Source organism: Loxodonta africana, chromosome X, assembly GCF_030014295.1.
Source record: "Loxodonta africana isolate mLoxAfr1 chromosome X, mLoxAfr1.hap2, whole genome shotgun sequence".
Taxonomy (NCBI): domain Eukaryota; kingdom Metazoa; phylum Chordata; class Mammalia; order Proboscidea; family Elephantidae; genus Loxodonta; species Loxodonta africana.
In genome coordinates this window covers 71,460,564-71,604,742 of record NC_087369.1, presented here as the reverse complement: position 1 = coordinate 71,604,742, position 144,179 = coordinate 71,460,564, and the positions used below count along the sequence as shown (strand labels likewise).

At 40.2% G+C, this 144,179-nt stretch overlaps 1 protein-coding gene and 1 pseudogene across 2 annotated transcripts; one reads left to right on the top strand and one right to left on the bottom strand.

Moving 5' to 3' along the window:
* Positions 1 to 38,514: 38,514 nt before the first annotated feature.
* Positions 38,515 to 100,247, bottom strand: ZC4H2 (zinc finger C4H2-type containing). Of its 2 annotated transcripts, XM_010592739.3 has the most exons (5): positions 100,012 to 100,246; positions 48,816 to 48,987; positions 42,461 to 42,633; positions 41,461 to 41,623; positions 38,515 to 39,974 (listed from the first exon to the last, which is right to left on the bottom strand). In XM_010592739.3, exons 1-5 carry the CDS (start codon positions 100,062 to 100,064, stop codon positions 39,861 to 39,863), a joined length of 675 nt encoding a protein of 224 aa, XP_010591041.1. In that variant the 5' UTR covers positions 100,065 to 100,246; the 3' UTR covers positions 38,515 to 39,860. The 2 variants fall into 2 exon arrangements, with proteins under 2 accessions (XP_010591041.1, XP_023407230.1); XM_023551462.2 differs by lacking the exon at positions 41,461 to 41,623 and having other exon boundaries at positions 100,012 to 100,247.
* Positions 77,047 to 77,936, top strand: LOC100674243 (transmembrane protein 254-like; annotated as a pseudogene).
* Positions 100,248 to 144,179: the final 43,932 nt, after the last annotated feature.

Sequence of the window (144,179 nt, the reverse complement as noted above, 5' to 3'; positions counted from 1 at the left end):
CTTTTGTTATTTTTTTTAATAACGTCCTCCTTTCAATTTTCTCTGTTGTCTTTTCCTAGAACTTCCATTAGTTGGAGATTAGCTCTCTTGGATTGATTCTCTAATTTTCTTGTCTTTCCTCTCACTTCTCTTTGTCGTTTATTTTACTTTCTAAATTTATCTACTTTTTCTTCCAATACTTATATTGAAATTGTTTACTCCAGCAATTATTTTTAAGTTTGACTATTTTTCTTGTTTTATTTATTATTATTATTATTAATTTATTATTATTATTTTCTAATAATTACCAACATTTTGTTTTGTATTCTGAAAGGCTTCCTTTATGACCTAATATATGGTCTATTCTAGAGAATGTTCCATGTGTACTAGAAAAGAATGTATACTTGGTTGCTCTTGGGTGGAGTGTCCTGTATATGTCTATGAGGTCAAGTTGGTTGATTGTGGCATTTAGATCTTCTGTGTCTTTCTTGAGCTTCTTTCTGGATGTCCTGTCCTTCACTAAAAGTGATGTGTTGAAGTCTCCTACTAAATTATGTAGCTGTCTATCTCGCTTTTCAATGCTGTTAGAGTTTGTTTTATGTATCTTACAGCCCTGTCATTGGGTGCATAAATATTTAATGTGGTTATATCTTCTTGGTATATTGTCCCTTTAATCATTATATAGTGTCCTTTCTTATCCTTTCTGATGGATTTAACATTAAAGTCTATTTTGTCAGAAATTAATATTGCCACTCCTGATCTTTTTTGATTGTTGTTTACTTGATATATATATTTTCCATCCTTTTGAGTTTTAGTTCGTTTTTGTCTCTAAGTCTAAGGTATGTCTCTTGTAGGCAGCATATAGACGGATCTTTTTTTCTTTTTAATCCATCTGCCAGTCTCTCTCTTTATTGGTACATTTAGTCCATTTACATTCAGTGTACTTATGGATAGGTATGAATTTAGTGCTGTCATTTTTATGTCTTTTTTTGTGTGTTGTTGACTGTTTCTTTTTCCCACTTAGTTTTTTGTGCTGAGTAGTTTATCTTTATATATTGTCTTTTCCTCTTATTCGTTGTCATTGATTTTCTCTCTGATGTTTCTCTATTTTTTCTTGTATTTTATTTTGATGAGTAGGATAGTTAGTCTCCTTTGTGGTTACCTTAATAATTACCCCTATTTTTCTAAGTTTAAACATAACTTTTATTTCTTTATATCGCCTTGTCTTCCTCTCCATAGGAAAGATCTATGACTCATTGCTTAGTCACTCTTTGTTGTTTTAATGTTGTCTTCTTTTATATAATAACATCACAGTTTCCCTGTTTTGAGCGTTTTTTTAATCTTGATTTATTTTTGTGATTTCCCTGCATGGCTTGACATCTATTTGCTCCGTCCAGTGTTGTAGTCTTGGGTTGATACCTGATATTACTGATCTTCTAATGAAAGAACTGCCTTTAGTATTTCTTGTAGTTTTGGTTTGGTTTTTACAGATTCCCTAAACTTGTGTTTATCTGGAAATGTCCTAATTTCGCCTTCATATTTAAGAGGCAGTTTTGCTGGATATATGATTCTTGGCTGGCAATTCTTTTCCTTGAACACTTTATGTAAGTCATTCCATTGCCTTCTTGCCTGCATAGTTTCTGCCAAGTAGTCCAAGCTTATTCTTATTGACTCTCCTTTGTAGGTGACTTTTCGTTTATCCCTAGCTGTTCTTAAAATTCTATCTTTATCTTTGGTTTTGGCAAGTCTGATTATAATATGTCTTGGTGACTTTCTTTTAAAAAATCTACCTTATGCGGAGTTCGATGAGCATCTTGGATAGATATCTTCTCATCTTTCATGATATCAGGGAAGTTTTCTGCCAACAAATCTTCAACAATTCTCTCTGTATTTTCTGTTATCCCTCCCTGTCCTGGTACTCCAATCACTCATAGGTTATTTTTCTTGATAGAGTCCCATATGATTCTTAAGGTTTCTTCATTTTTTCAAATTCTTTTTTCTGATTTTTCCTTGAATATATTGGTACCAAATGCCTTATCTTTAAGCTCACCAATTCTGCCTTCCACCTGCTTGATTCTGCTCCTCTGATTTTCTATTGAGTTGTCTAATTCTGTAATTTTATTGTTAATCTTCTGAATTCCTGATTGCTATCCTTGATGGATTCTTGCAGCTTATTGAATTTTTCATTATGTTCTTGAGTAACTTTTTTAATTTCTTCAACTACTTTTTCTGTCTGTTCCTTGGCTTGTTCTGTGTATTGCCTGATCTCCTTCCTAATCTCATTCCTGATGTCTTGAAGGTTTCTGTATTAATCTTTTGAATTCTGCACCTGGTAATTCAAGGAAGGGATCTTCCTCCCGAAGATCCATAGATTCTTCGTTTTGAGAGCTTGTTGAGGCGATCATGGTCTGTTTCTTTATGTGACTTGATATTGACTGTTGTCTCTGAACCATCTATAAGTTATTGTATTAGTTTATTTTATGTTTGCTTATTTTTTTTACTGTATCCTAGTTTCTTGCTTTGTTTTGTTTTGATATGCCCAAATGGGTTGCTTGAGTGAGCTAGCTTGGTTATTTTTGCCTTTGAAGCTCTGACGTCCTGTCCCAGATGGCTAGAGCTGTTATCAGGTATACCAGTCTAAGAGTCCATTCACTTTTCTTGTTAGAATTCAGCTCAGGTGTCCAGGTAGCTGATCATCAAGTGTGTGGTACAGGCTCTGTCCTGCTGCCTTGGAGGGGCAGGGATGATTGGTGTAGGTACTCGTATCTGGTTGCAGCGGGGGAGGGGGAGCTAAGAGCCATCCCTCAAGTGTCTGTGAGGAAAACGTGTCCCTGTTCCCTAGAGCATACAGGTGGGTGGGTTCTGCAGAAGGACCATGGGCATCCAATGCTTTTGGTTGTACAGACTGGGAGGTACCAGTTATCCTTGGACCCCTGTTGTGGGTAGCTGGGTGACCTGAGTGGAGCCACCAGTCCTTTTGCCCCTGATGTGGGTAGGTGAGGACCCTGTTTAATAGGCAAAGTGGTGTCAAATAAACACCCAACTTTCCACCGCGCAGCTGAAACAGTTGCAGTCTGCCAAGAAGGGCCTATTCTCCTGAAATAGGCTCTCACAGGTCCATGCAGGGGTGAAAGGTATTCAATGTCCATGGACTGTTCATGCTTGGACAGGAGCCACTTCTGTCCTGAGCTCCCCTAGTTAGCAGAGCTGGAAAATTATCTTTTCCCGCAATTGTGAATTTATTCCTGCTCCAAAGCTGGGAGGACGGCCCTGGGTGCTCAAAAGGGCCTGTCTCAGGCCCAGGGAAATCAACAGACACTGAAGCTGGCTTGGAGGCTGAGGGCGCAGTAAAATATATGCAAGTACTTAGCCTTTGCTGAGAGCTGCGTTCTTCTCTGGGTCCAGAGGTGTGAGTAGACTGTGCCGCTGGCTGCTTCTCCCTGAGGAAACTGTGGCTGAACGCTTCTTCCAGCTTGCTGCAGCCGCTTCTAGGAATGCTCCCTGAGGGATCTTGGCTATTCAGGTCCAGTAACTCTTCTCTGCTTCTAAACCATCTGTTTCTCCCCCTGCTGCTCGGTCTGCTGTCTAACTTTGCCTTTGATGTTCAGGGCTCCTAGCTTGTCATAAGTATAATCATTTCACTCGTTTTTTTCTTTTTGGTCTTTGTTGTAAGAGGGATCGCAGGAAATGTCTGATTACTCCGCCGTCTTGGCCCTGCCTCCTCTTTTCATAACAATTTGTCATTAGTTCACGTCTCAAATCTTGAGGATTCTAACTAAAATTTCTGTAGTTCTCTTCTGTTCTTCTCATTATCTCTGTTTCCTCCCAAGTATTTTGTTTTTCTATTTGTTTTTCTTGGTGGCTTTCGTTATTATTGGGACCAAAAGGTCGGCAGTTCGAATTCACCAGCTGCTCCTTGGAAACCCTATGGGGCAGTTCTACTCTGTCCTTTAGGGTTGCTATGAATCAGAATCAACTCGACAGCAGGGCAACTGGTTTGGTTCCTCTTTATTGGAGATTTTTTCCAAATGTCTGATGATCTTTTGTTGTCCATTAGTATTCAAGAGTGAGGCACCATAAGTCTGACTGAGAGGTCTGTGTAAGTGAACAAAGGTGCTCTGGAGGTTGACTTTAATTTTGGGTTATTGCGTGAGAGTCTGGGAGACTTTTTTTTATTGTGCTTCAGGGGAAAGTTACTATGCAAGTTAATTTCTCATAGAAAAATTTATACACATATTGTTATGTGACTAGTTGCAATTCCTGTAATGCGACAGCACACTCCCCCTTTCCACCTCAGGTTTCCCGTGTCCATTCAACCAGCTCCTGTCCTTTTCTGCCTTCTCATTCTGCATCCAGACAGTAGCTGCCCATTTAGCATCCTGTATCTGCTTGAACTAAGAAGCACACTCTTCGTGAGTATTATTTTATGTTTTATAGTCCAGTCTAATTTTTATCTGAAGAGTTGGCTTCAGGAATGATTTTAGTTCTGTGTTAATAGAGCATCTGGGGGCCATGTCTTCGAGAGTTTCTCCAGTCTTAGACCACTAAGCCTGGACTTTTTACATGAATTTGAATTGTGCACCACACTTTTCTCCTGCTTTGTCGGGGACTTGCTACTGTGTTCCCTGTCAGGGTGGTCATTGTTGGTAGCTGGGGACCATTTAGTTCTTCTGGTCTCAGGCTGATGGAGTCTCTGGTTTATGTGGCCCTTTTGTCTCTTGGGCTAATATTTTCCTTTTGTCTTTGGTGTTCTTTTTTTTTTCCTTTTTATTGAACTTAGATGAAGGTTTACAGAACAAACTACCTTCTCATTAAACTGTTAGTACACATATTGTTTTCTGACATCGGTTAACAATCTCATATGTCAACACTCTTCCTTCTCTACCTTGAGTTCCCTCCTGCCATCTAATACTTGCCCCTGGGTTAATGTGCACTTTTAGTCTCCTATTGTTTTATGGGCCTGTCTAATCTTTAGATGAAGGGTGAACCTCAGGAGTGACTTCATTACTGAGCCGAAAGGGTTTCCAGGGGCCATACTCTCGGGGTTTCTCCAGTGTCTGTCAGGCCAGCAAGTCTTGTCTTTTTTTGTGTGTGTGAGTTAGAACCTTATTTTACTTTTTTCTCCACCTCCTTCTGGGATCCTCTATTGTGATCCCTATCAGAGCAGTCAGCAGTGGTAGCTGGGCATCATCTAGTTGTACTGGACTCAGTCTGGTGGAGGCTGTGGTAGTTGTGGTCCATTAGTCATTTGGACTAATCTTTCCCTTGTGTCTTTGGTTTTCATCATTCTTCCTTGCTCCCTAAGGGGTGAGACCAGTGGAGTATCTTAGATGGTTGCTCACAGGCTTTTAAGACCCCAGACACTACTCACCAAAGTAGAGTGTAGAACATTTTCTTTATAAACTATGTTATGCCAATTGAGCTAGATGTTCCCCAAGACCATGGTCCCTACAGCCCCTGGCCCGACAATTTGGTCCCTCAGGGAGTTTGGATGTGTCTAGGCAGCTTCCATGACCTTGCCTCAGACAAGCTGTGCTGGCTTCCCCAGTATTGTGTACTGTCTTACCCTTTGCGAAAGTTATCACTTATCTATTGCCTATTGTGTGTTTTCCATCCCCACCCCCCTTTTCATGAATTTTTACAGTAGTGGTATCAGACAATATATGTCCTCTTGTGATTGACTTATTTCACTCAGCATAATGCCCTCCAGATTCATCCATGTTGTGAGATGCTTCAAAAAATTCATCATTGTTCTTTATCGTTGTGTAGTACTCCATTGTGTGTGTACCGTAGTTTGTTTATCCATTCATTTGTTGATGGGCACTTAGGTTGTTTCCATCTTTTTGCTATTGTGAACAATGGTGCAGTGAACGTGGGTGTGCATATGTCTATTAGTGTGACGACTCTTATAACTCTAGGATATAGTTGTAGGAGTGGGATTGCTGGGTCATATGGTATTTCTATTTCTAGCTTTCTAAGGAAGCACCATATCTTTTTTAAAAAGGTCGCACCATTTTGTATTCCATCAGCAGTGGATAAGAGTTCGAATCTTCCCGCAACCTCTCCAACATTTGTTATTTTCTGTTTTTTTGATTCCTGCCTGTAATGCTGGGGTGAGACGGTATCTCACTGTGGTTTTGATTTGCATTTCTCTAGTGGCTAGTGATCTCGAGCATTTCATCATGTGTCTGTTACCCACTTGAATGTCTTCTTTTGTGAACTGTCTGTTCATTTCCTTTGCCCATTTTTTAATTGGATTATTTGCCTTTTTGTTGTAGAGGTGTTGAATTTTCTTGTAGTTTTTAAAGATTAGACCTTTGTAGGATTTGCCATAGCCAAAATTTTTTTCCCAGTCTGTAGGTTCTCTTTTTATTCTTTTGGTGAAGTTTTTTGATGAGCATAAGTGTTTACTTTTTAGAAGATTCCAGTTAGCTAGCTTATCTTTTATGATCTTTATAGTTTTTAGCTTTATATTTAGGTCTTTGATACATTTCAAATTTGTTTTTGGGTATGGTGTGAGATATGGGTCCTGTTTCTTTCCTTTTTTGTAGGTGGACGTGCAATTTTACTGGCACAATTTGTTAAAAAGACTGTCTTTTCCCCATTTGAAGGACTTTGGGTGCCTATCTAAGATCTGGTGACCGTAGGTGGATGGATCTATATCTGGGTTCTCAATTCTGTTCCACTGGACAATGTATCTGTTGTTGTTCTAGTACTAGACTGTTTATTTGTGTGTGTGCTTTAAGTGAAAGTTTACAGATCAAGTCAGTCTTTCATACAAAAATTTATATACACCTTGCTATATACTTCTAGTTGCTCTCCCCCTAATGAGACAGGACACTCCTTCTCTCCACGCTGTATTCCCGCATCCTTTCAGCCAGCTTCTGTCCCCACTGCCTTCTCATCTCCACTCCAGAGACGAGCTGCCCGCATAGTCTCATGTGTCTACTTGAGCCAAGAAGCTCACTCCTCCCCAGTATCATTTTCTGTCTTACAGTCCAGTCCAATCCCTGTCTGAAGAGTTGGCTTTGGGAATGGTTCCTGTCTTGGGCTAACAGAAGGACTGGGGACTATGGCCTCCAAGGTCCTTCTAGTCTCAGTCAGACCATTAAGTCTGGTCTTTTTAAGAGAATTTGGGGTCTGCATCCCACTGTTCTCCTGCTCCATCAGGGATTCCCTGTTGTCTTCCCTGTCAGGACAGTCATCAGTTGTAGCCAGGCACCATCTAGTTCTTCTGGTCTCAGGCTGATGCAGTCTCTGATTTATGTGACCCTTTCTGTCTCTTAGGCTCATAATTACCTTGTGTCTTTGGTGTTTTTCATTCTCCTTTACTCCAGGTTGGCTGAGACCAATTAATGCATCTTAAATGGCCACTTGTTAACATTTAAGACCCCAGACCTCAGTGACCAAAGTGGGACACAGATCCTTTTTTTTAATACACTTTGTTATGCCAATTGACCTAGATGCCCCCTGAAACAATGGTACCCAGACCCCTGTCCCTGCTACTCTAGCCTTCAAAGCATTTGGTTTATTCAAGAAATTTCTTTGGTTTTGGTTTAGTCCAGTTGTGCTGACCTCTCCAGTATAAGGCTGTTTTGACTACTGTAGCTGTATAGTAGGTTCTGAGGTCAGATAGTGCAAGCTCTCCTACTTTATTCTTCTTCAGTAGTGCTTTACTTATGCAGAACTTCTCCCATTTCCATGTAAAGTTAATGATTAGTTTTTCCACCTCTTTAAAGAATATTGTTGGTATGTGAATCTGGATTGCACTGTATTTGTAAATTGCTCTGGGTAGAAATGTCATTTTCACAATGTTGAGTCTACCTATCCATGAGTGTGGTACGTTTTTCCATTTATGTAGATGTCTTTTGGTTTCTTGTAGTAGCGTTTTGTAGTTTTCTTTGTATATGTCTTTTACATCCCCAGTGAGATTTATTCCTAAGTATTTTATTTTTTAGGGGCTATTATAAATGGTATTGTTTTCCTGATTTCCCTTTCATCATTCTCTTCACTGGTGTATAGGAGTCCAACTGATTTTTATAAGTTTATCTTGTATCCTGCTACTCTGCTGTATCTTTCTATTAGTTTCAGTAGTTTTCTCATGGAGTCTTTTGGGTTTTCTATGTATAGTATCATAAAAAAAAAAACACTGCCATCAAGTCGGTTCTGACTCATAGCTTTATCATCCACAAATACTTCTTCCTTTCCAATTTGGATGCTCTTTATTTCTTTTTATTGCCTTATTGCTCTAGCTAGGGCTTCCAGCACAACGTTAAATAGGAGTGGTGATAAAGGGCATCTTTGTCTTGTTCCTGTTCTCAAGGGGAATGTTTTCAGCCTCTTTCCATTAAGAATGATGTTGGCTGTTGGTTTCGAATAGATGCCCCTTATTACGTTGAGGCATTTCCCTTCTATACCTATTTTATTGAGAGTGTTTATCAGGAATGGGTGTTAGACTTTGCCGAATGCCTTTTCTGAGTCGATTGAGATGATCATTTGATTCTTTTCTTTTCTTTCATTTGTGTGGTGGATTACTTTTATTGATTTTCTTAATGTTGATCCATCCTTGCATACTTGGTATGAATCTTACTTGGTCATGTTGTATTATTTTTTTGATATGATACTGAATTCTATTGGCTAGAATTTTGTTGAGAATTTCTGCATCTATATTCATGAGAAGATATTGGTCTGTGATTTTCTTTTTTGTGGTGTCTTTTTTTTTTTTTTTTTTTTGGCCTGGTTTTGGTATCAGGGTTATGCTGGCTTCATAGAATGAATTTGGAAGTATTGCTTCCTTTTCTATGTTCTGAAATAATTTGAATAGTACTGGTGTAAGCTCTTCTCTGAATGTTAGCTAGAACTCTCCAGTGAAGCCATCTGGGCCAGGGCTTTTTGTTGTTCTGAGTTTTTTTTATTATCTTTTCAATCTCCTCTCTTGTTATGAGTCTGTTCAGATTTTCAACATCATTTTGTGTTAGTTTGGGTAGGTAGTGTGTTTCTAGAAATTTGTCCATTTCCTCCAGGTTTTCAAATTTGTTGGAGTATAGTTCTTCATAATACTCTGTTATGATCCTTTTTAATTCAACTGGGTCTCTTGTAATAACCTCCATTTCATTTCTTATTTGAGTTATTTGAATCCTCTCCTGTTTTTCTTTTGTCAATTTGGCCAGTGGTTTGTCAGTTTTGTTGATCCTTTCGAAGAACTAACTTTTGGTTTTGTTAATTCTTTCTGTTATTTTTCTATTCTCTATTTCATGTATTTCTGCTCTGATCTTTATTATTTCCCTTCTTCTGGTGGCTGTGGGATTCTTTTGCTGCTCCAGTTGTGTAGCTTATCTCTTGATTTTGTTCTTTTCTTCTTTTTTGATGTGTGCATCTATTGCTGTAAATTGACATCTGAGCACTGTCCTGCCTGTGTCCCAGAGGTTTTGGTATGATGTGTTTTCATTCTTGTTCAATTCTAGGAATTTTTTTATTCCATCTCTGATTTCTTCTATTACCCAGTGAATTTTAAGCAGGGTGTTATTGAGTTTCCATGTAATTGATGTTTTTCTTGCCCTTCCTGTTGTTAATTTCCACTGTGATGGCATTTTGGTCAGAGAAAATGCTTTGTATTTTCTCAATGTTTTGGATTTCGTTGAGGTTTGCTTTGTGTCCTAACTTGTAAGCCAAACTCATTGCTGTTGAGTTGATTCCGACTCATAGCGACCCTATAGGACGGAGTGGAATTGCCCCCATAGCGTTTCCAAGGAGTGCCTGATGGATTTGAACTGCCAACCTTGTGTCCTAAGATGTGGTTTATTCAAGAGAACATCCCATGTGCATTTGAAAAGAATGAGTACTTTTCAACTGTTGGAGGGACTGTTCTGTATATGTCTATGAGGTCAAGTTGGATAATTGTGGCCTTTAGATCTTCTGTATCTTTGTTGAGTTTCTTTCTAGATGTCCTGTGCCTTACCAAGAGTGGTGTGTTGAAGTCTTCTACTATTATTGTGGAACTGTCAATTTCTATTTTCAGTGCTGTTAGAGTTTGTTTTATGTATTTTGGAGCCCTGTCATTGTGTGCCTAGATATTTATTATGGTTATGTATTCATCATGGATCACCCCTTTAATCATTTTATAGTTCCCTTTTTGTCTTTTATGGTGGATTTTGTTTTAAGTCTATTTTATCTGAGATTAGTATTGCAACTACTGCTCCTTTTTTGTAACTGTTTGCTCAATGTATTTTTTTCCATCTTTTGATTTTTAATAAATGTACTTCTTTATTTCTAAGGGGTTTCTCTTATAGACAGCATATTAATGGCTCCCGTTTTTTTATCCAGTGACTGTCTCTTTATGGGTGCATTTAGGCCATTTACTTTGGGTGTAATTATGGACAGGTGTGAGTTTATTGCTGTCATTTTATAGAGCTTTTTTTATTGTGGCGCTGACGTTTTCTTTGTTCCTCTTACTCTTTTGTGCTAAATTCCTTTTGTTCGTGGAATTTTTATTTCTTTTGTTTTTGTAGTTTTTTTTTTTTTTTACTGAGACTTTATGTTTTTCTTCTTTATTGGGAGACTCAAATGTCAGAACAATCTTCTCTCTGGTAATTTTCAATTTCCTTTTGTAAAAGCCCTAAGGTCCAATCCTTGGTAGTCTGCACATCAAAGAGTGGGGGTGCAGTCAGTTAACTGTTCGTATACTGATTTTCAGTTCTTGACCCCAGCATATACCTGTTTTTCTAGGGCAAAGTCTCAACTATCTCTCAATTGTCTTTGTCTGTGCCAAGACACGTTGACATATGTCTCAACTTTCTCTTTGGCTTTATCCTAAGCTGTGGCTTCCTCTGTCCCACTTCATTGTGTCTCCAAGCTGCTGTGCAGCTTTCAGAAATTTATTGAAATCTTTTCCATGAATAGATGCTCAAGCATTCTATTTGTTATCTGATATTTATGCTTTTCTCATTCCTTTACAATCATTTTAGGGAGAGGGGTTTCAAGATGGAGAGGAGAGAAATATGTGTGGCCTGCCATATGTAATGAAAAGTTGCCTGGTGATTAAAGTGCAAACTCTAGAGCAAAATGGCCTCAATTTAAGCCCTTTCTCCCAACTTATTGTTTCATCATCTGTAAATTAGGGATTGTAATAATTCTGTTATTCCCAAAGGATTGAAGAGAAGATTAAATAAGTCAATACATGAAAAGCACTTGAACATGCCTTGCACATAGTAAGGGCCCTATAAGTGTTTGCTATTAATATTATTGTTGTTGCTGTTATTACTCATATATGTCTTGTAACATCAAAGATTTTCATTAGTGTTTATTAGTTTTATTCCACAAAAATATGTGCCCATTAGAGGGAAAAAAAAATCAGATAACACAAAGAGATGGGAAAAAAAAAAAAAAAACGGTGACCATCCCAGTACCTGTTAATATTTTGGAATTTTCCTTCAGTTCTTTTTGCTAAATTTAACTTGGTTCTAATCTACTCTGACTAGCTTGGCTACTGAGAGCAGTTCCTCATTCTCTGTTTTAGAACATGCCTCACCCTTTAGACTTGACAATTGGCACCTTTGTCCTGTCTTTTTTTTTTTTTTTTTGGCTTTAACAAAGAGAAGTTTATTTACTCACAGTAAAGTAGGCTAAAAGTCCAAATTCAGGGCATCAGCTCCAGAGGGAGGCTTTCTCTTTCTGTCAGCCTTCTCATCAATGTTCCCCCAGACTAGGAACTTCTCCATGCAGGACTGGGAGCTTTTCCGTGCAGAGACCCAGGTCCAAAGGAAGTGTTTTTCTCCTGGCACTGCTTTCTTGGTGGTATGAGGTTGCCCTGTCTATCTGCTCACTTCTGTCTTTTACATCTCAAGAGCTTGCCTCAAGACACAATCCAATCTTGTAGATAGATTCCTGCCACACTAACACAACTGCTGCCCATCCTCTCTCATCAACATCATAGAGGCAGGATTTACAACATGTAGGAAAATCACACAATACCGGCAATCACGGCCCAGACAAATGGATACACACATGTTTTGGGGGACATAATTCAGTCCATGACAGATGCTAAATAATATTGCAAATGAACTTGTTTAGGTCTTCATGTTTCTGCCAGTGAGATAGCTGTTTTCAGCCAGGATATAGAACAATGAACACAGATGTTTTGGTTATGTATTGCTACATAACAAACCATCCCAAAACTTAGTGTCTTAAAACAACAATATATTATTTCTATAGTACCATGAAATGAGTTGCCTGGGGCTCAACTGGGCAGTTTATCTCACTTGAAGTCTGTCATGTAGCTGGACTGTCTTACAGCATGGCAGCTGAACGCTAATGGAGGAAGTCAAAGCTGCCAGTTCTCTTAAGACCTAGACTCAGAGGTGCCAGAAAGTCACTTTGGGTGCATTCTGTTGATAAAGGAAGTCACAAACCAGCCCATATTCGGCTGGAGGGAAAATAGTTTCCATCTCTCTCTCTTTTTTCTTTTTAACCCTAACACACATGGGGTTGCCATGAGTCAGAGTAGACTTGATAGTAACTTAAAATATATATATTTATTGTACTTTAGATGAAGGTTTACAGAACAAACTAGCTTCTCTTTAAACAATGAGTACAGGTTAGCAACACCATGACATGTCAACACTCTCCCTTCTTGAGCTTGGGTTCCGTATTACCAGCTTCCCTGTCCCCACCCCCCACTCCCACCTTCTCGTCGTTGCCCCTGGGCTGGTGTGCACCTTTAGTCTCGTTTTGTTTTATGGGCCTGTCTAATCTTTGGCTAAAGGGTGAAATTCAGGAGTGACTTCATTACTGAGCTAAAATGGTATTCTGGGGCCATAATCTTCGGGTTTCTTCACTCTCTGACAGGCCAGTTAAGTCTAGTCTTTTCTTGTGAGTTAGGATTTTGTTCTATATTTATCTCCAGCTCTGTCTGGGACCCCCTATTGTGATCCCTGTCAGACCAGTCAGTGGTGGTAGCTAGGCACCATCTAGTTGTGCTGGACTCAGTCTGGTGGAGGCTGTGGTAGTTGTGGTTCATTAGTCCTTTGGACTAATCTTTCCCTTGTGTCTTTGGTTTTCTTCATTCTTCCTTGCTCCCGATAGGGCGAGACCAGTGGAGTATCTTAGATGGCTGCTCACAAGCTTTTAAGATCCCTCACACTACTCACCAAAGTAGAATGCAGAACATTTTCTTATAAACTATGTTATGCCAGTTGAGCTAGATGTTCCCCAAGACCGCTGTCCCTGCAGTCTTCAGCCCAGTGTTTTGGTACCTCGGAGAGTTTGGATGTGTCTGTAGATCTTCAGTGACCTTGCCTTGGACAAGTTGTGCTGGCTTCCCCAGTATAACGTACTGTCTTACCCTTCACCAAAGTTACCTCTTACTCATTGTCTACTTAGTGTTTTTCCCTACCTACCCCTCCCCTCCCTCGTAACCATCAAAGATTGTTTCTTTTTGTGTGTAAACCTTTTCATGAGTTTTTATAGTAGTCGTCTCATACAATACTTGTCCTTTTGTGATTTACTTATTTCACTAAGCATAATGTCCTCCAGATTCATACATGTTGTGAGATGCTTCACAGATTCATCACTGTTCTTTATTGTTGCTTAGTACTCCATTGTGTGTATGTACCATGGTTTGTTTATCCATTCATCAGTTGATGGGCATCTAGGTTGTTTCAATATTTTTCTATTGTGAACAATGCTGCAATGAACATGGGTGTGCATATGCCTATTCATGTGACAGCTCTTATTTCTCTAGGATATATTCCTGGGAGTGAGATTGCTGGATTATATGGTATTTCTGTTTCTAGCTTTCTAAGGAAGCACCATATCATTTTCCAAAATGGTTGTATCATTTTGCATTCCCACCAGCAATGCATAAGAGCTCCAATCTTCCCACACCCTCTCCAACATTTGTTATTTTCTGTTTTTTTAATTTGTGCCAGTAATTCTAGGGCGAGATAGTATTTCATTGTGATTTTGATTTTCATTTCTCTAATGGCTAGTGAACTCGAGCATTTCCTCATGTGTCTCTTAGTTGTTTGAATGTCTTCTTTGGTGATGTGTCTGTTCACTTCCTTTGCCCATTTTTTTAAATTGTACTTTAGGTGAGGAAACCCTGGTGGCGTAGTGGTTAAGTGCTACAGCTGCTAACCAAGAGGTCGGCAGTTCAAATCCTCCAGGCGCTTCTTGGAAACTCTATCGGGCAGTTCTACTCTGTCCTATTGGGTCACTATGAGTCGGAATCGACTCGACAGCAGTGGTTTTTTTTGTTTGCTTTTTTAGATGAAGGTTTACAGAACATACTAGTTTCTCATTAAACAGCTAGTACACATACTGTTTTATGACATTGCTTAACAACCCCACAACATGTCAACACTCTTCCTTCTCAACCTTGGGTTCTCTGTTGCCAGCTTTCCTGTCCCCTCCTGCCTTCTAGTCCTTGTCCCAGGGCTGGTGTGCCCTTTTAGCCTCGTTTTGTTTTATGGGCCTGTTCAATCTCTAGCTGAAGAGTGAATCTCAGGAGTGACTTCATTACTGAGCTGAAAGGGTGTCTGGGGCCCATACTCTCAGGGTTTCTCCAGTCTCTGTCAGGCCAGCAAATCTGGTCTTTCTTTTTGGGTTATTATTTTGTTCTACATTTTTCTCCAGCTCTATCTGGGACCCTCTACTGTGATCTCTGTCAGAGCAGTCAGTGGTGGTAGCCAGGGACCATCTAGCTGTACTGGACTCAGTCTGGTGGAGGCCGTGGTAGATGTGGTCCATGAGTCCTTTGGACTAACCTTTCCCTTGTATCTTTAGTTTTCTTCATTCTTCCTTGCTCCCGAAGGGGTGAGACCAGTGGAGTATCTTAGATGGCCGCACACAGGCTTTTAAGATCCCAGATGCTACTCATCAAAGTAGAATGTAGAACATTTTCTTGTAAACTATGTTAGGCCAGTTGAGCTAGATGTTCCTCAAGATCACGGTCCTCACAGTCTTCAGCCCAGTAATTCAGTCCCTTAGGGAGTTTGGATGTGTCTGTGGATCTTCCATACCTTGCCTTGGACAAGTTGTACTGGCTTACCCAGTATTGTGTACTACCTTACTCTTCACCAAAGTTACCACTTATCTATTGGCTATTTAGTGTTTTTCCATCCCCACTCCTCTCCCCCTCATAACCATCAAAGATTGTTTCTTTTTGTGTGTAAACCTTTTCATGAATTTTTACAGTGGTGGTCTCATACTGTATTTGTCCTTTTGTGATTAACTTTTTTCATTCAGCATAATGCCCTCCAGATTCATCCATGTTATGAGATGCTTCACAGATTCATCATTGTTCTTTATCGTTGTGTAATACTCCATTGTGTGTATGTCCCACAGTTTTTTAAATCCTTTCTTCTGTTGATAGGCGTCTACGTTGTTTCCATCTTTTTGCTACTGTGAACAATGCTGCAATGAACATGGGTGTGCATATGTCTATTCATGTGACAGCTCTTATTTCTCTAGGATATATTCCTAGGAGTGGGATTGCTGGATCATATGGTATTTCTATTTCTAGTTTTCTAAGGAAGCACCATATCATCTTCCAAAATGGTTGTATCATTTTGCATTGCCACAAGCAGTGGGAATCTCCCCGATGCCTCTCCAACATTTATTATTTCCTGTTTTTTTGATCCATGACCTTGGTTCCTTTTAAAAAGCATCTTGATCCTTCGGTCTAGCAGTTTTGCTTCAGGCTGGCTTTGGTAAGCACCAAAGAAAATTTGATCCCTATCAGAGGAAGAAGGAGAGTCAGGGATAGGAGAAAATAGAGCATGTGGCTAATTACCTCCATGAACACCTGCCTCATTTGAACATTTTGATCAAAGATTCTATAGGAGAATCTTTGATCAAAAGGGGGAAAATGCAAAACAGAATTTAAAATTCTCATGGAATCCAGATTTTCTGGAGACAAGGAGGCTCAGTGGACCACCAAAACTATTGCCCTAAGATAATCTTTAAATCTGAAACTAAGAATATCCCTGGAAATCTTCTGAAAACCAAACAATAGCTTAACTAGTAAAGCATATCTGCCTTGAGCATTATGCTCTTTTAAGACCTATCTATATGGGATCAAATTGAGAACAGGAACTTGAAAAATTAGATAGGAAACTTAGGTGGCAGTGAGTTTATGTTAGTGGGGGAGGAATACCTTAGAAAAAGAGAATGTTGCACAACTCAAAGAATGTAATCAATGTTACTGAATTATACATGTAGAAACTTGAATTGGTGTATGTTTTTGCTGTGTATATTCTGAACAACAACAAAAATAAATTATTAAAAAAAAAGTCTTCTCCTAATTTTATACTGTCCCCTTGTGTGTTGCTGCCATGGCATTACTCTAGTCCTGGACATCAAGTGTTAAAGACACTCTTGACCTTCTAGAAGCCCTCAGTGTCCTTTCAAATTTTCTAGGCAATCTAACATGGTGGTGACGATGAGGTTGCTATATGAGGACAAAGATTCATTAGTTAGCTACTGGATGTCAGGGCAGAGTTGCTGGTCTCAGTCATAGACTTCAGCTGACACATCTGTGAGTTCTGCAGCTGTGCCTGCATTCGAGGCTTTTGCAGGAGTACTTTGCTGGCAAAGCAACACAGATTCCTGGATTCCTCATGCAAATGGGCAGCTTCTTGGATACTCAAGCCCTGTGTTTTTTCAGGTGAGGTAGAGCAGATAGGATTTCTGTTTCCTACCTGATGGAGGAAGCAGGGAGTTTGGCCACCCTGGGTACATAGCTGATAATCTCATTTAGGAATCCTTGGTGGGGTTTCCAGCTCCTTGGTAACTCCAGATTTTACTTTCTCCACCAGGGGAGAAAGCAGGTCAGTCAGTAGGTAACAGAGTTCTGGTTGCTAAGCCTAGCCCTGTTCTCAAAAGATAACATGTAATGCACAGAATTCCAGGTAGGTCTTGTCAATCCCGTCCTCAGTGAATCAGTTCAACAGTTGAAGTTGGCAGCCTGGCAAAACTAGTGACTAGTGTGTGGCTAGAAGGCCAACTGTCTCCCTAGCTATGCCTACTGGGTGGTCTGCCATGACCATAAAGTAGCCCCCACACCCCACAAGACTTAGAATAGACCCATGTGGCTAGGGGGAGCATGTCTCCTGATGATTATAGCTCTGGCCAGCGGGTACAACTAAGTTAATATTCACCTGCTGAGGCACAATATCTCAGGCCATTAGGAATAGGATAACAGGCCTGACACACATTCATTCCTCCATTTTCTCTACTATACTCCTAGGCTGTGCTGTGGCTACCTACGGGACTACAGGGAGGTACATATGGACCCAGATGGTGGTAGGCTCCAAGGCATCAGGGAATTTTGTAAACTGAGCTTTGGCCAAACAATTCTAGTTATTTTATTATTATTATTACTCTTACTTTTTATTGCTCTTACCACTACTGCTATTAATATCACCATTTTTGAGCACTTACATTCCCAGAAAATGTCCTAAGTGCTTTGCATACATTATCTCATTTGATGGTCATAATTATCTTGTGAAGAAGGTACCTCTATTATTTCCCTTTCAAAAATTAAAAAACTGAGGCCCATGGTTATACGGATAATAATGGCAGACCAGGATTTGAACCCAGTCTGTTTGACTCCAAACTCTGGCTCTTCCCACTATGCTCTACTACCTTTCAACCTGCTACAAGCTCAGACTGGTCTGGGCGGGCAGTGTTAGTGTGTATTCACAGATGGAAGAGCCCATTATCCATAAACCTCTGTGCTTAGAGGTCAAGGTAGGGACCCTCATGGACCTTTTGGTCCTATTACTCAGTTTTCCTTATGCTGTCTATGCCGGACTTTGTTTGACTTAGGCTTACTACCTAACGGTAGCCTAGAACAGCCAGTGTCATAGCCTTCATTTTGGTCTTTGGTGTCTAACAGCCAAAGGGGAACAGAAACAGCTGATCAGCCTGCCTCATTGGTACCTAGAGTCCCAGGCCAGTAATTGGCCTGCTGAGAAATATTTTTAATACAGAGGCAGGGAAACATGTATATAATTTCCAAGAATTATAGTATTGAAACCTTAGGAAGTACATTGTCAAGAACTTGTACTGAAGGCCCATCTGGCCTTCAATACCCCTCACTGGCAATCTAGCACGGGTCATAAAAAAAGACAAATTGTGGAACCAAGAAATTATTAGGCAAAGTGAAGACTAAGTTTGATGATGGTTCAAAATTGCTCCCAACGCCATACCTGCTGGGCTGGGCCATCATTACAAAAATTCAACATCGAAATCCATATAGGATTTATTATATCTGAGAGAAAAGCCAGTGGAAGACAGCATTTCAAACCAGACTCCAACAATTTAAATATTAGGTAAAGCCTTTCTTTGCCTTATTCAACATGACTTCAGGGTTCCAATGCTCCAAATGGCATCCTTCATTACCTTTTGAAATGGAGTGTGATTGTCAGTTTTGAAAACTGCCTGACTTGTACCTTGGACCTAGCTTCATGAGTCCCTGATCTGTATAGTCTTGAAGTAGCTATAGTTATTTCTACCAGCTGGGAAAATATGCCCTCAAGAGCCTGCAATTTAAGTTCCTAGACATTACCTACTCAATGAGGAAAGTCCAGTTGATGCCAGCTAAGGAGACTGTGATCCTAGAGTGGCAGACCCCTCAGATCATCAAGACTCCATAGTTCCTCAGGTTTAAAGAATATCCAGTTTATACCTATAGTGGGTCTCCAAAGTCATCAGGCCCCTATTTAAACTCTTAAAAAGAGACAAGGGGTTGCCTGGCTTTATTAGGTTGGTTCTGTTGCAGCAACAATTTTTCAAAAAAAACAGTGACCAATGGTTAGACAAGATACGAATTTTTTTCTCTCATGTAAGAATTTGAGTTAGTAAGGGGCTGAGGCTCCATACAGCTAGTTATTCTGCCATCCTTGACCCAGTGATCCCATATTGCAACTCAAATGGCTTCTTCAGTTTTGGCCATCATGTTCACATTCTAGCAGACAAAAAGGAAAGGAGAGTGCACACACTCTTTCTTTTTAAGAATATGACTAGGAGTTTGCATACATGCCTTTTGATCATATCCCTCTGCAAAAATTTGATTCCAAAATCACAACTGACTGAAAGAGAGACTAGGAAATATCATGTGCTCAGACAAAAATTTTACCTTAATGGAAAGAGAGGGTACATAAAGGTTAGCAAATTTTTATTCCAGGGAACATTCTTGGGTGTCTTCCTAGCATCAATTCCCTCTTTCTTACTTAACAAAACTCTGATTTTATTCAGATACTCACCCTTCCCTCACATGTCTCATGTTCCTCAGGTGAAAATGGCTCCACCTCCAACTGGAGGAGTGGCCTGATTGTTAATCTTATTCCCCTCGCCAGTGATCAGTTCAAGATTGCAATTCAGGCAAATGAGACTCAAAAAGAGGTCTGTCGGAGGCTTCTAAGGAAAGTACTTCCTCATTCTTCATCCACTTTCATTTCAGAACCAACTTTCCTTTTCTTCCTCTGAATACTATGCTATGTGAATGTGAAGCCCAGGATTTGGTCTAAAGATTAAGAAAAAACATGAGAGGACAAAGCTGAAAGAGACACAAAGGAATAAAGCTAGAGCCACCGGACCAGGTCAACCGTGAAGGCCCCTCCTAATTCTGGACTTCATTATGTGAGCAAATAAATTTCATTATCGTTTAACTTAAAGTTTGGTTTTCTTTTGTTTGTAGTCAAAAGCATCTTAACTGATAAAATGGCCAAGGTCTTAATGAGGATTAAAGTCCTCTTAATCTGTGCCTACATCTTTGCCTACCCTGAACAAGCCTGCTCCTCCACAATCAAAAGGGATACATCTTATGTTATGCTATGGTGGGGCTGAGCCTATTATACAAAGACCCCAAAGATGGGTAAACCATCCCATGTGCACACTTCATTTTGGTGTTGAAGTTTTGCAGTATCATGTAGATTTTAGAGCTTAGATCCTTTATTGCACACGTCATAGCCAATTTTTTTTTTCCTGTCTGTAGGTTCTCTTTTCATTCTTTTGGTGAAGTCTTTTGAGGAGCATAAGTGTTTGATTTTTAGGAGCTCCCAGATATCTAGTTTCTCTCCTGGTATTTGTGCATTGTTAGTTATGTTTTATAATCTGTTTATGCCATGTATTAGGGCTCCTACCATTGTCCCTATTTTTTCTCCCATAGTCTTTATTGTTTTAGATTTTACATTTAGGTCTTTGATCCATTTTGAGTTAGTTTTTGTGCATGGTGTGAGATATGGGTCTTGATTCATGTTTTGCAGGTGGAGATCCAGTTATGCCAGCACCAATAGAGACTGCCTTTATCCCATTTAATGGACTTTGGGCCTTTGTCAAATATCAGGTGCTCATAGGCGGATTAATTTACGTCTGGATTTTCAATTTTGTTTAATCGGCCTATGTATCTGTTGTTGTACCAGTACCAGGCTGTTTTGACTATGGTGACAGTATAAATGGCTCTAAAATCAGGTAGTGTGAGGCCTCCCACTTTGCTCTTCTTTTTTATTAATGCTTTACTTATCTGGGGTCTCTTCCCTTTCCATATGAAGTTGGTGATTTGTTTCTCCATTCCATTAAAAAATGCCATTGAATTTGGATTGGGATTGCATTGTGTCTGTAGATCGTTTTGGGTAGAATTGACATCTTCACAATGTTGAGTCTTCCTATCCATGAGCAAGGTATGTTTTTCCATTTATGTAGGTCTCTGTTGGTTTCTTGCAGTAGTGTCTTGTAGTTCTCTTTGTATAGGTCTTTTACAACCCTGGTTAGATTTTTTCCTAACTATTTTATCTTCTTGGGGGCTATTATAAATGGTATTGATTTGGTGATTTCCTCTTCGAAATTCCCTTTGTTGGAATAGTGGAATCCAACTGATTTTTGTATGTTTATCTTATATCCTTATACTTTACTGAAATCTTCTATTAGTTCCAGTAGTTTTCTTGTGGATTCTTTGGGGTTTTCTGTGTATAAGATCATATCATCTGCAAATAAAGATACTTTTACTTCTTCCTTACCAATATGGATGCCCTTCATTTCTTTTTCCTGCCTAATTGCTCTGGCTAGGACCTCCAGCACAATGTTGAATAAGAGTGGTGATAAAGGGCATCCTTGTCTGCTTCCCGTTCTCAAGGGGAATGCTTTCAGACTCTCTCCATTTAGGATGATGTTGGCTGTTGGCTTTGTATAAATACCCTTTATTATGTTGAGAAATTTTCCTTCTATTCCTAATTTGTTAAGAGTTTTTTCATGAATAGGTGTTGGGATTTGCCAAATGCCTTTTCTGCATCAATTGATAAGATCATGTAGTTCTTTCTTTTTGTTTTATTTATGTGATGGACTACATTGTTTTTCTGATGTTGAATCATCCCTGCATACCTGGTATGAATCGCACTTGGCCATGGTGAATTCTTTTTGTTTTTTTTTTTGGTATGTTGTTAAACTCTTTTGACTAGAATGTTGTTGAGGATTTTTGCTTCTATGTTCATGAGAGATACTGGTCTGTAATTTTTTTTTTTTTTTTTGTGGTGTCTTTACCTGGTTTTGGTATCATGGTTATGCTGGCTTAATAGAAAGAATTTGGGAGTATTCTATCCTTTTCTATGCTCTGAAATACCTTTAGTCATAGTGGTGTTAATTCTTTTCTGAAATTTTGGTAAAATTCTCCAGTGACGCCATCAGGGCCAGGGGTTTTTTTTTGGGGGGGGAGTTTTTTTTTTTAATTACCTTTTCATTCTCTTCTTTTATTATAGGTTTATTTAGTTTTTCTACCTCTGTAAGTTCAAGTAGATAGTGTTTTTCTAGAAATTTGTCCATTTCCTCTAGGCTTTCAAATTTGTTGGGCTACATTTTTTCATAGTATTCTGTTATAATTCTTTTAATTTCTGTTGGATCTGTTGTGATATCATCCATGCTATTTCTTATTTGGGTTATTTGCTTCCTCTCCTGTTTTTCTTCTGTCAGTGTGTCCAATGGTTTATCAATTTTGTTGATCTTTTCAATGAACCAGGTTTTGGTCTTGTTAACTCTTTCAATTATTTTTCTATTATCTACACAGCCTTCAGTATGGATTACACCGCAACATAAAACAAAAATCCTTGCAACTGGACCAATAAGCAACAGGATGATGAATGAAGAAAAGATTGAAGTTGCCAAATATTTCATTTTACTTGGATCCACAATCAACACCCATGAAATCAGCAGTCAAGAAATCAAAAGACGCATTGCGTTGGGCAAATCTGCTGCAAAAGACCTCTTTAAAGTGTTGAAAAGCAAACATGTCATCTTGAAGACTAAGGTGCGCCTGATCCAAGCCACGGTATTTTCAATCGCATCATATGCATGCAAAAGCAGGGCAATAAATAAGGAAGACTGAAGAAAAATTGAAGCCTTTGAATTGTGGTATTGAAGAAGAATATTGAATATACTATGGACTGCCAAAAGAATGATCAAATCTGTCTTGGAAGAAGTACAACCAGAATGCTCCCTAGATGCAAGGCTGGTGGGACTGTGTCTTACATACTTTGGACATGTCAGGAGGGATCAGGCCTTGGAGAAGGACATCATGCTTGGTAAAGTACAGGGTCAGCAGAAAATATGAAGACCCTCAATGAGATGGATTGACACAGTGGCTGCAACAACGGGCTCAACCAAAACCATTGTGAGGATAGCGCAGGACGCGTCAGTGTTTTTTTTCTGTGGTACATAGGGTCGCTATGAATCAAAACCAACTCGACGGCACCTAACAACAACAACAATTTCATTTAATTCTGCTTAATTTTTATTATTTGTTTTCTTCTGGAGCCCAAGGGATACTTTTGCTGTTCTATTTGTTTGAGTTGTAGGGTTGATGTTTTGATTTTGGCCTTTTCTTCTTTTTGGATGTGTGCATTTATTGTTATAAAGTGATCTCTGAGCACTGCTTTTTCTGTGTCCCAAAGGTTCTGGTAGGATGTGTTTTCATTCTCATTTGACTCTAGGAATTTCTTTATTTTGTCCTTGATTTCTTCTATAACCCAGTAGATTCTGACCAATATATTATTCAGCTTCTATGTGTTTAATTTTTTTCCTTGTTTTTTTCTGTTATTAATTTCTCCTTTTATGGCTTTATGGTCAGAAAAGATGATTTGTAATATTTTGATGTTTTGAGTTCTGATGTGGCCCAATATGTGGTCTATTGTGGAGAATGTTCCATGTGCATTGGAAAAGAAAGTATACTTGGCTGCTGTTGGGTGGAGTGTTCTGTATATGTCTATGAGGTCAAGTTGTTTGTGATATTTAGATCTTCCTTGTCTTTACTGAACTTCTTTCTGGATGTTCTGTCCTTCAACTAAAGTGGTGTGTTGAAGTCTCCTACTACTATTGTGGAGCTGTCTATTTCTCTTTTCAATGCTGTTAGAGTTTGTTTTATGTATTTTGTTACAGGGTGCATAAATATTTATTATGATTATGTCCTCCTGCTGTATTGACATTTTAATCATTATACAGGGTCCTTCCTTATTCTTTGTGGTGGATTTTCCTTTAAAGTCTATTTTGTCAGAGATTAATATTGCCACTCCTGCTCTTTTTTAAAAAATAATTTTATTGTGCTTTAAGAGATAGTTTAAAACTCAAGTCAGTCTCTCACACAAAAACCCATATACAACTTGCTACATACTCCCAATTACTTTCACCCCACGAGACAGCCGATCCCTACTTCCACTCTCTCTTTCTACCCTCACATCTCCCCTCCAGGCAGGAGATGTCAACATTGTCTCAAGTGTCCACCCGAACCAAGCAGCTCATGCCTCACCAGCATCCCTCTCCAACCCATCGTCCAGTATAATCCATGTCTGATGAGCTGGCTTCGGGGATGGGTCCTGTTGTAGGCCAACAGAAGGCCTGGAAGCCATGATCACTGGGGTCCTTCCAGTCTCAGACAGAACATTAAGTCTTGTCTTTTATGAGAATTTGGGGTCGTCATCCCACTGTTCTCCTGCTCCCTCAAGGGTTCTCTATTGTGTTCCCTGTCAGGGCAGTCATCAGTTCTGGATGGGCACCGTCTACTTATTCTGGTCTCAGGATGATGTAGTCTCTGGTTCATGTAGCCCTTTCTGTCTCTTGAGCTCATTATTATGCTGTGTTCTTGGTGTTCTTCATTCTCCTTTGATCCAGGTGGGTTGGGACTTATTGATGCATCTTAGATGATTGCTTCCTAGCATTTAAGACCCCAGATGCCACTCTTCAAAGTGGGAAGCAGAATGTTTTCTTAATAGATTTTAATATGCCAATTGACTTAGATGTCCCCTAAAACCATGATCCCCAAACCCTGCCCCTGCTTTGCTGACCTTCGAAGCATTCAGTTTATTCAGGAAACTTCTTTGCTTTGGTTTAGTTCACTTGTCCTGACCTCCACTGTGTTGAGTGTTGTCCTTACCTTCACCCAAAGTAGTTCTTTTCTACTATCTATTTAGTAAATACCTCTCTCCCAACCTAACTCCCTCCCCCCTCTCGTAACCACAAAAGAGTGTGTTCTTCTCAGTTTAAACTATTTCTTAAGATCTTAAAATAGTGGTCTTATACAATATCTGTCCTTTTGCAACTGACTAATTTCACTCAGCATAAGGCCTTCAAGGTTTCTCCATGTTATGAAATGTTTCAAAGATTCATCACTGTTCTTTATCTATGCGTACTATTCAATTGTGTGGATATACCACAGCTTATTTATCCATTCATCTGTTGATGGGCACCTTGGTTGGTTCATCTTTTTGCTATTGTAAACAGTGCTGCGATAACATGGGTGTGCATATATCTGTTCGTGTAAAGGCTCTTATTTCTCTAGGATATATTCTGAGGAGTGGGATTGCTGGGTTGTATGGTATTCTATTTCTAGCTTTTTAAGGAAGCACCAAATCGATTTCCAAAGTGGTTGTACCATTTGACATTGCCACCAGCAGTGTATAAGTGTTCCAATCTCTCCACAGCCTCTCCAACATTTATTATTTTGTGTTTTTTGGATTAGTGCTGGCCTTGTTGGAGTGAGATGGAATCTTATTGTAGTTTTGATTTGCATTTCTCTAATGGCATTAACAAAATTTTTTTTAATGGCTAATGATCGAGAGCATTTGCTCACATACCTATTAGCTACCTGAATGTCTTCTTTAGTGAAGTGCCTGTTCATATCCATTGCCCATTTTTTAATTTGGTTGTTTGTCTTTTTGTGGTTGAGATTTAGCACAGTCATGTAGATTTTAGAGATCAGGCACTGGTCAGAGATGTCATAAATGAAAAATTTTTTCCTGTTCTGTAGGTGGTCTTTTTACTCTTTTGATGAAGTCTTTAGATGAGCATAGGTGTTTGATTTTCAGGAGCTCCCAGTTATCTGGTTTCTCTTCAGCATTTATAGTAATCTTTCAAATTCTGTTTATGCCATGTATTAGGGCACCTAACGTTGTCCCTATTTTTTCTTCCATGACCTTTATTGTTTCAGATTTTATCTTTAGGTCTTTGATCTACCTGGAGTTAGTTTTTGTGGATGGTGTGAGGTATGGGTACTGTTTCATTTTTTTGCAGATGGATAGCCAGTTATGCCAGCACCATTTGTTAAAAAGACTATCTTTTCCCCAATTAACTGACACTGGGCCTTTGTCAAATATCACCTGCTCATATGTGGATGGATTTATATCTGGATTCACAATTATGTTCCATTGGTCTATGTGTCTGCTGTTGTACCACTACCCAGCTGTTTTTACTACTGTGGCAGTATAATAGGTTCTAAAATCAGGTAGAGTGAGTCCTCCCACATTGCTTTTCTTTTTTAGTAATGTTTTACTTGTCCGAGGCTTCATTCCCTTCCATACAAAGTTGGTGATTTGTTTCTCCGTCTTATTAAAAAATGTCATTGTGAAGATGGCTCACAAGGTAGAAGCTACCTCGGATCCCTCTTGCAACAAAGACTCAGAAAAACAAATGAATCGATCACATACATGACAATCTACAAACCCTGACCATCAAACACAGATCTAAAGACTTGACCAGAGTTACAGAGACTCAGCCAGCACAAGCAGGCTGCACACTGACGCGGCTAAAGAGAGAATGAGCAACCACGGGGAAGCAGTGACTGTTTTTGGAGCCTGAAGCCAGCGTCCCAGTCAGAAAACCTTGGCGCCGGGCTTTGGACTGGGGGCAGGGGAGCTGAGCATGGCTTCCAGAGATGGCGCAAACATGGGACACAGCCCTAGCCTCCAGAAGTGACCTCGGGGGAAGCCAGTGCATGCAGGCAGCGCAGCGACACAGCTGACAGGAGGAGAAGTCACCGGAAGGCAGTGACTGGTTTTGGAGCATGGAGTGTGGCATCCCAGCCAGGGAACCTTGGCGCTGGGCTTTGGACTTGGAGTGGAGGAACTGACCACGGCTTCTGAGACAGCACAAGCACAGGAGGCGGGCCTGACCCCTGGGAGCAATATCGACCCAGCCAACGCACACAGGCTACACGCCCCTCAGGAATCTCAGATAAAAGTCATCACCAAGCAAGATAAGTAACTTTGTCTATATTCCTGGGTGCTCAGCACTGGGTTTTTTTGACTCTCTCCTATCTATCCGATCCCTCCCCTCCCCTTTCCAGGTGGATTAATTAACATTGGAATTTCCTGGGCCAGAGAGTGAAGTGCTCTGTGCTTTTTGTTTGTTTTCTTTGTTTTTTCCTAACCCATTCTCCTGGCCTAAGAGAAGCAGCTACAAAAAACCCAGGGACCAAAAATCCTTCCCTGACTTCCTGAAATTGGGCTAAAAATACAGAACCAGCTCCAGCCAAGCATATGAGATCCACAGTCTTGGGCTTTCATCCCTACGGGGAACAAGGTGGCTATTATAATTCAAAGGCAATTCTGATAGTGATTTGACTGTAATTATTTCAGCGGATTACTGGAAAGACAAGTTTCCCAGGTCTGATATCTCTACCTATTAAACAGAGCACTCACTGACCCACAACAGGGAACTGAGGACTGAAGCTCCACCCAAACAACCTAGCCTCCTGCCATAGGGGTCTGAGGATAGTGACACCTACCAATCTGTAGAGGTACATACATTGGGTGCCTAAGGTACAGCTGCAGAGTCCACCCACCAAAGTGCTTTAAGAATAGAGACACACCTACCTCACTGGCACTTGGGGGAAGCCTGACAGCATCCTGCCCACCCTGCAGTGTGACCCCCTGCTACTACTAGAATCTAGTGCACACAACTATCACCACTACTCCTCTAAGGGAATAGGTGACAGTCTACACCACACACTGGATGACCCAAAATCAGACTCTACTCAAGAACAGTGAAAGGACTCTTAGGCTTATATATCTGGTAACAGCCCAAACCAGCTGGTAATAGGACATAAGTGATTCAAAGGCTACAACAATCAAGACACCACAATCTAGTAGCCCATCTATGTATACTGAAAGAAAACAGAACAAGATAAGACTAGCGAGCAAACATAAAATAAATCATTACAATATCTTACAGATGGCTTGAAGACAGCAGTCTATATGAAACCACTTAAAGAAGCAGATCATGATTGCTTCTAAAACTCCCCAAACTAAAGAATCAAAATCTTTCCCAAATGAAGATATAATCCTGGAATTACCAGATGTAGAATACAAAAAACTAATTTACAGAATACTTCAAGACATCAGGGATGACCTCAAAAATGAAATGAGGCAATCTACAGAAAAAGACAAGGAATACACTAAGCAGTTGAAGAAATCAAAAAGATTATTGAAGAACATAGTAGAAAAATTAATAAGCTGCAAGAATCCATAGAGAGGTAGCATTCAGAAATCCAAAAGATTAACAATAAAATTACAGAATTAGACAACCCAATAGGAACTCAGAGAAGCAGAATAGAGCAATTGGAATGCAGAGTGGGGGACCTGGAGGATAAGGGAATTGACACCAATATAATTGAACAAAAATCAGACAAAAGAATTAAAAAAAATGAAGAAACCCTAAGAATCATGTGGGACTCTATCAAGAAGAATAACTTGCGTGTGATTGGAGTTCCAGAACAGGGAGGGAGGACAGAAAATACAGAGAGAATAGTTGAATATCTGTTGGCAAAAAACTTCCATGACATCATGAAAGATAAAAGGATATCTATCCAAGATGCTCATTGAACCCCACATAAGACTGATCCCAAAAGAAAATCACCAAGACATATTATCATCAAACTTGCCAAAACCAAAGATAAAGAGAAAATTTTAAAAGCAGCCAGGGATAAAAGAAAGGTCTCCTACAAAGGAGAATCAATAAGTTTGCACTACTCAGCAGAAACCATGCAGGCAAGAAGTCAATGGGATGACATATATAGAGCACTGAAGGAGAAAAACTGCCAGCCAAGGATCCTATATCCAGCAAAACTCTCCCTCAAATATGAAGGTGAAAGTGAAACATTTACAGATAAACACAAGCTTAGAGAATTTACAAAAACCAAACCGAAGCTGCAAGAAATACTAAAGGAAATTGGTCAGAAAATCAATAATATCAGATACCAACACAACACAAGGTCAAAGAACAGAACATCCTGATATCAACTCAAATAAGGAAATCACAAAAACAAATTAAGATTAATTTTAAAAAGAAAAAAAAATGCTCAAAACAGGGAATCATTGAAGTCATTATGTAAAAGATCACAATAATCAAAAAGAGGGACTAAATACAGGAGGCACAGAACTGCCATATGGAGAGGAAAACAAGGCAATATACAACGATAGAAGTTAGCTTTTTCTTAGAAAAATAGGGGTAAATATTAAGGTAACCACAAAGAGGTATAACAATTCCATAACTCAAAAACCAAGAAAAACAAAACGACTCAGCAAACATAAATTCAACTACTATGAAAATGAGGAACACACAATTTAAAAGAAAAACGACTCAGCACAAAAAAGTAAGTGGAAAAATGAAATTATCAACAACGCACAAAAAAAGGCATCAAAATGACAGCACTAAACACATACTTATCTATACTTACGCTGAATGTAAATGGACTAAATGCACCAATAAAGAGACAGAGAGTCTCAGACTGGATGAAGAAACACAATCCGTCTACATGCTGCCTACAAGAGAAATACCTTAGACATAGAGACACAAACAAATTCAAACTCAAAGGATGGGAAAAAAATATATCAAGCAAACAATCAAAAAAGAGCAGGAGTGGCAATATTAATTTCTGACAAAATAGACTTTAAAGTTAAATCCACCACAAAGGATAAAGAAGGACACTACACAATGATTAAAGGGACAATTGACCAGGAAGATATAACCATATTAAATATTTATGCACCCAATGACAGGGCTGCAGGATACAGAAAGCAAACTTTAACAGAACTGAAAAGTGAGATAGACACCTCCACAATTATAGGAGACTTCAAAACACCACTTTTGGAGAAGGAAAGGACTTCCAGTAAGAAGCTCAATAGAGACAAGGAAGACCTAATTGCTACAATCAACAAACTTAACCTCATAGACTTATACAGAACACTCCATCCAACAGCTACAAAGTATGCTTTTTTTTCTAGTGCACATGGAATATTCTCTAGAATAGATCACCTATTAGGTCATAAAACAAACCTTTGCAGAATCCAAAACATCGAAATATTACTAAGCATTTTCTCAGACCAAAGGCCATAAAAGTAGAAATCAATAACAGAAAAATTAGGGAAAAGAAATCAAATACTTGGAAACTGAACAATACCCTACTCAAAAAAGACTGGGTTATAGAAGACATCAAGGAGGGAATAAAGAAATTCATAGAATGCAATGAGAAGGAAAACACTTCCTATCAAAACTTCTGGGACACAGCAAAAGCAGTGCTCAGGGGCCAGTTTATATCAATAAATGCACACATACAAAAAGAAGAAAGAGCCAAAATCAGAGAACTGTCCCTACAACTTGAACAAATAGAAAGTGAGCAACAAAACAATCCATCAGGCACCTGAAGAAAACAAATAATAAAAATTAGAGCTCAACTAAATGAATTAGAGAACAGAAGAACAATTGAAAGAATTAACAAAGCCAAAAGCTGGTTCTTTGAAAAAATTAACAAAATTGATAAACCATTGGCCAGACTGACTAAAGAAATACAGTAAAGGAAACAAATAATCCAAATAAGAAACGAGAAGGGCCACATCACAACAGACCCCACTGAAATTAAAAGAATCATATCAGATTATTATGAAAAATTGTACTCTAACAAATTTGCAAACCTGGAAGAAATGGATGAATTCCTAGAAAAACACTACCTACCTAAACTAACACAATCAGAGGTAGAACAACTAAATAGACCCATAACAAAAAAAGAGATTAAAAAGTTAATTAAAAAAAAAAGCCTTGGCCCTGACAGTTTCACTGCAGAGTTCTAGCAAACTTTCGGAGAAGAGTTAACACCACTACTACTAAAGGTATTTCAAAGCATAGAAAATGACGGAATACTACCCAACTCATTCTATGAAGCCACCATCTCCCTGATACCAAAACCAGGTAAAGACATCATAAAAAAGGAAAATTACAGACCTGTATCCCTCATGAACATAGATGCAAAAATCCTCAACAAAATTCTCGCCAATAGAATTCAACAGCATAGCAAAAAACTAATCCACCTCGACCAAGTGGGATTTATACCAAGTATGCAAGACTGGTTTAATATTACAAAAACCATTAATGTAATCCACCATATAAATAAAACAAAAGACAAAAACCACATGATCTTATCAATTGATGCAGAAAAGGCATTTGACAAAGTCCAACACCCATTAATGATAAAAACTCTCAGCAAAATAGGAATTGAAGGAAAATTCCTCAACATAATAAAGGGACAAAGCCAACAGCCAACATCACTCTAAATGGAGAGAGCCTGAAAGCATTTCCCTTGAGAACGGGAACCAGACAAGGATGCCCTTTATCACCGCTCTTATTCAACATTTTGCTAGAGGTCCTAGCCAGAGCAATGAGGCTAGACAAAGAAATAAAGGGCATCCGGATTGGCAAGGAGGAAGTAAAATTATCTCTATTTGCAGATGACATGATCTTATACACAGAAAACCCTAAGGAATCCTCCAGAAAACTACTGAAACTAATAAAAGAGTTTGGCAGAGTCTCAGGTTACAAGATAAACATACAAAAATCACTTGGATTCCTCTACATCAACAAAAAGAACATCGAAGAGGAAATCACCAAATCAATACCATTCACAGTAGCCCCCAAGAAGATAAAATACTTGGGAATAAATCTTACCAAAGATGTAAAAGACCTATACAAAGAAAACTAAAAAGTACTAGTGCAAGAAACTAAAAAGGACCTACAGAAGTGGAAAAACATACCTTGCTCATGGATAGGAAGACTTAACATAGTAAAAATGTCTATTCTATCAAAAGCCATCTATGCATACAATGCACTTGCGATCCAAATTCCAATGACATTTTTTAATGTGACGGAGAAACAAATCACCAACTTCATATGGAAGGGAAAGAAGCCTCAGATAAGTAAAGCATTACTGAAAAAGAAGAAGAAAGTGGGAGGCCTCAATCTACCTGATTTTAGAACATATTATACAGCCACAGTAGTCAAAACAGCCTGGTACTGGTACAACAACAGGCACATAGATCAATGGAACAGAACTGAGAACCCAGATATAAATCCATCCACATATGAGCAGGTGATATTTGACAAAGGCCCAGTGTCAGTTAATTGCGGAAAAGATAGTCTTTTTAACAAATGGTGCTGGTATAACTGGATATCCGTTTGCAAAAAATGAATCAGGACCCATACCTCACACCATGCACAAAAACTAACTCCAAGTGGATCAAAGACCTAAACGTAAAGACTAAAATGATAAAGATAATGGAAGAAAAAATGGGGACAACGTTAGGAGCTCTAATACAAGGCATAAACAGAATACAAAACATTACCAAAAATGATGAAGAGAAACCAGATAACTGGGAACTCCTAAAAATCAAACACCTATGCTCATCTAAAGACTTCACCAAAAGAGTAAAAAGACCACCTACAGATTGGGAAAGAATTTTCAGCTATCACATCTCCAACCAGCGCCTGATCTCTAAAATCTACACGATTCTGTTAAAACTCAACCACAAAAAGACAAACAACCCAATCAAGAAGTGGGCAAAGGATATGAACACACACTTCACTAAAGAAGATATTCAGGCAGCTAACAGATACATGAGAAAATGCTCTCGATCATTAGCCATTAGAGAAATGCAAATTAAAACTACGATGAGATTCCATCTCACTCCAACAAGGCTGGCATTAATCCAAAAACCACAAAATAATAAATATTGGAGAGGCTGCGGAGAGATTGGAACTCTTATACACTGCTGGTGGGAATGTAAAATGTTACAACCACTTTGGAAATCTATCTGGCGTTTTCTTAAAAAGTTAGAAATAGAACTACCATACAACCCAGAAATCCCACTCCTCGGAATATACCCTAGAGAAATAAGAGCCTTTACATGAACAGATATATGCACCCCCATGTTTATTGCAGCTCTGTACACAATAGCAAAAAGCTGGAAGCAACCAAGGTGTCCATCAACGGACAAATGGGTAAATAAATTGTGGTATATTCACACAATGGAATACTACGCATCAATAAAGAACAGTGACGAATCTGTGAAACATTTCATAATATGGAGGAACCTGGAAGTCATTATGCTGAGTGAAATTAGTCAGAGGCAAAAGGACAAATATTGTATAAGACCACTATTATAAGATCTTGAGAAATAGTATAAAGTGAGAAGAACACATACTTTTGTGGTTATGAGTGGGGGAGGGAGGGAGGGTGGGAGAGGGTTATTTACTGATTAGTTAGTAGATAAGAACTACTTTAGGTGAAGGGAAGGACAATACTCAATACATGGAAGGTCAGCTCAACTGGACTGGACCAAAAGCAAAGAAGTTTCCGGGATAAAATGAATGTTTCAAAGGTCAGCGGAGCAAGGGCTGGGGTTTGGGGACCATGGTTTAAGGGGACTTCTAAGTCAATTGGCGAAATAATTCTATTATGAAAACATTCTGCATCCCACTTTGAAATGTGGCGTCTGGGGTCTTAAATGCTAACAAGCGGCCATCTAAGATGCATCAATTGGTCTCAACCCACCTGGAGCAAAGGAGAATGGAGAACACACCACGGTCACATGATAACTATGAGCCCAAGAGACAGAAAGGGCCACATGAACCAGAGACTTACATCATCCTGAGACCAGAAGAACTAGATGGTGCCCGGCCACAACTGATGACTGCCCTGACAGGGAGCACAACAGAGAACCCCTGAGGGAGCAGGAGATCAGTGGGATGCAGACCCCAAATTCTCATAAAAAGACCAGACTTAATGGTCTGACTGAGACTAGCGGAATTCCGGCAGTCATGGTCCCCAAACCTTCTGTTGGCCCAGGACAGGAACCATTCCCGAAGACAACTCATTAGACGTGGAAGGGACTGGACAATGTGTTGGAGAGAGATGCTGACGAAGAGTGAGCTACTTGTATCAGGTGGACACTTGAGACTGTATTGTGATCTCCTGTCTGGAAGGGAGATAGTAGGGTAGAGAGGGTTAGAAACTGGCAAAATTGTCACGAAAGGAGAGACTGGAAGGAGGGAGCGGGGTGACTCATTAGGGGGAGAGTAAGTGGGACTATGGAGTAAGGTTTATATAAGCTTATATGTGACAGACTGACTTGATTTGTAAACTCTGACTGAAAGTATAATAAAACTTATTAAAAAAAAAGGTAATAGAGACCACATCCCAGGGAAAACTCTCTTTATATTGGACCAGGAATGTGACCTGGGTATGGGTATTACAATCCTACCCTAATCCTCTTTAACATAAAATTACAATCACAAAATGGAGGACAACCACACAATACTCTAAATCATGGCCCAGCCAAATTGATACACATTTTTGGGGGGGCATAATTCAAACCATGACACTCAGTTTCCTCCTTCCAATGGCTGCAATCTTGAGCAAGACAAGATTCTTACAAACCTTCAAGCTCCGAGTCGAGAAGAAAAGAATAAAATATTTTTGAGGATCCACTGGGTGCCAGGTACTGCTCTAGGTACTTTTGTGGTATAGTAGAGTCAGACATACCCAAATTTGAAGGCACTTGACCTCTTCTATCCTCATTTTTCTTGTCTCTAAGATGATTACATGCAGTATTGGTAGGAAGATTTTATTTATTTACTTGTTTTTTAAACACTCAAGTAGTGCTTGCTGTGCGCACTTCATAAATGTCAACTCATTTAATCCTTATAACAATCCAGTGAGGTAAGTACTGTTATCCCCATTTTATAGACAGGAGTATTGAGGCTTTGGCAAGTTAATGAACCCACCCAAGTTCACACAATTAGCAAATGGCAGAGCTGAGATTAGCATTCAGACTATCTTTAGATCCATGCTCTTAGCCACTACACTACGCTGTCTCCCATATATGATAAAGTACAGGCAGTCCCCTTGTTACAAACAAAATCCACTCCTAAGTGTGTCCTCAAGTATAATTTGTAGGTAAGTTAAACAGGTGCATATGGTTCTTATTTAGCCTCACTTTTTAGTCCAAGAAAAGGCTCGAAGCCTTTTCAATGATTTAAAAGCTGCATAAGCAGCAAGTGAAGGTGATTGTGATGAAGAATTTGTTGGGGAGTTAGGGGTTGGTTCAATCCTTTCAAAGTGAGGGCAAATTTACATAACATTACAGGTATGAGTTGTCTGTAAGTCAGATGTTAGTAACCCAGCGACTTTTGTATGTGAAAGCTCTTAACACAATGCCTACCACAATATAAAAACCTAGTAAATGGTGATCCTTCCCTTAAAAACCAAAAGCCAAAAAAACCTGTTGCCATCAAGTCAATTCTGACTCACAGTGACCCTATAGGACAGAAAAGAACTGCCCCATATGTTTTCCAAGGAGCGCCTGATGGATTCCAACCGCAGACCTTTTGGTTAGCAGATGTAGCTTTTAACCACTATGCCACCAGGGCTTCCATCTTTCCCTTAGTCTTTTAAAATTTCACTGCAACCCCACACAGCAGGTGTTATCTCCATTTTACACATGAGGAAACCACAGTTCAGAGAAGTTTGATAACTTGCCCAAGAATGTACTGTAAGTAAATAGAAGCTCTGGGATTTGAACTCGAGAACAACTGACTCCTGGGTCAATGTCATTTCCCTGTACTATGTAGTACGGAAACAACTGAAGTGCATGTGTGCCTAGACCACCAATAGAGAGTGTTTGTTTAAGGATGGTCTTCCTTCCCCAGCCACAAGCAGAAGAGAATATGATAGAAAGAGGCTTCTCAGTAGGGAACTGTGTCTTTTATAGCCATTAAACAGACTCAGTGGCTGCTGGCAGCAAATCCTGAATCTCATCAAGCTTCAGGAAGTTCATCATGACTCTTAGCTGTCAGCTTTACCTCTGTGTAATGCCCTGCACAGAGGCAACCCCTTATCTGTTGTACCCTGACTTTTTTGCACACTAAATTCTCAGTAAGCCTTCATCATCATTATTATCATCTTTGGCTTCTCAGGAAGCCAGTCATCATCATCAACATCATCTTCCTCATACTTATCATTTATTGAATGTTTGTCAAGAGTTGTTATAAGCACTCTCTATATATTAACTCATTTAATCTTTCCAACAATGCCATGAAGAAAGGACTATTACTATCCTGTTTCACAAGTGAGACAACAGAGGCTCAGAGAGGGTAAGTAGCTAACCTAAGGGCATATGACCCTGAGTTAACGGGCTTCCCTGAGTTCACCATGGGAGATGTTGATAACTGCCAAGATGCTATCATTGCTATGGGAAAGCTGAGGACATAATAACAGGAAACTGGACTTCAAGAGCAGAACTGATAAAATCACCTGTCCTTCCTCCACAGAGTGAGCTCCTACCCTCAGTGTAAGAGTCAGGCACAAAGAAGGTATACTATTCATTGTGTCAAGAATGTGAAGACAGCCCCTGACTGGGTGATTCCCTGACTGGGGAGCCTGGGCCCCTGTCATGGCTTTGCTCTTAACCTACTATTCAAGGGGTGCTGGGTGTTTAAACTCACTCAAATCTGGGAACTGACTGGGGGACCGTGACTCTTATTCTGGTGAAGCAAGTTAGACTGCTGTTCACCTAACCCAGAATTCATCCATTTGTACAGACCAAGTAAATATTTAGTAGATTTAGTATGTATTTCACCCTTAGGGACACCATAACTAAGTAGCCAATGCCATAAGTCCATCCGAATCAGACTATTTTGATTACTGTTTTGACTCCACTCTCCATTACTGTAACCACGCCCACCTTGTCTTTGTCGACTGAGTACAGCCATTTGGCCCCTACTATGGAGTCCAATCAGCCCCATTGCAGTTAGGTGTCTTAATTCAGTTAGGGCAGTTCCCACTGTTAAACCTGATTTACATAAAATAGCAATCACGGCAGTCTTCAAGGATGCTGGAGCTCCCTTCACAAATTTGTCCCTCACAGTTGTGGTAAAAGGTGTGTCCTCTGGGCACTCCATGTGTGGGTCTGTGAGTCTAACCTGATAAATCCACTCTAGCATGCCAATTTCCCTAGGCCTTTGGATACCTCCTTCTTCTACAGTATACCAAGACAGGTCTGGTACCTGGACTTGATTTAGTGTAGGCCACTTCATAATCCACACTTCAGCAACCCAACCAAATAAACTATTAGATTCTTTCCTAACTTCTCAAGCTGAAACACTGAATGAAGAATCTGTGCTTAGTGGACGCATATCAATAAACTCATACTGATCTATTATTATGTTCCTTGCACCATTATCCCACACCCTTAATAGTCATTCCCACACATATCCTGCAGGTTTCTGTTTGTACATGTTAGAAAAATCAAGCAGTTCTTTTAGAGTGCAGCATACCTCCTCCTGGGTCACACTTTGTACTTCACCTTTTGGGGCTCGCTGGGACTTAAGTCCAGTTATAGGTCTAGAAGCCAGAATTAGTAGTGTGGAACTGTTTTGAGAACATTCAGCATTGTCTTGTAAAGCACTTGCCTCAGGCGATGCCCCTGGCAATGACTCAGGCAAGGGATCTTTAGAGACAGCTGGGCTAGGGCTAATATCATTAGATATTATCTAATGGAGGGGCTAATGGTTTCTCTGGGCGGGGTGGTTTAGCAGACAAACATGAAGTAATCTCTTCAGATGGGAGTGGTTCTGCTGGCAGGAGTGATTCAATGGAATTTAGGAGCTCAGTGTCTCCAGCTTCCTGATTATCTGCCCATATGTCTCCATCCCGAGTTTCAGGACCCCTTTTCTTCCCAGTCAATGCCCTAAGTTTAACTTCAGATACCTCTCAAGGTTTGCAATTGAGCTGGGGTTGTAATTCAGCCACTTTTACAATAAAGCTCTGGGTTTGGTTTTCAGCAATTTCAGCTCTGTTACTACAAGAAATAAGGCTTCCTTTCAAAGCATGAGTGGAAGCCTTAAGGTCATTTATGTGGCACTTGAGCTTTGGCTCTGAATCCCTGAGTACATCTATTTCCTTCATTAGTTTGTCTAGTGAAAGTAGGACCAACCAACCAGCTTCCTTATTATTCTCATTCTGACAAAACTGTAGAAAGATATCACACATGTGTTCACCCAGAGCCTCACCTTTCACCAATACCTGATCTACTCGTGGTGATATTTTCCATAATTCTATCACCACCTCACGTCATGGATTAGTAATGCCCTCTTCACTGCTAGAAGCAGAGACATCAACATCTTTAAGACTAACCAGACTTGAGAACTAATTTAGAAAATTCATCCTTTCAATTTTGCTCCTCTAGACCCACTCTCAGTACCAAATGTCTTAGGCTGGGTTCTCTAGAGAAGTAAAACTGGTAAAATGTGTATATACATGTATAGAGAGATTTATATCAAGGAAATGGCTCACAAGATTGTATAGGCTGGAACATCCCAAGTCCGTGCATCAGGATAGAGGCTTCTCTCGATTCACATAGCTGCAGGGGCTGGTGAACCCAAGATCAGCAGGTCGGAGAGCAGGGCTCTTGCTCACAGGCTGTGAAGATCAACGAATCCCAAGATCTGCAGATAAGCTGACAGCTCAAGTCCCAACGGCCGGAGGTCAGATGAACAGGAGGCAGCCGCAGAAGCCAGAGAGAGCAAAAAGCCAGAACATCTGCTTATATTCAGATGCAAGCCACACCCCTAAGGAAGCTTCCTTTCAACTGATTGGCTACTCAGAGAAGATTCCATCATGGGAGTGATCACATACAAATACTGAGAATCATGGCCCAGCAAAGCTGACACACAATATTAACCATCACAAGCACCTTGCATATAGACCTGGTACAGAACAGGTGCTAGATAAATGGAAATTATTGTAATAATTGGGTAAATTACTGTGCTGTGGTGTGCCTGGTTTCCTCATTTGTAAGATGAAGTGAATTGAGTGAAGAAGAGCTACCTATCAGGGGTAAATGGCATTACATCTTTTGTATTGCCTAGTACATAGTAGGTACTCAGTCAGCATTTACTCCAATAAACAAAAGTTTATTTAAAAGGATTTGTACAGACATCACACATTTGCCTTCAAAGAGCAGAGGAATCTTTTATATTGTGAACACACAGACATTGCGGCAACTGAAAACTACAGTTAAGGAAGAAAGGGAAAAAAAGTCCACCTCCCTCTCCAGCCAGGGACTAAGATTTGGGGCTAAAACTTTTTCAGTCAGCCAGGCTTCATTCCTGCCCCTGAAGTCTGAAAGTGACTTGACTAGAGACATGGATTTGCAGACAGTAGAGCTGTGGAGCTTGGGAAGCCCAGTGCCTTTTCTTTTGGGAAGGAAGGCACAGCACCAAGACCACCTGTACAATCCACAGAAAAGGGGTGGCCAGCAGCTATCCTGAACTAAGGCTGCCTTATAGAAGCAGGATGAATGGAGAGGAAGTCCCACTCAAGTGCATGTGTAAAGTAATTGGCACTCACTTGAATCCTAACGCATTCCTCCCCCTGCTAGGATATACCACTAAGTAGGTGCCAGAGTAATAGTTTTAACAAAAGCCAGCATGGATGTTAACCTGGGGCCCCTCTCAGCCTAAGACAGCCCCTACAGCAGACCCCTCAGCCCCAGTGACTGCTGAGTTAGGCAGAACTTGTGGAGTAAGTTTGGTTTCCCAAATTCACTGTGGGGAACTTCTATCACTGATTTGCAAAGACTGGAAGTATGGGGAAAAGGCCCAGAGATTCCAGGATCCCTAGCCACACAGCCTGTGCCTAAGAACTTTCACATATCCAAGGAACTGGGAGGGGGGACACTTTAGAATAGCAACCAGGCATCCTAAATGATTATGAAAAGGAAGGCTTGTCTAAGATACCTCTGGACTTTAAGGATGAGATGAAGATGGGGGAGATATATGCACCAAGCCTGTTGGGAAGTCCAACAGTAAGTTCCTTCAGAGCCTGAGAGAAAAATACAGGGAGGGGGCACACTGGGGCCTTCACCTGAAACAAGATATGGGCCTCCATCAGCCCTCAGAATGTACAGCTTCGTAGGCCCCAGGCCTCAGGCACAAGAGAGTCACATTTGGGTCTTCTGTCCCTCCCTCAGCTCCAAACAAGGGGAGAGGTTGAGATGACAATGGGAGAGAAGGGATCATTGGACACACTCATTAGCATCCAAACCACATCTCTTGTTAAACCAGAAATCCCAGCAGCAGAAAGAAACAAGAACAAAGTAAGAGAGGGGTTGTGCTTCCATCGCATTAAATAGGAGACTTAGTGGGAGTGGGAAAGGGTTGTTTCACATCAGGACATCAATCACTCTGGCCAACAGGAAGGGTTATGAGCTGCAGAGCTCCACATGCTCTTCCTTTCTTCATTCATCTTGCTTCCGTTTGGGCTTTTTGGGGTTCCGGGACCGACTCTTAGCTTTGCACAGAGGGCATATTGGTGCATTTCGGTGAATTTGCTGGTGACATGACAAGCAGGCCTGGTGGGAGGTACAGGACAAAGAAAGTTAGTGATTAGATTCTTCTAGGCTATGGCTAAGCACGGGTGCCCAGGCAGCAATTGTGATTTCCCATTAGGAGGGAGGAACAATCATTGGGTGAGACTCAAGGAGGGAGATCAGTGCTCTTGGGGGGCACAGAAGAAGGGAGTGAGGGATATAACCCAGGTTAGAGAGGGCATTAAGAAAAAGTATCTGAAACTTGGAAATAAGGCAAAACAAGGATTGAATATCCATGCAGCATTACACTGGAACATTGTCTAACAGGCCCACCCAAGAATTATTTAATTCTCTAGGATAGGGATCAGCAAATTTTTTCTATAAAGAGCAACTGAGTAAGGATTTTAGACTTTGTGGGACATATGGCCTTTGTGGGTCATATGGACTTTGACACAACTATTCAACTCTACCATTTTATGTGAAAGAAGCCACAGACAATACTTAAACAAATGGGCATGGATATGTATCAATTAAACTTTATTTACAAAATCAGGGAGCAGATCAGACTCAGCTCGAGGGCTCTGCTCTAGGAGAATATCCCTTTGTTTGGTTATTAACTATCAAAGGCCCAGATTCTGTAAAGTTACATTGATAAACTGCAGTTTTAGCCAGTAGAGATGCAAATTATTTCTGTTTGGAAGAACAGATAACCACAAAGGTTAAAGATTTATTGCCTATAGGACATTAACTAGAATCCCTGGGTGGTACAAATGGTTAACAGGCTAGGCTGCTAACTGAAAAGTTGGAGGTTCAAGACCACCCAGAAGCGACTAGGAAGAAAGGCCTGATGATTTACTTCCAAAAAGGTCGACCTTTGAAAACCCTATAGAATACAGTTCTACTCTGAAAAACATGGGGTCATCATGAGTCAAAATTGACTTGATGACAACTGGTTAAGGATATTAACTAGTTCTGTACCTACCTTTGGAAACTTATTTCAGCATTCCTTTTCTTTCCTGTCTATATAAATATCTGTTCCTCAAATGCTCTTGGAGTCACCTTTGTTATCCTGCTGATTCCCTCATTAATGACACATAAACCAAAAACCAAACCAAACCCACTGCTGTCAAGTTGATTCCAACTCATAGCGACCCTATAGGACAGAGCAGAACTGCCCCGCAGGGTTTCCGAGGAGCGCCTGGTGGATTCGAACTTCTGACCTTTTGGTTAGCAGCCAAACTCTTAACCACTATGCCACTAGGGCATGCTCACTATAAATTGTACGAGTCATGTTTTTAACTTTTTGAAAATTATACTTTAGTTGGGGCTGCCGATCTCCCAGCATTCTAACCCCTCTGGGGGTGCAGAGCAAAAAAACTGGTGGGTCAACCACAGCACACTTATGCCACCCCTTCCACTGTGTTCCAAGCAAAGGCTGTTTTACGAAGACCCAAAATTAGTAAGGCCAAAGCCCCAGACACAGCCTTCCATGGGCCTGCTTCCACACCCCCATGTCCAGCTCACTCACCTTCATAGGTGGAGGCTGCTGTCTGAAGGTGGCTGTCTGGCGAGTGTCCTGCTTCCTAGCCACTTGGAGTTGTTGAGCGGCGGCAGCTGCAGCGGCCAGGGACTCAGGGATTGGGGGCTCCTGAGGCTCCGTCTGCCACTCTGCCTTCTGCTTCTCAAAGTAACTTTGGATATGAGAGATATTGGCTAGGTCATTCTGAAAGGAAGGAGAACTTTGCCCCTCTTAAGGACTCCTTGCCACAGAACCAAGAGCTGGGTTGTAGTTCAGTACAGAAAGTTCCCGTACTCTCAACACAAGGCTCTTTGCCTTGGGTACCAGGCCCACTGTTTGCTGGAAAGGGTAATCCTCCTGCTCCTCGTTTCTGACAGACCCAGGAGATCAAGAAATCCCAGAGATAGCAAGGTCCTTAAAGGGCATTCAGTCCTACCATCCATCCCATGCTTTGATCTCTTTTGCATTTATTCCTATTTAGGTGTCCTCAGGCCTCTGCTGACATACCTTTAGTAATAGGAAGCTCACCACCTCCACAAGTAGCCTGCTCTACCTTTAAGAAGCACTTCCTTCTTAATGAGCTGAACTTTGTCTCTCTGTAAGGTGGGCCTAGATCTTAACTCTGGGGGTTATAAGATGATGTTCCGGTCTGGCCCCTAGAGACCACAAAAGCTCAGCTCAAAGGTTTATGGGCATCCCTTCTAGACCTCAACTTGGAAAGTGACCTCTTAAGAGTCACGGACATTATCAGAGGTTGCCAAAATCACACAAAGAATTTTTTAAAAATCTAGTAATTCTAGTCTAATCATCCTTTTTCTGGTGTAACAGACCAGCATAGAGATTTGCCCAAGGTCATGCAATGAGTCATCCACTGACAGAACTAGGGCTAGGACCAGGTATCCTGACTTTCAGGCCAGTCTCTGTATGTGTATTCACACTTCTGTGTGTGTGTGTGTGTGTGTGTGTGCGTGTGTGTGTGTGTTGCAAGGACAAGAGGCAGATATCTTACTCCAAGGAGAGCTTCTCCTCCTCTTCACACAGGTCAGGGAGCCTCTGCAGGCCCAGGGTCATACGCAGGGCATCCACATGTTCCTTCAGCGGCTTATACTCATCATGCAACCGTCGGGTAGACTCTAGCAGCTTATTTAGGTCATTCTCAGACTGTTTGATGGTGTTCTCCATCTACAACGTAGAGAGGAGTGGGCACAGAGACAAGACCTCAAGGTTTTTAGAGAGTCTTATACAGCTAAGTGAGTAATAGCATAGGCTCCAGAACCAGACCAATATATGTTCAAGTCCTTGGATCTGCCAGGTCTTCTCTGTGTGACGCTGGTCAAGCCTCAGTTACTTCATCTGTATAATGGCATAATAGTAGTTCCTACCTTATACAATTTTGGTAAAGATTCAAGGGGCAAAAATCATATAAAGCACATAGTACAGGGGATAACACAGAGTAGAGGCTCCATACATGGTAGCTATCATTCAAATACAGTATTTAAGACGAGGAATGGCCCTTAGAGCGCATTTAGTTCATTCTACTGCCATTTTACACATCAGAGAACTAAGACTCAGAGAGATGAAGGAACTTCCTCAGGGAACCACTTCTTAGGGACAAAATCTAGGTAAAGGCTCAGGGCTTCCACTTCCTGGGCCAATGGCATTTCTCTTAAATCAGTGATTCTCAAAATGTGGTCCCTAGACAAGCAGCCTCGGCATCACCTGGGAACTCACTGGGAATACAAATTCTCAGGCTGTACCCCAGACAAAGGCACCCTGGTCATGCAACGGTTAAGCATTCGGCTACTAACCAAAGGTTAGTGGTTCAAACACACCCAGTGGTTCCATGGGAGAAAGACCTGCTGATCTGCTTTTGTAAAGATTACAGCCAAGAAAACCCTATGGGTCAGATCTATTCTGTAACACATGGGGTCGCTAAGAGTTGGAATTGACTCGACGGCACCTAACACCCCAGATGCACAGAATCAGAAACTATGTGGTAGAGCCCAACACTCTATGTTTTAATAGACCCTGAGACCCACTGGCCTAGATTCTCAGCCCCTTTGTAGTAAATATTTTGCCCCTTTCATTAGCTATCTGTCCTTGGTTGGCTGGCAGCAAAACTGCCAACTCTTCATTAGACCCAGGAATCCTTTGATCTCTGACACAGATAATCCTAAATGCTTACTGTCCAAATATCACTCGAATTTCACTCAAGATCCTAGGCCTGGCTCAAATACAACTACAAATGCAGGAGGAGCAGAAGACATGGTAGACAACTGGGACCTCATAAAAGTTAAATACTTTGTTCATCAAAAGTCTTCATCAAAACAGTAAAAAGACAATCTACAGACTAGGGAAAAATCTTTGGAAAGTACATATCCGATAAGCATCTATGGTCCAAAATACATATAAAACATCTATAAATTAACAACAAAAAGACAAATAATCTAATTAAAAAAATGGGCCAAGGACATGAACAGACAATTCAATGAAGATATCCAAGTGCCAAACACATCAAAAGATGTTTATCCTCATTAGTCATTGTTGCTGTTGTTGTGTACTGTTGAGTTGACTTTGACTCATAGTGACTCTCTTAGCTATCTAGCGCTTCTGTAACAGAAATACCACAAGTGGATGGCTTTAACCAACAGAAATTTACTCTCTCACAGTTTAGAAGGCTAGAAGTCCGAATTCAGGATGTCAGCTCTAGGGGAAGGCTTTCTTTCTCTGTCAGCTCTGGGGGAAGTTCCTTGTCATTGATCTTCCCCCAGGCCTAGGAGTTTCTCAGTGCAGGGACTCCAGGTCCAAAGGACTCATTCCACTTCTGGCTCTTCTTGCTTGGTGGTAATGAGGTCCCTCTCATCTCTGCTCAATTCTCTCTTTTATATCTCAAAAGAGATTGACTCAATATGCAACCTAATCCTGTAGATTGTGTCCTGCCTCATTCTCATCATAAAGTTGGGATTTACAACACATAGGATAATTACATCAAATCATAAAATGGAGGACAACCATACAATGGTGGGAATCATGACCTAGTCAAGTTGACACACATTTTGGGGGGACACAATTCAATCCATAACATTCTACACTTTGTCCCCCCCAAATTCATGTGCTTGCCACATGTAAAACACTTTCACTCCATCATATCATCCAAAAGTCTTAAATCAACTTCAAGTCCAAATTCTATCCTGGGGCAAAATTCCTCTTCATCTGTGAAATCTAGAATACAAGTTATCTGCTTCCAAAGTATAATGGTGAACAGGCACGAGCTAGACATTTCTACCACAAATGGGAGAAATCGGAAGGAAAGAAGGATAACAGGCACCAAGCAAGTCAGTAGAACACGTTACATTAGCTCTCAAGGCTTGAAAATAATCTTCTGTCCTGAGACCTTTTAGGCAATGGCCCTGCCCTCCAGACTGGGCAGGGGCCCCTCAGCCCAGGGCTTCAACTCTGTCTTCCAGGCCTTCTGGGACAGCAACTCTGATCCCTCGGATTTGGGAGGCCCCATTCTCCTCGTCTGAGTGGTGACCTTATCCCCTTGGCCCCTGCAGGCCCTGTTCTCCTGTCCCTTGGGCATGACAGCCCTGCTCCTTCAGCTTTGGGCATCAGATCTATCCCCATCTGGGTGACACTCGTGAAAGGCAGCCCTACACTCTGGAACCAAGTTGGTAAAAATTTGACTCTTTGAAACCCAGGAGGGTGTGGCCCCATCCTTTGAGACCAAGGCAGCTCTGCTTCCTGTGCTCCTTGTCTTTTCAGCTTCTGCTTCCTGGTTCCTTGGTCTCTTGGTACCTCAGGGCCTCGGCCCCTCAGGCCTCCTGGGAGAGCCCATCTTCTGCCCTGCTTAGGCAACTGTTCCAAAGCTCTTTAGCTCCACTGATAAGTGCCTGCAGGCACCCCAGTCTGCCAGTAAACCTCGGCTGGAAGGCACTCAGCTCTCTTACTCTGTGGGTCGGCAAGCTTAGTTTCAACAATAAGGTCCTGGAGACAGCCCACTCTCCCAGGAAGCCTCCTGCCTAAAGGCACTCAGCTCTCTCACTCCATGGGTTAGCTCCCACACCATCTCATACCAGTCTCCTGGTTCTGCTATCATTTCTCAGCTGCTGCTTCTCAGCATTTGTGCCATCTCTGGTGTTACAGCTCTCCTCACTTCCTTCTGAGCCCTAACCAGATTTGTCTTTGATGTCCATAATCCCACCAATAAGCTCTTCAAGGTAATCCAGGCTTTTACTATTAGGTACTTTAAAACTCTTCCAGCCTCTACCCATTCAGTTTCAAAACCACTTCAACATTGTAGGTAACTGTTAGAACAGCACTCCATTCCTGGTACCAAATTCTGTCTAGTACTGCTATAATAGAAATACCACAGGTGCATAGCTTTAACAAATAGAAATTTATTCTCTCACAGTTTAGGAGGCTGGAAGTCCGAATTCAGGGTGCCAGCTCAAGGGTAAGGCTTTATTTCTCTCTCAGCTCTGGGGGAATGTCTTTGTCATCAATCTTCCCCTGGTCTAGGAGCTTCTCAGCATAAGGATTGCAGGTACAAAGGATGCCTTCCACTCCTGGCTCTTCTTACTTGGTAGTAATGGGGTCCCTCCCCTCACTTCTGTCTTTCATATCTCAAAAGAGATTGACTCCTGTAGACTGTGTCCTGCCTCATTAACATAACTGCCTCTAATTCTGCCTCATTAACATCATAGAGGTTAGGATTCACAATACATAGGAAAATTACATCAGATCACAAAATGGAAGACAACCACACAATGCTGGGAATCATGGCCTAGCCAAGTTGACTCATATTTTGGGGGACACAATTCAATTCCTAATAACCCGCAGTGCCATCAAGTTGATTCTGACTCATAGCGACCCTATAGGACAGAGTAGAGCTGCCCTGTAGAGTTTCCAAGGAGCACCTGGCAGATTCAAACTGCTGATGCTTTGGTTAGCAGCCATAGCACTTAACCACTACGCCACCAGGGTTTCCTCAATTCCTAATAGTAACCCTGTACAGGACAGACTAGAACTGCCCCATAAGGTTTCCCAGGCTGTAATCTCTATGGGAAGGAGCCTTGGTGGTGTGGTGGTTAAGTGTATGGCTGCTAACTGAAAGGTGAGCGGTTCGAACCCACCGGCTGCTCCACAGGAGAACGATGTGGCAGTCTGCTTCCATAAAGATTACAGCTTTGGAAACCCAATGGGGCAGTTCTAGTCTGTCCTATAGGGTCACTATGAGTCAGAATTGACTCGATGGCAAAGAGTTTCTTTTTATCTTTTTGGGAGAAGATGGCCAGGTCTTTTCTCCCACAGAACAGCTGGTAGATTTGAACAGCCAAACTTTCAGTTAGCAGCTGAGCACTTCACCGTTGAGTTACCAGGGATCCTTTATTGGCCATTAGAGAGATGCAACTACAAACTACAATGAGATACCACCTCACCCCTGCTAGGATGGTAATGATTAAAAAAACAGAAAATAAATGTTGGTGAGGATGTGGGGAGATCAGAACCATTATCCACTGTTGGTGGGAATGTAAAATGGTACAACCTTTGTGGAAAACAGTATGGCAATTCCTCAAAAAATTAGAAATAGAACTACCATATGACCCAGCAATTCCACTCCTATGTATATACCTTAGGGCCCTAAAAGTAATGATATGAACAGACATATGTATATTGATATTCACTGCAGCATTATTCACAATAGCAAAAAGGTAGAAATAACCCAAGTGCCCATCAACAGATAAATGGATAAACAAAATGTGGTACATACATACAATGGAATACTACTCAGTCTTAAAAAAATGAAGTCCTGATACATGTTGCAACGTGGATGAATGTCAAAGACAATATGCTGAGAGAAATAAGGCAATCACAAAAGGACAAATGTTATATGGTCTCATTTATATGAAATGACAAAAATAGGTAATTATATATTGTCATAGATTGAATTATGTCCCCCCAAAAATATGTGCATCAACTTGGTTAGGCCATGATTCCCAGTATTCTGTGGTTGTCCTCCATTTTGTGATTGTAATTTTATGTCAAAGAGGATTAGGGTGGGACTGTAACCCCCTTACCAAGTCACATCCCTGATCCAATGTAAAGGGAGTTTCCTTAGGGTGTGGCCTACACCACCTTTTATCTCTCAAGAGATAAAAGGAAAGGGAAGCAAGCAGAGAGTTGGGGACCTCATACCACCAAGAAAGCAGTGCCGGGAGCAGAGCGTGTCCTTTGGACCCAGGGTCCCTGCGCAGAGAAGCTCCTAGTCTGGGGGAAGATTGATGAGAAGGCCGACAGAGAGAAAGCCTTCTCCTGGAGCTGACACCCTGAATTTGGGCTTTTAGCCTACTTTACTGTGAGAAAATAAACTTCTCTTTGTTAAAGCCATCCACTTGTGGTATTTCTGTTATGGCAGCACTAGATGACTAAGACACACACACACATAGAGAGAGAGAGAAAGATCCTAGGCCTGGTGACATCAGAAAATAAGTATTGCCACAAAAATGAGTTTCTCAAGGATAGAAACTTAGCTCCTTCAAATGTAAATGTAAAAAAATACTTACTGTCATAAGTCTGGAAACCCTGGTGGTGTAGTGATTAAGTGCTATGGCTGCTAACCAAAGGGTCGGCAGTTCAAATCCGCCAGGCACTCCTTGGAAACTCTATGGGGCAGTTCTACTCTGTCCTATAGGGTTGCTATGAGTTGGAATCGACTCGACGGCACTGGGTTTGGTTTTTTTTTGGTTTGGTTATAGGTCCTAAGGGTTGGAAGGGACCTCACAGGTCAGTACCTCCAACCTTTCCAAGTGAAAGAATCACCAATGCAACAGCCCAGACAGGTGATTATTCACATTCCACCTGAATACCTCCAAAAGTGTGGAGTTTATAACCTTAGCAAGTAGCTTATTTTCCATATTAGAAGAGTCTCCAAAGAATAGACTCTAGTGAGGGAGCTCCATTATGGTAGGTAGGCAGAGATGATTTGTTTTCCTTAGTTGGGAGCTTTGGAGCCCTTCAAACTACACTCCAGAGGAAGCTGCCTGCTCTGCTTTCCTCCAAGGCTAGCTCTAGACTCCCAGGCTCCCAGAAGGACAGTACATTAGAGCTGAAAGCACCCTTAAAGATTACTGAGATCCTCTCATAGTTTAAAGAGGGAAAGTGAGGACCATGCATATGAGGTCCACTCATATGCAGTGAGTCAGTGACAAAGCCAGGGCTAGAGCTCAGAACTCCTGTCTTCTTCCACCACAGCCTGCACCCCCTGGTTGACCACAACCACGTCTCAAGGAGAGGCCATAGTACTCACTATTGCCACTTCCTCAAGGGTCCCAGAGGTAGCCTCCAGGCAGCCAGCCACATACCACATTGATGTCAGCATGAATCAACCGAAGTTCCTCCACATGGGCCATCTTCTCCTGTAGCAGAAGGTCCATCTCCTGCTTGTATTCCTTCAGGTGTCTCTCCTCTGACTCAAGGGCCTCAAACTCAGACTTCAAACGGGCCTTGATCTTCTCCATCTGCAGGGTCTTATTCCTGTAAGTGCCAAGAAGCAGAAAACAGGTCATCAGAAGGGAAGCAAATGAGAATGGAGTACAGAGTTAGGCCCTGAGCCAGGGCCATCTTTTCCAGCCTCCCTCTCTCCAGGCAGAGCCAACCTGAAGCCATCCCCAAAAAGTTAGGAGATGCTTTCTTCTAAAACAATGGGTCTCAAGTGAGGATACTTTTGCTTGCTTATGGGGTATATGCAAACATGTGGGGTAGGTTTTAGTTGTCAGATTGATTCGAGGGAGAGTGCTGCTGGCTTGGAATGGACATTGGCCAGGAATGCTAAACAGCCTCTCAAGACACAGTAAAATCCTGCTCCCAAAAGAACTCCTACCCAAGATGCCAACACAAACCTCTTAAGAAACTGTAGGGCAGCACTGTCCAATAAATTTTTTGCAATGATAGAAATCTTCTGTATCTGTCCTGTCCAATACAGTAGCCACTAGACACATGTGGCTACTGAGAACTTAAAATGGGGCTAGTGCAACTGAGAAATGGAATTTTATTTAATTTTAATCAACTCAAATAGCCACACATGGTTGTCATATTGAAAAGCAGGGCTCTTGTGAGTCTACTCATCAGTTTCAGAGGAAGAAGGGAAAAGAGAAAGAAAGAAGTCATTGTGTGTGTCGTTTTTTTTTTTCTTCTTAAGAAAACAAAAACCAGAGGTGGGGCCAAGATGGTGGAGTAGTTAGACGTTTCCAGTGATCCCTCTTACAACAAAGACCAAAAAAAACAAGTGAACCAACTATATATATGACAAGCTAGGAGTCCTGAACATCAAAGGCAAAGTTAGGAAATCAGACTGAGGGGCAGGGAGAGGGAGAGATGGTTCAGAAGCGGTGAGGAGTTGCTGGGCCTGAACTGGCAGGAACCAGTGCCCCTAGGCATGATCTCTCACGGAAAGAGAGCTAGCAGCACAGAGTCTACTCACATCTCTGGAATTAGTGAAGAACAGAGCTCTTGGCAAAAGAAAAGTGCTTTCATATATTTTACCGCAAAGATCAAATAGCATCTCTTGAGAAAGAACTCTCTCCAATTTATCTGATCCCTCCTCCCTCTACACTAGCCCCCAAGCCAGCTTCAGTGGCTGTTGATTTCCCTGGGCCTGAGATAGGTACTGCTGCATGCCCTGAGACATTCTCCTGGCATTGGAGAAGGAACAAATTAACAAACGGGGGAAAAAAAACTGCTGGCTCCCCTAAGCCGGGGCCTCAGGACAGAAGTGCCTCTTGTCCAGGCACAAATGGCCCATGCACTCTGAATTCCTTTTACCCCCATGGACCTGTAGGGGTACATTTTAGCAGCTTAGACCCTTGGTGGCACTGAGCAATGGTGTATGTACCTGAGGTCTGACTTCAACTGTTTCAGCTGTGCAGTGAAAGGCAGGTTTTTGACATTTGACACCACTCTGCCTATTAAACATGGCCCTCACCTACCCACATCAGGGGCCTGAAGAATGGTGGCTCCACCCATGTTACCTAGCCACCTGATGCAGGGGTCCAAGGATAAGTGGTGCATCCCAGTCCTTATAGCCAAAAGCATTGGGTGCCCATGGTCCGGCTGCAGAGCCCACCTACCTGTTTGCTCTAGAGAACAGGGACATGCTTTCCTCACAGATGTTTGGGAGACAGTTGTCAGCTACCTGCCTTTCTCAGAGTGTAACTTCCTGCTGCAACCTGATACCTGTGCCCACGTCTATCACGCCTGCTCCTCTAAGACTGTAGGAGAGAACCTGCACCACACACTCAGTGATCAACTACCTGGACACCTGAGCTGGATAAATATGAGAAAAGTGAATGGACTCCTAGGCTCACATACTTGGTAACAGCTCTAACCATTTGGTAACAAGATGTTAGAGCTTCAAAGGCGCAAATAATTAAGCTAGCTCACTCAAGCAGCCTATTTGGGCATATCAAAAGAAAACACAGCAAGAAGCTAGGACACAGTAGGCAAACATAAAACAAATTAATACAATAACTTATAGATGCCTTGGAGACAACAGTCAATATCAAATCACATAAAGAAGCAGACGATGAACGCTTCAACAAACTCCCAAAACAAAGAGTCAAAAAATCATCAGGGTGAAGATATATTCCTGGAATTACCAGGAGTAGAATACAAAAAATTAATATACAGGACTCTTCAAGAGATCAGGCAAAAAGCAGAACAAGCCAAGGAAACCAGAGATAAAGCAGGGGGAGGAAATTGAGAAGGTTATTCAAGAGCATAATGAAAAACTTAATAGGCTGCAAGAATCCATAGAGAGACAGCAATTAAAAATTCAGGAGATTAACAATATCATGTAAGAATTAGACAATGGAGGACAGAATTAGTGACATAGAAGATAATACACATGGCAGCAATATATTCGAAGGAGAATTAGATAAAAGAATTTTTTAAAAATGAAGAAACCCTAAGAATCATGTGGGACTCTGTCAAGAGAAATAACCTAGAAGTGATTGGAGAACCTGAACATGGAGGGAGAACAGAAAATACAGAAAGAATTTTTGAAAATTTGTTGGCAGAAAACTGATACCATGAGAGATGAAACGATATCTATTCAAAATGCTCATCAACCCCACACAAGGTAAATCCCAAAAGAAAGTCACCAAAACATATTATAATCAAACTTGCCAAAACCAAAGATAGAGAATTCTAAGAACAGTGAGGAGTAAACGAAAAGTCACCTACAAAGGAGAGCCAATAAAAATAAGCTCCGACAAATCAAAAGAAACCATGCAGGTAAGAAGGTAATGCAATGACATACTTAAAAAACTGAAGGAAAAAACTGCCTGCCAAGAATCATATATCCAGCAAAACTGTCTCTTAAATATGAAGGTGAAATTAAGACATTTCCAGATAAACACAAGTATAGGGAATTCGTAACAACCAAACTAAAACTATAAGATATACCAAAAGGAGTTCTTTGCTTAGAAAATCAATAATATCAGGTATCAACCCAAGACTAAAACACTGGACAGAGCAACCAGAAGTCAGGCCAGACAGGGAAATTAAAAAAAAAAAAAAACAAAGCAAGGCTATATAAAAAAAAAGCTCAAAACAGGGCACCAGCAATGTTATTATATAAAGAAGACAGCATTAAAATAATAAAGAGGGACTAAGAAATGTAATCATACACCTGGAGAGGTAGATATGGTGATATACAAAGAAATAAAAGTAAGGTTTAAATTTAGAAAACTAGAGGGAAATAATAAGGTAATCACAAAGGAAACAAACTATCCTACTCATCAAAATAAAATACAAGAAAAAAATAGAGACTCAGCAGAAACGAAATCAGCAAAAACAAATATGAGGAAAGGACAATATATAAAGATAATCTACTCAGCACATAAAATTAAGTGGGAAAAAGAAACAGTCAACAACACACAAAAAAAGACATCAAAATGACAGCACTAAATTCATACCTATCCATAACTACCCTGAATGCGAATGGACTAAATGCACCAACAAAGAGACAGAGAGTGCCAGAATGGATTGAAAAACTAGATCTGTCTATATGCTACCTACAAGAGACACACCATAAACTTAGAGACACAAACAAACAAAAACTCAAAGGATGGAAAAAATATATATCAAGCAAACAACAATCAAAAAAGAGTAGGACAGTAGATGAGAACTGCTTTGGGTGAAGGGAAAGACAACACTCAATACATGCAAGGTAAGCTCAATTGGACTGGACCAAAAGCAAAGAAGTTTCTGGGATAAAATGAATGCTTCAAAGGTCAGCGGAGCAGGGGCGGGGGTCTGGGGAACATGGTTTGAGGGGACTTCTAAGTCAATTGGCAAAATAATTCTATTATGAAAACATTCTGCATCCCACTTTGAAATGTGGCGTCTGGGGTCTTAAATGCTAACAAGCGGCCATCTAAGATGCATCAATTGGTCTCAACCCACCTGGAGCAAAGGAAAATGAAGAACACCAAGGTCACACGACAACTAGGAGCCCAAGAGACAGAAAGGGCCACATGAACCAGAGACCTACATTATCCTGAGACCAGAAGAACTAGTTGGTGCCCGGACACAACCGATGACTGCCCTGACAGGGAGCACAACAGAGAACTCCTGAGGGAACAGGAGATCAGTGGGATGCAGACCCCAAATTCTCATAAAAAGACCATACTTAATGGTCTGACTGAGACTGGAGGAATCCCGGCGGCCATGCTCCCCAGACCTTCTGTCGGCACAGGACAGGAACCATCCCCGAAGACAACTCATCAGACATGAAAGGGACTGGTCAGCGGGTGGGAGAGAGATGCTGATGAAGAGTGAGCTAATTATATCAGGTGGACACTTAAAAAAAAAAGAGTAGGAGTGGCAATATTAATTTTTGACAAAATAGACTTTAAATTTAAAACCATCATAAAGGACAAGGAAGGACACTATATAGTGATTAAAGGGATAATACACCAAGATATAACCATATTAAATATTTTGGGTTTATGAGAGGGCTGCAAGATACATAAAACAAACTCTATCCGTGTTGAAAAGTGAGATAGACAGCTCCACAATAATAGTAGGAGACTACAACACACCACTTTCCGTGAAGGATAGGATATCCAGAAAGAAGCTCAATAAAGATACAGAAGATTTATATGCCACAATCAACCAACCTGACCTCATAGACATATACAGAACACTCCACCCAACAGCAACCAAATCTACTTTCTTTTCTAGTGCACATGGAACGTTCTCTAGAACAGACCACATATTAGTTCATAAAGCAAGCCTTAGCAGAAACCAAAACATTGAAATATTACAAAGCATCTTCTCTGACCATAGGGCCATAAAAGTGGAAATCGATAACAGGAAAAGCAGGGAAAAGAAATCAAACACTGGGAAACTGAATAACACCCTGGTCAGAAAACACTGGATTATAGAAGACATTAAGGATGGAATAAAGAAATTCATAGAATTCAATGAGAATGAAAACACCTCCTATCAGAACCTTTGGGACACGCAAAAGCAGTACTCAGAGGCCACAATAAATGTGCACATACAAAAAGAAGAAAGGGCCAAAATCATAGAATTATCCCTGCAACATGAACAAACAGAAAGACAGCAACAAACGAAACACACAGGCACCAGAAGAAAACAAATAATAAAAATTAGAGCTGAACAAAATGAAATAGAAAACAGAAAAACAACTGAAAGAATTAATGAGACCAAAAGTTGTTTTTTTTAATTAACTTTTATTGAGCTTCAAGTGAACGTTTACAAATCAAGTCAGTCTGTCACATATAAGTTAATATACATCTTACTCCTTACTCCCACTTGCTCTCCCTCTAATGAGTCAGCCCTTCCAGTCTCTCCTTTCATGAAAACTTTGCCAGCCTTCAACTCTCTCTATCCTCCCATCCCCCCTCCAGACAGGAGATGCCAACACAGTCTCAAGCGTCCATCTGATATAATTAGCTCACTCTTCATCAGCGTCTCTCTCCCATCCACTGTCCAGTCCCTTTCATGTCGGATGAGTTGTCTTCGGGGATGGTTCCCGTACTGTGCCAACAGAAGGTTTGGGGACCATGACCCGCCGCCGGGATTCCTCTAGTCACAGCCAGACCATTAAGTATGGTCTTTTTATGAGAATTTGGGGTCTGCATCCCACTGATCTCCTGCTCCCTCAGGGCTTCTCTATTGTGCTCCCTGTCAGGGCAGTCATCGATTGTGGCCGGGCACGAAAGAGTTCTTCTGGTCTCAGGATAATGTAGGTCTCTGGTTCATGTGGCCCTTTCTGTCTCTTGGGCTCTTAGTTGTCATGTGAGCTTGGTGTCCTTCATTCTCCTTTGCTCCAGGTGGGTTGAGACCAATTGATGCATCTTAGATGGCCGCTTGTTAGCATTTAAGACACCAGACGCCACATAACAAAGTGGGATGCAGAATCTTTTCATAATAGAATTATTTTGCCAATTGACTTAGAAGTCCCCTTAAACCATGGTTCCCAAACCCCAGCCCTTGATCCGCTGACCTTTGAAGTATTCAGTTTATCCTGGAAACTTCTTTGCTTTTGGTCCAGTACAGTCCAGTTGAGCTGACCTTCCATGTATTGAGTGTTGTCCTTCCCTTCACCTAAAGCAGTTCTTATCTACTAATTAATCAGTAAAAAACCCTCTCCCTCCCTCCCTGCCTCCCCCCCTCGTAACCACAAAAGTATGTGTTCTTCTCACTTTATACTATTTCTCAAGATCTTATAATAGTGGTCATATACAATATTTGTCCTTTTCCCTCTGACTGATTTCGCTCAGCATAATGCCTTCCAAGTTCCTCCACGTTATGAAATGTTTCACAGATTCGTCACTGTTCTTTATCGATGCGTAGTATTCCATTGTGTGAATATACCACAATTTATTGAAACATTCATCCGTTGATGGACACCTTGGTTGCTTCCAGCTTTTTGCTATTGTAAACAGAGCTGCAATAAACATGGGTGTGCATATATCTGTTTGTGTGAAGGCTCTTGTTTCTCTAGGGTATATTCCGAGGAGTGGGATTTCTGCGTTGTATGGTAGTTCCATTTCTAACTGTTTAAGATAACGCCAGATAGATTTCCAAAGTGGTTGTACCATTTGACATTCCCACCAACAGTATATAAAAGTTCCAATCTCTCCACAGCCTCTCCAACATTTATTATTTTGTGGTTTTTTGATTGATGCCACCCTTGTTGGAGTGAGATGAAATCTCATCGTAGTTTTAATCTGCATTTCTCTAATGGCTAATGATCGAGAGCATTTTCCCATGTATCTGTTAGCTGCCTGAATATCTTCTTTAGTGAAGTGTGTGTTCATATCCTTTGCCCACTTCTTGATTGGGTTGTTTGTCTTTTTGTGGTTGACTTTTAACAGAATCGTGTAGATTTTAGAGATCAGGCGCTGCGGGGAGATGTGATAGCTGAAAATTCTTTCCCAATCTGTAGGTGGTCTTTTTACTCTTTTGGTGAAGTCTTTAGATGAGCATAGGTGTTTGATTCTTAGGAGCTTCCAGTTATCTGGTTTCTCTTCGTCATTTTTGGTAATGTTTTGGATTCTGTTTATGCCTTGTATTAGGGCTCCTAGGGTTGTCCCTATTTTTTCTTCCATGATTTTTATCGTTTTAGTCTTTATGTTTAGGTCTTTGATCCACTTGGAGTTAGTTTTTGTGCATGGTGTGAGGTATGGGTCCTGTTTCATGTTTCTGCAAATGGATATCCAGTTATGCCAGCACCATTTGTTAAAAAGACTATCTTTTCCCCAATTAACTGACACTGGGCCTTTGTCAAATATCATCTGCTCATACGTGGATGGATTTATATCTGGGTTCTCAATTCTGTTCCATTGGTCTATGAGTCTGTTGTTGTACCAGTACCAGGCTGTTTTGACTACTGTGGCTGTATAATACCTTCTGAAATCAGGTAGAGTGAGGCCTCCCACTTTCTTCTTCTTTTTCAGTAATGCTTTGCTTATCTGAGGCTTCTTTCCCTTCCATATGAAATTGGTGATTTGTTTCTCTATCACCTTAAAAAATGACATTGGAATTTGGATTGGAAGTGCATTGTATGTATAGATGACTTTTGGTAGAATAGACATTTTTACTATGTTAAGTCTTCCTATCCATGAGCAAGGTATGTTTTTCCACTTAAGTATGTCCTTTTGAATTTCTTGTAGTAGAGCTTTGTAGTTTTCTTTGTATAGGCCTTTTACATCCTTGGTAAGATTTATTCCTAAGTATTTTATCTTCTTGGGGGCTACTGTGAATGGTATTGATTTGGTGATTTCCTCTTCGATGTTCTTTTTGTTGATGTAGAGGAATCCAAGTGATTTTTGTGTGTTTATCTTATAACCTGAGACTCTGCCAAACTCTTCTATTCGTTTCAGTAGTTTTCTGGAGGATTCCTAAGGGTTTTCTGTGTATAAGATCATGTCATCTGCAAATAGAGATAATTTGACTTCCTCCTTGCCAATCCGGATGCCCTTTATTTCTTTGTCTAGCCTAATTGCCCTGGCTAGGACTTCTAGCACGATGTTGAATAAGAGCGGTGATGAAGGGCATCCTTGTCTGGTTCCCGTTCTCAAGGGAAATGCTTTCAGGCTCTCTCCATTTAGAGTGATGTTGGCTGTTGACTTTGCATACATGCCCTTTATTATGTTGAGGAATTTTCCTTCAATTCCTATTTTGGTGAGAGTTTTTATCATAAATGGGTGTTGGACTTTGTCAAATGCCTTTTCTGCATCAATTGATAAGTTCATGTGGTTTTTGTCTTTTGTTTTATTTATGTGATGGATTACAGAAATGGATTTTCTGATATTAAACCAGCCTTGCATACCTGGTATAAATCCCACTTGATTGTGGTGAATTATTTTTTTGATATGTTGTTGAATTCTATTGGCTTGAATTTTGTTGAGGATTTTTGCATCAATGTTCATGAGGGATATAGGTCTATAACTCTCTTTTTTTGTAATGTCTTTACCTGGTTTTGGTATCAGGGAGATGGCGGCTTCATAGAATGAGTTGGGTAGTATTCCGTCATTTTCTATGGTTTGAAATACCTTTGGTACTAGTGGTGTTAACTCTTCTCTGAAAGTTTGCTAGAACTCTGCAGTGAAGCCATCCGGGCCAGGGCTTTTTTTTGGGGGGAGTTTTTTTATTACCGTTTCAATCTCTTTTTTTGTTATGGGTCTATTTAGTTGTTCTACTTCTGAATGTGTTAGTTTAGGTAGGTAGTGTTTTTCCAGGAACTCATCCATTTCTTCTAGGTTTGCAAATTTGTTAGAGTACAATTTTTCGTAATAATCTGATATGATTCTTTTAATTTCAGTTGGGTCTGTTGTGATGTGGCCCTTCTCGTTTCTTATTCGGGTTATTTGTTTCCTTTCCTGTATTTCTTTAGTCAGTCTAGCCAATGGGTTATCAATTTTGTTAATTTTTTCAAAGAACCAGCTTTTGGCTTTGTTAATTCTTTCAATTGTTCTTCTGTTCTCTAATTCATTTAGTTGAGCTCTAATTTTTATTATTTGTTTTCTTCTGGTGCCTGATGGATTCTTTTGTTGCTCACTTTCTATTTGTTCAAGTTGTAGGGACAGTTCTCTGATTTTGGCTCATTCTTCTTTTTGTATGTGTGCATTTATCGATATAAATTGGCCTCTGAGCACCGCTTTTGCTGTGTCCCAGAGGTTTTGATAGGAAGTATTTTCATTCTCGTTGCATTCTATGAATTTCCTTATTCCCTCCTTGATGTCTTCTATAACCCAGTCTTTTTTCAGGAGGGTATTGTTCAGTTTCCAAGTATTTGATTTCTTTTCCCTAGTTTTTCTGTTATTAATTTCTAGTATTATTGCCTTGTGGTCTGAGAAGATGCTTTGTAATATTTCGATGTTTTGGATTCTGCAAAGGTTTGTTTTATGACCTAATATGTGGTCTATTCTAGAGAATGTTCCATGTGTGCTAGAAAAAAAAAGTATACTTTGCAGCAGTTGGGTGGAGATTTCTGTATAAGTCAATGAGGTCAAGTTGGTTGATTGTTGTAATTAGGTCTTCCGTGTCTCTATTGAGCTTCTTACTGGATGTCCTGTCCTTCTCCGAAAGTGGTGTGTTGAAGTCTCCTACTATAATTGTGGAGGTGTCTATCTCACTTTTTAGTTCTGTTAAAATTTGATTTATGTATCTTCCAGCCCTGTCATTGGGTGCATAAATATTTAATATGGTTATGTCTTCCTGATCAATTGTCCCTTTTATCATTATGTAGTGTCCTTCTTTATCCTTTGTGGTGGATTTAAGTCTAAAGTCTATTTTGTCAGAAATTAATATTGCTACTCCTTTTTTGCTTATTGTTTGCTTGATATATTTTTTTTCCATCCTTTGAGTTTTAGTTTGTTTGTGTCTCTAAGTCTAAGGTGTGTCTCTTGTAGGCAGCATATAGACGGATCGTGTTTCTTTATCCCGTCCGAGACTCTCTGTCTCTTTATTGGTGCATTTAGTCCATTTACGTTCAGCGTAAGTATAGATAAATAAGTGTTTAGTGTTGTCATTTTGATGCCTTCTTATGTGTGTTCTTGACAATTTCATTTTTCCACATACTTTTTTGTGCTGAGACGTTTTTCTTAGTGAATTGTAAGATCCTCATTTTCGTAGTGTTTGACTTTGTGTTTGTTGAGTCGTTACATTTTTCTTGGCTTTTATCTTGAGTTGTGGAGTTGTTATACCTCTTTGTGTTTACCTTATTATTTACCCCTATTTTTCTAAGTAAAATCCTGACTTGTATTGTTCTATATCGCCTTGTATCACTCTCCATATGGCAGTTCTATGCCACCTGTATTTAGTCCCTCTTTTTGATTATTGTGATCTTTTACACATTGACTTCAGTGATTCCCTGTTATGAGCATTTTTTTTTAATTAATCTTAATTTGTTTTTGTGATTTCCCTATTTGAGTTGATATCAGGATGTTCTGTTCTGTGACCTTGTGTTGTGCTGGTATCTGATATTATTGGTTTTCTGACCAAACAATATCCTTTAGTATTTCTTGTAGCTTTGGTTTGGTTTTTGCAAATTCTGTAAGCTTGTGTTTATCTGTAAATATCTTAATTTCGCCTTCATATTTCAGAGAGAGTTTTGCTGTATATATGATCCTTGGCTGGCAGTTTTTCTCCTTCAGTGCTCTGTATATGTCATCCCATTGCCTTCTTGCCTGCATGGTTTCTGCTGAGTAGTCTGAACTTATTGATTCTCCCTTGAAGGAAACCTTTCTTTTCTCCCTGGCTGCTTCTAAAATTTTCTCTTTATCTTTGGTTTTGGTAAGTTTGATGATAATATGTCTTGGTGTTTTTCTTTTTGGATCAATCTTAAACGGGGTTCCGTGAGCGTCTTGGATAGATATCCTTTCGTCTTTCATGATGTCAGGGAAGTTTTCTGTCAGGAGATCTTCAACTATTTTCTCCGTGTTTTCTGTCCTCCCTCCCTGTTCTGGGACTCCAATCACACGCAAGTTATCCTTCTTGATAGAGTCCCACATGATTCTTAGGGTTTCTTCATTTTTTTTAATTCTTTTATCTGATTTTTTTTCAGCTATGTTGCTGTTAATTCCCTGGTCCTCCAGATTTCCCACTCTGCATTCTAAATGCTCGAGTCTGCTCCTCTGATTTCCTATTGCGTTGTCTAATTCTGTAATTTTATTGTTAATCTTTTGGATTTCTACATGCTGTCTCTCTGTGGATTCTTGCAACTTATTATTTTTTCCACTATGTTCTTGAATAATCTTTTTGAGTTCAACTGTTTTATAAGTGTGTTCCTTGGCTTTTTCTGCAGTTTGCCTTATTTCGTTTCTGATGTCTTGAAGCATTCTGTAAATTAGTTTTTTATATTCTGTATCTGATAATTCCAGGATTGTATCTTCATTTGGGAAAGATTTTGATTCTTTTGTTTGGGGGGTTGTAGAAGCTGTCATGGTCTGCTTCTTTATGTGGTTTGATATGGACTGCTGTCTCCGAGCCATCACTGGGAAACTAGTTTCTCCAGAAAATCCGCTGACTGGGACGCTGGCTCCAGGCTCCGAAAACAGTCGCTGCTTCCCCATATTTGGTTGTTTTCCCTCTCTAAATCTGTGTTTGTTGTTCAGAGTTCGTAGATTGTTATGCATGTGATCGATTCACTTGTTTTTATGAGTCTTTGTTGCAAAAGGGATCCGAGGTAGCGTCTACCTAGTCTGCCATCTTGGCCCCCCTCTCCCCAAAAGTTGGTTTTTTGAAAAAAATCAACAAAATTGATAAGCCACTGGGCAAACTGACAGAAGAAAAACAGGAGAGGAAGCAAATAACCCAAATAAGAAATGAGATTGGTGATATTACAACAGACCCAACTGAAACTAAAAGAATCATATTTGATTACTACGAAAAAATTTACCCTAACAAATTTGAAAATCTACAAGAAATGGATGAATTCCTAGAAACACACTACCTACCTAAACTAACACGAAAAGAGGTAGAACAAATAAATAGACCCATAACAAAATAAGAGATTGAAAAGGTAATCAAAAAACTCCCAACAAATAAAAGACCTTATCCAGACAGCTTCACTGCAGAGTTCTACCAAACTTTCAGAGAGGAGTTAACACCACTACTACTAAAGGTATTTCAGAGCATAGAAAAGGACGGAATACTACCAAACTCATTCTATGAAGCCACCATATCCCTGATACCAAAACCAGGTAAAGACACCACAAGAAAATTATAGACCTATATCCCTCATGAATGTAGATGCAAATATCCTCAAAAAAATTCTAGCCAATAGAATTCAACAACATATCAAAAAAATAATCCACCATGACCAAGTGGGATTCATACTGGGTATGCAGGGATGGTTCAACATTAGAAAAACAATTAATGTAATCCACCACATAAATAAAACAAAAGACAAGAATCACATGATTTTATCAATTGATGCAGAAAAGACATTTAACAAAGTTCAACACCCATTCATGAGAAATACTCTCAGCAAAATAGGAATAGAAGGAACATTTCTCAACATAATAAACGACATTTATACAAAGCCAACAGCCAACATCACCCTAAATGGAGAGAGCCTGAAAGCATTCCCATTGAGATCGGGTACCAGACAAGGATGCCCTTTATCACCACTCTTATTCAACATTGTGGTGGAGGTCCTAGCCAGAGCAATTAGGCTAGATACAGAAAAAAGGGCATCCAGATTGGCAAGGAAGAAGTCGAAGTATTTCTATTTGCAGATGACATGATCTTATACACAGAAAACCCTAAGGATTCCTCAAGAAAACTACTGAAATGAATAGAAGAGTTCAGCAGAGTATCGGGATACAAGATAAACATACAAAAATCAGTTGGATTCCTCTACACCAACAAAAAGAACATAGAAGAGGAAATTGCCAAACCAATGCCATTTGCACTGGCCCCCAAGAAGATAAAATACTTAGGAATAAATCTTACCAGAAATGTAAAAGACTTATACAAAAAAAACTACAGTACACTTCTGCAAGAAACCAAAAGAGACTTACATAAGTGGAAAAACATACCTTGCTCATGGATAGGAAGACTTAACATAGTAAAAATGTCTATTCTACCAAAAGCCATCTATACATACAATGCAATTCCAATCCAAATCCCAACGACATTCTTTAATGAGATGGAGAAAGAAATCACCAACTTCATATGGAAGGGAAAGAGGCCCCGGATAAATAAGGCATTACTGAAAAGGAAGAACAAATTGGGAGGCCTTACTTTACCTGATTTTAGAGCCTATTATACCACCACATTAGTCAAAACAGCCTGGTACTGGTACAACAACAGATACATAGACCAATGGAACAGAATTGAGAATCCAGACATAAATCCATCCACATATGAGCAGTTGATATTTGACAAAGGCTCCAAAACAGTTAATGGGGAAAAGACAGTCTTTTTAACAAATGGTGCTGGCACAACTGGATATCCAACTGCAATAAAATGAAACAAGACCCATACCTCACTCCACGCACAAAAAAGAGCTCAAAATGGATCAAAGACCTAAATATAAAATCTGAAACAATACAGATCATGGAAGAAAAAATATGGAGAACACTAGGAGCCCTAATACAAGGCATAAACAATATACAAAACATTATTAAGAATGCAGAAGAAAAACTAGATAACTGGGATGTCCTAAAAATCAAACAGCTATGTTCATCCAAAGACTTCACCAAAAGAGTAAAAAGATTACCAAGAGACAGGGAAAAAGTTTTTAGATGTGACATTTCCGATCAGCACCTAATCTCTAAAATGTACATTATACTGCAAAAACTCAACTACAAAAAGACAACTAGCCCAATTAAAAAATGGGCAAAATATATGAATAGACACTTCACTAAAGAAGACATTCAGGAAGGGGAGAGGGGAGGGTAGAGAGGGTTAGAAACTGGCAAAAGGGTCACGAAAGGAGATACCGGAAGTAGGGAGCGGGGAATAAATGGGAGTATGTAGTAAGGTGTATATAAGCTTACATGTGACAGACTGACTTGATTTGTAAACTTTCACTTAAAACACAATAAAAATTATTAAAAAAAAGAAGACATTCAGGAATCTAACAGGTACATGAGGAAATGTTCAAGATCATTAGCCGTTAGAGAGATGCAAATCAAAACTACAATGAGATTTCATCTCACTTCAACAAGGCTGGCATTAATCCAAAAAACACAAAATAATAAATGTTAGAGAGGCTCTGGAGAGGTTGGAACACTTGTACATTGCTGATGGGAATGTAAAATGGTACAACCACTTTGGAAATCGATTTGGTGCTTCCTTGAAAATCTAGAAATAGAACTACCAGTAGGATCCAGCAATCCCACTCCTTGGAATATATCCTAGAGAAATAAGAGCCTTTACATGAACAGATATATGCACACCCATGTTTATTGCAGCACTGTTTACAATAGCAAAAAGATGGAAGCAACCAAGGTGCCCATCAACGGATGAATGGATAAATAAATTATGGTATAGTCACACAATGGAATACTACACATCGATAAAGATCAGTGAGGAATCTGTGAAACATTTCAAAACATGGAGGAACCTGGAAGACATTATGCTGAGTGAAATTAGTCAGTTGTAAAAGGACAAAAATTGTTTAAGACCACTATTATAAGAACTTGAGGAATAGTTCAAACAGGGAAGAATACATTCTTTTGTGGTTATGAGAAGGAGGAGGGAGGGAGGATGGGAGAGGGGTATTCAGTAATGAGGTAGTAGATAAGAACTACTTTAGGTGAAGAGAAAGACAACACGCTATACAGGGGAGGTCAGTACAACTAAACTAAACCAAAAGCAAAGAAATTTCCTGAATAAACTGAATGCTTCGAAGGCCAGTGTAGCAGGGGCAAGGGTTTGGGGACCATGGTTTCAGGGGACATCTACGTCAATTGGGATAAAAAAAATCTATTAAGAAAACATTCTGCATCCCACATTGAAGAGTGGCATCTGGCGTCTTAAACGCTAGCAAGCAGCCATCTATGATGCATCAATTGGTCTCAACCCACCTGGATCAAAGGAGAATGAAGAATACCAAGGACACAAGGTAATTATGAGCCTGAGACAGAAAGGACCACATGAACCAGAGACTACATCAGCCTGAGACCAGAACAACTAGATGGTGCCCGGCTACAACCGATGACTGCCCTGACAGGGAACACAACAGAGAACCCCTGAGGGAGCAGGAGAGCAGTGGGATGCAGACCCCAAATTCTCATAAAAGGACCAGACTTAATGGTCTGACTGAGACTAGAAGGACTCCGCTGATCATGGCCCACAGACCTTCTGTTGGCCCAGGACAGGAACCATTCCTGAAGCCAACTCTTCAGACATGGATTGGACTGGACAATGGGTTAAAGAGGGATGTTGGTTAGGAGTGAGCTTCTTGGATCAGGTGGACACTTGAGACTGTGTTGACATCTCCTGCCTAGAGGGGAGATGAGAGAGTAGAGGGGTTTAGAAGCTAATGAAATGGACACAAAAAGAGAGAGTGGAGGCAGAGAGCGGGCTGTCTCATTAAGGGGAGAGTAATTGGGAGTATGTAGCAAGGTGTATATAAGTTTTTGTGTGAGAGACTGACTTGATTTATAAACATTCACTTAAAGCACAATAATAATAATAATAAAAATACTAAAAGCAGCTCTCTGGTTAGAAAATCAATAACATCAGATAACAAACCAAGACTGGAATACGGGACAAAGCAACCAGATGTCAACCCAGATGGGCAAATCATAAAAATAAATTAAGATAAAAACAATGCTCAATACAGGGAGATGGTGATGTCTTTATGTAAAAAATGACAACATTAAATCAATATAGAGGGACTAAAGCTGCAGTCATAGATCTTTCATCTGGAGAAGTAGTCATGCCATATAAAGAGATAAAAGGTAGGTTTAAACTTAGAAAAATAGGGGTAAATATAAAGGTAACCACTAAGGAGACTAACAATCCTACACATCAAAATAAAGTAAAAACATAAAGACTCAGCAAAAACAAAATTAAGAACAATGAAAAAGAGGGAAAGACAATACATAAAGAAAAACTACTCAGCAGAAAAAATTAAGTTGAAAAAAGAAACTGTCAACAACACATACAAAAAAGACATCAAAATGACAGCACTAAACTCATACCTATCCATAATTATGCTGAAAGTAAAGGGAGTAAAGAGACAGGGAGTGGCAGAACGGATTAAAAAAATACGATCCATCTATATATCCTGCCTACAAGAGACATACCTTAGACTTAAAAAGACACAAACAAACTAAAACTCAAAGGATGGAAAAAATATATGAAGCAAACAACAATCAAACAAGAGCAGAAGTGGCAATATTAATATCTGACAAAACAGACTTTAAACCTAAATCCACCGCAGAGGATAAGGAAGGACACTATATAATGACTAAAGGGACAATATACCAGGAGGATATAACCATATTAAACATTTATGAACCCAAGGACAGGATTTCAAGATGCATAAAAAAAAAAACTCTATTACATTGAAAAGCGAGACAGTTCCACAATAATAGTACGAGACTTCAACACACCACTTTCGGTAAAGGACAGAACATCCAGAAGGAAGCTCAATAAAGACACAGAAGATCTAAATGCCACAATCAACCAACTTGACCTCATAGACATATACAGGACACTCCACCCAACAGCAACCAAGTATACTTTCTTTTCTAGTGCACATGGAACATTCTCTAGGATAGACCACATATTTGGTCATAAAGCAAGTCTTAACAGAATCCAAAACATCAAAATGTTACAAAGCATTCTTCTCTGACCATAAAGCTATAATAGTAGAAATCAATAACAGAAAAAGCAGGGTAAAGAAATCAAACACTTGGAAACTGAACAATCCCCTGCTCAAAAACGACTGGTTTATAGAAGAAATTAAGGATGGAATAAAATTCATAGAATCCAATGAGAATGAAAACACTTCCTATCAGAACTTTTGGGACACAGCTAAAGCAGTGCTCAGAGGTCCATTTATATCAATAAAAGCACACATACAAAAAGAAGAAAGGGCCAAAATCAAAGAATTATCCCTACAACTTGAACAAATAGAGAGCAATAAAAGAAAACCTCAGCATCAGAAGAAAGCAAATAATAAAAATTAGAGCAGAATTAAATGTGATAGAGAACAGAAAAACAACTGAAAGTGGTAACAAGACCAAAAAAAAAAGGTTCTTTGAAAAGATTTTTAAAAAATCAATAAAGCATTGGCCAGTCTGAAAAAGAAAGACAGGAGATGACACATACAACCCGAATAAGAAATGAGATGGGTGATATCACAACAGACCCAAGTGAAATTAAAAGAATCATATCAGATTACTACGAAAAATTGTACTCTAATGAAAATCTAGAGGAAACGGACAAACTTCTATAAACACACTACGTACCTAAACTAATGCAAACAGAAGTAGAACAATTAAATAAACCCATAACAAAAGAAGGGTTTGAAAAGATAATTTAAAAACTCACAACAAAAAAAGCCCTGGTCCTGATGGCTTAACTGGAGAATTCTACCAAAGTTTCAGAGAAGAGTTAATACCACTACTAGCAAAGGTATTTGAGAGCATAGAAAAGCATGGAATACTCCCAAACTCATTCTATGAAACCAGCATATTCCTGATACAAAAACCAGGTTAAAACACCACAAAAAAAGAAAATTACAGACCAGTATGCCTCATGAACTTAGATGCAAAAGTCCTGAAAAAAATTCTCACTAAGAAAGTCAAATAACATATCAAAAAAATAATTCACCATGACCAAGTGGGATTCATACCAGGTATGCAGGGCTGATTTAACATTAGAAACACAATATGATTCATCCTATAAATAAAAGACAAGAACCACATGACCTTATCAATTGATGCACAAAAGGCATTTGACAAAGTCCAACACCCATTCATGATAAAAAGTCTCAGTAAAATAAGAATAGGAGGGAAATTCCTCAACATAATAAAGGGGCATTTATACAAAGCCAATGGCCAACATCATCCTAAATGGAGAGAGTCTGAAAGCATTGCCTTGAGAACTGGAACTAGACAAGGATGCCCTTTATCACTGCTCTTATTCAACATGGTGGTGGAGGTCCTGGCCAGAGCAATTAGGCTAGACAAAGAAATAAAGGGCATCTGAATTGGTAAGGAAGATGTAAAAGTATTCCTATTTGCAGATGACATGATCTTATACACAGAAAACCCTAAATAATCCCCAAGAAAACTACTGAAACTAATAGAAGAGTTCAGCAGAGTATCAGGATAGATGATAAACATAACAAAAATCAGTTGGATTCCTGTACACCAACAAAGAGAACATAAAAGAAGAAATCACCAAATCAATACCATTTACAATAGCCCCCAAGAAGATAAAATACTTAGGAATAAATTTTACCAGAGACATAAAAGACCTATACAAAAGAAAGCTACAATACTGCAAGAAAACAAAAGAGGCCTACATAAGTGGAAAAACACAGCTTGTTCATGGATAGGAAGACTCAACATTGTGAAAATGTCTATTCATCCCGATCTATAGATACAATGAGATCCCGATCCAAACTTGAATGACATTTTTTAATGAGATGGAGAAACAAATCACCAACTTCATATGGAAGGGGAAGAGGCCCTGGATAAGTAAAGCATTACTGAAAAAGAAGAACAAAGTGGGAGGCCTCGCATTACCTGATTTTAGAATCTATAATACCACCATGGAAACCCTGGTGGTATAGTGGTTAAGTGCTACGGCTGCTAACCAAAGGGTTGGCAGTTTGAATCCACCAGTCGCTCCTTGGAAACTCTATGAGGCATTCTACTCTGTTCTACAGGGTCACTATGAGAATCAATGGCAACGGGTTTGGTTTTTTTGGCTTACACCACCACAGTAGTCAAAACAGCCTGGTACTGGTACAACAATAGACACATAGATCAATGGAAGAGAATTGAGAATCCAGACATAAATCTGTCCACATATGAGCAGCTGATATTTGACAATGGCCTAAAGTCTGTTAAACGGGGAAAAGACAGTCTCCTTAACAAATAGTGCTGGCATATCTGAATATCCATCTGCAAAAAAATGAAACAAGACCCATACTTCACACCATGCACAAAAACTAACTCAAAATGGATCAAAGACCTAAATATAAAATCTAAAACAATAAAGATCATGGAAGAAAAAATAGGAACAACGCTAGGAGTCCTAATACATGGTATAAACAGTATACAAAACATTACTAACAATGCACAAACACCAGAAGAGAAACTAGGTAACCTGGAGCTCCTAACAATGAAACACTTATCCTCATCCAAAGATTTCATCAAGAGTATAAAGACTACCTACAGACTGGGAAAAAGTTTTTGGCCACGACAAATCCAGTCAACATCTGATCTCTAAAATGCACATGATGCTGCAACAACTCAACAACAAAAAGACAAATAACCCAATTAAAAAATGAACAGACACTTCACTAAAGAAGACATTCAGGCAGCTAACAGATACATGAGGAAATGCTCACGATCATTAGTCATTAGAGAAATGCAAATCATAACTACAGTATGATACCATCTCACCCCAACAAGGCTAGCATTAGTCCATAAATCACAAAATAATAAATGTTGGAAAGATTGTGGAGAGACTGGAACACTTATACACTGCTGGTGGGAATGTCAAATGGTACCACCACTTTGGAAATCCATTTGGGGCTTCCTTAAAAAGCTAGAAATAGAAGTATCATAAGATCAAGAAATCCCACTCCTTGGAATATATGCTAGAGAAATAAGAGCCCTCACATGAATAGATATATGCATACCCATGTTCACTGCACCACTGTTTACAATAGCAATAAGATGGAAGCAACCAAGGTGCCCATCAACAGATGAATGGATAAACAAATTATGGTATATTCACATAATGGAAATACTACCCAATGATTAAGAACAGTGATGAATCCATGAAACATAACATGGAAGAATCTGGAAGGCATTATGCTGAGTGAAATTAGTCAGTTGCAAAAGGACAAATATTGTATGAGACCACTATTATAAGAACTCAAGCAAAAGTTTCAACACAGAAGAAAATATTCTTTGATAGTTACGAAGGTGGGGTGGGAGGGAGAGGGATATCCACTAATTAGATAGTAGATAGGAACTATTTTAGGTAAAGGGAAAGACAACGAACAACATAAGGCAAGTCAGCACAACTGGACTAAAACAAAAGCTAAGAAGTTTCCTGAATACAACCAAATGTTTCAAAGGTCAGAGTAGCAGGGACGGGGGCTTGGGGACCAGGGTGTCAGGGGACATCTAGGTCAATTGGCATAACAAAATGTATTAAGAAAACATTCTGCATCCCACTTTGGTGAGTGGTGTCTGGGGTCTTAAATGCTAACAAGCAGCTATCTAAGATGCATCAATTGGTCTCAACCCACATGGAACAAAGGAGAATGAGGAACACCAAAAACACAGTGTAATTATGAGCCCAAGAGACAGAAAGGGCCACATAAATCAGACTACATCAGCCTGAGACCAGAAAAACTAGATGGTGCCTGGCTACCACCAATGACTGCCCTGACAGGGAACACAACAGAGAATCCCTAAAGGAGCAGGAGAGCAGTGGGATATAGACTTCAAATTCTGGTAAAAAGACCAGGCTTAATGGTCTGACTGAGACTAGAAGGACCCCAGAGGTCATGGTCCCCAGACCTTCTGTTAGCCCAAGACAGGAACCATTTCCAAAGCCAACTCTTCAGACAGGGATTGGACTGGACTATGGGATAGAAAATGATACTGATGAGGAGTGAGCTTCTTGGCTCAAGTAGACACATGAGACTATGTTGGCAGCTTCTGTCTGGAGGCGAGATGAGAAGGCAGAGGGGGACAGGAGCTGGTTGAATGGATGCGGGGAATACAGGAAGGAGAGGGGGAGCCTGGTGTCACATTAAGGGGAGAGCAGCTAGGGTTACATAGCAAGGTGTGTATATGTTTTTGTATGAGAGGCTGAATTGAATTGTAAACTTTCCCTTAAAACACATGAAAGAAAATTTTTAAAAAAAGGCACAAAGCCTTCCTCAAAGCACCATTGGCATCTACCCTCCCTGGAGAGGAGGTCTTTCGTTGGCAAAATGGCAGCCTCATCCTTGAGTATGAGGGCTTAGGTAGCTGCAATATATACCTCCATCCAAGGTATTTTGGATCTTCTGGCAATTGTCCACTGTGGTAAGAAATAGCAGGATCAAGAAAATCTAAGAGGTAAAAGGACCAAAATCCTTGTTTAGGGGAGGGAAACACTGTTATGAAGACAGGTTTAAGAAATAGCCTCCATTTGCTGCTGGAGCCTGGCACATATTCTAAAAGAAGGACAGAAGTGTCACTGCAGGGTTTGATTGTGTCACAGTTACCTCTCAGCAGTGGTGTACCAAGTACAGGGCAGAGGTAGCAGGCCACCCTGGGTGCAGGCAATAAGGGATGCATTTTCTACAGAGGATTAAAAAATAATAACAGAGCCAACTAAAAATTGGTCTGCTCTTTACTATTACCACACATTGTCAATTTTAAACAATGTCCACCCAGGTGAAGTACTCCCCCCACCTTACAGGCCTCCAACTCTCAAGGGACAGCATTTGGGCTATAGTATATACACCCTCTTGTCTGAACCCTCTTGTGGTTCCCCACCGTGTATAAAAAAAATATGTAAGCACCTCAACTAACAGTCAAATCTCCCACCTCAGGATCTGGCCTCAGACTTAAGTCCATCTCCTCCCAACCCTACTAAAAAAAAAAAAAAAAAAAAAAAACCTACTACTATACTGTAATTCCCTACCACCACCACACCCTCCTACCCAGTTCCCTCTATCTGGAAAGCCATTCCACTGTCCTCCCCCCGACACCACCACCACTGTATGTCTTAAGCCCTATCCATCCTCTTTTAAGGCTCAGCTCAAAGGCCATTTACCCCAGATCTTAGCCAAGGCACTGTCCCTACTTAAGCACAACTGACTGTCTCTCTCATTTTTCCCCATTTCCCAGTGTCCTGTGGAAAGAATTTTGCAGTCTGCTGTGGATTATCATTCTTTGTGCTTGTGAAAGTCTTCTTTTCTAAACCATGGGCTCCTGCAGGCTCTTCAATGTATTACTCTTCTGAGGCCTGTCCACACCAAGAAATGGAGGGTAGATTGAATAGAAAGACTGCAACAAGCTGTACCACAGCAAGGTGTTCCACAACACTCTAGAAACTAGACACATCAACGGAGCTGCTAATGCAGCTGGATCTTCCTAAGAACTGGAGACCTCATGGAGATGGGCAAAGCTAGCAGTTCTCCAGATCTTCTCAGTTCCTCTGCTTCTGCCTCCATTACAGGGCAGCTAAAATATTCTCAGTGCCTCAAAATGCACCCATAGACTTCTGCATGTCCTGTGATCTGGGACAATGGGATCAGTCAGTGCTCAATTATAACCTGCTCCTCTTCCATCCCTCCCTACACCCTGGCAACTATTCTCCCCTCCAGAGGGACAGAGTTCACCATTTTCTCTTCAGTAGCCAACCAGTTTCACAACAATGCAACTGAGTTCTAGTAGCTTCATGTAGACATTTACCCCTCATTGTGTCCTCTACGGCCAGCAGCTGGAAAACCTCCATGACTGAAAGCTAATTGCTCTGAAAGAGCTGGAGTCTCGGCTTGGACCCTAGTTTCATCCATTTCACTCAGCAGCACACTTCTCTTCTAAACACTCACTTGCACCTCCATGGCCTTTTGAAAGAGGCCATGTCCACAGGAAAGCAGCGGCTGGCCCTTGGCCAACATGCCAGCTCCAGAGGATCTTCATGCCAACATGTAAAGGTACCTTGTCAGTGGGAAAGGACCAGGACTAAACTTCTTGCCTCGCTTTATTTTTTTAACTTTTTATCTTGAAATAATTATAGATTCACAGAAAATTACAAAAATAGTACAGAGAAGGCCCATGTACTGTTCACCCAGTTTCCCCAAAGGTTACATCTTACGTAATTTAAGATCAAAGCCAAGAAACTGACATTGCAATAACCCAGCATTTATTCAGATTTCACCACATTCATCTCCTTCCTTGACCTCTCATCACCCCTAACTTCTGGCAACCACTAAGCTATTATCTACCTCTACAGTCTTGTAATTTCAAAAATGTTTTATATACAGAATATAACATTTTAGTATTGGTTTTTATCATTAAGCATAATTCCCTGGAGATCCATCCAAGCTGTTGGGTATGAATAGTCTGTTTCTTTTTATTACTGAATGGTATTCCATGGGATAGATATAACACAGTTTGTTTAACCAGTGACCCACTGAAAGACATCTAGACTGATTCCAGTTACTGGAAGTTACAAATAAAGTTGCTGCGAGTATTCATGTGCAAATTTTGTTTTTATTGTGCTTTAGGTGAAGGTTTACAGGGCAAATTAGTTTCTCATTAAACAATTAATACACATATTGTTTTGTGACATTGGTTGCCAACCCCGAGACGTGACAACACTCCCCTTCTCAAACTTGGGTTCCTTATTTCCATTTATCCGGCTTTCCTGTCTCCTCCTGTCTTCTTGTCCTTGCCCCTGGGCTGGTATGCCCATTTACTGTCATGTATGGTTGAGCTATGTGTATTATTGTTTGTTTTATAGGCCTGTCTAATCTTTGGCTGAAAGGTGAACCTCAGGAGTGACTTCACTACTGAGTTAAAAGGGTGTCTGAGGGCCATACTCTGAGGGTTTCTCCAGTCTCCATCAGAAAACAAGTTTGGTCTTTTTTTTTTTTAGTTTGAATTTTGTTCTACATTTTTATCCAGCTCTGTCCAGGACCCTCTACTGTGATCCTTGTCACAGCACTCAGTGGTGGTAGCTGGGCACCATTTAGTTGTGCTGGATTCAGTCTGGTGGTGGCTGTGGTCCATTAGTCCACTAATCTTTCCCTTGTGTCTTTGGCTTTCTTCATTCTCCCTTGCTCCAGACATAGTGGGACCAGTAGATGTATCCTAGAAGGCCACTCACAAGCTCATGTACAAATTTTTGTGTGACCGTAAATTTTCATTTCCCTAGAGTTAATGACCAAGGGTGTAATTTCTGAATCATACAGTAACTGCATGTTCAGTTTTTTAAGAAACTGTCAAAGTGCTTTCCACAGTGGCTGTGCCATATTGCATGCCCACTACCAACGTCTGAGTGATCTTATTTCTTCACAAGCTAACCGGCCAATTTTATTTTAGCTGTTCTAATAGGTATGTGGAGCCCTGGTGGCGCAGTGGTTAAGAATAGGGCTGCTAACTGAAAGGTCAGCAGTTCAAATCCACTAACTGCTCCTTGGAAACCCTATGGGAAAGTTGTACTCTGTCCTATAGGGTTGCTATGAGTCAGAATTGACTCAATGGCAACGGGTTTGTTGTTTTTAGTAATAGATATATAGTAATATCTCACTGTGATCTTCATTTTCATTTCCCTAATGGCTAATAATGTTGAACATCTTTTCATGTACTTATTTGTCAATCGTATATCCCCTTCTGTGAAATGTCTGTTCATGTCTTTGTTCCATTTTCTAATGGGATTGTTTGTTTTCTTACTGTTGAGTTTTCAGAATTCTTTAAATATTCTAAAAATGAATCTTTTGTCAGATAGGTTATTTGCAAACACTTTCTCCCTACACATAGCTTGTCCTTTTATCTTCTTGACAGGGTCTTTTGCAGAGCATTTAAAAAAATTTTTTTGGAATACTTCCCAAGATGGTGATGCGAGGTCATCTTAAATCTCCTTCTACAATTATAGGAAATAAACAACAAGATAGCACCAACAAGGAGATAGAATTGTGAATGCAGAACCCTAAAAGCCAACCTAACAACTAGTTGGGAACTGAGAGAGAAAAGAAAACAACAGATAAGGTAAGTTTTATCTTTCTCTGTCACCTGGGAAACTCATCAGCCTAACCCCTAAGGCAGTGAAACCATAGCAGGCTGCTGCTGGACATAAAAAAAAAAAAACTCAGGAATAAAAACAGCCCCTGATAAGAGGCTGATCATGGGACACAAATACAATAAGAGAAGTCAGCTCCCTAGGAGCCAAAAGGAACCCTGGTGGCATAGTGGTTAAGAGCTCAGCTGCTAATCAAAAGGTTAGCAGTTCGAATCCACCAGCTCTCCTTGGAAACCCTATGGGGCAGTTCTACTCTGTCCTACAGAGCCACTATGAGTCAGAATCTACCCAACAGCAATGGGTTTAGGAGCCAAAATGAGGCGGTAAAACTTATGCTGACATCCAACTGAGAGGAACAGAGAAGATTCCTGTCTCAAATGGAAAAGCCTGGTACCACCCTCAATTAGAGACTTAAAACTTTCAGAGTAAAGGAAAAGAGGAGGGGCTGGAGAGCTGTGCTCCAAACAAAATGCACATGCTGCATTAAAAGGATAGAGAATCTACCTGAGGGCTTTGGAATAAGACTGGAGAGTTGTGTTGGCTGGGAAAGAGGGAGGGCTGCAAACTCCCCTAGATTACCTGACTGGAAGGCACCAAATCAAACAAAGGTGTTCTTACCTTCCCCAAGGCTGTGAAATCTCACACTCTGCATAGTAATTCTGACAAAGTGCTAACTGCTGGAATAACCATACAACTAGAGCGCCTCCTAGGGGAACTTTGAGGAAGCAAAAAAAACAAAAAACAAATAACAGAGTTTAAAAAAAAAACACTTTTGGGGAAAGAGGAGACCCTGCAACCCAGAATTACCACAACAGAGTATTCAAATGCCCAGGTTCAACAAAAAATTGTAAGATATACAGGAAGGCAAGAGAAGATGGCCCAATTTAAAGAACAGAATGAAGAAGTAGAAATAACTCTCAGGAAAGTAAGGATAATAGAAAAAATAGAGAACTTCCAAAAAACAAATATAAATATGTTCAAAGAATTCAAAGATCACACAAACAACATATTAATGGAGATAACAAAGCAGTATAAGAATCTTAATAAAGAGATAGAAAACAGAAAAGAAAAATATTCAAGTTGAGGAACATAATAACTGAACAGGAAAATGCAAGGGAGGGATAAAACAATAGATTAGAGCAGTCAGAAGAAAGAGTAAGCGAACTGGAGGATAAAACAACTGAACTTACTGAATCCCAAGAGAAAATAAAGAAAACTGAACAAACCCATATGGAATTTTGGGACACAATCAAGAGAACACATTTATGTATTATGAGGATTCCAGAAGATGAGGAAATAAACAAAGGAACAGAAAAGAACATTTGAAAAAACTGCAGCACAAAACTTCCCAGGCCTGAATAAGGAAATGAACCTGCAAATCCAAGAAGCTTGGTAATCTCCAAATAGAATGAATCTAAAGAGACAGCCACCAAAACACATTGTAATCAAACTCCTCAAGACCAAAGGTAAGGAAAAAAAAACTTGAAAACAGGAAGACAAAAGCACAAATAACATTTAAGGGGTACTCAATAAGATTAAGTACCAACTTCTCCACAGAAACCTTTGAGGCCAGGAGGCAGTGGAAAGATATATACAAAGCACTGAAAGAAAAGAACTGTCAACCAAGAATTCTTTACCCAGCAAAACAAGCAAACAAAAAATCCCATTGCCATTGAGTCGATTAAAAAATGAGGGCATATTCAAGACATTCCCAGACAAGTAAAACTTGTCAGAATTCATAACTACCAGACCTGCATTGCAATAATTGTTAAAGGGTGTCCTTCAAGAAGAAAAGAAAAAACACTAGACAACTACCTGATCCACTACAAGGAAAGAAAACTAAAAAATAAAGGAGAGATTGCAAATAAAGGTATTGGACCAAAAAAAGCCAAAAAGGCCTGTAGCAAGGTATTTTCCACGGGCAAATTTAATTGTTATGTGTTACAAGCTAAATAGCAACAAATGTGTAAGAAGTAAGTACAACATTATCCTAACAAAGAATTTATAATGATATGATAAACGATACAGTAACAGAGATGGGGGAGGGAAGAGAGAATTAGGACTAGAGCTTAAATATGTTAAAATTGTATGTTACTTACCATCTGTATGTTAATTGTAGGTATCAAGATGAAATATGTTGTTGTAAATATAAGGCCTCAACTGAAATTTTTATGGTAACCACTAAGAAAATATTTTTTAAAAATATGCACAGAAGGTAAGAAGGAAGAAACCAGACTCAATACAAGAAAGCAACTTATCACATATAATGACAAAATTCCCAGAAAGGTAAAACAAAGAAATTACAAGACACACAAAAAACAAATAACAAAATGAAAGAAGTAAGTTCTTCCATAACAATAATTACCTTAAGTGTATATGGACTAAATTGTCAATGCAAAAGGTAGAGAGTAGCAGGACAAATAAGAAAACATGATCTATCATATGCTATCTAAAGAGACACATCTTAGGCCCAAAGACCCAAACGGACTGAAAGTGAAAGGATGGAAAAGAATATTCCATGCAAATAATAACCAAAAGAGAGCAAGGGTAACCATACTGATATCAGATAAGATACACTTTAAGCCAAAATCTGTGATAAGAGATGAAAAGAAAAATCCATCAAGAAAATGTAACAATCATAAATATATATCCACCCAACATCAAGGCACCAAAATATATAAAGTAAATACTGAGAGAACTGAAAGGAGCAATAGACAACTCTACAACAGTAGTAGACTTCAACACACCACTGTCAACACTGGACAGAACTTCCAGGAAGAAGATCAGTAAGGAAATAGAGGACTTGAACAAAACCATAAACAAATTAGATCTAATAAATATGTACAGAACTCTCCACCCAACATCAAAACAATACACATTTATCTCCAGTGCACATGGGACATTCTCTGGGACATACCATATGTTAGGCCATGAAACAAGATGCCACAATTTTTTTTAAAACTGAAATGTTACAAAGTATCTTCTCTGATCACAAAAGAATAATACTAGAAATTAATAATACAAAAAAATAGAAAACACATAAAAATGTGGAAACTAACATACTATTAAACAACCAATGGGTTAAGGAAGAAATAAAAAATGAATTAAAAAAATGCTTGGAGTTAAATGAAAATGAAAACATACCAACACCTATGAGATACAGCCAAGGTAGTCATTAGAGGGAAATTTATAGCAATAAATGCATATATCAAAAAAGAGGACACTTCACAAATCAGCAGTCTAACTCTACAGCACGAAAACCTAGGAAAAGAAGAGTAAACTAACCCCATACCTATCAGAAGACAGAAAACAATAAAGATCAAAGCAGAAATAAATGAAATAGAGAATAGAATAGAGAAAAACAATAAAACCTAAGCTGGTTCCTTGAAAAGATCAATAAAATTGGCAAACCTTTAGCTAGACTTTCAAAGAAAAAAAGGTGAGAGGTTGCAAATAACAAAAATTAGAAATGAAATACAAAAGATGCAACAGAAAAAAGATTATAACAGAGTATTATGAAAAGTTGTACACCAACAAATTAGAAAACTTCAATAAGATGCAAAAATTCCTAGAAGAAAGTAACCTACTGACAGTCCTGGAGATGCTGCTTCCGCCATGGGGACAGCAGCAGAAGAGGTGGCCTGCTTTCAGAGACGCAGTCTGTTCTGGTTCACAGTCATCACCCTCTCCATGGGCTACTACACGTGGGTGTCTTCTGGCCCCAGAGTATCCCCTATCAGAGCCTGAGTCCCCTGGGCCCCTTCACTCAGTACTTGGTGGACCACCATCAGACCCTCAAGCACAATGGGTATTGGCTTGCCTGCCTGATTCACGTGGGACAGTCCTTTTATGCCATGGTATTATGCGAGTATAAAGGCATCTCAGATGGCTGGGCTCAGCTACTCTGGTTCATACAGACTTTCCTCTTTGGAATAGCATCTCCCTCCATCTTGATTGTTTACAGACCAAAGTGCCAAAAGCAGACTTAAGGAAGACATCTTAAAGCTTTCTCTGCACTTTGACATTTGACCCCACCTTTTTATTTATTTATTTATTTATTTAGGGCAGGGGGAGTGGTGGTGCAGCGTTTACGTGATCTTTCTACTTTCTAGAAAGTTTCTTTCAAAGCTATTCAAGACCATCTAGTTTGGTTAGTTATTCATTGGAGCCCTGGCATAGTGGTTAAGAGCTTGGCTGCTAACTAAAATGTCAGCAGTTTGAATCCACCAGCCACTCCTTGGAAACCCCATGGGGCGGTACTACTCTGTCCTCTAAGGTCACTGTGATTCGGAATCAACTCAGCAGCAATGGGTTTGGGTTTTGGGGGGTTTACTTATTCATTATTCTTTCATATGCTGTTGTTGAGCTTGAGTAGACCACACGTTATTTAACAGAGAAGTAGGGAAAGATTTTAGCACTTCAATTCCACAGACTAACCTCTTGGCATAGTACTTCGAGCTGTCTTCTTGAGGACCTTGGCTGTGTTGATACTCTCCCCATCAACTGGGTTAAGAACCTAGCAGTTGCTTTGGTGCTTTCCTCTTTTGTATCTCCCTGGGCAGGATGGAAAAGTTCTTCTGTCACTTCAGGACATCCTTCCCATTCCCAGTGCAGCCACTCTCCTCCAAGGCCTTTCTCACTACCTGGACCATGGTAGCAGCCTCCTAATTTCTGGGTTTTCTGCACTTCACTGGGCTACAGAACTAATTTTTCCAAACTCATGCTTAAACAAAGTGACTCCCCTGCCCACATACATTCAGGTCCTCCTCCTGGCCTGCAAAATAAAGTCCAGACACACCTTAACCTGATACTTACGTGATACTGTCTTAATTTTCCAACTTTATCACTCCCACTACTATTTAAGTAAAGCTCTACTTTCTAGATAATCCAGGCTACCTGCTAGTCCCCCACATACTGAATTTGTCTGTTGGCATACCTTTGCTCCTGCCTTCTGATTACAACATCTTACCCTCGCCTCCACCATCTTAGATCTCCTTTCTCAAAAATGTTTCCATCTTTCTGGACCAAGATAGAGTGACCTTTCCACAGCACATCAATTCCGAAAACATTTATTAGGCACCTGTAAGGCAAGATTTGAGCTCTCAAACATCAGAGAAAGAAAGAAGACAAGGGAGTGTCTGGGTGGGGCAGGCTGAGATATTAGCTCCCCTTACATAAAGGATATGTGTAGAACCCAAAGGAGATGACTGGGGAGGGCTGTGCCTAGATCCTTCCCTCCACAGGGCCCTGGGGACCCCACTGTGCTCTGAGTGTGTTTGCTTGGTGTTGGGGTCCAGTGGTCACTGCCAGATTGCTCGTTAAGTCAGTAGCACATCTTAGCTAGATTTTCCCCTCAGCCCAGACCCACTGCATGCAGACTGATTCCCTACCAGTGTTTATTGAACAGACAAAGGAAAGCACCTCTGATTCCACTTTTCATTCATTTGGTATCATTCCAGTTTTCATGTGAAAACAGCAGAACCCACTCAATGTACCCTTATCTGAAAGGAAAGCCCAAAACTGTCCTTGACTGGAAGTCCCACCTTTCTGTGGGTCCCCTGGTGGGAAACCTGTTATTGTTTTCACACTTTCTTGTTCTCTATCACTTTCTCCAGTCTATGGGTGTCTTTCCCCAGCTTTGGCTTACTCAAATACACAGACATTCCTGTCCTAGAGATTCTAGCCCATGGGTCACCCAGCTAGTTACTACCTCTCCCGTTCATCTAGTTATACCTTATTACTACTGACTGGTTGTGGGGGGGTGCACTTTGTCCCCTTACCCTAGTAGAAGGACCACCCACTGCTCAAGGCCATTAGGGCTATTTTCTTGCAGGCTGATGTGCTTTTTCTCTGGAAACCAGTCCTTGTTCTCCTTCCATGGTATGGTGGAGTGGGATAGGTTATTTGTATTAAGCACACATTTATGAGAATTACTTTGCTCCCCAAAAAGCTCCAAGTAAAAATACAATGCCGAAAGATTATGAGCCATGAATTATTTCTAGTGTACATATATTTCTGCACTATCTCTGTCTTTCCCTGTTGCTCTTGTGATTAAGGGATTGCTAAAGTAAGGAAAAAGATCTTTGACCATGAGGTTAAACATTATGGGGATCCAACCTAGATTTTTTAAAGTATGGCCCTCTCCAAGGAGCAGTAACTATGATGGAAGTATTAGTGTGGAAGTATTAATGGTGGCAGATTATTGAATGAAAGGGATTAACTGGAATAAAATGCTGTGAATTGTCTCACCAAAAAAAAAAAAGTAACCTAAACTACCACCATGTGTCTGTCAGTTTGTCGTGCTGTGGGGGCTTGCATGCTGCTGTGATACTGGAAGCTTTGCCACCAGTGTCTCAAATATCAGCAGGGTTACCCTTGGTGGACAAATTTCAGTGGAGCTTCCAGACTAAGACAGACTAGGAAGGAGGACGTGGCAGTCTAATTCTGAAAACAATTGGTCACTATATCAGAACATTGTCTGATATAGTGCCTGAAGATGAGCTTCTCAGGTTGGAAGGCACTCAAAATACGACTGGGGAAAAGCTGTCTCATCAAAGTAAAGTCAACCTTCATGACTGGGGAAAAGCTGACTCCTCAAAATAAAGTCAACCTCTAAGAACTATTTTAGGTGAAGGGAAAGACAACACACAATACAGGAGAGGTCAGCGAAACTGGAATAAACCAAAAGCAAAGAAGTTTCCTGAATACAACCAAACACTTCGAAGGACAGAGTAGAAGGGGCGGGGGTCTGGGGAACATGGTTTCAGAGGACATCTAAGTCAACTGACATAACAATATGTATTAAGAAAACATTCTGCTTCCTACTTTGATGAGTGACATCTGGGGTCTTAAACACTAGCAAGCAGCCATCAAAGATGCATCAACTGGTCTCAACCCACCTGGAGCAAAAGAGAATGAAGAACACCAAAGACACAAGGTAATTATGAGCCCAAGAGACAGAAAGGGCCACATAAATCAGAGACTACATCAGCCTGAGACCAGAACAACTAGATGGTGCCCAGCTACAACTGATGACTGCCCTGACAGGGAACACAACAGAGAATCCCTGAGGGAGCAGGAGAACAGTGGGATGTAGACCTCAAATTCTCATAAAAAGACCAGACTTAATGGTCTGACTGGGACTAGAAGGACCCCAGAGGTCATGGTCCCTGGACCTTCTGTTAGCCCAAGACTGGAACCATTCCCAAAGTCAACTCTTCAGACAGGGATTAGACTGGGCTGTAAGACAGAAAATGATACTGGTGAGGAGTGAGTTTCTTGGCTCAAGTAGACACATGAGACTATGTGGGCAGCTTCTGTCTGGAGAGGAGATGAGAATGCAGAGGGGGACAGGAGCTGGCTGAATGAACACAGGGAATACAGTGTGGAGAGGAGGAGTGTGCTGTCTCATTAGGGGGAAGGCAACTAGGAGCACATAGCAAGGTGTGTATAAGTTTCTGTATGAGAGACTGACTTGATTTGTAAACTTTCACTGAAAGTACAATTTAAAAATAAATAAATAAAGTCAACCTTAATGACAGGGTGGATTTAAGCTTTCAGAACCTTCATTTGCTGATGTGGCAAGACTAACCATGAGAAGAAACAGCTACAAACATCCATTAATAATCAGACCATGGAATGTATGAAGTATCAATCTAGGAAAATTGGAAGTCATCAAAAATGAAATGGAACGCGTAAAGATCGATATCCTAGACATTAGTGAGCTGAAATGGACTGGTATTGGCCATGTTGAATTGGACAATCACATGGTCTACTATGCTGGGAATAACAAATTGAAGCGAAATGGCGTCTCGTTCATTGTCAAAAAGAACATTTCAAGATCTATCCTGAAGTACAACACTGTCAGTGACAGGATGATATCCATATACCTACAAGGAAGTCCAGTTAATATGATTATTATTCAAATTTACATGCTAACCACTAAGGACAAAGATGAAGAAATTGAAGATTTTTACCAATGTCTGCAGTTTGAAATTGATCAAGCATGCAATCAAGATGCATTGATAATTACTATTGATTGGAATGTAAAAGCTGGAAATAAAGAAGGCCTAGTAGTTAGAAAATATGTCATTGGTGATAGAAATGACGCTGGAGATCACATGATAGAATTTTGCAAGACCAACGACTTCTTCACTGCAAATACCTTTTTTCAACAATGTAAGTGGTGACTATACACGTGAACCTTACCAGATGGAATACACAAGAATCAAATTGACTACATCTGTGGAATGAGACAATGGACATGCTCAATTATCATCAGTCAGAACAAGGCCAGCGGTGACTGTGGAAGAGACCATCTATTGCTCACATGCAAGTTGAAGTGCAAGTTGAAGAAAATCAGAACAATCCACGAGAGCCAAGATATGACCTTTAGTATATCCCACCAAAATTTAGAGACCATCTCAAGAATAGATTTGACCCAAAGAACACGGATGACCGAAGGCCAGCTGAGTTGTGCAATGACATCAAGGACATCACACATGAAGAAAGCAAGAGGTCATTAAAAAGACAGGAAAGAAAGAAAAGAACAAAATGGATGTCAGAGGTGACTCTGAAAGATGCTCTTGAACATAGAGCAGCTAAAGCAAAAGGAAGAAACGATAAAGCAAAATAGCTGAACAGAAGATTTCAAAGGGTGGCTTGAGAAGACAAATTATTATAAAGAAATGTGCAAAAACCTGAAGACAGAAAACCAAAAGGGAAGAACATGCTCAGCATTTCTCAATCTGAAAGAACTTAGGAAAAAATTCAAGCCTCAAGTTGCAATACTGAAGGATTCTACAGGGAAAATATTAAATGACACAGGAAACATCAAAAAAAAAAAAAAAGACAGGAGGAATATATAGTCACTGTGCCAAAAAAGAACTTATTGACATTCAGCCATTTCAGGAAGTAGCATATGATCAAGAACCAATGTTAACTGAAGGAAGAAGTCCAAGCTGCATTGAAGGCATTGGCAAAAAACAAGGCTCCAGGAATTGATGGAATACTAATTGAGATGTTTCAACAAACAGATGTAGCACTGGAGGTGCTTACTCATCTATGCCAAGAAATTTGGAAGACAGCTACCTGCCCAACTTCCTAAAAAAGATCCATATTTGTATCCATTCCAAAGAAAGGTGATCCAAAAGAGTGTGGAAAGCATCGAACAATATCATTAATATCACATGCAAGTAAAATTTTGCTGAAGATGATTCAAAAGCAGTTGCAGCAATATATCGACAGGGAATTTCCAGAAATTCATGCTGGGTTCAGAAGAGGATGCAAAACCAGGGATATCATTGCTGATGTCAGATGGATACTGGCTAAAAGCAGAGGATCCCAGAAAGATGTTTACCTGTGTTTTATTGGCTATGCAAAGGCATTCACCTGTGTGAATCATAACAAATTATGGATAATATTGTGAAGAATTGGAATTCACTTAATTGTGCTCATGAGGAACCTGCACATAGATTAAGTGGCAGTCATTCGAACAGAGCAAGGGGATAGTGTGTGGTTTAAAAGCAAGAAAGGTGTGCATCAGGGTTGTATCCTTTCACCATACTTATTCAATCTGTATGCTTAGCAAGCAATCCAAGAAGCTGGACTACATGAAGAACTCGACATCAGTGTTAGAGGAAGACTCATTAACGACCTGCATTATGTAGCTGACACAACATTGCTTGCTGAAAGTGAAGAGAACTTGAAGCACTTAATGATGAAGATCAAAGACTACAGCCTGCAATATGGGTTGCACATCAACATAAAGAAAACAAAAATCTTCACAACTGGACCAATAAGCAACATCATGATAAATGAAGAAAATATTGAAGTTGTCAAGAATTTAATTTTACTTGGATTCACAATCAACGCCCATAGAAGCAGCAGTCAAGAAATCAAAAGACACATTGCATTGGGCAAATTGTTGCAAAAAACCTCGTTAAAGTGTTAAAAAGCAAACATGTTACTTTAAGGACAAAGGTGTGCCTGACCCAAGCCTTGGTGTTTTCAATAACCTCGTATGTATGTGAAAGCTGGACAAGGAATAATGAAGACCGAAGAAAAACTGATGCCTTTGAATTATAGTGTTGGTGAAGAATACTGAATATACCATGGACTGCCAGAAGGAGGAACAAATCTGTCTTGAAAGAAGTACAGCCAGACTGTTCCTCAGAAGCAAGGATGGAGAGACTTCATCTCACATACTTTGGACATGTTCTCAGGAGGGACCAGACCCTGGAGAAGGACATTATGCTTGGTAAAGCAGAGGTTCAGCAAAAAAGAGGAAGACCCTCAATGAGATGGATTGACACTGTGGCTGCAATATGGGCTCAAGCATAACAATGATTGTGAATATAGCACAGGACAGAGCAGTGTTTCATTCTGTTGTACATGGGGTCACTATATGTTGGAAATGACTGGACAGCACCTGTTGTGGTTTAAGTTGTGTCCTCTAAAAATTTGTGTCAACTTGCCTAGGCAATGATTTCAGGCATTGTGTGATTGTCCACCACTTTGTCATCTGATGTGATTTTCCTATGAGTTGTGAATTCTACCTCGATGATGTTAATGAGTCAAGACTAGAGGAAGTTATGTTAATGAGGCAGGACTCAATCTACAAATTAGGCTGTGTTTTAAATCAATCTCTTTTGAGATATAAAAGAGAGAAGCAAGCAGAGAGAAAGAGGGACCTCATTACCACCAAGCAAGAAGAGGCAGGAGCATGCATCCTTTGGACCCAGGTTCCCTGCTCTGAGAAGCTTGTAGACCAGGGGAAGATTGACGACAAGGACCTTCCCCAGAGGCAACAGAGACAAGAAAGGTTTCCCCTGGAGCTGGCACCCTGAATTTGGGCTTCTAGCCTCCTAAACTGCGAGATAATAAATTGCTGTTTGTTAAAGCCATCCACTTGTGGTATTTCTGTTATAGCAGCACTAGATAACTAAGAAAGCACCTAACAACAACATCCACCTAAATTAACACAAAAAGTGGTAGAAAAATCTCAACAAACCCACAACAATAAAAAAAAATAGAAAAGATTAAATCAGTAATCAAAAATCTCCCAACAGAATAAAAGCCCTGGACCAGACAGCTTCAACAAGGAATTCTACCAAACATTCAGAGAAGAATTGACACCAATCTGGGAATACTCCATAAGTCCTTCTATGAAGACAGCATTACACTGATAGCCAAACCAGACAAAGACATCACAAGGAAAGGAAACTACAGACCTACATCCCTCAGGAATATATATGCAAAAATTCTCAACAAAATACTAGCTAACAGAATTCAACAATATATTAAAAGAATAATTAACCATGACCAAGTGAGATTTATTCTAGAATGCAAATAATGTTCAACATTAGAAAATCTATCAATGTAATATATCACACTAATAGAACAGAGGAGAAAAACACATAATCATCTCAATAAACACAAAAAAAGGCATTTAATAAAATCCAATAACTTCTGATAAAAACTCTGAACAAGATAGGGATAGAAGGGAAGTTCCTAAATATGATTAAGGGTTTCTATGAAAAACCAACAGACAACATTACACTCAATGGAGAAAGACTGAGAGCCTTCTCACTGAAAATGGGAATGAGACAAGGATGCAGGCTTTCACCAATTCTACTTAATATCATACTGGAAGTCCTAGCCAGTGCAATAAGGCAAGAAAAAGGAATAAAATGTACACAAACTGGAAAGGAATTAGTAAAATTATCAGTATTTGCCAATGACATCATCCTGTATATAGAAAAGCCCAAAGAATCCACAACAAAGCTTCTACAACTAATAGAAGAATTCAGCAAAGTTGCAGGGTACAAGATCAACAGACAAAATCAGCTGGGTTTCTATATACCAACAAGGAGAAATCTTAAAAGGAAATCAAGAAAACAATATCATTTACAATTTACAACAGCACCTAAAAAATAAAATACCTAGGAAAAACCTAACTAGGTGTGTGAAGGACTTATACAATGAAAACAATAAAACACTGCTACAAGAGACTAAAACAGACCTATTTAAATGGAAAGATATTCCGTGTTCATGGATTGGAAGACTTAATATTGGAAAAATGTCAATATTACCCAAAGCAGTCAATAGATTCAATGCAATCCCAATCAAAATTCCAACAGCATTTTTTACGGAAATGGAAAAACCAATCCTCAACTTCATATGGAAAGGCAAGAGGCCCCAAATAGCCAAAACAATTTTGAAGAACAAAACAGGAGGCTTCACACTTCCCAAAATCAAAACATACTATATAGCCACAATAATCAAAACTGCCAGATACTGGTTTAATGACAGACACATAGAACAATGGAACAGAATAGAGAGCCTAGAAATAAATCCATACATCTGTGGTCAACTGATTTTTGACATCGGTGCTAAGTCTTTTAAATGTGGAAGGAACAGTCTTTTCAACACATAGTGCCGGTAAAATTGGTTTTCCACACGCAGAAAAATGAAGCAAGATCCATACCTCACACCATACACAAAAGCTAATTCAAAATGGATCAAGGACCTAAATGTTAACTCTAAAACTATATAGTTCCTGGAAGAAAATATAGAGACCTAACTTTTTTTATGATAGACTATCAGATATAACAAATAAGGAACCCTGGTGGTGCAATGCTTAAGTGCTCAGCTGCTAATCGAAGGGTTGGCGGTTTAAACCCACTCAGAGACTCCACAGGAGAAAGACCTGGCAATCTACTTCCATAAAGATTAAAGCCTAGGAAACCCTATGGGGCAATTCTATTCTGTCACATGGTGTTGACAACACCTAACAACAACATAAAAGTTAAACAGTTGTATTCATCAAAAGACTTTATCAAGGGGTGAAAAAGAGAACCCACAGACTGGAAAACAATGTTTGGGAACAATATAATCAACAAGGGTCTAATATCCAAAATATAGACAGAACTTCTACAACTTAACAACAAAGAGACAAACCAGTCAAAAAATGGGCACAGGACATGAACAGACACTTCACCAAAGAAAATATTAAAGTGGCCAACAAACACGTGAAAAGATGCTCATCATCATTAGCCATTAGAGAGATGCAAATAAAAATTACAGTGAGATACTACCTCACCTCTGCTACAATGGCAATGATTAAAAAAAAAACAGAAAACAAATGTTGGAGGATGTGGGAAGATCATAACCCTCATCCACTGTTGGTGGGAATGTAAAATGGTACAACTATTGTAGAAAACGGTACAGCAATTCCTCAAAAAATAAGAAATAGAACTATCATAAACAAAAAAACAAAACAAAACCTACCACTGTTGAGATGATTCCAGCTCATATCAACCCTGTAGGACAGAGTAGGACTGCCTCATAGGGTTTCCAACGCTGTAAATCTTTACAGAAGCTGATTGCCACATCCACATCCCACAGAACTACCATATGACCCAACGATTCCACTCCTAAGTATACAGCCTGGAGACCTAAAAGTACTGACACAAACAGACATACCTACACCTATGTTCACTGCAGCACTACTCACAATAGGTAAAAGGTAGAAACAACTCAAGCTGCATATCAACAGATGAATGGATAAACAAAGCATAGTAAATATATGTAATGAATTTGCTCAGCTTTAAAGAGAAATGAAGTCTTGATACATGCTACAACATGGATGGACCTCGAAGACATTATGCTGAGTGAAATAAATCAATCACAAAAGGACAAATATGGTACAATCTCACTTATATCAAAAGGCAAGAATAAGCAAATATATAGAGACTAATTAGTGACTACCCGGGATAGGAGGAGAGAGGGAGAGAGGGAATCACTCCCTGGGAAGTAGTGGCTTTATGTTTATGGTGATGGGAAAATTAACATCAACTAATGGTTACATGGAAACCCTGGTGGCTTAATGGTTAAGTGCTATGGCTGCTAACCAAGAGATTGGCAGTTCAAATCCACCAGGCGCTCCTTGGAAACTCTATGGGGCAGTTCTACTCTGTCCTATAGGGTCGCTATGAGTCAGAATTGACTCGTCGGCAGTGGGTTTGGTTTTGGTTAACGGTTACACAACTTGACAAATGTATCTAATATCACTAAGATGTACACCAGAAAAAGGCAAAATGGCAAATGTGTTATATATAATTTTAGAACAGCATCCAAAAAATAAATAAATAAATAAGAGAAGCAGCAGTTGTCGATACTACTTATGTACATCTAAACACTTTGTGGGATGAGTTTTCGTTGTTTGAAGGTTTAGCATCATGGATCGAGGGTCTGTCCAGTTAACTGGCCTAATATTGTTTTTAGAGTCTCCATTCTGCCTTCTAGCTTGTTGAGCAGTGCCTAGGGTCCTAAAAGCTAGCAAGCGACAACCCAAGATACAACAATTGGTCTTTACTCATCATAAACAACAGAGGAAGGAGACCTAGAAAATGGAGAAGGAAATGGACTGCAGGTGTAATTGCCTCCATAAACTACTACCTCCATTGCCATGAGACCAGAAGAATGAGATGGTGTTTTAGTTATCTAGTGCTGCTATAACAGAAATGCCACAAGTAGATGGCTTTAACAAAGAGAAGTTTCTCTCCTCACAGTAAAGTAGGCTAAAAGTTCAAATTCAGGGTGTCATCTCCAGGGGATGGCTTTCTCTCTATGTCAGCTCTGGAGGAAGGTCCTTGTCCTCAATCTTCCCATGGTCGAGGGGCTTCTCAGGTGCAGGGACCCCAGGTCCAAAGGACGTGCTCTGCTCCTGGTGCTGCTTTCTTGCTGGTATGAGGTCCCCAACTCTCTGTTTGCTTCCCTTTCCTTTTATCTCTTGAGAAATAAAAGGTGATGCATGCCACACCCCAGGGAAACTCCCTTTACCTTGGATCAGGGAGGTGACCTGAGTAAGGCTGATGTTACAATCCCAACCTAATCCTTTTAACATAAAATTACAATCACAAAATGGAGGACAACCACACAATGCTGGAAATCATGGCCCAGCCAAATTGATATACACGTTTTGGGGGGGAGGCATAATTCAATCAGTGGCGGATGGTATCTGGATACCATTACTGAACATTTTGATCAAATATCCCATAGATGGATCCTGATTAAAAAGAGGAAAAATGTATGTCAGAATTTTAAATTTTTTAAAGAAACCAGACTTACTGGACCCATTGGGACTTGGGGAACCCCCAAATCTATTGCCCTGAGATAATCTTTAAGTCTTGAACTAAAACTATCCCATGAAGTCATCTTTAAACTACAGCTTAGGTAAACTAGTAAAGAATGTTTACCTTGAGCAGTGAGCTCTTTCAAAGAACTATTTAATTGACCACAGTAACTCTAAAACACAGAGGACTTTAGGGGACAGAGTCCAAGTAGTTGTGGTGAAACAATATGGGTAAAGATAGAATGCTGACACAATGCAAAGAATGTAACCAAAGTTATTGAACTGTACATGTAGAAGATGTTCAGTGGGTGTAGGTTTTTTTAATGTATATTTTCACCAAAAATTTAAACAATTTTGTAATCCAATTTATCACGAAGCCCTGGTGGTGCAGTGGTTAAGGATTTGGCTGCTAACCAAAAGGTCAGCAGTTCAAATCCACCAGCTGCTCCCTGGAAAACCTATGGGGCAGTTCTACTGTCCTATAGGGTCGCTATGAGTCGGAATCGACTCAACGGCAATGGGTTTTGTTTTTTTTAAAATCCAATTTATCACTTTTTTTTTCTTTTATAGAGTGCTTTGGTGTCATGTCTTCACCAAGTCCTCGGTCCTGAAAATTTTCCACTATGTTATCTTCTAAAAGTTTTTAAAGTTACATTTAAATCTACAATCCATTTTGAGTTAATTTTTGTTTAAGGTGTGAGGTTTGTTTGAAGTTTTGTTTTTTTCTTAATTGCTTTTGCACCTCTGTCAAAAATCAATTGGCCATACTTGTATGGGTCAATTTTTGTGTTCTCAAATCTGTTCCACTGATCTATGTGTCTGTCTCTTTGCCATCACCACACAGTCCTGATTATTGTAGCTATATAAGTGTTGAAATCAGGAAGAATGATTCCTCCCATTTTCAAAATTGTTTTAGCTAATCTAGTTCTTTTGCCTCTCCATATAAATTTTAGGATAATCTTGTCTATACATACCAAAAATGTTGCTGGTCCTAGGTCCTGAAGTGCTAGGTCCTGAAGATTTTCTCCTGTTATCTTCTGAAAGTTAAACCTATATATTAATTTGGGAGGACTGATATTTTTGCTCTATTGCTTCTTCTAGTCCATGAATACAATTTTTATTTATTTAAATATTTTATTTCTTTCATCAGCATTTTGTGGTTTCCACCATAAAAGGCCTGTACATGTTGTTAGATTTATACATAGGTATTTCATGGTTTGAGTATTTTGTTTTTTTGAGCAACTGTAAATGGCACTATATTTTTAATTTTGGTTTCCATGTGCTTTTTACTAGTATATAGAAATGTAACAGATTTATGTATGATGCTCTTGTACTCTACAACTTTGCTGAACTCACTTACTAAATCTAGAAGCTTTATATATATACACACACACACCTACTTCTTGGGATTTTCTGTGGAGACACTCACATGTCATCTGCAAATTAGGACAGTTTTATTTCTGCCTTTCCATTTATAGGCCTTTTATTTGCTTTCTTATTTGCTTTCTTACCCAATTGCCTGGCTAAAACCTCTAGTACTATATTGAATAGGAGGGCTGAGGACCGGCATCCTTGCCTTGTTCCTGATTTTGGGGAGGGGGGGAGGGTAGCACTCATTCTTTCACAATTAAATATAAATATCAGCTGCAGGGTTTTTGTAGATGCTTTTTATCAAGTTGAGGAAAGTTCCTTCTCTGTGTCTACTTTTCTGAGAGTTTTTATTATGAACGTGTATTGAATTCTGTTAAAACCTTTATCTGCATCAATTGACATGCTAATATGATGAATTATACAGATCGGTTTTTGAATGTTGAACCAGCCTTAATATGTGCAATAAATGCCGCCTGGTCATGGTATATAATTCTTTTCATATATTGGTGAATTCTATTTACCAATACTTTGTTAAAGATTTTGGAATATATGTTCACAAAGGATATCGTTCTGTCATTTTCTCTTCTTGTGCTGTGTTTGTCTGGATTTGGTATAAGGGTAATACTACCTTCATAAAATGAACTGGGAAGTGTTTTTTACACTTTTACTTTCTGGAAAAGATTGTGAAGAATTGGTGTTTATTCTTTAAAGTGTTCTCCAGTGAAACCATCTGGGCCTGGAGATTTCTTTTTGAGGAGTTTTTAAATTATGAATTTAATTCCCTTTAATAGTTATTAGGTTATTCAAATTACCTATTTCATGTTGGGTGAGTTGTGGTAGTTTGTATTTTTTTGGAGGAACTGGTCCATTTCATTTAACTTGTCAAGTTTATATGAGTAGAGTTGTTCCTAGTGTGCCCTTATTACCCTTTTGACATCTGTGGGGTCTGTAGCGATATCATCTGTTTCATTCCTGATGTCGGTAATTATTCTCCTCTTTTATCTTTGTCAATCTTGCTATAAGTTTGTCAATTTTATATATATATATTTTTAAAGAACCAGCTTTTGTTTCATCAATTTCTCTATAGTTTTCTGTTTTCGATTTCATGGATTTCTGCTCTTATTTATATCCCCTGCTTTTACTTGCTTTGGGTTTATTTTGCTCTTCTTTTTGCAGTTTCTTCAGATGGGAGCTTTGATTGATTTGACACATTTTCTCTGCTCTAATGTAAGCATTTAGTGCTATAAATTTCCCTCTCAGCACTGCTTTAGCTGCATCCCCAAAACATGGAAATGCTGTATTTCCCTTTTCATTCACTACAATGTGTTTCTTTATTTCCCTTAAAATTCTCTTTAATACATGTATTATTTAGATATATGTTGTTTAGTGCCCAAATATTTGTAGACTTTCCTATTTTGTATTTATTGATTTCTAGTTTGTTTTTACTGATGTCAGAGAACACACTCTGTATTTCAATTATTTTAAGCTTGTTGGTGTTTTATATTCTAGAATATGGTCTATCCTGGTATATGTTTCATGGGCACTTGCATAGAATGTGTAGTCTGTTGCTATTGTTGGGTGGAGTGTTTTATAGATGCCAATTAGATCCTGTTGATTCATGGTGTTATGGAGTTTTTCTATATCCTTGCTAATATTCTATTTCTTTCTATCAATTGTTGGTAGAGGTGTGTTGAAATCTCCAACTATAATTGTGGGTTTTTCTATTTTTTCCTTAGTTCTATCAGCTTTTGCTTCACATATTCCGCAGTTCTGTTGTTTGGTGTATACACATTTTGGATTGCTATGTCCTCTAGGCAAACTGATACTTTTTCTTAATGTTACATCCATGAGTGTCATGGATTGAATTATGTCCCCCCAAAAATGTGTATATAAACTTGGTTAGGCCATGATTCCCAGTATTGTGTGCTTGTCCTCCATTTTGTGATTGTAATTTCCTGTTAAAGGGGATTAGGGTGGGATTGTAACACTACCTTTACTCAGGTCACCTCCCTGATCCAATACAAAGGGAGTTTCCCTGGGGTGTGGCCTGTGTCATCTTTTCTCTCTCAAGAGATAAAAGGAAAGGGAATCAAGCAGAGAGTTGGGGACCACGTACCACCAAGAAAGCAGCACTAGGAGCAGAGCACATCCTAAACAACATATAGGAAAATCATACAATACCAGGAATCATCATGGCCCAGCCCAATTGATGCACATATTTTTGGGGGGACATAATTCAATCCATGACATTCCACCCTTTGGCCCCTGTCTTGGATTGAATTATGTCCCCCCAAAAATCTGTGTATCAACTTGGTTAGGCCATGTGCAGTTGTCTTCCATTTTGTGACTTTCCTGTGTGTTATAAATCATAATCTCTGCCTGTGGTTAAAAGGATTATTCAGGTCCCCTCCCTGATCCAAAAGGGAGTTTTCCTAGGGTGTGCCCTGCACCACCTTTTATCTCTCAAGAGATAAAAGGAAAGGGAAGCAAGCAGAGAGTTGGGGACCTCATACCACCAAGGAAGCAGCACCAGGATCAGAGCACGTCCTTTGGACATGGGGTCCCTGCACCTGAGAAGCTCCTCGACCAGAGGAAGATTGAGAACAAGGACCTTCTACCAGAGTCGACAGAGAGAGAAAGCCTTTCCCTGAAGCCAACACCCTGAATTTGGACTTGTAACCTACTAGACTGAGAGAAAATAAATTTCTGTTTGTTAAAGCCAGCCACTTGTGGTATTTCTGTTATGGCAGCATAAGATGACTAAGACAACCCCCCAAAAATCATATCCTTGCAACATGCAAAACATATTCACCCAATCATATCATAGCAAAAGTCTTCACTCTAAGTCCAAAAATCCAAAAATTCCTCTTCATCTGTGAAATCTAGAATACAAGTTATCTGCTTCCAAGGGTACCATGGCAGAACAGGCACAAGATAGACATTTTCATACAAATGGGAAAAACTGGAGGAAAAGAAGGGATAGAGAAAAGGCACCAAGCAAGTCAGCAGAACATATTACATTAGCCCTCAAAGCTTTGAAAATAATCATCTGTTCTCCGAGGCAATTTACACAATGACCCTGCCCTCCAGTCTCCAGGTATTGGCCACACTCTCCGGATTCTGAGTGGAGGCCCCTTGGCCCTGGGCTTCACCTCCGCCTTCCAGGCCCACTGGGATAGCATCTGTGCTCCCTCTGCTATAGGAGCACCATTCTTCTAGTCCATCTGAGTGGCAGCACCACCCTTAGAAACACCAGAGGCCATGGCTCCACCCTTTGAAACCCCTAAGGTCATGGCCATACTTTTTGAAATGAGGCAGCTCTGCTTCTTGTGTTCTTTGTCTCTTCAGCTTCTATTTCCTGGTTTCCTGGAGCCTCGGGCCTCACGCCCACATTTGCCCTGCTGGGGCAAGTGTTCCAAAGCTTAGTAGCTCCACCAGTAAGTGCCCAGAGGCACCCTCACTCCACCAGGAAGCCTCCTGCGCACAGGTACTCAGCTCTCTTGCTCCATGGGTCGGCTCCAGCACCGTCGCGCTCTGGTCTCCTGGTTCTACTGCTGCCAGCTCTCTTCTGCTGCCGTTCCTCTATCCTTTCACAGTTTCAAAACTGCTTCCACATTTTAGGTATCTGTTAGAGCAGCACCCCACTCTCTTGGTACCAAATTCTGTCTTAATTATCTAGTGCTTCTATAACAGAAAAACCACAAGTCAATGGCTTTAACAAAGAGAATTTTATTTTCTCACAGCAAAGTAGGGTAAAAGTCCAAATTCAGGGTGTCAGCTCCATGAGAAGGCTTTCTCTCTCCGTCGGGTTTCTCATCAATCTTCCCCCAGACTAGGAGTTTCTCTGTGCAGGAACCCCATGTCCAAAGGATGCACTCTGCTTCTGGCACTGCTTTCTTGGTGGTATGAGGTCCCCGTCTCTCTGCTCGCTTCTTTCTTTTACATCTCAAGAGATTGCCTCAAGACACAATCCAATCTTATTGGTTGAGCTCTGCCTCACTAACACAACTGCCGCCCATCCTCCCTCATTAACAACAGAGTCAGGATTTACAACATACAGGATAGTCACACAATACCGGGAATCATGGCCCAGCCCAATTGATACACACAGTTTTGGGGGGACTTAATTCAATCCATGACAATAAAAAGGTAAGGCTAAAGTTTACCACTTTATGTTTTGTTTTCTGTTTGTTCTCTCTGTTCGATTTTGACTTATCATAATGTTTTTGAATGTAACTCTTTATATAGCTTTTTTAGTGGTTTCTCTAGGTATTGTATTTCATAATTTATCACATCATTTTACCAGTATGATGAAGAGTAGAAACCTTACCTCCCTTTATGTCCCTTAATCCTTCCCCATTACATAATGTCTGAAATATTTCTTCTACATACATTGAGAACACTAGACTTTATATTGGTGCTTCCATCATTAAAAATGATTTAGAAAAATCAAGAAGGAAAATGTATTTTAAACATATTTTTACTCTTCCTGTTGTTCTTTCTTCCTTCCTGATATTCCAAAGTTCCTTCCTTTATCGTTTACTTTCTTTTTAGAGAACTTCCTTTAACCATTGTTTTAGGATAGATCTGATGGCAACAAACTCAGTTTTCCTTCATCTGAGAATGTCTTTATTTCTTCTTCATTCCCAATAGATATTTTTGCTAGATATGGAACTCTGGGGTGACCATATTTACCTTTCAGAACTTGAAAACTTCTGCCATTTCCATCTGGTTTCCATGGTTTCTGACGAGGAATCTGCTGTCATTCCAATGGCTTTCTCTCATATGTAAGGTGTCATTTCTCTTTGGCTACTCTCAAGATTTTTGTTTACTTGTCTCTAGTTTTCAGACTTTGACCAATGTGGATTTCTCTGAGTTTATCCTGTTTGCAGTCTATTCACCTTCTCGAATCTGTGTTCATGCCTCTTGCCAAATTTACGGAGTTTTCAGCAATTATTTCTTTGAGGACTTTTTTAGCCCAACCTCTTTCTCCTCTCCTTCTAGGACACTGCTGAGGAAAGGTTAGCCCTATTGTTATTGTTCCACAATTCTTGAGGCTTTGTTCAATTTTATTTTTTAGTCTAATTTCTGTCTGTCATTCAAATTGCATAATTTATATTATTCTATCTTCAAGTTGTCTGATTCTTTCTTCTGTCCTCTCTGTCCTGCTGCTGAGCCCATTCATTGATTGGGGTGGGGGGGGGAGGTTGGGTTCTTTGTTATTGTATTTTTCAGTTGTAAATTTACCATTTGTTTGTTCTTTGTTTTATATATATATATATATATTGCTGAGAATTTCTATTTGTTGAGATTTTCTATTCTTTTCCATTTGTTTTAAGTGTGTTTAATTGCTCCTTGAAGCATGTTATGATGGCTGCTTTAAAATATTTGTCAGATATTTCTAACATCTCTGTCATCTTGGTGTTAGCATCCATTGAGTGTCTTTCTCATTCAAGTTGAGGTCTTTTTGGTTCTTGGTATTGAGTGATTTTCAATTAAAACCTTGGAAACTCTGGTGGTGTAGTGGTTAACAGCTACAGCTGCTAACCGAAAGGTCAGCTGTTTAAATCCACCAGATGCTCCTTGGTCATTATGAGTTGCAATTTACGGGACAGCAATAGGTTTGTTTGTTTGTTTGCTTGTTGTGGCTGGGGGGGTTTGTTTTAGCAGGTCTCCTCTGATACCGACCTGATGAAGAAGGGAGCATTACCCCCTTACTGCTAGGTGGGGATAGAAATCCAGGTTCTCCACTGAGTCTCTGGTTGACATCAAGGTGGGAGAGGGTGTCATGGATTGAATTATGTCCCCCCAAAAATGTATCAATTTGGCTGGGCCAGGATTCCCGGTATTCTGTGATTTTCCTATATGTTGTAAAGCCTGCATCTATGATGTTAATGAGGGAGGATGGGCAGCAGTTGTGTTAGTGAGGCAGGACTCCCTCTACAAGACTGGATTGTGTCTTCAGGTAATCTCTTTAGATATAAAAGAAAGAAGCGGGCAGAGAGACAGGGGGACCTCATACCACCAAGAAAGCAGTGCCGGGAGTGGACACGTTCTTTGGACTCAGGGTCTCTGTGCAGAGAAGCTCCTAGTCTAGGGGAAGATTGATGAGAAGGCCGACAGAGAGAGAAAGGCTTCCCCTGGAGGTGACACTCTGAATTTGGACTTTTAGCCTACTTTACTGTGAGAGAATAAAATTCTCTTTGTTAAAGCCATCCACTTGTGGTATTTCTGTTATTGCAGAACTAGGTAACTAAGACAGAATTTGCTACCAGGAGTGGGGTGCTGCTCTAACAGATACCTAAAATGTGGAAGTGGTTTTGAAATTGTGAATGGATAGAGAACCAGCAGCAGCAGAGAATCTGCAGTGGCAGAGAAGTGGCAGCAATAGAGGACCAACAGCAGCAGAACCAGGAGGCCAGCATGAGACAGTGCTGGAGCTGACCCATGGAGCGAGAGAGCTGAGTACCTCTGCGCAGGAGGCTTCCTGGTAGAGTGGGGTGCCTCTAGGCACTTATCAGCAGAGCTACAGAGCTTTGCAACACTTGCCCCAGCAGGGCAGATGTGGGCATGAGGCCCAAGAAGCCAAGAAACCAGGAAAGAGAAGCTGAAGAGACAAAGAACACAAGAAGCAGAGCTGCCTCATCTCAAAAAGTATGGCCATGACCTCAGGGGTTTCAAAGGGTGGAGCCATGGCCTCTGGTGTTTCTAAGGGTGGAGCTGCCACTCAGATGGACTAGGAGAATGGTGCTCCTATAGCAGAGGGAGCACAGGTACTATCCCAGTGGGCCTGGAAGGCGGAGGTGAAGCCCAGGGCTAAGGGGCCTCAATTCAGAATCCGGAGAGTGTGGCCAATACCTAGAGGCTGGACAGCAGGCCATTGTGTAAATTGTCTCGGAGAACAGAGAATTATTTTCAAAGCTTTGAGGGCTAATGTAATATGTTCTGCTGACTTGCTTGGTGCCTTTTCTCTATCCCTTCTTTTCCTCCAGTTTCTCCCATTTGTAATGGAAATGTCTATCTTGTGCACCTGTTCTGCCCTTGTACATTTGGAAACAAATAATTTGTGCTTTAGATTTCACAGATGACAAGGAATTTTTGGATTTTGGACTTGGAATTAAGACTTTTGCTATGATATGATTGGGTGAATATGTTTTACATTTTGCAAGGATGTGATTTTTTGGGAGCCAAAGGGTGGAATGTCATGGATTGAATTATGTCCTCCCAAAAATGTGTGCACGAATTGGGCTGGGCCATGATTCCTGGTATTGTGTGAGTTTCCTATATGTTGTAAATCCTGCATCTATGATGTTAATGAGGGAGGATGGGCAGCAGTTGTGTTAGTGAGGCAGGACTCAGTCTACAAGATTGGATTGTGTCTTCAGGCAATCTCTTGAGACATAAAAGAAAGAAGTGAGCAGAGAGACTAGGGGACCTCATACCATCTAGAAAGCAGTGCCAGGAGTAGAGTGTATCCTTTGGACTCAGGGTCCCCGCACAGAGAAGCTCCTAGTCTGGGGGAAGATTGGAGAGAAGGTTGACAGAGAGAGAAAGCCTTCCCCTGGAGGTGAAACCCTGAATTTGGACTTTTAGCCTACTTTACTGTGAGAAAATAAACTTCTCTTTGTTAAAGCCATCCACCTGTGGTATTTCTGTTATAGCAGCTCTAGATAACTAAGACAGAGTGATTCCTTGTTACTGCTGGGCAAGGATGGGAATTGAGCCTTTCCTGTAGACCTCTGCTGAACTTACCCAGCTAATAGAGGAAAGAATGACTGGTTACCACTGGTGAAGGTAGAAGCCATATCTTCCCAGGTAGTCTCCACTGGAAGGGGAAAGGGTCTCTTTACATCAGGGATGAAAGTCCTTTCTCCAAACGCTCCTTCTCTGGAGGGGGGACCCCTCCAAAGCCGGGTGAAAGTGGAAGCCTAGGCTCTCCTCTTACATGCGAAGCTTCTTATTAGCTGTGTTGTTATAACGACAGCTGGCCTTCTCCTGGAAACCCTGGTGGCATAGTGGTTAAGAGCTATGGCTGCTAACCAAAAGGTCAGCAGTTCAAATCTACCAGGTGCTCCTTGGAAACTCTATGGGGCAGTTCTTCCCTGTCCTATAGGATCACTATGAGTCAGAATCGACTCCACAGCAACGGGTTTGGTTTTGGTTTTGGCTTTCTCCTTCACCAGAGTGTCTCACTCCCTCTCTCCTTTGGTAGAAAAATTTGTAACACACCCTCTCTTCCAGTCCTTCCTTCAGCCCCTCCATGGTACAGAGTGGGAGGAGGAGGGCCTCTACAGGCGGATTGACCGGGTTCCTGTCAGATAAGGTATTTTCAAGGAGTGTGTCTCTGGGCAAGTCACTTGTAGAATCTGAGCTCCATTTTCTCAGCTGTAAGAAATAGGAAGCCCTACCTATCAGGGCTCAATAAATGGCAGTTACTTTCCTTTTCCTGTCCTGAAAAAGGAGAGACGCAGCCCCTTCAGAAGGCAAGAACCCAAGGTGCTCCCTCTGTCCCCCAACACCACGTGTGAGCCTCACCCAGACACTTCAAGGATTAAATCCCGTGGTTTGTTTTGTTTCTTAAAGGACACTTGACATTTCCCCATCCTCCCCTCCCTTTCCCCACCCTAGGTTCCTGGAAAACACTCCACAGAAATGGCAGACCCAGGCCATCATCAAAATGGGAATGGGAACCTGGCGGGGGCTTCGTGGCGGGGCGGGGGAGGGGGGTGAAGGAAGGCCTGGTGCCCGACCAGGCAGTCAGTCCACTTGGGTACTATTGTATTCTGAGCAAGAACCGCATCATCGCTGTGCACGGGAGCTTCTGGAGCAACAGGACTGGGGACACAGACAGCCCCCACTTCGCCGGCCCGCCCTTTACATTGGGCACCTAAGAGCAGCGACGGCCTCCCCAGCCCCCAACAACTCCACCCCCCTTCCTGAGGGCGGGATAGGAGAGGGAAAAAGAGGCGAGCGAAAGAAAAACATACACACTCACCCGCCCCGGCGCGCGCCGTCCCCCAACCCCGGCCCGCCGGATTTCTCCGCACCCCCAGGCCCGCAGCCCCTGGCAGCCCCAGACGCGCTTGACTCCGCACTCAAAGAGCTCTTCTGAGCTCCAGGTCCTGAAGCTGAACGGGAGACTGAAAAAAAAAAAAAAAAGGCTGGACTCCCAAAGAGCAAGGAGTCAAAGACATCTTGGGCCAACAAGTACTTTAAAGAGATGCATCAAAAACGCTGTTCCCTGACCCTCACCCCAAGAAGGAAAAAGCTGTCTTGTGACCTGCCCCGTATGTTTCCATCTGCGCTTTCTCCGCCACATCTGGTCAAAGGTGTCTATCGCTACTCACCACTACAGTCTCAATTTCGACTCTCCCTCCCCTACCCTACATCCTCGCTTCACCTTGAAGTCCCGGGTGAATGAACCCCTTTCCAACCCCTCCCCCCAGCAAGTAGTCCAACAACAGATAATTTCCAATAGGTTACTGAAACCCTTCCCGCGGCGAGGGATTCTGAGGGGTGAGAAGAGGGGGTCAGGGACCTTGGAACGTGCCACTTACCTAATCTCTTTAATGCTTTCCAATTTGCACATGATTTCTTGTTCATCAGCCATGCTTTTCACTCTCAATTTCAGGTCCCGATAAATGTACAAAAACACCAGCTAAGGGATACAATAGACACAATGTAGCCACCTCCTCCGGGCACCGGACTCTGAGCCTGTGCCGTAAGGACTTGAAGAAGGCCTGGGAGCTGTAGTCCGCAGTTCCAGGGCCAGCCAGGCAGCCAGGGAACCTGTAGGACTACAACTCCCAGAAGGCCAAGCGAGACATGCCTGTTTCTCTTCCTGTGGCTGCGTGTTAAATCAATTTGTCAGAGAAATTATGTCCAATGTGGGGAGAAGTGCAAGGGAATGGGGAAATTCATCTGGCCAATACGCGAAAAAAAAAATAAACCTCCAGAAGACAATTAGGGAGATGAGAGGCACACCCATTCACACTCTCCGGGGCCCTTAAGCTTACTCAAGGCCCAAAAGGTTAGCAGGAGTCGCTAATTTGTCTATGCCTTGAGGCTAGAAAGAACGGGGAATTCGCTCCTGAGATGTTGACTGTTCTGGCTGCTGCCTTTGGCATTCAGGTGAGGGTGGGGCGAGGGAAGGGAAGCGAAAGAAGGGTGGAGGGGTGGCTGTAAAAGCTGAGTGAAGCAGAGGAGGGCAGACTTCTTCCTTCCGGCAACAGTTACTGAGCTCAGACTTTGCCAGTCAATGAGCGAAGTACTGAGGGAGGCACTGAGTGAGGCAAAGATAAATAAAGCAAGTCCTTGCTTTTGAGGAGTAGAAGAGACAGAAAAGTAAACCCATTAATTACAGGAAACCCTGTGGTTAAGAGCTAAGGCTGCTAACCAAAAGGTCGGCAGTTCTAATCCACCAGGCGCTCCTTGGAAACGCTATCGGGCAGTTATACTCTGTCTTATAGGGCCGCTATGAGTTGGAATGCACTCGACAGCAACAAGTTTGGTTTGGTTGGTGGTGTCATAACAGTAATTTAAAAAAAACAGGGTTTCAAATACAGTAATAGATAACGTGTAATCGAAGCAGAGAATATGTAAATAGGCCTCAAAAGGATAGTGAGAATTTTCCTGACTACAGAGGATGATAGGCTGTCTACACCAAGATGTGGACATAGGTGAAAGGAAAGGACAAGTGGTCCAGGGTGTCTGGAGCACAGGGGTGTGGAAGCAGGAAAGAGGAATTGGAGATATATTTAGAAATAGTGGGAGCCAGATCTTGGAGGACCTTGATGTTAGAGTAATGAATTTGAACTTAATCCTATAGGCACACATTCATCCAATAAGCATTTATTAAGTGCTTACTGTGTGCCAAGTGGTGTCATTGGTTGGCACAAATGATTATTGCACGTGGCTTTTAACTGAAAGTTTCATGGTTTGAGTCCACCAAACGTTCCTCAGAAGACAGCCCTGACAAACTACTTCCAAACATTCAGCCATTGAAAACCCTACAGAGCACAATTCTACTCTGACACATATGGAGTCTGCATGAGTGGGAATCGACTCAACAGCAACTGAATAAAGCCATGTTGCTATTGTTAGGTGCCATCAAGTCTGTTCTGACTCAAAGCAACAGAACAAAACACTACTTGGTCCTAAGCCATCCTCATAATCGTTGCTATGTTTAAGCCCACTGATGCAGCCACTGTGTCAGTCCATCTCATTGAGGGTCCTCCTCTTTTTTGCTGACCCTCTACCAAGCATGATGTCCTTCTCCAGGGACTGAGCCCTCCTTATAACATGCCCGAAGCACATGAGAGAAGTCTCACCCTCCTTGCCTCCAAGAAGCATCCTGGTTGTACTTCCTCCAGGACAGACCCATTCGTTCTCCTCGTAGTCCATGGTACACCCAATATTCTTCACCAACACCGTAATTCAAAAGCAACAATTCTTCAGTCCTCCTTATTCACTGTCCAGCTTTCACATGCATATGAGGCACTTGAAAATACCATGGCTTGAGCAGGCACACTTCATTCCTCAAGGTGATAGCCTTGCTTTTTTTTTTTTTAACCTTTTAAAGAGGTCTTCTACAACAGACTTGCCCAAAGCAGTACATAGTCTGATCTCTTGACTGTTGCCTTCATGGACATTGATTGTGGATCCAAGCTAAATGAAATCCTTGACAACTTCAATATTTCCTTTATTTATCATGATGTTGCTCATTGGTTCAGCCGTGAGGATTCCTCTTCATGTTAAAGTGTAATCCATACTGAAGGCTGTAGTCTTTGATCTTCATCAGCAAGAGCTTCAAGTCCTCCCCACCCTCAGCAAGTAAGGCTATACTATCTGCACAATGAGTCCTTCTCAAATCCTAATGCCATGCTTCTTCCCATACAGTACAGGCCCTCAGACCATTAACTCAGCACACAGATTGAACAAGCATGGGAAAAGGATACAACCATTCCTGATTCCAAACCACGCAGTGTCCCCTTGCTCTGCTCCAACAACTGTCTCACGGTTCATGCACAGGCTCCACACGAGCAAAACCAAGCGCCCTATAACTCCCATTCCTCACAATGGCATCCACAATCTTCCATGATCCACAGTCGAATACCCACGTACAGTCAACAAAACACAGGTAAACTCTTTCTGGTACTCTGCTTTCAGTCAAGATCCATCTGACATCAGCAGTGATATCCCTCATTCCATGTCCTCTTCTGAATCTGGCTTGAATTTCTGGCAGTTCCCTGTTGATATACTGCTACAATTGTTTGTTTGTTTGTTTTACTTTTTATTGTGCTTTAAGTGAAAGTTCACAAATCAAGTCAGTCTCTCATACAAAAATTTATATGGGCCTTGCTATATACTCCTAGTTGCTCTCGCCCTAATGAGACAGCACACTCCTTCTCTCCACTCTATTTTCCTGTCCATTCTGCCAGCTTCTGAACCCCTCTGCCTTCTGGTCTCCTCTCCAGACAGGAGCTGCCCACAAAGTCTCATGTGTCTACTTAACCCAAGAAGCTCAATCCTCACCAGTATCATTTTCTACCCCATAGTCCAGTGCCATCCCTGTCTGAAGAGTTGGCTTTGGGAATGGTTCCAGTCTTGGGATAACAGAAAGTCTGGGACCATGACCTCCGGGGTCCTTCTAGTCTTAGACCGTTAAGTCTGGTCTTTTGATGAGAATTTGAGGTCTGCATCTCACTGCTTCCCTACTCCCTCAGGGGTTTTCTGTTGTGTTCCTGGTCAAGGCAGTCATCGGTTATAGCTGGATACCATCTAGTTCTTCTGGTCTCAGCCTGATGTAGTCTCTGGTTTATGTGGCCCTTTCTGTCTCTTGGGCTCATAATTACCTTGTGTCTTTGGTGATCTTCATTCTCCTTTGGTCCAGGTGGGTTGAGACCAATTGATGCATCTTAGATGGTCACGTGCTAGCGTTTAAGACCCCAGACGCCACTCTCTAAAGTGGGATGCAGAATGTTTTCTTAATAGATTTTATTATGCCAGTTGACCTAGATGTCGCCTGAAACCATGGTCCGCAAACCCCTGCCCCTGCTACGCTGGGCTTTGAAACATTCAGTTTATTCAGGAAACTTCTTTACTTTTGGTTAAGTCCATTTGTGCTAACCTCTCCTGTATTGTGTGTTGTCTTTCCCTTCAACTAAAGTATTTCTTGTCTACTACCTAATTAGTGAATACCCCTCTTCCTCCTTCCCTCCCTACTCTCGTAACGATCAAAGAATATTTTCTTCTCTGTTTAAACTATTTCTCAAGTTCTTATAATAGTGGTCTTATACAATATTTGTCCTTTTGCAACAGACTAATTTCACTCAGCATAATGCTTTCCAGATTCCTCCCTGTTGTAAAATGTTTCCTGGATTCATCATTGTTCTTTACTGATGCGTAGTACTCCCTTGTGTGAATATACCATAATTTATTTATCCATTCATCCATTGATGGGCACCTTGGTTGCTTCCATCATTTTGCCAGTGCTGCACTGAACATGGGTATGCATATATCTGTTCGTGTAAAGGCTCTTATTTTTCTAGGATATATTCCAAGGAGGGGATTGCATAATCCTATGGTAGCTCTATTTCTAGCTTTTTCAGGAAGCGCCAAATCGATTTCCAAAGTGGTTGTACCATTTTACATTCCCACCAGCAGTATATAACTGTTCCAGTCTCTTCACAGCCTTTCCAGCATTTATTATTTTGTGTTTTTTTTTTTTTGGATTAATGTCTGCCTTGTTGGAGTGAAATGGAATCTCATTCTAGTTTTGATTTGCATTTCTCTAATGGCTAATGACTGTGAGCATTTCCTCATGTATCTGTTAGCTACCTAAATGTCTTCTTCAGTGCAGTGCTTGTACATATCATTTGCCCATGTTTCAATTGGGTTATTTTGTGTGTGTGTGTGTTTGTTTCCAGGTTTCTTAGTTGTTTTTTTTTTTAATTTTTACTGTGCTTTAAGTGAAAGTTTACAAATAAAGTCAGTCTCTTACACAAAAATTTACATACACCTTGCTACATACACCCAACTGCTCTCTCCCTAATGAGACAGCCCGCTCCCTCCCTCCACTCTTTCTTTTTGTGTCCATTTCACCAGCTTCTAACCCCCTCAACCCTCTCATCTCCCCTCCAGGCAGGAGATGCCAACACAGTCTCAAGTGTCCACCTGATCCAAGAAGCTCGCTCCTCACCAGCATCCCTCCCAACCCATTGTCCAGTCCAATCCCTGACTGAAGAGTTGGCTTTGGGAATGGTTCCTGTCCTGGACCAACAGAAGGTCTGGGGGCCATGACCATCAGGGTCCTTCTAGTCTCAGACCATTAAGTCTGGTCTTTTTACAAGGATTTGGGGTCTACATCCCACTGCTCTCCTGCTCCCTCAGAGGTTCTCTGCTCTGTTCCCTGTCAGGGCAGTCATCAGTTGTAGCCAGGCACCATCTAGTTCTTCTGGTCTCAAGCTGATTTAGTCTCTGGTTTATGTGGCCATTTCTGTCTCCTGGGCTCATAATTACCTTGTATCTTTGGTGTTCTTCATTCTCCTTTGATCCAGGTGGGTTGAGACCAATTGATGCATCTTAGATGGCCGCTTGCTAGCGTTTCAGACCCCAGATGCCCCACTTCAAAGTGGGATGCAGAATGTTTTCTTAATAGATTTTATTATGCCAATTGACTTAGATGTCCCCCGAAACCATGGTCGCCAAACCCCCACCCCTGCTACGCTAGCCTTCAAAGCATTCAGTTTATTCACAAAACTGCTTTTGGTTTAGTACAGTTGTGCTGACCTCACCTTTATTGTGTGTCATCTTTCCCGTCACCTAAAGTAGTTCTTATCTACTGTCTAATTAGTGAATACCCTTCTCCCATCCTCCCTCCTGCCCCCCTCACATAACCATCAAAGATTATTTTCTTCTCTGTTTAAACTATTTCTCGAGTTCTTATAATAATGGTCTTACACACTACTGGTCCTTTTGCAACTGACTAATTTCACTCAGCGTAATGCCTTTCAGATTCCTCCATGTTATGAAATGTTTCACAGATTCATCACTGTTCTTTATCAATGCATAGTATTGCATTGTGTGACTATACTATAATTTATTTATCCATTCATCTGTTGATGGGCACCTTGGTTGCTTCCATCTTCTTGCTATTGTAAACAGTGCTGCAATGAACTTGGGTGTGTGCATATATCTGTTTGTGTAAAGGCTCTTATTTCTCTAGGATATATTCCAAGGAGTGGGATTGCTGACTCATATGGTAGTTCTATTTCCAGTTTTTTAAGGAAGCACCAAATCGATTTCCAAAGTGGTTGTACCATTTTACATTCCCACCAGTAGTATACAAGTGTTCCAATCTCTCCCAGCCTCTCCAACATTTATTGTTTTGTGTTTTTGGATTAATGCCAGCCTTGTTGGAGTGAGATGAAATCTCATTGTAGTTTTGATTTGCGTTTCTCTAATGGCTGATGTTCATGAGCGTTTCCTCAGGTATCTTTTAGCTACCTGAATGTCTTCTTTAGTGAAGTGTCTGTTCATATCTTTTGCCCACTTTTTAATTGGGTTATTTGTCTTTTTGCAATTGAGTTTTGCAGTATCATGTAGATTTTAGAGATCGGGCGCTGATTGGAAATGTCATAGCTAAAAGCTTTTCCCAATCTGTAGCTAATATTTTAATCTTTTAGTGAAGTCTTTGGATGAGCATAGGTATTTGATTTTAGGAGCTACCATTTACCTAGTTTTTCTTCTATATTGTTAGTAAAGTTTTGTGTACTGTTTATTGCCATGTATTAGGTTTCCTAACGTCCCTATTTTTTCTTCCATGATCTTTATGATTTTAGATTTTATATTTAGGTCTTTGATCCATTATGAGCTCATTTTTGTGCATGGAGTGAGGTATGGGTCTTGTTTCATTTTATGACAGGTAGATACCCAGTTATGCCAGCACCATTTGTTAAAAAGACTGTCTTTTCCCCATTTAACTGTGTTGGGTCCTTTGTCAAATATCAACTGCTCATATGTGGATGGATTTATGTCTGGATTCTCAATTCTGTTCCATTGTCTATGTATCAGTTATTGTACCAGTACCAGGCTGTTTTTAGTACTGTGGCGGTATAATACGTTCTAAAATCAGGTAGAGTAAGGCCTCCCACCTTGTTCTTCTTTTTCAGTAATGCTCTACTTATCCAGGGCCCTTTTCCCTTCCATGTGAAGTTGTTGATTTGTTTCTCCATCTCATTAAAGAATGTCGTTGGAATGGAACTTCATTAAATCTGTAGATCACTTTTGGTAGAATAGATATTTTTATAATGTTAAGTCTTCCTATCCATGAGAAAGGTATATTTTTCCACTTAAGTAGGTCTCTTTTGGTTTTTCGCAGAATTGTTTTGTAGTTTTCTTTGTATAAGACATTTACATCTCTGGTAAGATTTATTCCTAAGTATTTTATCTTCTTGAGGGCTACTGTAAATGGTATTGATTTGGTGATTTCCTCTTCGATGTTCTTTTTGTTGGTGTAGAGGAATCCAACTGATTTTTGTATGTTTATCTTGTATCCCGATACTCTGCTGAACTCTTCTATTAGTTTCAGTTGTTTTCTGGAGGATTCCTTAGGGTTTTCTGTGTATAAAATCATGTCATCTGCAAATAGAGATACTTTGACTTCTTCCTCGCCAATCTGGACGCCCTTTATTTCTTTATCTAGCCTAATTGCTCTGGCTAGGACCTCCACCACAATGTTGAATAAGAGTGGTGATAAAGTGCATCCTTGTCTGGTACCCCATCTCAGTGGGAAAGCTTTCAGGCTCTCTCCATTTAGGGTGATGTTGGCTGTTGGCTTTGTATAAATGCCCTTTATTATGTTGAGGAATTTTCCTTCTATTCCTATTTGGCTTAGAGTTTTTATCATGAATGGGTGTTGAACGTTGTCAAATGCCTTTTCTGCATCAATTGATAAAATCATGTGATTCTTGTCTTTTGTTTTATTTATGTGATGGATTACATTAATTGTTTTTCTAATGTTAAACCATCACTGCATACCTAGAATGAATCCTACTTTGTCATGGTGAATTATTTTTTTTATATATTATTGAATTCTATTGGCTAGAATTTTGTTGAGGATTGTTGCATGTAAATTCATGAGGGATATAGATTTCTAATTTTCTTTTTTTCATTGTGTCTTTAACTAGTTTTGGTATTAGGGATATGGTGGCTTCATAGAATGAGTTTGGGAATAGTCCATCCTTTTCTATGCTCTGAAATAACTTTAGTAGTAGTGAAAGTTTGATAGAATTCTCCTGTGAAGCCGTCAGGGCCGGGGCTTTTTTGGGGGGAGTTTTAACTTACCTTTTCAATCTTTTCTTTTGTTATGGGTTTATTGAGTTGTTCTACCTTTCTTTGTGTTAGTTTAGATAAGTAGTGTGTTTCCAGAAATTTGCCCCTTTCCTCTACGTTTTTGAAGATGTTAGAGTACAGTTTTTCAAAGTAATCTGATATGATTCTTTTAATTTCAGCTGTGGCTGCTGTGATATCACCCATCTCTTTTCTTATTCCGGCTTTTTGCTTCCTCTCCTGTTTTCCTTTTGTCAGTCTGTCCAATGGTTTATTGATTTTGGTGATCTTTTCAAAGAACGAGCTTTTGGTCTTGGTAACTCTTAATTGGTTTTCTGTTCTCTAGTTCATTAAATTCTGCTCTAATTTTATTATTTGTTTTCTTCTGGTGCCCAAGGGTTTCGTTTGTTACTCTCTCTCTCTTTGTTCAAGTTCTTGGGATAATTCTTTGATTTTGGAGCTTTCTTCTTTTTGTATGTGCACATTTATTGATATAAATTGACCTCTGAGTGCTGCTTTAGCTGTGTCCCAAAGGTTCTGATAGGAAGTGTTTTCATTCTCATTGGATTCTGTGAATTCCATTATTCCATCTTTAATGTCTTCTATAACCCAGTCATTTTTGAGAAGGGTATTGTTCAGTTTCCAAGTGTTTGATTTCTTTTCCCTGCTTTTTCTGTTATTGATTTCTACTTTTATGGCCTTATGGTCAGAGAAGATGCTTTGTAATATTTCAATGTTTTGGATTCTGCTAAGGCTTGCTTTATGACGTAATATGTGGTCTATTCTAGAGAATGTTCCATGTGCACTAGAGAAGAAAGTATACTTGGCTGCTGTTGGTTGAAGTATTCTGTATATGTCTATGAGGTCAAGTTGGTTGATCGTGGCATGTAGATCTTCTGTGTCTTTACTGAGCTTCTTTTTGGATGTTCTGTCCTTAGAAGTGGTGTGTTGAAGTCTCCTATTATTATTGTGGAGTTGTCTATCTCACTTTTCAATACTGTTAGAGTTTGTTTCATGTATCCTGTAGCCCTGTCATTGGGTGCATAAATATTTAATGTGGTTATATCCTCTTGGGATATTGTCCCTTTAATCATTATATAGTATCCTTCCTTATCCTTTGTGGTGGATTTAAGTTTAACATCTGCTTTGTCAGAAATTAATATTGCCATGCCTGCTCTTTTTGATTATCGTTTGCTTGATATATTTTTTCCATCCTCTGAGTTTTAGTTTGTGTCCTTAAGTCTAAGGTGTGTCTCTCGTAGGTAGCATATAGGCAGATCATGTTTTTTTTTTCCATTCTGTCACTCTCTGTCTCTTTATTGGTGCATTTAGTTCATTTACATTCAGCGTAATTATGGATAGGTATGAGTTTAATGCTGTCATTTTGATGTCTTTTTTGTGTGTGTTGTTGACAGTTCCTTTTTCCCAGTTAATGTTTTGTGCTCGGTGGTTTATCTTTATGTATTGTCTTTTCCTCTTATTCATTGTCATTGATTTTGTTTCTATGGAGTCTCTGTTTATTCCTTGTATTTTATTTTGGTGAGTAGGATTGTTAGTCTCCTTTGTGGTTACCTTAATATTTACCCCTATTTTTCTAAGTTTAAACCTAACTTTCATTTCTTTATATCATCTTGTCTTCCTCTCCATATGAAAGATCTATGACTACATTTCTTAGTCCCTCTTTATTGTTTTAATGGTGTCTTATTTTATATAATGACATCTCTGTTTCCCCATTTTGAGCATTTTTTTATCTTGATTTATTTTTGTGATTCTCCTATTTGGGTTGAATTCTGGTTGCTCTGTCCTGTATTCTAGTGTTGGGTTGATATCTGATATTGTTGATTTTCTAACCAGAAAATTCCCTTTGTATTTCTTGTAGTTTTGGTTTGGTTTTTATGAATTCCCTAAACTTCTGTTTATCTGGAAATGTTCTAATTTTGCCTTCATATTTGAGAGACAGTTTTGCTGGATATATTATTCTTGGCTGGCAATTTTTTTTTCTTTCAGTGCGTTATATAAGTCATCCCATTGCCTTCTTGCCTTCATTGTTTCTGACAAGTATTCCAAGCTCATTCTTATGACTCTCCTTTGTAGGTGACTTTTCCTTTATCCCTAGCTGCTTTTAATATTCCCTCTTTATCTTTGGTTTTGGCAAGTTTGATTATAATATATCTTGGTGACTTTCTTTCAGATCTACCTTATTTGGGGTTCGATGAGTATCTTGGATAGATATCTTGTCGTCTTTCATGGTATCAGGGAAGTTTTCTGCCAACAAATCTTCAACAATTCTCTCTGTATTTTCTTTTATCCCTCCCTGTCCTGGTACTCCAATCACTCATAGGTTATTTCTGTTGATAGAGTCCCGCATGATTCTTAGGGTTTCTTCATTTTTAAAAATCCTTTTATTTGATTTTTCTTCATATATATTTGTGCCAAGTGTTTTATCTTCAAACTCACTAATTCTACCTTCCACTTCCTCAGTTCTGCTCCTCTGATTTTCTATTGTTGTCTAATTCTGTAATTCTATTGTTATTCTTCTGAATTCTTGATTGCTGTCTCTCTATGGATTCTTACAGCTTATTAAATTTTTCATTACTTTCTTGAATGTCCTTTTAAATTCCTTTAACTGCTTTATCTATGTGTTCCTTGGCTTCCTTCCTGATCTCCTTCCTGATATCTTGAAAATTCCATATATTAATCTTTTGTATTGTGCATCTGGTAATTTCTGAAGGCACCTTCATCCAGAAGATCCCTTGATTCTTTTTTCGAGAGCTTGTTGAAGTGATCATGATCTGCTTCTTTATGTGATTTGATATTGACTGTTGTCTCCAAGCCATCTATAATTTATTGTATTAGTTTACTTTATGTTTGCTTATTGTATCCTAGCTTCTTGCTTTGTTTTGTTTTAATATTCCCAAATAGGTTGATTGAGTGAGTTTCCTTGATTATTTTCACCTTTGATGCTCTAACATCCTCTCACCAGATGGCTAGAGTTGTTATCAGCTTTTTTTTATATCAACCTACTAGTCCATTCACTTTTCTTGTATGGATTCAGCTCAGATGTCCAGGTAGGTGGTCATCAAGTGTGTGGTACAGGCCCTGTCCTACAGTCTTAGAGGGGCAGAGGTGTTTAATGTCGGTACCAGTATCTGATTGTAGCAGGGGGTCATGCTCTCAACAATGGGGGCTGACAACCATCCACCAAGTGTCTGTGAGGAAAGCACATCTCTGTTCCCTAGAGTACACATGTGGGTGAGTTCTGCATATGGACCGTGGACACCCAATGCTTTTGGTTGTAAGGACTGGGAGGTACCATTTATCCTTGGGCCCCAGTCACGGGTGGCTGGGTGACGTGAATGGAGCCACCACTCCTTAGGCCCCTCATGTGGGTAGGTGAGGGCCCTGTTTAATAGGCAAAGTGGTGTCAAACCTCGAACACCCACCTCTCCACCACACAGCTGAAACAGTTGCAGTCTATCAGCAAGGGCCTATTCTCCTGAAATAGTCCCACACAGGTCCATGCAGGGGGGAATGGTATTCAAAGTCCATGGACTGTTTATGCCTGGACAGGAGCCGCTTCTGTCCTGAGCTTCCTAGGTTAGTGGAGCTGGAAGATTATCTTTTCCCGTTAATTTATTCCTTCTCCAAAGCTGGAACAATGGCTCAGGGCACTCAGCAGGGCCTATTTGAGGTCCAGAGAAATTGTCAGCCACTGAAGCTGGCTTGGGGCTTGGGGGCATAGTAAAATATACGCAACTACTGAGCTTTTGCTGAGAGCACTCTTCTTCTCTGGTTCCAGAGGTGTGAGTAGGCTGTGCGGCTGGCTGTCTTTCCCTGAGGCAACTGTGGCCGAATACTACTGCCAGCCTGCCACATTCACTCCCAGGAGTGGTGCCTGAGTGTTCCCAGCAATCAGGTCCAGCAACTCCTCTCTGCTTCTGAACCATGTGTCCCTCCCCCTGATGCTCAGCCCATTTTCTAACTTTGCCTTTGATGTTCAGGGCTCCTAGCTTGTTATAAAAATAATTGTTTCACTTATTTTGGGGGTCTTTGTTGTAAGCAGGATCTTTGGAAGCATCTGACTATTCCGGCATCTTGGATCCATGCAACAGTTTTTTAATTACCTTCTGCATAATTTTACTTGCATGTGGTTTAATGATATGATTTGATAATTTCTGCAGTCCGTTGGATCACCTTTCTTTGAAATGGGCACATATATGGATCTCTTCCAGTTGGTTGGCCAGGTAGCTGTCTTCCAAATTTCTTGGCATAGAGAGCACTTCTAGCATTGACTCTCTTTGTTGAAACATCCCAATCAGTGTTACGTCAGTTCCTGGGGCCTTGTTTTTCACCAGTGCCTTCAGTGCAGCTTGGATAAAGCCATAAAGAACCTACAATAGGATAATGGGATAAAGAGTGGTGGTAGAAGGAAAAATGTTTTTGGTAGAATGATCAGGGAAAGTCTTTCTTCAGAAATGACATCAGAGTAAAGACCTGAGTGGGAGGCACCCATGCAATGATCTGGAGGAAGAGTGTTCAAGGCAGAGGAAATAGCCAATGCAATGGTCCTGAGACAGGAGCATACTTGGCTTATAAAAGAAAACAGGGCTCTGGCTTGTTGAGGGGAGCAGTAGTAGATAGAGAAAGTAGGCAGAGACAAACAGCACCTTGTAAACCATGGTGAAGTTTGGGTTCTATTCCAATTAAAATAGGCATCCATTGAGGGTTTTAAGCAGGGGAGCAATGTGATATAGTTTTTAAAATATCACTTAGATTGCTATGAGGAGAATAGTTTGCACTGGGGCAAAATTGGAAACAGGGACACCAGTGAGACTATTGCAGTTATCCAGGAAAGAGATGACGGCAGCTTAGATTGGAGTGGTGACAATGGAGATGAAGAAAAATTGACTGATTGGAAGCGTATTGGAGTTAGAACTGATATGATTAGTTCATGGCATGGTATGGTGGAGGAACGGAGAGAGAGGGAGGACATATAAGATGACTTCTAGATTTTTGGCCTGAGCAATAGTGCCACTTACTGAGACAAGAAAGATTGGACAAAAGCCATAAGATATTAGAGCTGGAAGGGCCCATGTACCTGGCACATGGAGAAACTGAAGTTCAGAAATGGAAATTGACCTGCCTGGGGTCAACCAGTGACTTAGGGATTCCACTCTCCACTTGCTCCCAGAAACTTTCATATTCTTCATCTCTTCAGTTAATCTGGCCTAATAATTATTGTAATGGGGGATCACTGGAGTCTTATCTAAGATTCCCCCAGTAGATGGAGATGTGGGTGATTAGCATGTAATTTGCATCTGCCTACATAGTTTTTGCTAGGTATTGTCAGGCAATGTTTCAGCTAAGATGAAATTTTCCATGGCTTTGTCCCACTGAACTTTCATTCCTCTGTTCTTTCTCAGCTACCCAATGTCACCGATCTAGATCCCCCATGTGTAAAGTGCAGGGAACCAAGAAGAGATGGGGGAGGGTTAGGGGAGCCCCACTTTTCCCTTCTCCAAGACTATAAGTTCTAGTTTGAAAAACCCTATTGTTAAAGTAACCTAGTGTAGATCTACTGAGTTTTCCTTGTAAAGTTTCATCAACTTCCTTCAGAGCTCAAGGGAGAACACACACTGAGTTTTAATTTCCAGGACCTTGGGCTTCAAATCCTAATCTGACACTGCCTTACTGCTTGTCCTTGGCCAAGTCCCTTCCTCTCATAGCCCTCAGTCTTCCTATCCACAAAAGGATAGGCTGGAAATCTCTAATGTCCCTTGGACCTTAAAAGAAAATATCTTATAGAGGAAACATGCCTGAAAGTACCATTTTCTAAGTTCAACAAGATATGAACCTAGAGCCCTGTCTGATTTGTTTCTCAGTGTCATCTCTCACCTCCGCCTTCACCCCATGTGAAGAATTAGAACTGTTTGAACTTAGAACTGATAAGATTATGTGTTATTAGGTGCCATTGAGTTGGTTCTGACTCAAAGCAACTTTATGTAATACAGAACGAAACATTGCCCGTCCTGCATCATCCTCACAATTCTTGCTGTTTGAGCCCATTGTTGCAGCCACTATGTCCATCCATCTTATTGAGTGTCTTCCTCTTTTTCTCTGACCCTCTACTTTACCAAGCATGATGTCCTTCTCCAGGGACTGATGCCTCCTGATAACATGTCCAAAGTACATGAGACAGAGTCTTGTCATACTCGCTTCTGAAGAGCATTCTGGCTGTACTTCTTCCAAGACAGATTTGTTCATTCTTCTGCAGTCCATTCAATATTCTTTGCCAACACCATAATTCAAATGCATCAATTCTTTGGTCTCCCTTATTCATTGTTCAGCTTTTGCATGCATATGAGTCGATTGAAAATACCCTGGCTTGGGTCAGGCACACCTGAGTCCTCGAAGTGACATCTTTGCTTTTTAACATTTTAAAGAGGTCTTCTGCAGCAGATTTGCCCAAAGCAATAAGTATTTGATTTCTTGACTGCTGCTTCCATAGGCGTTGACTTTGGATCTAAGTAAAATGAAATCCTTGATAACTTCAATATTTTCTCCATTTATCGTGATTTTGGTTATTGGTTCAGTTGTGAGGATTTTTCTCTTTTTTTATTGTGCTTCAGGTGAAATTTTACAGCTCAAGTTAATTTCTCATGCAAAAATGTATATACATATTGTTATGTGACACTAGTTGCAATTCCTATAATGTGACAACACACTCCCCCTTTCTATCTCGGGTTTCCTGTGTCCATTCAGCAAGCTCCTATCCCTTTCTGGTTTCTCATCCTGTGTCCAGACAGAAGCCAACCATTTGGTCTCATGTGTCTGCTTGAACTAAGAAGTACATTCTTCACAAGTATTATTTTATGTTTTATAGTCCAGTCTAATCTTTGTCTGAAGAGTGGGCTTTGGGAATGGTTTTAGTCCTGGGTTAACAGAGCATCCAGGGGCCATGGCTTCGGAGGTTCTTCCAGTCTCAGTCAGACCTTGAAGTCTGATCTTTTTATGTGAATTTGAGTTCTGCTCCACACTTTTCTTCTGCACCATCACGGACTTTCTGTTGTGTTCCCTGTCAGGGCAGTCATGAGTGGTAGCGGGGCACCATCTAGTTCTTCTGGTCTCAGGTTGATGGAGTCTCTGGTTTATATGGCCCTTATGTGTCTTAGGTTAATCTTGTCCTTGTGTCTTTGGTGTTCCTCATTCTCCTTTGCTCCAAGTGGGTTGGGATGAATTGATCCATCTTAGAAAGCCACTCACAAGCTTTTCAGATCCCAAACTCCACTCACTAAAGTGGAATTCAGAACATTTTCTTAATAAACTTTGTTATGCCAGTAAACCTAGATGTCCCCTGAAACCATGATCCCCAGACACCAGCCTGAGCTACTGTGTTCCCTCGAAGTGTTTGGTTCTATTCAGGAAACTTCTTACCTTTTGGGTTAGCCAGTTGTGCTGATTTCTCCTGTCCTGTGTGTTGTCTTTCCCTTCACCTAAGATTACTCTTGTCTACTATCTAGTTAGTGAATTTCCCTTTCCACCCTTGAAACCATCAAAGTATGTATTCTTCTGTGTTTAAACCTTTTCTGGAGTTCTTATAATAGTGATCTTATACAATATTTGTCCTTTTGCAACTAATTTCACTCAGCATAATGCCCCCCCAGATTCATCCACATTGTGAGATCTTCCAAAGATCTTTATCATTGCGTAGTATTCCATTGTATGTGCCATAAATTGCTTATCCTTTCATCTGTTGATGACACCTAGGTTGTTTCCATCTTTTTGCTATTGTGAACAGTGCTGCAGTGAACATGAGTGTGCATGTATCTATTTGTGTGAAGGTTTTTATTTCTCTAGGATATATTCCAAGGAGTGGGATTGCTGGATCCTATGGTACTTCTAGCTTGTTTAGGGAACACCAAATCAATTTCCAAAGTGGTTGTACCATTTTACATTCCCACCAGCAGAGTATAAGTGTTCCAGTCTCTCCACAGTCTCTCCAACCCCAGTTGGGGTGAGATGAAATCTCATTGTAGTTTTGATTTGCATATCTCTAGTGGCTAATGATCATGAGCATTTCCTCATATATCAGTTAACTGCCTAAAGGTCTTCTTTGGTGAGGTGCCTGTTCATACCCTTTGCCCATTTTTTAATTGGGTTATTTGTCTTTTTGTAGGTGAAGTTTTGCAGTATCTTTTGTTTTAGAGTTTAGAGGCTGAGCGGATTTGCCGTATCCAAAAATTTTTTCTCAGTTTGTAGGTTGTCTTTTTACTCTTTTGGTAAAGTCTTTTTTGTTGTTGCTGTGCTTTAAGTGAAAGTTTACAAATCAAGTCAGTCTCTCATGCAAAAATTTATATAACCTTGCTATATACTTCTAGTTGCTCTGGCCCTAAAGAGACAGCACACTCCTTCTCTCCACCCTGAATTCCCGTGTCCATTCCGACAGCTTCTGTCCCCCTTTGCCTTCTCATATTCCCTCCAGACGGGAGCTACCCACATAGGCTCATGTATCTATGTGAACCAAGAAGCTCCCTCCACACCAGTATCTTTTTCTATCTTTTAGTCCAGTTCAATCCCTGTCTGAAGAGTTGGCTTTGGGAATGGTTCCAGTCTTGGGCTAACAGAAGATCCAGGGACCATGACCCCTGAGGTCCTTCTGGTCTCAGTCAGACCAATAAGTCTGGTCTTTTTATGAGAATTTGAGGTCTGCATCCCACGGCTCTCCTGCTCCCTCAGGGGTTCTCTGTCGTGTTCCCTGTTAGGGCAGTCATCCGTTGTAGCCGGGTACCATCTAGTTGTTCTGGTCTCAGGCTGATGTAGTCTCTGGTTTATATGGCCCTCACTGTCTCTTGGGCTCATATTTACCTTGTGTCTTTCGTGCTCTTCAAAGGAAGGAATGTACCTATCTTCTTAGGAATGTAAATACCAAATATGGTCAAGAATCTGTCATATAACTGAGGATACAACAAGTTTAAATCTCTGGCATCATTTGAAAACAAGAAAATCATGTTCCAGGAACTATAAAATGGCCTTAAATTAGCTATACACATTTATTAGATGATCTACTATTCATATCAATCAGGTAATGTCAGATAAATCATATACATAGTACATTAAAAAAATCTTAACTATATCATAAATTACACCAAATATTACTATTCTGGTTGTATTGAACACTATTAAAACATTTAATTAAAACAATTTTATTTTAAAGTTTAGTAAGCTATTTGGGAAATGATTTGGAAGATTTCGGCCTCTTGAGGAAAAAAGAAATACAAGGAACAAAGAAATTTGAGAAATGGTGTCTTCTTGATCCAACATTTCACTTCAACACATGTTATTGAGTACCCTTTCTGTTCCAGGCACTGTTCTAGGGGCTTCAGGTCCAGAGAAATAAAAACAATTCTTGCTTTTATTTCTCTGGACCTAATTGGAGATGAGCAGGTAAATAAACACTGACAATACAATGTTAGCTGTGATATAATGGAAGAGTGAATAGCATGCTCTGGGAACACATAGAAGGGACTAAGAAACTCTAACTAGAAGAATCAGAAAGAGTTTCCCGGACTGGTATTATCAGAGCTGAGGTCAGGTGCAGGCGCCATTGGACAGTTGCAAGCACCACTGGACAGTCTGAATCAACTTCCCTGTGGCAGGCAGAGGCATGCAGGTTCCTAAAACCCATGCCTCTCCCCCACCCCCCGCCACAAGCCAACACATCTTGAGTAAAGTCTGACCCAACATTTCTCCTCTTGACACTATTACTTCCTCAGTTTATTTAAAACTGCAAAGGCTAGAGAATATAAGAACTGGAAATGCTTCTAAAAAATCAATAAGATCATTGGTTTCCAAACTTGTTTGGCAGACCCTAAGATTTAAGAGTCAAGGGTACCACACCCACTCTTGCTTCAACTAGAGCTCAACTGGTATCAGATTCATATTTGGGGGTTTCATCAAAGAGATTTTTTTCAGAGTAGCACTCTGTTGCTTAAAAAATATTTGAAAAATATTTGAAAGGTAGTCCTACTTGTCCTTATTTAAAAGATAGAGAAACTGAAGATCAGAGTAAAAAGGACTTGGCCAAAGACTAAAGAAATGCAGCAAGAAAACAAGTTTATTCCATTAAGATAATCATTCTTATCCTTCACTTGGCAAAGCCAGCTTTGTCAAAGTGTCTCTTTAGTCTATGAGTCAGAGCTATAGCCTTGGGGAGTCCTCTAGTCTCAACTGGTCCAGTGAGTCTGGACTTTTTAAGAATTTGAGTTTTGTTCTACATTTTTCTCCCGTTTTATCAGGGTCCATCTATTGTGTACTTGATCAGAACAGTCAGTAGAGATAGCCTGGCATCATCTAGTTCTTCTGGTTTCAGGGTAGATCACACAGACCGTGGTTCATGCAGGCCCTTAGCCCTGTAGACTAGTTCCATCTTTGAGTCTAGTTTCCTTCTCTTTTGCTCCAGATGAGTACAGACCAATAGTTGTATCTTAGATGGTCGCTCACAAGCTTTTAGGACCCCAAATGCTACTGCATCAAACTAGGATGTAGAACATGAACTTTATGAACTATATTATGCCAATTAACCAAGTTGTCCCATGAGACTATGGTCTTAAGCCTTTAAACCCAGTGAACCAATCCCACGAGGAGTATCCATAACTGTGCCCCTTGTATGCTTTATTGTATATATGAATATATATGCAGCATACACATACTTGTATAGACATATGCCTATAGATACACCTATACACGCACATGTGTATACAAACATATACCTACACACATATATGCTACATACTTACGAATGTAACCACACACATATTTTTTGGTTGTTGATGTTGTTGCTAGATTGTATATGTTATAGCATTTACCAAAAATGTCCCTTATTCTTATATACTTCTTAGTAACATCATTTACCTTGGTCAAGTTGTGCACACTTCACCTACATTTGGTGTTACCTTTCCCATCACCAAAAGTAGCAAGTGTCTACTATCTAGAGAGTGATTCCCCCTTCTTTTCCTTCCCATCCCTGGTAAACACCAATGAACGTTGGTGTCTGCATATGTACCTATTCCTGTCTTTTTAGAAAACTGAGATCACACAATATATGTCTTTTTTGATTGACTTATTTCACTCAGCATCTCATCCACATTATGTTTTGAAAACTCGTCATTACTCTTTATGGCTGTGTACTATTCCACTGTATGTATGTGCCACATTTTTCTTATCCATTCATCCATTAATGGGCATTTAAGTTATTTCAGTCTTTTTGCTGTTGGGAATAGTGCTACAACGAACATAGGTGTGCATATGCCTTCTTACTTCTATTAGGTCTCTAGGGTATATACCTAGGAGTAGGATTGCTGGATCATACAGTAGTTCTATTTCTAGTTTTTTTTTTTTTTGAGGAAGTGCCATAAACTGTTTTCCATACAGTTGGTTGTATGATTTTATAGTTCTACCAGTAGTGAATAAGGGTCCTAAACGCCCCACATCCTCACCATCATTTGTTGTTTTGTTTTTTTAATCAGTGCCATTTTAGGAGCAGTGAGATGATATTTCATTGTAGTTTTGATTTCCATCTCTTTTAATGGCTAATGACTGTGAACATCTTTTCATGTGTTTGTTAGCTGCTTGAATGTCCTCTCTGGTGAAGTGTCTGTTCATGTCCTTTGCTCATTGTTTTTGAATAGGTTGCTTATCTTTTTGTTGTTGAGTTGTTGAAGTTTTCTATATATTTTAGAGATTAGACTCTTATCAGGTATGTCATTCCCTAATATTTTTTCCCAGTGTATAGGTTGTGTTTTTACTCTTTTGATAAAGTCTTTTGACAAGCATAAGTATTTCATTTTTAGGAGGTCCCAGTTATCTAATTTGTCTTCTGCTATTTGTGCATTTATAGTTGTGTTTGATAGTTTTTTTTTTTAATTAGGTCCTATAGTTTTGTCCCTAAGTTTTCTTCCAAGAACTTTATAGTTTTAGGTTTCACGTTTAGGTCTTTGATCCATTTTGCGTCAGTTTTTGTGTATGGTGAGTGATATGGGTCCTGTTTCTTTTTCCTACAAGTGCATATCCAGTTTTGCCAGCACCAGTTGTTAAAGATACTGTTGTTTCCCCATTGAATGGACTTTGACCCCCTTGTTGAAAGTCAGATGGATAGATTTATTTCTGGGTTCTCAATTCTACTACACTGGTCTATGTGTCTATCCAGCTGCTAACCAAAAGTTCTGCAGTTCGAACCCACCAGCCACTCTGCAGGAGAAAGTCATGGCATTCTGCTTCCATAAAGATTTACAGCCTTGAAAACCCTAATGGGCAGTTCTACCCTGTCGTTTAGGGTTGCCATGAGCCAGAATCAACTTAGAAGCAATGGGGTTTATATGTCTATCATTAAACCAGTACCAGGCCATTTTGATTACTGTAGCTGTATAGCATATTTTGAGATCAGGGAGTATGAGGCCTCCTACTTTGTTCTTCTTCTTCAGTATTGCTTGGGCTATTGTAGCCCTGGTGGTGCAGTGGTTAAGAGAGTGGCTGCTGATCAGAAGGTCAGCAATTTGAATCCACCAGTTGCTCCTTGCAAACCCTATGGGGCAGTTTTACTCTGTCCTATAGTGTCTCTATAAGTCGGAATCAACTTGAAGGCAACAGGTTTGTTTTTTTTTATTCAGGGCCTCATTCCTTTCCATATAAATTTGGTGATTATTTTTTCCATTTCCGTAAAGAATGTTGTTGGAATTTGGATAGAGATTGCATTGTGTTCATAGATCACTTTGGGTAGTATCAACATTTTTATAATATTAAGTCTTCCAATCCATAATCACGGAATGTTCTTCCACTTATGTAGGTCTCTTAGTTTCTTGTAGTTCACTCAAGTTTTATAGTTTCAGAGAAGACAGTCTGATTGGCCAAGCTATGTGCATAAGCCCTTTCACTAAGGGACAGCAGGGCACCTTTCTTGGTTGATAATCTTACCAACTCTACATACAATGGTGTCAAGAGGTCTTTTTTCAAATAGAATCAGAATGATATTTACCAAAGGAAGGGGCAATGGGTCCTCGGTAGCCAAATAACCACAAAGGTCCACTCTATCACCCAAACTAGAAAACTGAGAGTCATTATTCATTCTTCTTTCTACTTCCTGCCTCATTTTCAATAAGACCTCAAGTTTGAATATTATTTCTCTTTCAAATGTACTTGCTTCATTCTATCTTTACTCCCAGTACCTTAGTTCAAGCCTGGTCATCTTGGATCTTGTCTACCTGTGATCTCTTTCTGGCCTTCAATTTGTCCTCCACACAGCTGCCAGAGTGACCTCTCTAAAATCTTAATCTTATCATGCATCCCCTCTCCCTGTAGTCCCCTTCCTCCTGCCCATTTAAATTCTGTCTGTGAATATGCATGGGTTTCAAGATAATGTTCAAAGTGTCTGATTTGTTGGCCATTGCCTACCTCTCTAGCTTCATTGCACACTGCTTTCCAGAACATCTCTTATCTCCAGCCACATGTAACTACTTTTTTATTACAGCAGGCATCCAAACAAAATTAGCCCCCATTAAAACACCATCCTAAAAAGGGTATCACTTACCTAGTTTTATATATTCTGGGCATCTGAATCTTGTCCTCAACGGTAAGGGTAGTTCTACATGTTAGGAGACAATTCTTCATGGGCCTCTCACATTTCTGCACATCTTGTGAGCAGAGGAACAAACTGCCCTTTTGTCCCTATCTTTTTAAGGATGTTTGTTTAGAAAACAGCCTTGGAATATAGAGCTAGTGTCTTCTTTCAGAGCAGAAGGTAGGTTTCCTTACTGTCAAGTATAATAAAGGTAATGTGTCCCTCCAAAGAAAAGGTCAGGCGGTCTAGTGCAATGTGTTTCTCTTACATACGGCAATACTGATCTTGGGTTTGTAATTCTGCCAAAAATGATCGGTTGGGCTTCCGCCTGCTCTGTGTTTGGTCTATTTTACTCATCTCACAGTGATTGATTTGTTTACTAGCAGAAATGTAGTGTGTAAAACCAACCAATAGGACTGAGTGACTTGCGCCTACCGAGGGGACTGGTTTGCTCATGGTCCTGCTGAGAAGGCCATGCCTTGAAGTTGACAAGGAGTTTACTTATATAAGCAACCAATCCTACCAAGTTTTATCGAGAGGGTAGCAAGGAACTTCAAGACCAAGAAAAGCCTGGAGAGGAGCAGTTTGAATCCAGGCTTCCTGTATGGGGAACCTCTTAAAAGAGCTGTAATACAAGTCAAGGGTTATGACACTGAAGACAGTGAGAGGCCCAGGAGGGACCCAGTGGCAGAGCCGGAGGGCTGCATGGTTGAGTGGGCTGCTACACTGGCCATGAGCTGGGCCAGTTAGCAGAAGAGAGTCTGACAGCAGAGAGGCTGGCAACAGAAACAGCTAAGAGAGCTGTGCAGGTTGTTAAACTGGCCATGAGTTGGACCAGTTAGAAGCGGAGAGGCCTGATGGTAGAGAGGCTTGATAGCAGAAAGCAGGTGATAGAACTGTCCTGGTTGGAAACTGTCCTGCACTGAAGAAAGGAGATATGTGCTTTCCACTATGGGGGAGCCTTCCAGACCTTGTTTATGTGCTTCCTGATCCTGATCCCCAGTTGTTTCTGTTGTTTCTAATTTGATCCTAATTCTGAGTTGTAGCCTGTTACTTACCTAATAAACCACATAACTGTGAGTAGGGTCTGTGATTTCTGTGTGTCTGTTTCAACAAATTATCAAACCTGGAAGAGAAGAGTGCTGGGGTGGGGGAGCAGCTGGTGTCAGAAATGGTGAAGAAGTTGGAGAGTTGAGGTATATCTGACCTCCACCTCATAGGAACCAGCTTTGTGCTGAACCTGATTCTCATGCCTCACGAATTTAAGCAATTCTTTCTACCACAGTACAGGTGGGTTTGTTTACTGCGTATTATGAAAGATTCAGGTTCCTTAAGGTGAGGGTTTCTCAGTGTGATGCAAACCCACTGCATGTGCAGCTTCCATGTAGGCCCCTCTATGTCACCTCTGTGAATCTTGGATGGCAATGGTAACCAACACAAACTTTATGCTCAGGCTGCTTGCTTTGCTGTGAGTAATAAAGTCCTATGTCTCTAACTCAGGAATTTCATGTCTTCTACCAGCACCTAAGAAATTGTGGTAGGCTAATTTGTGATCTTGCAAAATGGGTAAAATTTCAGATTTTTTTCATAGTTCTTGACACTACACAGCATAGGTAGGAAAACCTGGAAGTGTCATTTAATTCTAGAATTTGTGAAGACAACAAAGGAGTATATTGAGAATTATTGAATTTGAATTCACACACTTGAATAAAAGCAATGTATTTTTTACTATCCATTAGCCTAAGCTGCACCGTTACAAGGTACAGTCCAAGTGCACATCACTCCCAAGCTAGTAGAAACCCTTCTCTTTTGATCCTGTTTTCTCCTCTTTGATCTGATTCTGGTGATCTCCATACTGAAATAGGTTGTCTTATTTCAGGGTCCATATTATTTGCTCCTCTACTCAGACATGATATTTTTAATCTGTATGCTCAGAAGTGTAAAAAGTATAACTTTTATCACAACTGAACTGAGCTTAACTAGTGGCAGAAAACTTAATCTAGTCAAGTCCAGATAAATTGTCACATCAGTATTTTCTCAGTCATACTCAAATAACTGGATTTTCTAATATTCTTTCTGCTTTTTCTTTGAGATTTACTTAAGTTCCAAAGCATACATAAGGAAGGCATTTCATGTTCTATGCTGCCATCTTCTGCGGGGTATGATTATTATTGGTCTTCGGGCATGGTCATATCCTCACGTGCAGTCCTCTGATGCTTCGGCAATTCATCCTGGTCTTCAGCAATAAGGATAGTGTTTCTTTCCAATGTGGCAACCCCTTAACATGAGGTCAAAACCTCTTCAGCTTTTCTTCTCAACTAAGTCACACATCCTTAGGAGGACAGAAAAGTCCAGATACTCTTATTCCAGGGCCACGAGAGATTTTACTTCAGGCAATCTCTGCTTTTGTAATCAGGGCTAGCCTGCCATGGTGTTATAGGAACTTATGTAGGACTGTTACCCACATCCCCATGTTTCCATATGAAAAGCAGTCATGGGTATTCTCTATTTTTTTTTTATTTTTATTGTGCTTTAAGTGAAAGTTCACAAATCAAGTCAGTCTCTCATACAAAAATTTATATACACCTTGCTATATACTCTTAATTGCTCTACCCCTAATGAGACAGCCTGCTCCTTACCTCCACTCTCTCTTTTCATGTCCATTCTGCCAGCTTCTGACATCCTCTGATCTCTCATCTCCCCTCCAGATAGGAGATGCCAACATAGTTCCAAGTGTCTACTTGATCCAAGAAGCTCATTCTTCACCAGCATCTTTTTCTATCCCATTGTCCAGTCCAATCCCTGTCTGAAGAGTTGGCTTTGGGAATGGTTCCTGTCTTGGGATAACAGAAGGTCTGGAGGCTGACCACCGGGGTCCTTCTAGTCTCAGTCAGACCATTAAGTCTGGTCTTTTTATGAGAATTTGGGGTCTGCATCCCAATGCTCTCCTGCTCCCTCAGGGGTTCTCTGTTGTGTTCCCTGTTAGGGCAGTCATCGGTTGTAGCCAGATACCATCTAGTTCTTCTGGTCTCAGCCTGATGTAGTCTCTGGTTTATGTGGCCCTTTCTGTCTCTTGGGCTCATAATTACCTTGTGTCCTTGGTGATCTTCATTCTCCTTTGGTCCAGGTGGGTTGAGACCAACTGATGTATCTTAGATGGCCGCTTGGTAGCGTTTAAGACCCCAGATGCCACTCTCCAAAGTGGGATGCAGAATGTTTTCTTGATACATTTTATTATGCCAATTGACTTAGGTGTCCCCTGAAACCGTGGTCCCCAAAACCCGCCCCTGCTACACTGGCCTTCAAAACATCCAGCTTATTAAGGAAACTTCTTGTATTCTCTATTCTCGATTCCAAGTCTTTTCTGGGAGTTCCATTCCTCTTGAAGCTATCCCTTAGTAGAAGGAGGGTGGAGTTAGGGCATAAACTTTCTCAGAGATCCCATCACAATGTTGTCTTCCTCTTCAAATTTCTCCTCTTCTTATTGGAGCACAGAGGATCTTTCTCTAGTCTTTTAGGGAGGGTAGATCAGCAAAAAAATTTCCAAGGTGTTTATTTTTAAACCACGTAAAATCATTTAATTACAGACAAAGATCACATTTTTATTTACTGACAATTTTCAGATTATCTGTTTCCTTAGACATATTCAGTAAAACATGTAATTTAAAGCCAATATGAAGAATTTTTAAAAAATTTTTATTGTGCGTTAAGGGAAAGTTTACAAATCAAGTCAGTCCCTCATACAAAAATGTATATACACCTTGCTATACACTCCTAGTTGCTCGACAGCACACTTCTCTTCACACTCTATTTTTGTGTCCATTCAGCCAGCTTCTGACTCCCCCTGCCTTCTCATCTCCCCTCCAGTCAGGAGCTGCCCACATAGTTTCATGTGTCTAGTTGATACAAGAAGCTCATTCTTCACCACTGTCATTTTCTATCCCATAGTCCAGACCAATCCCTGTCTGAAGAGTTGACTTTGGTAATGTTTCCTGTCTTGGGCTAACAGAAGTTCTGGGGACCATGGCCTCCCAGGTTCTTCTAGTTTCAGTCAGACCATTAAGTTTGGTCTTTTAACAAGAATTTGAGGTTTGCATCCCACTGCTCTCCTGCTCCCTCAGGGGTTCTCTGTTATGTTGCCTGTCAGGGAAGTCATCCGTTATAGCCGGGTACCATCTAGTTCTATTGGTCTCAGGCTGATGCAGTCTCTGGTTTATGTGGCCCTTCCTGTCTCTTGGGCTCATAATTACCTTGTGTCTTTGGTGTTCTTCATTCTCCTTTGCTCCAGGGGGGTTGAGACCAAATGATGCATCTTAGATGGCTGCTTGCTAGCATTTAAGGCCCCAGACACCACTCTACAAAGTGGGATGCACAATGTTTTCTTAGTAGATTTTATTATGCCAGTTGACCTAGATGTCCCCTGAATCCATGGTCCCCCAACCCCGGCCCTGCTACGCTGGCCTTCAAAGCATTCATTTGTATTCAGGAAACTTCTATGCTTTTGGCTAAGTCCACTTGTGCTAACCTCGCCTGCATTGTGTGTTGTCTTCCGTTCACCTAAAATACTTCTTGTCTACTAATTAGTGAATACACCTCTCCCTACTTCCCTCCCCACTCTCGTAACCATCAAAGAATATTTTCTTCTCTATTAAACTATTTCTCAAGTTCTTATAATACTGGTCTCCTACAATATTTGTCCTTTTGCAACCAACTAATTTCACTCAGCATAATGCCTTCCAGATTCCTCCATGTTATGAAATGTTTCATGGATTCATCACTATTCTTTACCAACGTGTAGTATTCCATTGTGTGAATATACCATGAATTATCCATTCATCCATTGAGGGGCACCTTGGTTGCTTCCATCTTTTTGCTATTGTAAACAGTGCTGCAATGAACATGAGTGTGCATATATCTCTTCATGTAAAGGCTCTTATTCTTCTAGGATATATTCCAAGGATTAGGATTGCTGAATTGCATGGTAGTTCAATTTCTAGCTTCTTAAGAAAGTGCCAAATTGATTTCCAAAGTGGTTGCACCATTTTACATTCCCACCAGCAGTGTAAGAGTGATCCAGTCTCTCCACAACCTGTCCAATATTTATTATTATTATTATTATTTTGGATTAATGCCAGCCTTGTTGGAGTGAGATGGAATCTCATTGTAGTTTTGATTTGCATTTCTCTCATGGCTAATGATCATGAGCATTTCCTCAGGTATATGTTAGCTACCCGAATGTCATCTTTAGTGAAATGCCTGTTTGTATCCTTTGCCCATTTTTTAATTGGGTTATTTGTCTTTTTGTTGTTGAGTTTTTGCACTATGATGTAGATTTGAGATCAGATGCTGATCAGAAATGTCATAGCTAAAAACTTTCTGTAAGTCTGTAGGTAATCTTTTTACTCTTTTGATGAAGTCTTTGGATGAGCATAGGTGTTTGATTTTTAGGAGCTTCCAGTTACCTAGTTTCTCTTCTGGTGTGTGTGCATTGTTAGTAATGCATTATATATTGTTTATGCCATGTATTAAGGCTCCTAGCATTGTCCATATTTTTTCTGCCATGATCTTTATCATTTTAGATTTTATATTTATGTCTTTTATCCATTTTGAGTTAGTTTTTGTACATGGTGTGAGGTATGGGTCTTTTTTTTTTTTTTGCAGATGGATATCCAATAATGCCAGCACCATTTGTTAAAGAGACTGTCTTTTCCCCATTTAACTTAATTTGGGCCTTTTTCAAATATCACCTGCTCATATGTGGATGGATTTATGTCTGGATTCTGAATTCTGTTCCATTGGACTATGTATCTGTTGTACCAGTACCAGGCTGTTTTCACTCCTGTGGTGGTATAATAGGTTCTAAAATCAGGTAGTGTTAGACCTCCTGCTTTGTTCTTCTTTTTCAGCAATGCTTTACTTATCCTGGGCCTCTTTCCCTTCCATATGAACTTTGTGATTTGTTTCTCCATCTCATTAAAAAAAAGTCTTTGGAATTTGGATTGGAATTGCATTGTATCCACAGATTGTTTTTGGTAGAATAGACATTTTTACAATGCTGAGTCTTCCTATCCATGAGCAAGGTATATTTTTCCACTTATGTAGGTCTTTTTTGGTTTCTTGCAGTTGTTTTTGCAGTAGTATCTTGTAGTTTCCTTTGTATAGGTCTTTTACGTCTCTTGTAAGATTTATTCCTAAGTATTTTATCTTTTGGGGGACTATTGTAAATGGTTTTGATTTGGTGATTTCCTATTCGATGTTCTTTTTGTTGGTCTAGAGAAATTCAACTGATTTTTGTATCTTTATCTTGTATCCTGATAATCTACTGAACTCTTCTATTAGTTTCAGTAGTTTTCTTGAGGAATCTTTGGGTTTTCTGTGTGTAAGATCACGTCATCTTCAAATAGAAATACTTTTACTTCTCCTTTACCAGTCTGGATGCCCTTTATTTCTTTATCTAGCTGGATTGCTCTGGCTAGGACCTCCAGCACAATGTTGAATAAGAGTGGTGATAAAAGGCATCCTTGTCTGGTTCCCAATCTCGAGGGGAATGCTTTCAGATTCTCTCCATTTAGGATGATGTTGGTTGTTAGCTTTGTACAAACACCTTTCATTATGTTGAGGAATTTTCATTTTATCATAATTTCCTGAGAGTTTTTATCATGAATGGGTGTTTAACTTTTTCAATGCCTTTTCTGCATCGATTGAGAAGATCATGTGGTTCTTGTCTTTTGTTTTATTTATATGATGGATTACATTGATTTTTTTCCTAATGTTGAACCATCCCTGCATATCTGGTGTGAATCCCACTTGGTCATGGTGAATTATTTTTTTGATATGTTGTTAAATTCTGTTGGCTAGAATTTTGTTGAGGATTTTTGCATCAAAATTCATGAGGGATATAGGTCTGTAATTTTCTTTTTTTGTGTGGTGTCTTTATCTGGTTTTGATATCAGGGATATGCTGGCTTGATAGAATGACTTTGGGAGTATTCCATCCTTTTCTATGCTCTGAAATACGTTTAATAGTAGTGGTGTTAACTGTTCTCTGAAAGTTGGTAGAGCTCTCCAGTGAACCTGTCCGGGTCAGGGTTTTTTTGTTGTTGTTGTTGTTGTTGTTGGGAGTTTTTTAAATTACATTTTCAGTCTCTTCTTTTGTTATGGGTTTATTTAGTTGTTCTACCTCTTTCTGTGTTAGTTTAGGTAGGTACTGTGTTTCTAGAAATTCATCCATTTCTTCCAGGTTTTCACAATTGTTAGAGTACAATTTTTCATAGTAATCTGATATAATTCCTTTAATTCCAGTTGGGTCTGTTGTTATATCGCCCATCTCATTTCTTATTTGGGTTATTTGCTTCCTCTCCTGGTTTTCTTTTGTCAGTTCAGCCAATGGTTTAACAATTTTGTTAATTTTTTCAGAGAACCAGCCTTTGGTCTTGTTAACTCTTTCAATTGTTTTTCTGTTCTCTATTTTATTTAATTCTGCTCTAATTTTTATTATTTGCTTTCTTCTGGTGCCTGAGGGTTTCTTTTGTTGCTCTATTTCTATTTGTTCAAGTTGTAAGGATAATTCTTTGACTTTGGCCCTTTCTTTTTTTGTATGTGTGCATTTATTGATATAAATTGACTTCTGTGCACTGCTTTAGCTGTGTCCCAAAGGTTCTGATAGGAAGTGTTTTCATTTTCATTGGATTCTATGAATTTCTTTATTCCATCCTTAAAGTCTTGTATAATCCAGTCTGTTTGGAGCAGGGTGTTGTTTAGTTTCCAAGTGTTTGATTCCTTTTCCCTGCTTTTTCTGTCATTGATTTCTACTTTTATGCCTTATGGTCAGAGAAGATGCTCTGTAATATTTCAATATTTTGTATTCTGCTAAGGCTGGCTTTATGACATAATATGTGGTCTATTCTAGAGAATGTTCCATGTGCACTAGAGAAGAAAGTATACTTGGCTGCCATTGGGTGGAGTGTTCTGTATATGTCTATAAGGTCAAGTTGGTTGACTGTGGCATTTAGATCTTCCGTGTCTTTATTGAGCTTTTGGATGTCCTGTAATTTCACCGAAAGTGGTGTGTTGAAGTCTCCTACTATAATTGTGGGGCTGTCTATCTCACTTTTCAATGCTGATAGAGTTTGTTTTATGTATCTTGCAGCCCTGTCGTTGGGTGCATAAATATTTATTATGGTTGTATCCTTCTGGTATATTGTCCCTTTAATCATTATATAGTGTCCTTCCTTATCCTTTGTGGTGGATTTGACTCTAAAATCTATTTTGTCAGAAATTAATATTGCCACTCTTCCTCTTTTTTGATTGTTGTTTGTTTATTATTTTTTTTCCATCCTTTGAGTTTTAGCCTCTTTGTGTCTCTAAGTCTAAGGTGTGTCTCTTGTAGACAGCATACAGACGGGTCATGTTTTTTTATCCATTCTGTCACTCTCCATCTCTTTATTGGTACATTTAGTCTATTTACATTCATTGTAATTATGAATAAGTCTGAGTTTATTGCTGCCATTTGGATGTCTTTTTTTGTGTGTTGTTGACAGTTTCTTTTTCCCACTTAATTTTTTTGTTCTGAGTAGTTTATATATTGCCTTTTCCTCTTATTCATTATTGTTGATTTTGTTTCTGCCGAGTATTTTTTTTCTTGTATTTTATTTTGATGAGTAGGATTGTTAGTCTCCTTGGTGGTTACCTTAATATTTGTCCCTATTTTTCTAAGTTTAAACATAACTTTTATTTATTTATATTGCTTTGTCTTCCTCCCCATATGAAAGATCTATGACCAAGTCCTTCTTTATTGTTTTAATGTTGTCCTCTTTTACATATTGACTTCACTGTTTCCCTGTTTTGTGCATTTTTTTTTTGTCTTGATTTACTTTTGTGATTTCTCTATCTGGGTTGACTTCTGGTTACTCTGTCCTGTGTTCTAGTATTGTGTTTATATCTGATATTATTGATTTTCTAACCAGAGAACTCCCTTTAGTATTTCTTGTAGTTTTGTTTGGTTTTTCAAATTCTCTAAACTTCTGTTTATCTCCAAATATTCTAATTTCACCTTCATATTTGAGAGACATTTTTCTGGATATATGATTCTTGGCTGGAAATTCTTTTTATTCAGTGCTTTATATAAGTCATCCCATCGCCTTCTTGCCTGCATGGTTTCTGCGGAGTAGTCTGAACTTATTCTTATTGATTCTCCTTTGTAGGTGACTTTTTGCTTATCTCTGGCCACTCTTAAAATTTTGTCTTCATCTTTGGTTTTGGCAAGTTTGATTATAATATGTCTTGGTGACTTTCTTTTGGGATCTACCTTATGTGGAGTTTGATGAGTGTCTTTGGTAGATATCATCTCACCTTTCATGATATCAGGGACGTTTTCTGCTAACAATTCTTCAACAATTGTCTCTGTATTTTCTGTTATCCCTCCCTGTTCTGGTACTCCAATCACTTATAGGTTATTTCTCTTGATCAAGTCCCACATAATTCTTAGAGATTCTTCATATTTTAAAGTTCTTTAATCTGATTTTTCTTAGAATATGTTGGTGCCAAGTGTTTTATCTTCTATCTCACTAATTCTGCCTTCCACTTCCTCAGTTCTGCTCTGCTGATTTTGTATTGAGTTATCTAATTCTGTAATTTTATTGTTAATCTTCTGAATTTCTGATTGCTGTCTCTGTATGGAATCTTGCACCTTATTAAATTTTTCATTTTGTTCTTGGATAACCTTCTTAATTTCTTAAATTGCTTTTTTGGTGATTTGCCTGATTTCCTTCCTGATCTCATTCCTAATGTACTAAAGAGTTCTGTATATTAATCTTTTGTATTCTGCATCTGGTGATTCCAGTAGGGCACCTTCATCCAGAAGATCACTTGATTCTTTGTTTTGAGGGCTTGTGGAAGCGATCACGTTCTGCTTCTTTATGTGATTTGATATTGACCGTTGTCTTCAAACCATCTATAAGATATTGTGTTAGTTTATTTTATGCTTGCTTACCGTATCCTAGCTTCTTGCTTTGTTTAGTTTTGATATGCCCAAATAGGCTGCTTGAGTGAGCTAGTTTGATTACTTTCACCTTTGAAACTTTAACGTCCTATCACCAGATGTCTAGAGCTGTTATCAGGTATATGAGCCTTGGAGACCATTCAGTTTTCTTGTATGGATTCAGCTCAGCTGTCCAGGTAGTTGGTCATCAAATGTGTGGTATAGGCTCTGTCCTATAGTCTTAGAGGGGCAGAGGTGATTTGTGTAGGTACAGGCATCCGGCTGCAGCAGGGTGTCATGTTCTGAACAAGGCAGGGGGCCGAGAATCATCTCCCAAGTGTCTCTGAGGAAAGTGTGTTTCTGTTCCCTAGAGCATACAGGTGGGTGGGTTCTGCAGACAGACCACGGGCACCCAATTTTTTTTGTTGTAAGAACTGGGAGGTACCAGTTATCCTTGGACCCCTAATGTGGGTAGGCAATGACCCTGTTTAATAGGAAAAGTGGTGTTAAATATCAAACACCCACCTCTCCACCACATAGCTGAAACAGTTGTAGTCTGCCAGTGAGGGCCTATTCTCCTGAAATAGGCCCACGCAGGTCCATTAAGGGGGGAAAAGTATTCAAAGTCCACAGATTGTTTGTGCACAGACAGGAGCCACTTCTGTCCTGACCTCCCCATCTTAGTGGAGCTGACAGATTATCTTTTCCCCGAGTTGTTAATTTATTCCTTCTACAAGGCCAGGAGAATGGCTCAGGATGCTCAATATGGCCTATCTCAGGCCCAGAGAAATCGACAGCCACTGAAACTGGCTTGGGGGCTGAGGGTGTGGTTAAATATATGCAAGTACTTAGTTTTTGCCAAGAGTGCCATTTCTTTCTGGTTCCAGAAGTGTGAGTAGGCTGTGCGGTTGTCAGTCTCTCCCTGAGGAAACTGCGTCCAGAATGCTACAGCCAGCCCCAGCGTGGTCATTCCAGGCAGTGGTGCCTGAGGATTTCTGGAGATTCAGGTCCATCAATTCCTTGCCACTTCTAAACTGTCTCTCCCTCCACCTGCCACTCAGCCCATTTTCTAACTTTGCCTTTGATGTTCAGGGCTCTTAGCTTGTCATAAATATAATTGTTTCACTTGTTTTTTTGAGTCTTTGTTGTAAGGGGGATCACTGGAAGCGTCTGTCTACTCTGCCATATTGGCCCAGCCCAAGAAAATATTTTTGATAGTATATAAAAAGATTATTTTACGTAAATACAACATTTATTTTTATAGTGACTATTTTTCTAATTGCTGTTACTTCAGTCTTTAAAAGTATTGCTTAATTAGTGCAATCATATAAACTCAGAACAATTCAATAGATAATCTCTTTGGTAAATTAATATATATATATATATATATATATATATATATATATATATATATATATATATATATATTTTAAGTTTAAATGCCGAAGTTTTCAGAGTAAATAGGATTTCATCTGGGTCTTGAGAGATGGGTAGGAGTTCATTAGGGAGTGAAAACAATATAAGCAGAGTCTTTTTCTCTAAGCTTTAGATAAATTTTTCACTAAAAGCATACCTAATCTTGCAAAACACAAGCCAAAATTGCTTTTAAAACATTGCTACTTTTAATCCTCACTGTAATCTCATGGTAGTTATTTTTTTCCCTATACTAATGGTGAGGAAGCTGAGGCTCAGAGAGGTGAGTGACTTGTTCAGGACCACCCATATAAGAAGTGGCTGAGCTTGAATTTCAGTCTAACTGACTCTAAAACTCATGTTTTTTCCACTATTTTACACCATGTTCTGCCTCTTTTCAGTCCTTTCTTTAGGCTCAATTCTTTTTTATCTGATTCCTGGGCCTGTGGTTTATAAAAGAATCAGCTAATTTTAGACAGGTGCTTGAGGATGGGGAGATCTGTTATTTGTAGAAAGTATGGCAGCAGTGAAGGTATTCTCTCAGAATTTAGTTTATGGCCTTTGGCAATCAGATTATGGGGTTATAAACAGAGAAGTGATAGCCCTACAGATCTGGGACACAAGTTGAGATCTGAAGATCTACAACAAGGAACTGAGTGTTCTGTGGAGGCTGAAGAATTCCCTGTGACTTAGTATACAGTGACTGGGACCAGTGAGTGTTAGATGTAGAAAATAAAATAAGCCACCTTTGAGAGGTCTGTAGTCCTTGAAGAAGAACAGGGGTTTTACAGAAAGCAAGGTCATCATCTCCTGAAAGACTTGCACATTCAAAGTGGAGATAATAGTTCTGGGGGTCTCTTGAGCCAGTCTTGTCTAGAAACATGCACCATAGGTGGCAGTGTCCTGTAGGGTGCTATGTTGGACACACAACCAACAGAAGTCCTGGGGGTCATCTTTAGTGTCTTAAATGGGCCTGCTTGGGTGGTGTCACAGTGAAATAGGGAACTTCCAGAAGGTTTGAGTCTCTGACTATAATAGTGTAGTTGGAAGGTGGGCCCTGGACACATAATCAATGGTCCAGTTGTAATCCATGTGTAAACGTAACAACTTTGTATTTTGCTCCAAGAATACCTCTGCCTTATAGGTCATGTCGTTATTCAGTAATTGGCTGCTGAAGGGGCAAGGCAGGGCTACAAAAATAATGTTCATAGACATAACTGGAGGTGATGTTTAGCATTAGATTACTACCAGAAATGTCAGGACTGTGGATTCCAACTTGGTTAGACAAACAGACCATCAGGAAATGGATCAGTGTGCAGTGTATTATCTGGCCACTTGAAGTAACTTTGCCCGCTTAGCCCAATGAAAGGAGTCTCTTGAGTAGCAGGTCCCCTGGATACTAGGCATTCATTTATATCTAACCATATTGGTTTAGATGCATGAACCAAGCTGGGCCTATTGGATCATGGCCTAATCCTAAAAGTTTTCCAGTCTTCTGGTGTCTACCATGATGTGTCTCTTTGGTTGACTCCTATTATAGGTGTCTCTAAAGCTATAAAAGTCATAGGGATAGTTAGTACATTAGACAAATTGCTATCTTTCAATCTACTTTTTTTTTACAATAATGTAAGTGTTCATGCAAGGCATGTTTGGTTGCCAGTTACAGAAATTAGCTCAAGTAAGAAGAGGGTTATGATACAGTAGATAATCTTGTGAAACCTAATTAAAGGAACTCAGTCATGTTTCAGGAGACTGGAAACCCTTTCCATCTCTTGCTCTCACTCATTCTCTCTTGGACTGCATAATCTCTTACCTCTCTCTCAAAACATCACCTCTACAGTCTTAATGCTTCCTGTAGGTCAGCTTCCTTTGCTTATTTGTTAGAGCGTGCCTAGACAATTACAGCTGTTCAAAAATGGAAGTCCCAGCCCTCCAATCTACATGACTGTACTAGGTAAGAATGCTTTCAGCAACAATAAACAGAAAATTCAACTACAGTGGCTTAAACAAATAAGAGTTCACTTTTTGCACTTAATAAGTCTAAATGCAGAGGGTTATTGGTGTTCATAGAACAGCTCAGTAATGTCAGGGCCAACATTTCTGTGGCTTTTCTCACATGTTACAAGATGGCTGCTTCAACTCCAGCTAGCATATCCATGTTCATGGTAGGAAAAAGGAAAAGATGTGTATAAGAAAGTGCTAGCTGTCTTTGTCCATTTTTATCAAAAAAGCAGCGTTCCCAGAAATGCCCATCAGATTTCTCTTTACATTTTTTGCCAGAACTATGTCTTATAGCCATTTCTAGTTGCAAAATGGGAAGGGGAACTGAGCTAGTCACATTGCTGCTCTGAACAGTCTCAGGTCTTCTAGTAAAGGAGAATATGAAAATAGATGCTGTGTTGACAGCTAAAGATCTCTGCCATAATAACCTGGCAGCTCACCTCCCTGAAGCAAGCATCCCAGTCTTTGTGTTGCCTAATCCAAGTCATCGTCCAACCCAGACAGATCAGGTTACATAGTAAGAAGAGCTCCTTGCTGAGGCTGTGGCTGTGATTGGGAAAGTTTCTCTAAGGAGTATCGATGGGTCTATGGAGTAGATAGATTTCTAAGATAGATTTCAATGATCCCTGCCTCCTGATATCCATGCCCTTGTATAATTCCCTCTTGTTGAGTATGGGATAGACTCAGTGACATGCTTCTGATGAATAGAATACAGCAAAAGTGATGTGATGTCACTTCCAAGATTAAGTTAGAAAGATTGTGACTTTCTTCTTGCTAGCAGACTCTTTCTATTGACTTCTCAGCTTGCATGCTTTAAAAAGTATGCTGCGTGTTGGAGAGGCCCATGTAGCAAGAAACTGAGGGCAGCCTCTGGCCAACAGCCAGTATAGAACTGAGGCTTCTCAGTCCACTAACCCATGAAGAATTGAATCCTTCCAACAACCATGTGAGCTTGGAAGTGGATTTTTCCAAAGTTAAACCCTGAGATTACTATATCTCAGCTGTCTTAGGCTGGGTTCTTTAGAGAAACAAAACCAGTAAAGCATACAAACATATATAGAGAGAGATTTATATCAAGGGAACAGCTCACGTGATTGTAGAGGTTGGAACGTCCTAAGTCTGTGGATCAGGATAGAGGCCTTTCCTAATTCACAAAGCCACAGAAGCTGGTGAACCCAAGATCATCAGGTTGGAAGTAGGGCTCCTGTTCACAGGTTGTGAAGGTCGAGGAATCCCAAGGTCAGCAGGCAAGATCACAAGGTTTCTCCTGATACACCCAGCTGCAGAAGCTGGCAAGCCCAAGATCAGCAGGTCAAGGAGCAGGACTCTTGTTCACAAGCTGTGAAGATCCATGAATCCCAACATGGACAGGTAAGCTGCTAGCTCAAGTCCCAAGAACCAGAGGTCAGACAAGAAGCAGCTTCAGGATCCAGAACAAGCCAAAAGCCTTGGCAAGGTGAGCAGAAAGGAAATAGGCAGCAGAAGGCAAAGAGATGAAAGCTGAGGGGGTGATGAGCCATCACAGGCCCTGCGCCTGCCAGTACCACTCAGCAGATTCCATCATGGGGGTGATCATATGTCACATTTCAACAGGGAAGTGATCACAATATTATACAATTCCCAAAACGCTGAGAATCGTGGCCCAGCCAAGGTGACACACAATCTTAACCATCACACCAGCCCATACATTGATTGCTGCTTGTAAGAGGCCTGGAAGTCGAGTACCCAATTAAACTGTGCCTGGGTTCCTGACCTACAGAAACTGTGAGAAAATAAATGTGAGTTGTTTTAAGCTGCTAAATTTTGAGGTAATTTGTTGTGTAGCAGTAAGTAATACAGGAAGGAAATGATAAACATCTCCAGAACATCAGTTCAAACTTTGCCATGGTCATGTCCTCCCCTTCTGTACACATTTTGTTGTGGGTATTCCATTTTATTTGTAGTCACTAACCACAGGTAATTCACTTTTAAAATTGATCCGCATTGCTTATAAAATGCCTCATCCACTTTCACAGTTTAGTGACTAATTTCTGAGTGCTGGAGTAACCAAATAATTTTACATCCTATGATGATGGAGCACTGCTGAGTCTGATTTGTTGAATTTCTTTGGTCCAATTGGATTTACTGACATGAGAGTGCAGATTGTAATAAATGCTCTTACAGTGATGTTACTCATTTTAGAGTTCACAGAGTAATATCTATAGTGCCCAGATCAAAAGATTTTTATAGTAAATCCAGTGTGTTCACCTAAAAAGTGGCTTAAAATAAATGAATGTATATATTGTATGTTTTATACAAACCATACAGGTAAATGGAAACCCTGGTGGCGTAGTAGTTAAGTGCTATGGCTGCTAACCAAAAGGTCAGTGGTTCGAATCAACCAGGTGCTCCTTGGAAACTCTATGGGGCAGTTCTACTCTGTTCTATAAGGTCACTATGAGTTGGAATTAACTCGACAGCGATGGGTTTGATTTTTTTTTTTTTGGTGTACAGGTAAATAAAGCAAGAAGTAACGAAGCAGATCTGTTTTGATTGAAGCACAAGTATTCCTTTAGGAGGCACACCCATTCTGTTAATGTTAGCTCAACCTGTATTTCTCAGTCTTACCCCAGGGTACAATATGTGATCTTTTACAGCCAGCTTCTTTCACTTAGCATATTTTTTAAGGTTCATCCATGTTGTAGCACGTATCAGTACTTCATTTCTTTATATTTGCAAATATGATTCCATTGTATCAGTATATCACATTTTGTTTTTCCATTCCTCAGTTGATGCACATTTGGGTTGTTTCTACCTTTTGGCTATTGTGAATAATACTGTGATGAACATTCATGTACAAGTTTTTGTGTGGATATATCTTTTCATTTTCTTGAGTCTATACTCAGGAGTGTAATTGCTAAGTCATATGGTAATATTTGGATCAAGAGGCAGTCATTTGAAAGAGCAAGGGGATACTGTGTGGTTCAAAATTGGAAAAAATGTGTGGCAAGGTTGTATTCTTTCACTTTACTTATTCAATCTATATGCTGAACAAAGAATTCGAGAAGCTGGGCTATATGAAGAACATGGTGTGATGTCTGGAAGAAGACTCATTAACAGCCTGAGATATGCAGATGACACAACCTTGCTTGCCAAAAATGAAGATGACTTGAAGCACTTACTGGAAAAGACTACAGGCTTCACTATGAATTACGTCTGAACATAAAGAAAACAAAAATCTTTACAATTGAACCAATAAACAACATCATGATAAATGGTGAAGAAATTCAAGTTCTCAAGGATTTCATTCTTCTTGGATCAACAATAAATGCCCATGGAAGCAGCAGTCAAGAAATCAAACAACATATTGCATTGGGCAAATCTGCTGCAAAAGACCTCTTTAAAGTGTTAAAAAACAAATATGTCCTTTGATGACTACACTGTGCCTCACTCAAGCGCTGGGATTTTCAATCACTTCATATGCGTGTGAAATCTGGACAATAAAAAGGAAGACCAAAAAAGAATTGACACATTTGAATTGTGGTGAAGAATACTGAATATACCATAAACTGTCAGAAGAAAAAACAAACCTTTCTTGGAGGAAGTACAGCCAGAATTCTCCTTAGAAGTAAGAATAACAAGACTTAGTCTTGCTTACTTTGGACATGACATCAGGAGGAACCAATCGCTGGAGAGGGGCATCATGCTTGGTAAAGTAGAGGTTCAGCAGAAAAGACGGAGGCCCTCAATGGGATGAATTGACACAGTGGCTGAAACAGTGGGCTCAAGCATAACAATGATTGTGAGGATGGCACAGGACTGGGCAATGTTTCGTTCTGTTATACGTAAGGTCACTATGAGTCAGAGCCCACTTGATGGCACCAAACAACATGGTGATTCTATATTTAACATTTTGAGGAACTGCCACACTGTTTTCCACAACAGTCACACCATTTATATTCCCACCAGCAGTGTGTGAGGGTTCCAGTTTCTCTTTATCCTTGCCATACTTGTTATTGTCTGTCTTTTTTATTATAGTTATTCTTGTGGGTGTGAAGTGGTATCGAAATGTAGATTATACATCCACCGTGATCTGCTTATTTAATTTGCCACCTGTAGGAATGGGAAGGCTCCCCTTTTCTGGATCAGTCTGGCTCTGTCTATAGCTGGTAGTCTCTGCTGATGTGGTGAACTCTGAAAGATGCTGTGCATGACTTTCTTGGGGATGGCGTTCAGTTTCCTCAGTTTCTCCATCACTGAGGACCCCCTCTAAGAAGAGGATCCTGTGTCAATGGGCCATGCCCCTAACATGCTTTTCAGATGAGGCATTCCTCCCTTAGAAGCTTCCTGGGTAGATCTATGAACTATGATTTCTACTAAATTCTGTCCTCCTCTGAGGACTGTGAAGAACAGAGGTAGGTTGGGGGTTGCCCCTATGATCTTCCCAGGCACCCTAGTTCATTAACTGTACTCACCCTTCTTGTGCAGACTGCTCCAGAAAGCCTCATACCTTGCAAAATCTCCAAGTAAGAAGCAGTTACCAAGCTTATATATCAAATTCATGTATACCATCAAGGAACTCCTATGAGTCGGAATCGACTCGGCGGCACTGGGTTTTCTGGGATCAAGGAACTCCAGCACCACCATGTTCTGTCCAACTCTGATAGCAAAGTCAGAGGTGGCCTTTAGAATGATTTGTTGACTCTAAGTCTCATTAAGTTTCCAACCTGTGGGATGAAATGCTAGTCTTCCCTTCTTACGGACACTTCTATAATTATTAAGCATGATTCACTTGGAACATGCCACTCAGCTTATGGGAGTGGAGAGGGTACCCCTCTTTCTATCCCATGGGGAATCTAGGGAAGAGCCAAAGAACTCCCATCATAGGCTGACAACTCATGATTAAGATATTTTCTCTTCCACTCTCCCTTTCCACAGCTGTCTACTTGTATATAGGAAAAACTTTGTACAATTTAGGTTACCCGTTTTCCATCGACTTGATTCTGACTCATAGCAACGCTATGGGACAGAGTAGAACTGCCCCATAGGGTTTCCAAGGAGCAGCTGGTGGATTAAAACTGCCGACCTTTTGGTTAGAAGCCAAGTTCTTAACCACTGTGCCACCAGGGTTTCCATATTTAGGTTAAATAAGTCCAAAAATGGAATTGAATCTTTCATAGGTGAATGAGTTCACCATTTCTGGAGGCATTCAAGCAGAAACTGTGTGACTACCTATTAGAGATTTTGTGGAGAGGATTCAGGCATCATATGAGTGGTTGGACTAGACCCATGCTTTGCAACCCTTTTCACATTATGGAAAATAATATTTGTGTGGCACACTGGGGAAATGACAAGGCTCTTTATGGCTCAGAGTAACCAGTTACTCTATATCCCAGTCAACCACTCATTAACAAAAGGGAGTCAATACCTCTGCACACCTGTAATTCATTCATGCCACACCAGTGTGCTTAGGTCCACTGATCTAGACCAAAACTAGATGAGTTAAGGGCTTTCACAATGCAGTTGTTCTCATGGTATGACCCCCATAACAGCAGGATCAGCATAATCTGGGAACTTGTTGAAAATGCAAGCTCTCAGTCCCACCCTACACCTACTGAATCAGAAACTCTGAGGGTGTAATCCATCTAACTCGGCTTCACCAAGTCCTTCAGACAAAAACTGGGTTTAAATCTTCACACTTGAACTTTCTGTCTGTATAATCTGGAGGAAAGTTACTTTTTTCTCTCTGTAACTCAGTTACATCATCTATAAAATTGGCTGAATAAGGTGTCACTGAGGATCAACAAAGGAACCCTGGTGACACAGTGATTAAAGCACTCAGCTGCTAACTGAAATGTTGGTGGTTTGAACTCCCCAGCTGCTCCATGGGAGAGAGATGCAGCAGTCTTTTTCCATAAAGATTATGGCCTTGGAAATCCTATGGGGGCAGTTCTACTCTGTCTTATAGGATCACTATGAATTGGAATTGATTCGTCAACAGCAATGGGTTTTGTTTGGGGTTTTTGAGGATCAACCTAAATTTATAAAGTGCCTGCTATAGCACTCAACACATACTAGCATTCGATAAATGTTAGTTCTATTCCTGTCAACAAAACCAAACTGAATTTATTTTATCATACTTGTTTTCTGATTTAAAAATAACATATTTTGTAGTTTGAAAATCCCAATAAGGATAAAGAAGGTAAAAATCACATATAATTTCACTTTACAAAGATAATCACTCTCAACATTAGTGTCTATAATTCTAGTCTTTTTTCTATGCCAAGTTATATTTATAATAAATGAACTGCCTAAACAGCTTCTAATTGTGATTAATGGCTGTATACTGCCAACTCTTGATTGTCTGCTTGACTGTCTATTTTGTGGATCATTGGTGGCCAATTAATATCCCAAGATAGTTTCTCTCTGTCACACAGCATGTGTCTGTGCTGCCTTCCCCTGCCATAAATTAATGTTTGCTTGAGGATGAAAATTCAATTTTTTTATTGGCCTAAGGGAAACAAGTTGCCAAGAAATCAGGCCTGCATTCCAGAACACACGAGAAATGGGATTTGGATCACCTGAGATATCCTCCTCCATGAAGCAGGACTCTGAAATTTGGCCCTTTGAGCACCTGCTATGTCCAGGACACCTTATTTAATAAAAAATGAATTAGGCATGCTCTAAATGGAGAGTCAAGTTTACTAAGGGAGCTAAGATAGGTATATTGAGAATCACAATATAGAGCAGGTCACTTCAATTCAATTCAACAAGTATATAGTCTATCTGCTATGTGCCAGGCATCTAAGTGCTGGAATACAGTGATGAATAAGATGCTATTCCAGTCCTCAAGGAGCTCACCACTGAGTAGTTACAAGAAGCACAGGTAACCCAGATGTCACCTGGGCCACTTTACTCCTCAGAGATCTTGGAATAATTGGTTTCAGCCTCTATCATTCCCTGATCTATGAATTCCTGACTCTCCCCAAGATTTCTATGATCACCGGCTGGACTTACAATCTCTTGCTTTCCTCAGGATCTGGCTTCTGGCATCTACAATCTACATATGCTGTCTGTGTTTTTCTCCAATAGAATTTACACATAGAGCTCAACACTTTACCAGTATTCACAAGAAATCTATTCACAATAATCTTCTCATGAGGTTTAGACTTTACTGAAGATTTGAAGGTGAAAAAGAAAGCTCACAACATGAACAATGTGGCTTTCCATCATCTTCTTTCTTCTCCCATCTCTATTCTTAGCCCTTTCTCTTCCAGATAGTTCCCATAGCTCCAAACACTCCCTGCTCTATACTGCAGACCACTTCTGTCCTCCCTAGCTCCTACCTACTAGTGTGCTTACCCAAACCAATCAAGATACTCAGCCAAAAAAAAATCAAACCCGTTGCAGTCCAGTGGATTTTGACTCATAGTGACCCTATAGGACAGAGTAGAACTGCCCCATAGGGTTTCCAAGGAGTGGCTGGTGGATTCGAAATGCCAACCTTTTGGTTAGCAGCTGTAGCCCTTAACCACTACACCACCAGGGGTTCCCAGTCAAACAGAGTCCCCTTTTTAAACAGTTCACCATTCTTGCAAGGCAGTTAAGTTTATATTTAGCAAACTTGATTTTTTATTATACCAATAAATAAATATATTAGTGTGGAAGACCCTGTTAGTTGACTTCCCAATACCCATGTCCCCTTTCTTTCTTGCCAACAAAACCCTGAATTTGTTCTAAGCAGCAATATGACCAACCACAACTAAGATACTCACTTTTCCAGCCTTCTTAAAGCCAGGGTGGTCATGATTCCTGGGAAAGCTTTTGCTTTTCTGATAAAAGGGAGAGATGCATATGGTGCTGACTCCTTACCCTAGGGAAAGGACTGATTGACTTAAATGAAATAATGTGCCAGCCTCTGGTCCAATCAACTATGGTTGGGGGGTACAATCATGTTGTAATAACATCGCAGCTCTTGTTGCAACCATGGAATTGACTAACGGGGAGGGATCAAAATTCCTAGGAAGAATTTCAGAGTAGACAATCATATAGGTATCTGCTTTAAAAAAAATTAGAACATGAAAAATATTGGAGGTATTGAAGATATTTTGTTGGTGCTGGCTAGAATACCCAAGATTGCCCAAATTTTGCCTTACCAATCATTCTTCCTCTGCAATTGTTCCCTGAGAACATAACAATAACAAAATGGGGAACAAGGCACCATATTTTTATTAGTTGGATCTAGGACCAAAAGTCCAATACAGAGTTCTAGTAAACCTGATTTAAAGAGCTTGGCACAGGCTGGAGGCCTAAAAGAGGCTGCTATCTTCCCAACTCAGCACACCTTTTCATCAGCTTCTTGGCACAGGAACCTTAGGTGACGAGAAATACCTTTCAGGAGTCCAGCAGCATGGAAGGAAGAGCAGCTGCCTACAGGGCTGTGGTGTACTGGTCTTTAGTCTAATGATCCCATTACTGAGCCCACAAGTAAATGTGACCCAGGTAATGTCTTGCCATCTGATCTATCAGTTTCGTGTTCCTTTCTGTTTAGGAAGAGGGAAGAAAAGAGTAGGAAAAGAAGTGGAAATATTCCTGGTGTGGAGAGAGGGATTTGGGAGATCCTCTCCCCTTACATTCCTCTGCATTTTATTCTCTTTTAACTCATTGGGCTTAATAGCCAAAATAATAGTCAGCTAGGATGGAAACCATCCCCCTTGGGAGAGAATACCCATAGAATATCAGGAAGCTCTGTTCCTCCTTTTGAGATGCAATGTCCTTAACATTAATCACTCTTTTATTTATCCTCCCAGGACCCCAGTTGCACAACAGGCCAAAAATGTATCAACTTTTTTATTCTCCATCTTAAATTATGCATATCTAAAATTTTCCAACCTGATTCACCAGAGGCTATACAATGGCTACTACATGGTTGCATAGTCCAGATAATGCAACACTAGCCAAGCAATATAAGAATGCACCACATTTAAACAATACGAAACTTCTCCAAGGATTGTTTCCACAAAGATAAAGCCCCACAATGAAACCTGCTTCCCCTGTAGAATTAAATTCTCAAAAACATTAAAGCCAAAAGTTGTATTTTCCCCAATTTCTCATTTTGCTTTATCTCAGCCAGAGAAAATGTCACTCAAATGCCAGGGCAGAGTCTGAATTCATTCAGCAGCAATAGACTTGGCTCTATAACACTGAGGTTATAACTTCTCTAGCACTTCTGAGGAGCCCTGGTGGCATAGTGGTTAAGAGCTATGGCTGCTAACGAAAAGGTTGGCAGTTTGAATCCACCAGCTGCTTCTTGGAAACCCTGTAGGGCAATTCTACTCTGTCCTAGAGGGTCCCTATGAATTGGAATCAACTCGATGGCATTTTTTAAAGCACTTCTGAAGTTAGATTAAT

Bases quoted from the DNA above. Each gene is read 5' to 3' on its own strand.
- ZC4H2 (XM_010592739.3), bottom strand. From the start codon at position 100,064: ATGGCTGATGAACAAGAAATCATGTGCAAATTGGAAAGCATTAAAGAG. The intron at 48,988-100,011 runs GTAAGTGGCACG...TGGCACTTACAG, and splicing joins GAAAGCATTAAAGAGATTAG to GAATAAGACCCTGCAGATGG. The intron at 41,624-42,460 runs GTAAGATATCTG...TCATATCCAAAG, and splicing joins GAGGAGAAGCTCTCCTTGGA to TTACTTTGAGAAGCAGAAGG.